General features: G+C 53.8%; 6 protein-coding genes and 1 long non-coding RNA gene across 25 annotated transcripts in view; 5 read left to right on the top strand and 2 right to left on the bottom strand.

Annotated features, from left to right (window-relative positions):
• Positions 1-2,142: 2,142 nt before the first annotated feature.
• On the top strand, positions 2,143-8,798 carry NDUFB7 (NADH:ubiquinone oxidoreductase subunit B7). The gene is made up of 3 exons (XM_033199390.1): positions 2,143-2,351; positions 7,951-8,119; positions 8,612-8,798. Exons 1-3 carry the CDS (start codon positions 2,240-2,242, stop codon positions 8,742-8,744), a joined length of 414 nt encoding a protein of 137 aa, XP_033055281.1. The 5' UTR covers positions 2,143-2,239; the 3' UTR covers positions 8,745-8,798.
• A 96-nt stretch (positions 8,799-8,894) lies between these two features.
• Positions 8,895-44,854, bottom strand: TECR (trans-2,3-enoyl-CoA reductase). 7 transcript variants are annotated; one of them, XM_033199385.1, is made up of 14 exons: positions 44,601-44,850; positions 28,976-29,042; positions 12,199-12,249; positions 11,532-11,583; positions 11,087-11,131; positions 10,886-10,989; positions 10,692-10,807; positions 10,502-10,607; positions 10,032-10,104; positions 9,897-9,940; positions 9,765-9,822; positions 9,601-9,689; positions 9,212-9,257; positions 8,895-9,131 (listed from the first exon to the last, which is right to left on the bottom strand). In XM_033199385.1, the coding sequence occupies exons 2-14, from the start codon at positions 29,033-29,035 to the stop codon at positions 9,004-9,006; spliced, it is 972 nt and encodes a 323-aa protein (XP_033055276.1). In that variant the 5' UTR covers positions 29,036-29,042; positions 44,601-44,850; the 3' UTR covers positions 8,895-9,003. The 7 variants fall into 7 exon arrangements, with proteins under 7 accessions (XP_033055276.1, XP_033055274.1, XP_033055277.1 ...); XM_033199383.1 differs by having other exon boundaries at positions 9,601-9,822; positions 44,601-44,854; XM_033199386.1 differs by lacking the exon at positions 28,976-29,042 and having other exon boundaries at positions 44,601-44,848.
• A 135-nt stretch (positions 44,855-44,989) lies between these two features.
• Positions 44,990-50,302, top strand: LOC117076187. 2 transcript variants are annotated; one of them, XR_004434269.1, is made up of 3 exons: positions 44,990-45,102; positions 48,198-48,321; positions 49,381-50,302. It is a non-coding gene; the product is annotated as an uncharacterized LOC117076187 (long non-coding RNA). The 2 variants fall into 2 exon arrangements; XR_004434268.1 differs by having other exon boundaries at positions 45,004-45,090.
• Positions 50,303-59,524: 9,222 nt separating this feature from the next.
• On the top strand, positions 59,525-63,306 carry DNAJB1 (DnaJ heat shock protein family (Hsp40) member B1). Of its 2 annotated transcripts, none has more exons than XM_033199388.1 (3): positions 59,525-59,927; positions 61,025-61,602; positions 61,903-63,306. In XM_033199388.1, the coding sequence occupies exons 1-3, from the start codon at positions 59,717-59,719 to the stop codon at positions 62,131-62,133; spliced, it is 1,020 nt and encodes a 339-aa protein (XP_033055279.1). In that variant the 5' UTR covers positions 59,525-59,716; the 3' UTR covers positions 62,134-63,306. The 2 variants fall into 2 exon arrangements, with proteins under 2 accessions (XP_033055279.1, XP_033055280.1); XM_033199389.1 differs by lacking the exon at positions 59,525-59,927 and adding an exon at positions 59,973-60,445.
• A 21,249-nt stretch (positions 63,307-84,555) lies between these two features.
• Positions 84,556-104,786, top strand: GIPC1 (GIPC PDZ domain containing family member 1). 5 transcript variants are annotated; one of them, XM_033199578.1, is made up of 9 exons: positions 84,556-84,717; positions 87,917-87,971; positions 90,242-90,329; positions 99,369-99,686; positions 101,839-102,024; positions 102,132-102,312; positions 103,030-103,142; positions 103,774-103,855; positions 103,981-104,786. In XM_033199578.1, the coding sequence occupies exons 4-9, from the start codon at positions 99,399-99,401 to the stop codon at positions 104,130-104,132; spliced, it is 1,002 nt and encodes a 333-aa protein (XP_033055469.1). In that variant the 5' UTR covers positions 84,556-84,717; positions 87,917-87,971; positions 90,242-90,329; positions 99,369-99,398; the 3' UTR covers positions 104,133-104,786. The 5 variants fall into 5 exon arrangements, with proteins under 5 accessions (XP_033055469.1, XP_033055471.1, XP_033055472.1 ...); XM_033199580.1 differs by lacking the exon at positions 90,242-90,329; XM_033199581.1 differs by lacking the exon at positions 99,369-99,686 and having other exon boundaries at positions 84,557-84,717.
• Positions 104,787-107,177: 2,391 nt separating this feature from the next.
• PTGER1 (prostaglandin E receptor 1) lies at positions 107,178-110,095 on the top strand. Of its 2 annotated transcripts, none has more exons than XM_033199590.1 (3): positions 107,178-107,292; positions 108,215-109,173; positions 109,732-110,095. In XM_033199590.1, exons 2-3 carry the CDS (start codon positions 108,232-108,234, stop codon positions 109,996-109,998), a joined length of 1,209 nt encoding a protein of 402 aa, XP_033055481.1. In that variant the 5' UTR covers positions 107,178-107,292; positions 108,215-108,231; the 3' UTR covers positions 109,999-110,095. The 2 variants fall into 2 exon arrangements, with proteins under 2 accessions (XP_033055481.1, XP_033055480.1); XM_033199589.1 differs by lacking the exon at positions 107,178-107,292 and adding an exon at positions 107,527-107,609.
• Positions 110,096-110,685: 590 nt separating this feature from the next.
• The window catches only part of PKN1 (protein kinase N1), a 40,168-nt gene continuing 30,624 nt past the window's right edge, over positions 110,686-120,229 (bottom strand). For all 6 annotated transcript variants that reach the window (XM_033199587.1, XM_033199585.1, XM_033199584.1 and 3 more), the window contains 13 exons: positions 119,943-120,018; positions 119,715-119,856; positions 119,531-119,624; positions 114,895-114,974; positions 114,743-114,818; positions 114,567-114,658; positions 113,035-113,211; positions 112,736-112,798; positions 112,563-112,639; positions 112,246-112,388; positions 111,868-111,975; positions 111,699-111,779; positions 110,686-110,966 (listed from right to left, as the gene is read on the bottom strand). In XM_033199587.1, coding sequence (XP_033055478.1) covers positions 110,763-110,966; positions 111,699-111,779; positions 111,868-111,975; positions 112,246-112,388; positions 112,563-112,639; positions 112,736-112,798; positions 113,035-113,211; positions 114,567-114,658; positions 114,743-114,818; positions 114,895-114,974; positions 119,531-119,624; positions 119,715-119,856; positions 119,943-120,018 — 1,413 coding nt within the window. In that variant the 3' untranslated portion in view covers positions 110,686-110,762. The remainder of the gene's footprint in view (positions 110,967-111,698; positions 111,780-111,867; positions 111,976-112,245; positions 112,389-112,562; positions 112,640-112,735; positions 112,799-113,034; positions 113,212-114,566; positions 114,659-114,742; positions 114,819-114,894; positions 114,975-119,530; positions 119,625-119,714; positions 119,857-119,942; positions 120,019-120,229) is intronic.

Consider the following 120,229-nt stretch of genomic DNA (forward strand, 5'->3'; position numbering starts at 1 on the left):
TCAGGAGTTCAAGACCAGTCTGGCCAACATAATGAAACTCCGTCTCTACTAAAAATACAAAAAATTAGCTGGCCATGATGGCACGCACCTGTAATCCCAGCTACTCAGGAGGCTAAGGCAGGAGAATCGCTTGAAACCAGGAGGCGGAGGTTGCAGTGAGCCGAGATCACATCACTGCACTCCAGCCTGGGCAACAAGAGCGAAACTCCGTCTCAAAAAAAAGAAAGAAAGAAAGAAAGAAAAAAAAAAAAGTCTCTATTGCCAGCTGCCTATTCTCATAGCTTGCTTTTTTCACTTAATATATCAGCAGCCACTTCCCCATGTCAACACATAAAGATCTAGCTGAGTAATTCTCCCAAAGCTGGTCACTAGACCAGCAACGTCACATCACCTGGGAATCTTTATAGACAGGGTCTCACTCTGTTGCCTAGGCAGGAGTGCAGTGATGGGATCATGGCTCACTGCAGCCTGGAACTCCTGGGCTCAAGCAATCCTCCTGCCTCAGCCTCCCGAGTAGCTGGGATTACAGGCATGCACTACTGCACCTGGCTTTTTTTTTTATTTTTTTTTTAAGAGACAGAGTCTCCCTATATTGCCAAGGCTGGTATCAAACTCCTGAGCTCAAGTGATCCTCCCATCTCAGCTTCCCAAAGCTGTGTGAGCCACCATCCTGGCCCATATTTTTTTTTCCATTAGACTGTTTTTCTGTTCCATTAGACTGTAAGCTTGCAAGGCAGGAACCATGTCTGCCTGTCTGACCACTGGACCCAGCATACAGTAGATGCCTAATACATGTTTTCTCAGATTGGAGGAAAATATAAATTAGATATTAATATTATATATAACATATATTTTAAAATTATATAAAGATTACATGGATATATATAAAATCAATATAATTTATTTAAAATTTCAGCTTTAAATAATTGTTTTTGGCCGGGCACAGTGGCTTACGCCCATAATACCAACACTTTGAGAGGCTGAGGCAGGAGGATCCCTGGAACCCAAGAGTTCAAGGTTACAGTGAGTTATGAGTGTGCCACTGTGCTCCAGTCTGGGCGACAGAATGAGACCCTGTCTCAAAAAATAATAATATAATAATAATTGTATTTATGAATAACTTTTATTTAAATTAAATTTATCAAAATATTTCTTGGACAGGTGCAGTGGTTCATGCCCGTAATCTCAGCATTTTGGGAGGCTGAGGCAGGGGAATCACTTGAGGTCAGGAGTTCAAAACCAGCCTGGCCAACATGGCGAAACTCCCCGTCTCTACTAAAAATACAAGAATTAGCTGGGTGTGGTGGCTGACGCCTGTAATCCCAGCTATACTCAGGAGGCTGAGACAGGAGAATCATTTGAGCCCAAGAGGTAGAGGTTGCATTGAGCGGAGATGGTGCCAGTACACTCCAGTCTGAGCGACAGGTACTGTGTCTCCAAAAAAAAAAAAATTATTAAAGTAACTTTATTCAAAAGTACGTACATTAACGATATAATCGATATTGTGCCTTTTTTTTTCTTTTTTTTTTTTGAGACGGAGTCTGGCTCTGTCACCCAGGCTGGAGTGCAGTGGCGGGATCTCGGCTCACTGCAAGCTCCGCCTCCCGGGTTCACGCCATTCTCCTGCCTCAGCCTCCTGAGTAGCGGGGACTACAGGCGCCCGCCACCTCGCCCGGCTGATTTTTTGTATTTTTAGTAGAGACGGGGTTTCACCGTGTTAGCCAGGATGGTCTCGATCTCCTGACCTTGTGATCCGCCCGCCTCGGCCTCCCAAAGTGCTGGGATTACAGGCATGAGCCACCGCGCCCGGCCGATATTGTGCCTTTTTAAAGAGAAATGTTAATAATGTTTTAGAAGAAAAAACTTTTTGGAAAATGATATGAAAAATAATTTTAATATGTGCTTTAGCCTCGGGCTACTAGAAGAGCCCCAGATAGGGTCGAGGGAGGCCTCAGTCCTACATCTTCCCCTTTTACTTTGCCCAGATGGATTTCCACGCTCAGGGAAGTCCCCTCTAGGGTCCAACCACATCCTGCGAGGGGACGCAGCACCTGTCCCGCCTCCGCCTGTCCGCGAGGTGACGCCAGGCGGACCGGAGAGATCCTCTGGAGTCCTTCATCTCTATGATCTCCACAGCGGCCTAAGCGACCCGGAAGCCGTGTCTGGCTGAGGGGTCAGTGGTTCCGGGTAGGAGGTAGGTGACCCTCGGCTGCTGCAGGAAACTGCAGCGACTGCAGCCATGGGGGCGCACCTGGTCCGGCGCTACTTGGGCGATACCTCGGTGGAGCCCGACCCCTTGCAGATGCCAACCTTCCCGCCCGACTACGGCTTCCCCGAACGCAAGGAGCGCGGTGAGGCCCAATGCGCAGGCGCGACCAGAGGGCGTGGGGCGCGGGAGCCTGAACCCCCGAACCCCTGGAACCCCAAGACTGAGCTCTAACCTCAGGTGTTGTGTCTGGGTTTGAGTCTAGACTAGGAGTCCAGAGGACGTGCGTGACCCCGCCTGAGGGTGGAGGCATTCCAGGCCAAGGGCACGGCTTGAGCAAAAGCCAGGGTGCAAAAGTGAGACGACAAGTAGGGGATCGGGCAGGAATGCGGCGCGCAGAGCTCAGTCGAGTCTTTTTTTTTCTTTTGAGACAGAATCTCGCTTTTTCTTTCCGGCTAGAGTGCAGTGGCGTGGTCTCGACTCACTGCAGCCTCCACCTCCCAGGTTCAAGCGATTCTCCTGCCTCAGCCTTGCGAGTAGCTGGGATTACAGATGTGCACCACCACGCCCGGCTAATTTTTTGTATTGTTAGTAGAGACGGGGTTTTACCGTGTTAGCCAGGATGGTCTCGATCTCCTGACCTTGTGATCCGCCTGCCTCGGCCTCCCAAAGTGCTGGGATTACAGGCGTGAGCCACCACTCCCGGCCTCGGGCCGAGTCTTGGGAGACGTGGGAAGTCACGGGAGGGCAGGGACATGTTCATTGTACCCCTTTACTAATGTCGCTGTAATTGTGGTGCATGCACAAGAAAATAAGGAAGATTCGTGCCGCGAATACCGTCCTGCAAAGTGCTTTGTTTTGCTTTAAGATGGGATCTTGCTCTCTTGTCCAGGCTGAGTGCAGTGGTGCCATCACAGCTCACTGCATCCTCGACCTCCTGGGCTCAAGCTATCCTCCTGCCTCAGCCTTCCGAGTAGCTGGGACTATAGGAGCGTGCCAGGATGCCAGGCTGATTTTTTATTTTTTGTAGAGATAGGAGTCTTGCTATGTTGTCCAGGCTGGTGTCCAACTCCTGGGCTCAAGCGATCCTTCTGCCCAGCCTCCCAAAGTGCTAGGATTGCAGATGTGAGCCACTACGCCCGTAGGACGGTTTTTTGGTTCGTGTGTTTGTTTTTGCTTTTAATGTAGTAATATCACAGGGATACCGAGGCCGGGCGCGGTGGCTCAAGCCTGTAATCCCAGCACTTTGGGAGGCCGAGACGGGCGGATCACGAGGTCAGGAGATCGAGACCACCCTGGCTAACACGGTGATACCCCGTCTCTACTAAAATACAAAAAACTAGCCGGGCGAGGTGGCGGCGCCTGTAGTCCCAGCTACTCGGGAGGCTGAGGCAGGAGAATGGCGTGAACCCGGGAGGCGGAGCTTGCAGTGAGCTGAGATCCGGCCACTGCACTCCAGCCTGGGTGACAGAGCGAGACTCCGTCTCAAAAAAAAAAAAAAAAAAAAAAATGGCATACCGAGAGCCAGCTCTGGGCCACGTCCCACATTAGGAACCGCGGATACAGCAGGGAACTGGAAGGATGCAGGCACTGTCTCCAGAGAACTCACAGCACAGTGGGAAGGATCGTGGAATCAGGCAGAGCTGGGTGGTGTCAAGGCAGCCTTCCAGTAGGCAGCGGCTGGAAACAAAGACGTGAAGGGTGGCCGGGCGCGGTGGCTCATGTCTGTAATCCCAGCACTTTGGGAGGGCTGAGGCGGGCAGATGACCTAAGGTCAGGAGTTCGAGACCAGCCTGGCCAACATGGTGAAACACCGTCTCTACTAAAAATACAAAAATTAAGGCCGGGCACGGTGGCTCATGCCTATAATCCCAGCACTTTCGGAGGCCGAGGTGGGCAGATCATGAGGTCAGGGGTTCAAGACCATCCTAGCCAATATGGTGAAACCCTGTCTCGACTAAAAATACAGAAATTAGCTGAGGGCATGGTGGTGTGCACCTGTAGTCCCAGCTACTCAGGAGGCTGAAGCAGGAGAATCGCTTGAACCCAGGAGGCAGAGGTTGCAGTGAGCTGAGATCACACCACTGCACTCCAGCCTGGGCAACAGAGCAAGACTCCATCTCAAAAAAAAAAAAAATACAAAAATTAGGCTGGGCACGGTGTCTCACGCCTGTAATCCCAGCACTTTGGGAGGCCAATCCCAGTGGATCGCCTGAGGTCAGGAGTTCGAGACCAGCCTGGCCAACATGGTGAAACCCCGTCTCTACTAAAAATACAAAAATTAGCCGGGTGTGGTGGTGCGTGCCTGTAATCCCAGCTGTCTGGGAGGCTGAGGCAGGAGAATTGGCTGGAACCCGGGAGGCAGAGGTTGCAGTGAGCCAAGATTGGGCCACCACACTCCAGCCTGGTGACAGAACGAGATTCTGTCTGGGAAAAAAAAAAAAGATGTGAAGGGGCACGAGTAGGGGTTGACCAAAGAGAGGTGGCAGAGCCAAAACTTCTAAGCAGAGGAGGGACACAGTCAGGTTTGGTCAGTCAAAAGGTCCCGCTGTCTGCTGAGCGGATGACAAGCTTGAGACCTCTAAGCAGCCTGGATTTGAGAGAAAGTTGGGAGATGGTATAATCGCTCCAGTGTCCTCACTCCAGGTAGTCCTTCCGCCCCAGCTGAACCTGCAGTCCATTGGTCTGTCCACCTCCCTCCCATTGCCTCACATACCTTGTTTTGCCCAAGATCAGCTTTGCAAACGCTAGCAACCCGCTGCCCTTCTCTCTCGCTTACTCTGGATAAACTCACCTCTTTTCCTTCCTTGGTGCCTATCCCCGTGCAACTGAACATGATGCGGGGGAGATAAGAAAAAAACAGCTCTAAGCTAGGCAAAATGGCTCATGCCCAATGCTTTGGGAGGCCAAGGCAGGAGGAGTGCTCAAGGCCAGAAGTTCAAGAATAGCCTGGGCAACAGAGCAAGACCCTGTCTCTACAATTATTATTATTATTATTTTTTTTTTTTTGATTAGCTGGGTGTGGTGGCACATTCCTGGAGTCCCTGCTGACTGGTCTCCCGATTGGTTCTCCAGTGGACTCTTCATGCTGCCTGGCCTTTCTATTATCTCCTGGATCCTTCACTCCCTCCCTCCCTCCTAGACCACTGTCCCCTGCCCTCTCTTACCTCCTTTCCACCCCCTTTCAGCCAGTCACTTTGCTAACTGCAACATCCGCCTTCCTGGTTCAAGCAGTTCTCCCGCGTCAGCCTCCCGAGTAGCTGGGATTAGAGGTGCGCACCACCACACCTGGCTCATTTTTGTATTTTTAGTAGAGACAGGGTTTTACCATGTTGGCAAGGCTGATCTCGAACTCCAAACCGCAAGTGATCCACCCGCCTCAGCCTCCCAAAGTGCTGGGATTACAGGCATGAGCCACCGCGCCCGGCCCATATTTATTTATTTGTTTCTAGAGATGGGCTCTCACTCCGTTGCTTAGTCTGGAGTGCACTGGTGCGGTTACCACCCACTGCAGCCTCAAACTCCTGGGTTCAAGGGATCCTCCCAAGTAGCTCTGCCTTCTCTGTGTGCACCACCGTGCCCAGATAATTTTATTATTTTTTCTAGACATGGGATCTTTCTGTGCTCCCCAGGCTGGTCTCCCTGATACTTAAGCACTGCCAGACACGCTGTGGTGCTCTGTCTTCTCTCTGTTCTTTGTCTCCCTCCCAGGGCAGGGACACTTGTGTGTTGTGTTCCGTGCTGTATCCCCACCACTAAGCACACAGTAGGCGGTCTAAAGTCCTTGCTGCTAGCTGATTATAAGTTTGAGACAAAAGAGGGAGGAGTCTAGGATTGCCACCTGGAGCTCCAAGTGCAGATAGGGAACAGCCAGGGGCTGCAGGTGATACCCAGGCCTGGGGCTCAAGCGAGGTGTGGGGTGGAGGGACCACATCGGGCTCATCTACATAAGGGGTGGCAGCAGAGAAAAAGGCTCTCAGACTGGGCGCGGTGGCTAACACCTGTAATCCCAGCACTTTGGGAGGCCAAAGTGGGTGGATCACCTGAGGTCACGAGTTCGAGACCAGCCTGACTAACATGGCGAAACCCTATCTCTACTAAAAATACAAAAATTAGCCAGGCATGGTGGTGGACACCTGTGGTTCCAGCTACTCGGGAAGCTGAGGCAGGAGAATCGCTTGAACCTGGGAGACAGGTTGCAGTGGGCTGAGATCTTGCTACTGCCCTCCAGCCTGGGTGACAGAGTGAGACTCCATCTCAAAAGAAAAGAAAAGAAGAAGGCTGTCAGAACAAAGCTTAACGTAAGGCAGCCATAGAGATGGGAGGAAACCTGGGAAGGCGGGATGTGGGAGGAGCCACAGGAAAGAAGGAAGTGGGAGGCTGGGGTCCTGGGCTGTTGGGTGGCCCTGTGAGAGCCTGTCTGGGCAGTGAGAGGGTGGCGCAGAAGCCAGAGAATGGAACAAGGGGCAGGAGAGGAGGACCTGGGCCTGAGTGGGATGAGACAATCACAGCTGGGAAGCAGAGGGGAGAGAAGCCAGCCTGGGGTGACTGCCATTGAGATGTGAATATGTCTCCTCTCACTTGCGCAAATGGGAAGGAGCTGGGACCAAGAAAGATTGGCCGGGCGCGGTGGCTCAAGCCTGTAATCCCAGCACTTTGGGAGGCCGAGACGGGTGGATCACGAGGTCAGGAGGTCGAGACCATCCTGGCTAACACGGTGAAACCCCGTCTCTACTAAAAAATAGAAAAAATTAGCCGGGCGGTGAAACCCCGTCTCTACTAAAAAATAGAAAAAATTAGCCGGGCGAGGTGGCGGGCGCCTGTAGTCCCAGCTACTCGGGAGGCTGAGACAGGAGAATGGCGTGAACCCGGGAGGCGGAGCTTGCAGTGAGCTGAGATCCGGCCACAGCACTCCAGCCTGGGCGGCAGAGCAAGACTCTGTCTCAAAAAAAAAAAAAAAGAAAGATGTGGACGTCAGGAGGGCTCCGGAGTCTGGGTCTGAGGGAGGCAGTGGGGAACAAGTGCAGGATCGCCAGGCACAGGCTCCGGGGTGGATGTCCAAGCTTCCTCAGGCTCCCGTCAGCCTCCTGAAGGTTGATTTGTCCAGAGTCAGGTTTGCTAGGTGAGTGGGGCACCGGGACCCAGATACTAGTCCAGCTGTCTTCTGAGCCCACGCCTAAGTATCTTACAGGTACTGTTAGCTCAGTGGATGCTCAGGTAACTTCCATGACCTGACGGTCAGTTCTGAGGCTCAGAGAGAGGCCACGCCGCCGGCCAGTGCAGAGCTGGGACTCAGGCGGGTTGCAGACAAGAAAGGCTAGGAGTGCTGACTGGAGCTCCAGGTGCAGGTGGAGAGTCTGCGGGGGTACTCTGGGAGAAGGTGGATTCTGAGCTCGGACTCTGGAGAGCGGGGCTGTAGAGAGTTGGGGACGGGCATCCCTGCGGGAGGGGAGGCAAGGATCCAGCGCAGGATGTTGAGGTGCCTCAGGGTGATGGGGAGCCACCTTCAGCTATCTGGGCTTTGGTGTCTGGAGTTGCCTTTGTGCAAATTAGAAAAGGAGGCCCCTTCAGGACAGTGCATCCGTCAAAAGGCGTCTGCCATCCACTACCATCTGCCACCTGGATGTTAATGGGGGACACCCTGAGCTGTGGCTTCCTGATGCCGTGTGCCTCGGTCCCCTGGGGATCCCTGGAATTGGGGTGGGAGGCCTTCAGCCTGGTTGAGCCCCGTCCACTCCCTGCAGAGATGGTGGCCACACAGCAGGAGATGATGGACGCGCAGCTGAGGCTCCAGCTGCGGGACTACTGTGCCCACTACCTCATCCGGCTGCTCAAGTGCAAGCGCGACAACTTCCCCAACTTCCTGGCTTGCAAGCAGGAGCGGCACGACTGGCACTACTGCGAGCACCGCGAGTGAGAACCCCCACACCAGCCCCCCAACACTCTTGGCCCGCAACACCCCACACCCCCAGCCTTCCACAACCCCGGCCCACCCAAGCACCCCATACCCCCGGCTCACCTGAGCCCCCTGCCAACCACCACAGCCTGCATGCCACCCAGGCCCTGGCCTCTGGCAGGATGTGGCTCCAGAGGCCAGGGACCTGAACTGCCACTGAGGTTTCTAGCCGGGCCCCACCTTAGTCCCAGAGAGGGCTTTCTAGGGGCCTGTTGGATGGGGACAGGGCAGGTGGCTGAAGCCACCTAGGGGAGTGGCCAAGCCCAGGTTCCAGTGGGAAGCCCTGCCATCTGCGTGGACAGACCCCAGACCTAAACCACAGGCACTCGGGTCTGTCTTCTTCAGAGGCCTCCCCCACAGTGCTGTGGGTCAGCCCCTTTACTTCCCAGGGCTTGGAGGGCGTGTCCTGGCCAGCGACCCTGACAGCCCCTCTCGTGCTTTTCCCTCAGCTATGTGATGCGCATGAAGGAGTTTGAGCGGGAGCGGAGGCTGCTCCAGCGAAAGAAGCGGCGGGAGAAGGCGGCGGCAGAGTTGGCCAAAGGCCAGGGACCTGGGAAAGTGGACCCTCAGGTGGCCCTGTAGGGGGTGCACTCCCCACCCTATGGACCAGTCAAATAAAAGCCTTCAGGCCCCTCACCAGAGTCCACTCTTACGGCGCCAACACGAGGGTGGGCAGAGAGCGAGGGGCATGTGGTGGTCCCCAACCCCGGACAGAAACACACAGAGCCCGAGTCCAACAGGGGCAGGCGGGGTTTATTCCGAGTGCTGGAGAGCTGTGGGCCCCACTCCTCCCCCAGAATGCCACCCGGGTGAGGGGCTGAGCCCCAGCAGGGATGAGGGCTCAGAGCAGGAAGGGGATGATGGGCATGCGCAGGGGCGGGTAGTCCCGGAACTCCTTCAGGTAGCTGCGATGCTTGCCCTTGGCCCAGATGGTCATCTGGGTGAAGCCCACCAGGGAGAACAGGGCCACTGCAGGAAAGAACGGGCGTCAGGGAGGAGCTACAGGCCTGGAGGGGCAGGGCCCCGCCGAGGGAGGGCGGCAGGCTCACCTGGGAGACACTGCGTCATGATGGCGAAACCGATCCAGGACCCCACCTGTGGGCAGGGGCGGAGGGTGAGGGTGGGCAGGGCTGGACAAGGCCCGCTGTTCCGCCAGCCTCGCACCCTGTGGCTGTTCTGGACTCAAGTCAGCCACCTCCCCCAGCCCCTGCTTTCTGAGTCAGGGATGGGAACCCAATTCCAGTGGAGGCGGGGCTGTATACTGCGAAAGCCCAATGGAACACGCCTCCCGGTGCCTACAGCAGGGAGGCCGCGGTCTCCACCTCCCAATGCTCCCAATGCAAAAGCAGCTGCCCAGCCAGGTGCCCCCTCCTAGGGGCTGGCCCCTCCACATCGGACTCCAAGTCCCAGGGCAGAGAGGGGTAAGGCAGCCCCTCACCTCGTAGGTGTAGTTGGGGCAGGACACCAGCAGGAAGAGCCACGTGAAGGGGTTCTTGGTGGGGTATGGGATCTTCCGGGTCTTGGACCCTGGCAGGCAAGACAGGAGAAAGTCAGAGCCCCTCACCCAGCCCAGCTGTCCCCCTGCCCCCAGCAGGCACTCACCAGCGGGCCGCAGGTCCCGCAGGGCCATGTGGATGGAGAAGTTGCCGAGCTGGCAGATCTGTCAGAGAAGCAGGATCAGCCTAGGGTCGCCCAGACTCCCCCCCACCCCGTCCCCACACCCAGCCTCCTTACCACAAAGATGGCGAGCGCCAGTTTCACCTGCTGAGCTCCATAGGCTGCAGAGGAAGCAGAGAGGGGAGGCCAATGAGGGGAGGACCCGGTGGGTGGGGGCCGTGGAGGAGGGAAGGACGGTCTGAGGCCACTTACTAGGGGGCGTGTAGAGAGGGTGGTTGATGTAATAGGCCATCCACGCGGCGAAGCCCCAGTAGTAGGTGCAGTTCTGAAAGGGAGCGGGGCAGGGATGGGACCTGGGCCAGCGCCGGGCAGGGCAGATTCTGTCTCATCCCTAGGGGCCTAGGAGCATGGTGGGGAAGGGCAGGAGGGGCCTTGGGGCGGGACTGGGGAGGATAGGCGGGGCCAAGGGGTGAGGCTAGAGCAGGGTTCTATGAGGGCGTGGTGGACAGGAGGGGCCTAGGGGTAAAACTGGAGAGGGGCTGGGGAGGAGGGGCAGGGCCTAGAGACTCTGCAGGGGCGGGGCTGGGGAGGTTAGGCGGGGCCTAGGGGTAGGGCTCTGCGAGGGCGTAGTGGAAGATAGGAGGGGCTATGGGGTAGGGCTCGATGTGGGCGGGGTGAGGCGGAAAGGCCGGGCTTAGGGGTGAGGCGGGGGCGGGCTCTACCTTGAAGATGTTGCGCAAAGGCATGGTGCCATGGGAGAAACGGTGAACGAAGAGCGTCTCCAGCAGGCGCTTGACGTAGTGGAATGAGTGGCAGATGCAGGCGAGGCTGGTAGGGGGGAGCGGGCTCAGCTGGGGCTGGTCCGGCAGGTCTCCTGCCTTCCCCTACCCTCCTCCCGCCTGCCCCACTTACTGCACCACCGTGTGCCGACTGGACGTGAAGTCGTATTTGTGGCCATAGATGAAGGGCACTCGGAAGTAGAAGAGCAGGTATATGAAAAGGGGCCCTGCGTACTCTGTTAGGAAGACCTGAGGGAAGAGGGAGGCAAGATGAGTCACCCAATGTGGCTGATGGGAAAGCAGGCCGTGGGTAGGGTCAGGACTTACCGTCACCCAGCTGATCTGGGCCCCCAGGTCCCGGAAGTAGAGCGTGGCTGTGGTGCCCACGGGCAGCTTCTGTAGAACATCCTCATCCTTCAGGGACTTGCCCTCTGCAGAGAGGCGGGCCAGGGCTCAGGGGCTGCCCGGGCCTTCTCCCACTGCCACCCAGGAGCCTAGGGGGCGGGCTGAGCGGAGAGCTGTACTCACTGGGGTCCAGGCGGAGGGACTGGCGGGCGGGGTACCACTGCGGATCTGCGGGGAGAACAGGGCGGTCACAGCCCACAGACTGGCAGGGCTCAGCCGGTCCGCTGCCCAGTCGCTGTGCCAGCTTCTCAGGGTTCCCAGGGTGCAGGGACCCCAGGACTCCACAGCTCCTCCCACCCGGGGGCAAAGCCTCAGGCCTGTGCAGTTCCAGGACACAGGCCGGAAGAGCGCGGGCAGAAGCAGGATCTTGTCCTTCCCAGAGCCTAGCAAGGGCGTTCCTGCGGCGTGCCACGTGGGGGCGCCTGCCCCAGCCACGCCCCAGAAGCCTAGGCCACGCTCGGGCATCTCTGCAGGCCCCTGGGAGAGGGGTGCAGGATGGGATCCCTCCCACCCTAAGGTCCCTGGTCAGAGGGGTTGCAGGGGCAGCGTGGCCAGGCCTAGGACTCACGGGTCTTGGTGAAGAGGTTCTTGATCTCCGCAATGGTGGCGTGGGGCTCCACCTGGAGGAAGCACAGGCGCAGGGTCGTCAGCTCTGCGGGGAGCCCAGACCCAGGATGGGGAGGTAATGAAGGGGATGGCAGGCTTGGGGTTGGGCTGCAGCTATGGGAAGGGGGAAGGGCTGGGGTCTGGAAGGCAGAGGCCTGGACAATCAGGGAAGCAGCAGCAAGGGCCCTGCCAGTGCAGTGACAGCAGGGGTCTGGGGCTCCAGTTTTACCCTCAGCCAGCAGGCCCCCAGCCCAGCTAGTGGCAGATTAAGCAAGGGAAGGCAAACCTGCTTCTCTGCCCCTCCTTTCTACTCCTCACCCATGACTCCCCCGGGCGCAAAGGCCCTCTTTCCTCCCCAGGGACAGCCCAAGCCCCTTCCCCCAGGGGCAAGGCTCAGCAGGGACAAGGCTCACTCCTCCACCGCCCTCCCAGGACCAAAATCCCTGCAGGGTCTACTGAGACTCCCATGCCTCCACTTCCCCGCCACACCCAGGGGACGGGGCTATCTACCCTACCCCAAGTGAGGGCATACCCCTCCACAGGGCCCCACTGGACAGCTCCTGGGCTGGAAGGAGGGGGGTCCCGGGCCCAGGGCCCTTGGCCCAGTGCAGCCCATGTTCCGGTCCTACCTTGTCCAGGAAACACAGCTTCTCCCTTGTCTTTGCATCCAGAATCTCCACCTCGAAGAAGAGAACAGCCTTTTTAGGTTTCTTGGCCACCTTTGGGGGTGCGGGCCTGGGGAGCCCATTGAGGCCAGGGAGGAGACCTGGGGTGGCCTCCCGGGCCACCAAGTTCAAGCTCATGTCCATGCCGCCTGCCACCAGCCCTGCCGCTCGGCTCTGCCCACGGTGGCCAGCAGCCCCAGCTGCCAGCCGTCAGCCCCCACCACCGACCTCCCCACGCGAAGCAGCCCTGGGCCGGGCAAGCGCGATCAAATTCTGCCGCGGTGCTGGAAAGGAGCCCGTGCCGGCCCTGGCACTGCCGGCTTCTGTGCCAGATGTAACCCGAGTGGCAACCACAGCCACAGCCCAGCTAAATATAAAACCGCCCCGGACTGCGCCCCCCTCCCAGGAGCCATGCCATAGACCTTCTCTGAGGGGGGTTTAGGAGTTGACCCCCAGCAGCCAGGCTGCCCTGAAAGCAGTTTTTGAGTGGTCAGTCCCTCAACAGCACCAGCACAGGGAAAGCCCCAGGGGCAGGCATGGCAACACCTCCCAGCCCCCACCCTGCACAGAGCCAGCGGCCTGAGGAGAGTGAGAGGCCAGCAGGCCATGCAGGCCCCAGCTCGCAGCTCAGGCCTAGGGAGTTCACTGGGCTTGGAGAAATCCCAGCTATTTTGAGAATCCGCGAGACAGATCATCCACTTCCCCTTCGGAGCTGTAAGAGACACTTCGGATTATTTTCCTTGTGCATTTGTGTTACCAGGGAGGTGACAGATTCCGGAGTTATGGGTGCAGAGAGCCTCTCTCAGAGTGTGTCAAGGATCAGGGTGCTTGGAAGTTTTAGGCAAGCGCCTCCAGTCTGGGCTGATGAGGCCTCCCCAACCTTCCTCCCCACCCACTTCTCACCTTGTAGCCACCTGTGAGGCAGGCTTCCCACTGAGTCAGCCTAAACACGGCACCCCTACCCAGGACCTGGACCCCGCTAAAGCCCGGCGCTTCCTGCGTCCAAGAGCCAGGCCTGTGCCAGCCCCTAAGGGAGGAGTCCGGCCCAGCCCTCCCTGAGCCCCCAGGCCAGTGATTAACAACGGGGGTGCAGAAGGGCAGGGCTGGAGGGAGACAGCCCCTGCAGATCTGACCCACCCTATGCAGGGATCAGTGCAATCCTATCACACAGGGACCATGGCAAGCAGGCAGGCCTGATACCAAGTCAGCCACCGGCCAGCAATTCTTGGGGGACCCTTCCTACCCACAGAACCCCCAGCGGGGTCCCCCGGAGGCTGCCTGAGGAAAAGGAGCAGGACATAACACTCAGAAACAAACCTCTGGGCCGGGGCCATCCCAGGGCAGGTCCACCCACCCAGAGCCCAGGGACACTGGGTCATAGCAGGTAGGGCCCCCCTGAGGGAGAGGGCACCACGGTCAGCCAGAGAAGGGGGGCACCCTCCCGCACACTGCCAACGACAGTGCGAGACAAGGGGGCTTGCTGGCCCGCACTCGGGAACCATAACCAGCCCTGCCTTGTAGTCCCTGGGGGACCCCAGGCATGTCGCCTCTCTCTAGGTCTCAGAAGGGGGCAGGTAGGAGGCAGACTACCTCCCAGGATGGCGAGGGTCCCCTGAGATGGTGCGTGGGGTGCACCAGGTAACCCCTGACAGATGGGCGCACCCCATGGGATGGGAGGTGTTGTTGCCTGGGGGTTTGGTTCAGATCCCCACTCCCCTGCTGACCTAGCGGTCACCACACCATGGGGGCCTATTTCCCCAGCTATGACACATTCGCCCCCACTTCCTGGACAGGAGGGTGGGAATGGGCCCGGCAGTCAGGAAATTCTGGCCCATGGGGCCTCCTGAGTCCCTGCTGTCAACTCCAGGCACTGCCTGGCCATGTGGCCTCTAGGGGAAGGTTACTGAGCTCCTCCAAGCCACAGCAATAATAAGGCCAAAGAGCTGTCACATGGAGGGGCCAGAAAAAAGAGCTCGGTCACACCACGCGGGACGTCTGACCCCACCAAGGGGATTTGTGGGAGAGGGACAGAGGACAGGGGGCGGGATGCACGGGAAAGGGTTAGCACAGCAGGGCCCTGGGCGGGCGGGCACGCGGCCTGGCCTGTGGCTGCAGGTATATTAATAGCTCCCGGGCCCCAGGCAGGCAGTGCCCACATGCTTCTGAGCCCGTGTGGCCCGCAGGAAGGCAGCCCGGCGTCCACAGGGAGAGGAGGCCTCCGAGTTCCTGCTGAACCACTCAACAGCTTAAAATACAACCAGCCCCTCTCCCTGTCCAGCCAGCTGCTAGGGGGAGGGGTGAAATCCTACCCTGCTCCCCCCAACCTGGGCACCGAACCAGGGCCCAGGAGGGAGAGTATGGCCATCGGGGTCCCGGCTAGCTGCTGGGAGAGGACGCCAGGCTGCGGCAGGAGGGGGCGGCCGAGAGAGGGGCCACACGCACAGCTGCAGCAGCGGCGCCCAGGCCAGCCTGAGCCCAAGGAGAGGAGACGCCCGAGCCTGCAAGGAGGTAAGCCCGGGCCGCAGGGCAGTGCCTAGGGGCCCCTAGGGACAGGAATGCCCAAGGCTAGGGCCACCTGGGCAGGATGAGTCCTCAGTGGGACGGCTGCCCCTCTCCCGTTTCCTGCCCCAAATCCCTAGCTCATCGGCCATCTCCTGAGCATGAGACTTCTCCATACTATTTTTGCAATTCCCCGTGTCTCTATTTTTTTTCTTTTTTTGAGACGGAGTCTCACTCTGTCGCCCAGGATGGAGTGCAGTGGTGCAATCTCGGCTCACTGCAACCTCCACCTCCCAAGTTCAAACGATTCTCCTGACTCAGCCTCCCGAGTAGCTGGGATTACAGGCACACACCACCACATCCAGCTCATTTTTTGTATTTTAGGAGAAATGGAGTTTCACCATGTTGCCCAGGCTGGTCTCAAATTCCTGAGTTTAGGCAATCCGCCCACCTGGCCCGGCCTATAATTATTTCTAAGTAACAAAGTTAAGTAAGATATTCCAGGTGGGGTAAAAGAAGTAAGTTATGCTAAGTGAGACAAGCCAGACACAAAGGGTCCCATATCTATGTCAAATGCCCAGAGCAGACGACAGGCCAGGGGCTGGGCGGGGGTGGGGGGGAATGGGGAGTGGCTGCTGCTGGGTCTTCTTTCGGAGTGAGGAAAATGTTCTGGAACGAGACAGAGGTGGAGGCTGCACAATGCTGCGTGTGCACTCAATGCCACTGTTCACTTTTAAATTGGTTAGTTTCATGTTCCGTGAATTTCACCTCAATAAATTATTTTTCAACGGGGTGTGGGGTAACAAACAGGCCCCAAATACCCATCAAAATAAAAACAGTTGGGTGGGAGGAGCAGGAGAGGTTCCCCACCCCCAGAGGGAGGGCTGAATGTGAGACCTCATCAAGGCCTCCGCGACCCACATCCCACTGCCACCCCAACCTCTGCTCTGTGCCTGCCACACATACACACACACACACACACATATATATATACACACCTGCCCAGGCGTGAGGCCAGCAGGGGGCAGGGGCTCCCAGGGGAAGCCCAAGGCTGCAGAGGGCACAGGAAGCTGCTGAACAGAGCCCCAGGCAGGGGGTCCTGAGCACAGACAGGGAGACGGCAGGCTCTGGCCCCATCTCCAGGAGAAGCGGTGAGGCAGGGAGGAGAGGCAGGCCCTCCTGAGGAAGCCCACAGAGCCACGGGGCTGGGAGGGGCTGAGATGCTCTGGGCGGATGAAGGGATACCTGTGGGAGGGGGCTACTGGTGTCAGCGCAGACAATGGGCAGGGAGAGGGCAGGAACCGACAGGCAGGCAGGCAGGCGCTCTGGCCTGGGGCACGGGCTGGTGGCTCTGCCGGCCTGTGGCTCTGTGATGACAGTTCCACTAGCCTGAGAGGAATTCTCACCAGGAGGCGAAGATTCCCGGGCCCAGCCAACAGCAACTCGTGGCAGCACGAGGTCAGGGCAGGGCCAAGAGCCAGGACACAGGGTGGGGTGCGAAGCCCACCCTGCAGGAGGGGAGCAGGGGCAAGGTTTGTGCCTCCCAAGCCCGGAGGGGAGTGTCACAAGCAACAGGGCCCCTGTCTTCACTGTCTTTGTGATCATGAAGATATTACTAATGGGGTCAGGAGGAGTGAAAAGGGGGGCTCTCGTTTTCTAAGCACGTGTCAACACAGCTGCTGGGATTGCGCCCGCCTGGTGGGCGAACAACCCAGAGAAGCAGACCTGCCCATTTACTAGCTGTGTGGCCCTGGACAAGTTACTCAACCTCTCTGAACCTCCATATCCTCATGGCAAAGTGGGCTGCCCCCACCTGCCATCTGACAGGGTTACCATAATCATCCCCAGTTTAGGATGAATCTTATTAAGAATAAATATGATGACTGGGCGCGGTGGCTCACGTCTGCAATCCCAGCACTTTGGGAAGCCAAGGCGGGTGGATCACGAGGTCAGGAGATCGAGACCATCCTGGCTAACATGGTGAAACTCCATCTCTACTAAAAATACAAAAAAATTAGCCAGGTGTGGTGGCGGGCGCCTGTAGTCCCAGCTACTCAGGAGGCTGAGGCAGGAGAATGGCGTGAACCCGGGAGGCGGAGCTTGCAGTGAGCCGAGATTGCGCCACTGCACTCCAGTCTGGGGGACACAGCAAGACTCTGTCTCAAAAAAAAATAATAAGAAATATGATGACTGGGCACGGTGGCTCATGCCTGTAATCCTAGCACTTTAGGAGGCCAAGGCGGGCGGACTACCTGAGGTCAGGAGTTCAAGACTAGACTGGACAACATGGTGAAACCCCGTCTCTACTAAAAATATAAAAATTAGCTGGGCATGGTGGTGCACGCCTGTAATTTCAGCTACTCAGGAGGCTGTGGCAGGAGTACTCTTTGAACCCAGGAGGCAGAGGTTGCAGTGAGCTGATATTGCACCACTGCACTCCAGCCTGGGAGACAGAGCAAGACCCTGTCTCAAAAAAATAAGTATGATTAGACCAACACTAGCAGAACAGCCATTCTAGGTGCACAAGGGGGCCAAGCCCTGGCAGGACCCACAGGCCCCTTCTCCCGGGACACTGACCATGCTCTTGAAGAGGCCCATCCACAGGAAGCCAGGGCCAGAGAGCTGGTGCAGTGACGCCTCACCCAGCTGGCCACAGTGAACCCAAACCCTAACAACAGCGAGATACCTTCAGTGCAGAGGCCAAGCTGACCCGTCACCACCGGGATGACTGGCAGCAAGTGGCAGTGACTGCGACGCTCTCCACTGCCCCCTTGTGGCCGCACAGCCTCACTCCCGCCTGCTGGAAGGGCGCCCGCAGCAGCCGGCTCAGGCACAGTCCCAAAGCCGATGTCCGGGAGGGAGGGAGACAGCTCTGGTGCAGAACGGGACCTTAACCCTGGCCCTGCCATCAGCCAAGAGAGCTCAGGGAGCCTGCATTCGTTATCCATTCATTCATTCCTGCCTCCCTCCATCCCACATCCCAGGCCCTGTTCCAGCTCCCAGGATATGGCAGTGAAACACACCAAGCCAGCCTCTGGGGTTCATGGGACCTGAATTCTAGACTGTGCGTGCTGGGGAAGCAGGGGGTGGGGGCAGACAGCCACTAGCATGTTTTGTCACCAAGAGTTGTGAACAAAACTAGAAGGCTGAGGGGGAGGTCAGATTTAGGTCAGATTTTTTTTTTTTTTTTTTTTTTGAGACAGAGTCTCGCTGTCGCCCAGGCTGTAGTGCAGTGGTGCGATCTCAGCTCACTACAACGTCCCAGAGGATGGCCATTTTAGAGTGGTCAGGGAAGGCCTTTCTGAGAAAGGGGCATGTGAACAAAGGCCAGTAAGACAGTGGGGGAACCAGTGCAGTCCAGGCAGAGGGAACAGTAAGTGCCAAGGCCCTGAGGCTGCACTATACCTAGCATGTCTCAACAGGAAGGAGGCCTGTGTGGCCTGAGCAGTCAGTCAGGGAGAGAGTGGGAGGAGGTGAGCGCAGAAAGATGATGTGGTGGTCTGTGCCACAGCTTTGTGGGCCACGGGGAGGACGTTAGCTTTTACTCTGAGTGAAGTGGCAGCCGTAGAGGGTTCTTGAGCAAAGGAGGGATGAGACTTGGCTCAGGTTCAAGACTTGGCTTCCCCAGCTTTACCTGCTTGCCACTGTTGGGTGGAAGAGCCTGGAGGAGTGAGGGCAGGAGCTGGGAGCAAAGAGGGAGCTGCAGAGAGGTGAAAAGTGGGCTGGGCGCAGTGGCTTACACCTGGAATCCCAGCACTTTGGGAGGCTGAGACAGAAGGACCACTTAAGCTCAGGAGTTCAAGACCAGCTTGGGCAAAATAGCAAGGCTCCACCTCTACAAAAATTATTTATAAAAATTAGCTGGGTCCGGCCAGGAGCAATGGCTTGTGCCTGTAACCCCGGCACTTTGGGAGGCCGAGGAGGACGGATCACAAGGTCAGGAGATCGAGAGCATCCTGGCTAACACGGTGAAACTCCGTCTCTACTAAAAATACAAAAAATTAGCCGGGCATGGTGGCAGGCGCCTGTAATCCCAGCTACTCAGGAGGGTGAGGCAGGAGAATGGCATGAAGCCGGGAAGCGGAGCTTGCAGTGAGCCAAGATCGCACCACTGCACTCCATCCTGGGCAACAGAGCAAGACTTCGTCTCAAAAAAAAAAAAAATTAGCTGGGTCTAGGCACGGTGGTTCATGCCTGTAATCCCAGCACTTTGGGAGGCTGAGGCAGGCAGATCACCTGAGTTCAGGAGTTTGAGATGAGCCTAACCAACATAGTGAAACCCCATCTCTACTAAAAATACAAAAATTAGCTGGATGGGGTGGCGCACACCTGTAATCCCAGCCACCTGGGAGACTGAGGCACAAGAATCACTTAAACCCAGGAGACGGAGGTTGTAGTGAGCCGAGATTGTGCCACTGCACTCCAGCCTGGGCAATAGAGTGACACTCTGTCTAAAAAAATAATAATAATAATGAATAAATAAAAATACAAAAGAAATAGCTGGGCATGGAAGTGGGCGCCTGTAATCCCAGCTACTCAGGAGGCTGAGGCGGGAGAATTGCTTGAACCCAGGAGGTGGAGGTTGCAGTGAGCTGAGATCGCACCACTGCACTCCAGCCTGGGCCACAGAGCAAGACCCTGTCTCAAAAAATAAAAATAAAAAATTAGCCAGGTGTGGTGGCTCGTACCTATAGTCCCACCTACTCCTCAGGGGCTGAGGCAGGAGGATCACTTAAGCCTAGGAGTTCAAGGCTGCAGTGAGCCATGATTGCGTTACTGCATTCCAGCCTGGGTGACAAAGCAAGGCCCTGCCTCAAAAAAAAAAAAACAAGGCCAGGCGCAGTGGCTCACGCCTGTAATCCCAGCACTTTGGGAGGCTGAGGCAGGCGGATCACTAAGTCAAGAGATCAAGACCAGCCAGGCTAACATGGTGAAACCCCATCTCTACCGAAACTACAAAAATTAGCTGGGCATGGTGGTGCATGCCTGTAGTCCTAGCTACTCAGGAGGCTGAGGCAGAAGAATCGCTTGAACCCAGGAGGTGGAGGTTGCAGTGAGCAGAGGTCGCGCCACTGCACTCCAGCCTGGGCGACACGGCAAGACTCCATTTCAAAAAAAAAAAAAAACACACACACACACAAGGCAGAGACAAGCGGTAAAATTCGGGATTCTGGACAGACTATGGAGGTGAAGGCAACATGGCCCGAGAGTGGAGTGGGTGTGGGGATGAGAGGTACAGGGAAGGAGGGAGGAGCAGGCACCACCTGAGCCCAGGCTAGAAGAGCTGAGCCTGCAACTCCTGGCCACCCCCTGGAGGCGCAGCCCGCAGGCCTGGCGCACACAGCCAGGCACAGAAGGCCTCTGGAGCTTCCGCTTCTGCAGCTTCACAAACAAGCCAAGCCTGGCGCTTCCCAGTCCCCTCCCAGCTGTAAACAAGCAGGCTCAATGGCCTTGCTGGCGGCAGAGTCCACATCACAGGACCCAGCAAGGCGCCTGCCCGCCCTCTCAGCCCCAGACTAGGGGCAGACCTGGGCCAGATGGGGAGCTTGGATTCTGGGCCGGCCTCACCCACCATGGCTTATGAACCTGCAACTTCTGTGTGTCCTAGGACTCGACTTGCCTGATGGTGATGGGTGAGAACAGCTACCAACAGTTATTTCACATTCCCTGCCCGGGGCTGGAATTGCCGCAGCTTCCCAGACGTCTCTCCTACAGCGGCTGGAGGGGAGCAGGAACCATTAACTCCGTTTCACAAATGAAGAGGCCAAGATCTAAGCAGTAAATCCCAGAGCCCAGAAGACCACGCGTGCATGTTCAAAGCCGGGCCATATCCCACCACACATGGGCCTCCAAGGACCCCTCGCAGAGCTGATGCAGTGCCACACAGCCCACCTCTTGAGCTCAAAGCTCCAGCAAGCTTTCTCGGACCCCACAGGGGACTGCACTCCCTGGCAGGAAGCATCTTCTCCCAAGTCTGGGGCACAAGAGGCCTGGCTGGAGGTGCGAGCCCTGGTCGGTGCAACCAGGGCCCCAGGTAAAGACACAAAGGGTCCGACAGCTCCTGCAGCTGGCCAGCCAGGCACTCACCGTCCCCGCGCTGGGCACAAGCGCTGCTGCACTCATCGCCTGAGCTCCCTGTCCAGGCAATGCCCAGCACAGAGGTCGGAGGCCTGGCCCGATCATGCCCAGAGCCAAGCTGGCCACCTCACCCCCATCACAAATGCAGAGACTCCGACACATTCATCTGGACTCCAGCTCAGCAGGTTGGCCCGCTCGGCTCCCTTTCCTTCCCACTTCCAGAAATATCAAGTCAATCTGCTAATGCCAGGATGGCTGAGAAGACCTAGGGCTCAGCTGCCAGGAACCCTGCACAGGCCACGCCTGCTCAGCCAGAAATACCACCTTCCCCGGTGGCCTCGGCGTGTGACCTCGTTTCTCAGCAGCACCCGGGGGCAGCCGCACCTGCCTCCCTGAGGTGCCATGGCAGAAGCAGAATGTCACCCGGAGTGGGGAGGAAGCACTGAGAGACGCTGACCTCCCACTCCCAGGCCCCTGGACCACTCTGCTCCTGTCTCCCACCCCTGCTGGCAAGTCAAGAGGTGCCAGGGTCTCAATGCCAATGTCCCTAGGCTCTTGGATCCGAGGCCAGGGTCAGGTGCAGAGACAGCGGTAGCCCGGGGCCCGGAGAAGCTGGAGTTGCTATTCCCACCCCGGGGAGCCCCAAGACAGCAGAGAGCAATCCAGCCTTGGAGGATGGTCATCGGACGCACGAGCTCCTGGCTTAGGCGATGCAGCCACAGGAGTCGGAGGACGAATATGGCACAGGACAAACACAGTGGGAAGTCGGAAAACCTGGGTCTCAGCCCTGGGCCTGCCCCCATTCTCCGTGGCACCCATGGCCTACGCCCCTCCCTGGGGCTGTGCCCTCGGGCCTCCAAGGAGCACTGGCCCACGCAGAGCAGCGCTGCTCTGGCCTGTTTCATTCAGATGTGCCACCAACAGTGACATCTATCAGATGCTCACCCCGTACCTAGGACTGTGCTGAGACCACCACCCAGGCCTCACCCAGGCAAAGGACTCTGATGCCTGTTAAGTGGCTCGGAAAACTGGGGCTTGGGAACGAGGAAGGCCTTGCCCGAGGTAAGTGGCCTGCAAGTGCAATGTGAGTGTCCACCCGGCTTGCTCAGGCCCAAAAGCTCCTACAACAAAGTAACACCTCCGTTCTAGAGAGCAGGGCTATATGCAACAGAGAAAGGAAAAGGCATGCCAGGCACGGTGACTCATGCCTAGAATCCCAGCACTTTGGGAGGCCAGATGGGGAGGATTGCTTGAGCTCAGGTGGTCAAGGCTGCAGTGACCTATCACTGCACCACTGCACTCCAGCCTGGGGGACAGATGTCATGCTATCTCAAAAAAAAAAAAAAAAAAAGAAAGAAAAAGGCCGGGCACAGTGGCTCACACCTGTAATCTCAACACTTTGGGAGGCCAGGGTAGGTGAATTGCTTGAGCCCAGGAGGTCAAAGCTGCAGTGAGCTATGACTGCACCACTGACTGTACTCCAGCCTGGGTGACAGATGAGACCCTATCTCAAAAAAAAAGAAAGGCCAGGCACGGTGGCTCGCACCTGTAATCCCAGCACTTTGGAAGGCCAAGGCGGGCAGATCACTTGAGGTGAGGAGTTCAAGACCAGGCTGGCCAAGATGGTGAAACTCCATCTCTACTAAAAATATAAAAGGCCGGGCGCGGTGGCTCAAGCCTGTAATCCCAGCACTTTGGGAGGCCGAGGTGGGCGGATCACAAGGTCAGGAGATCGAGACCATCCTGGCTAACACGGTAAAACCCTGTCTCTACTAAAAAGTACAAAAAACTAGCTGGGCGAGGTGGCGGGCGCCTGTAGTCCCAGCTACTCGGGAGGCTGAGGCAGGAGAATGGCGTGAACCCGGGAGGCGGAGCTTGCAGTGAGCTGAGATCCTGCCACTGCACTCCAGCTTGGGCGACAGAGCGAGACTCCGTCTCAAAAAATAAATAAATAAATAAATAAATAATAAAAATATAAAAATTAGCCGGGTGTGATGGCGCACACTTGTAGTCCTAAGTACTTGGGAGGCCAAGGCAGGAGAATCACTTGAACCTGGGGGCGGAGGTTTCAGTGAGGCGAGATCACGCCACTAAACTCCAGCCTGGGAGACACAGCAAGACTCTGTCCAGCAACAAAAAAAAAAAAAAGGAAAGGAAGAGAGAAAGAGAAAGAAAGAAAAAGAGAGGGAGGGAGGGAGGGAGGGAGGGAAGGAAGGAAGGAAGGAAGGAAGGAAGGAAGGAAGGAAGGAAGGAAGGGGAGAAAGAGAAAGAAGGAAGGAGAAAAGAAAGAGAAGGGAGGGAGAGAAAGAAAGGAAGAAAGAGAGAGAAAAAGAGGAAGAAAGAAAGAAAGAAAGAAATAAGGGTAAAACCAAAAAAAACAAAAAACAAAAAAAACACCACCACCACCCTGGATGCAATCCTCCAGCAGACACTGAGGACTGAGTCTCTGCCTGGCCTGAGGACCCAGTCTGCTGGCCTCTGCCCCACAGCCTCACACAGCCAGGCTGTACCAGAGCAGAAGGTCTATCAGCAACTTATACCACAGGGGGCCCAGGCAGGGTTTACAGCTGGGCAATGCCTCCTGCATGTTTTCCTGTCACAAACTAAGACCGTCAATGGGCCTGGAAAAGCAGGGGCATGTCCTCAGTGCTGACTGAGAGGCACTGCCACAGGGGGCGGTGTCAGACCTGCCTTGCCTGTCTGCTTCTCCAATTAGTAAATGGGTGTGTCTGCAAGAGGATCTAACACAGGGACTGCTTATGAATTAGGGAATTCCTGCAGCCTGGGCAACATGTCACAACTCTGTCTCTTACACAAAATATAATTGGCCGGGTGCAGTGGCTCATGCCTGTAATCTCAGTACTCCGGGAAGCCGAGGCAGGTGGATCACCTGAGGTCAGGAGTTTGAGACTAGCCTGGCCAACATGGTGAAACCCTGTCTCTATAAAAATTAGCTGGGCATAGGGGTATGGGCCTGTAGTCCCAGCTACTTGGGAGGCTGAAACAGAAAAATCGCATGAACCCAGGAGGTAGAGGTTGCAGTGAGCTGAGATCATGCCACCACACTCCAGCCTGGGCGACAGAGCAAGACTCCGTCTTAAAAAAAAAAAAAAAAAAAAAAAAAACTGATGCTCCTGGCCACTGGGGCCAGCCCTCAAGGAGCTCCAGTGCAAGAACCAACCACCCAACTCCCCGGGTCCCAGACCCCTGGGGAATGGTACAGAACTGCATCTCTGCACCCACGGCTGGGTGGCAGTTGGTGACCACACCTGGGTCTCTCTCCAGCTCAGGGCAGGAAGGCGCTGTCGGACCAGAAAGCTGGAAGGGGGCCAGAGGCTGAGCCCTGCGGACACAAACTGACTGAAGGAGCCAAGCCCCTACTGCCCGAGTCCAGCAGACAGGTTAGTCCACCCCCATGAGCTCAGCTTGCCAAGTAGCCTAGACTGGGATCTATGTGGCTGGCCTTATACAAGCGGCAGCAGCTAACACCACCCGCCCACTCACAACCAGCTAGGCACTGAAGCTCATCCTCAACACGAATCATCTCCTTTGCAATGTATTCATCCTCTTTTGCAGATAAGGAAACTGAGGCTTGTTTGTTCACTGACACATGCCAGGCACTGTTAAGAACTTTGGGGTTCAGCTATAGAAGGAAAGACAAAAATCCTTGATCGCATGAAACTGACATCTTAGCAAAGAAAGAATGACAATGAAATAAATCGCTATATGTAATATATTCAAACATGACATGTGACATGGAAAGAAGAAAAAAAGGAAAGCGGACAGGGAGTGGCAGCTGATGGGGCCAGGTGTATAGTTCATTTTTTATTTATGTTTTATTTTTTGAGACAGAGTCTCACTCTGTTGCCCAGGCTGCAGTGCAGTGGCACAATCTCGGCTCACTGCAACCTCCGCCTGCCAGGTTCCAGCGATTCTCCTGCCTCAGCCTCCTGAGTAGCTGGGATTACAGGTGCGTGCCACCATGCCCAGTTAATTTTTGTATTTTTAGTAGAGATGGGGTTTCACCACGTTGGTCAGGCTCGTATCAAACTCCTAACCTCGTGATCCGCGCACCTCGGCCTCCCCAAGTGCTGGGATTACAGGCATAAGCCACCGCGCCTGGCCTACAGTATTTTATAAAGTGGCCAAAAGCAGAGTGCAGGTCAGGTACACTGGCTCATGCCTGTAATCCCAGCACTTTGGGAGGCCAGGGCAGGAGGATCACTTGAGCCCAAGAGTTTGAGGCCAGGCTGGGCAACACAGCGAGACCTCTATCTCTACAAAAACTATTAAAAACTTAGCCGGGTTAGAAGGCCGAGGGTAGATCACAAGGCCAGGAGTTCAAGACCAGCCTGGCCAATATGGTGAAACCCCGTCTCTATGAAAAATACAAAAATTAGCTGGGCGTGGTGGCACATGCCTGTAGTCCTAGTTACTTGAGAGGCTGAGGCAGGAGAACTGCTTGAACCCGGGAGGCGGAGGTTGTGGTGAGCCGAGATCATGCCACTGCACTGTAGCCTGGCGACAGAGTAAGACTCCATCTCAAAAAAAAAAAAGTCCAATTAAAGGTTGTAGAAATAATTCTGTGAAGATAATGATGGCTTAGACAAAGGGGTCAGCAAACTACAGCTGAGAGGGCGACTCTGGTCTACTGCCGGCTTTTGAACAAACTAAAAATGGTTTTAACATTTGTTTTATCTTTTAAAAAATAAATGAAGTTTTTACCATTTTTAAGCGGGTGGAAAAGAAATCAAAGAAACCTATTTCATGACACGTGAAAATTAAATTCAAATTTCGGTGGCCATAAATAGAGTTGTATTGAACATGTCATGCTCACTGGATGACGTCTATATGTGATATATTCATATATGGCTGCCACTGTAGTGGTATCACTGCCACTAAGATGTCTGAGATGGCTGGATGCGGTGGCTCATGCCTGTAATCCCAGCACTTTGGTAGGCCAAGGTGAGCAGATCACTTGAAATCAGGAGATCGAGACCATCCTGGCTAACATAGTAAAAGCCCATCTCTACTAAAAATACAAAAAAAGGCCGGGCGCGGTGGCTCAAGCCTGTAATCCCAGCACTTTGGGAGGCCGAGACGGGCGGATCACGAGGTCAGGAGATCGAGACCATCCTGGCTAACACGGTGAAACCCCGTCTCGACTAAAAAATACAAAAAAATTAGCCGGGCGAGGTGGCGGGCGCCTGTAGTCCCAGTTACTCGGGAGGCTGAGGCAGGAGAATGGCGTGAACCTGGGAGGCGGAGCTTGCAGTGAGCTGAGATCCGGCCACTGCACTCCAGCCTGGGCGGCAGAGCCAGACTCTGTCTCAAAAAAAAAAAAAAAAAAAAAAACGGGCATGGTGGCAGTCACTTGTAGTCCCAGCTCCTCAGGAGGCTAAGGCAGGAGAATGGCACGAACCCGGGAGGCAGAGCTTGCAGTGAGCTGAGATTGAGCCACTGCACTCCAGCCTGGGCAACAGAGCGACACTCCATCTCAAAAAATAAATAAAAAATAAAATAAAATAATAAAAAATCCACATGGAGAGATCCAGTTCATTGAGAAGCACCAGCTGCCACCACCCTCCCATCCTGAATCAGACAGAAATATCTGAGTGTGCAAACTCAGTGCTCTGCAAACTTTTTGCTCCTAAAATAATTTTGCAAATGTTATATACACCCCCAACATTTTTAAGGTGACATCTAGTATTTTTTACCTAAGCTTTAAGAGTTGCCAAAGATGTCATTTTTGGCCTACTGTCGGTATTAAAAATTTTACATATTTACAGGGCCCTGTTAAATCTATCTACAGAGTCTAAATGCTTTGGTAATTTGAACCCTACCATTATCCCTTTAAAAAAAACTAAGAGGCTATGAATAAGCTCTTTAACATTTGCTCTCTTTTTGCTTTGAAGTTGGTTTCTGTTCTCCTCCTTCATAGGATCTTATTCTAATACATGTTTATGACTGAAGGTTAGCACTAATTACCCTATCACATTGAATTGAAATTTAATTTTTAGGCTGGGTGCAGTGGCTCACGCCTGTAATCCCAGCACTTTGGGAGGCCAAGCACTTTGGGAGGCAGATCACTTGAGGTCAGGAGTTTGAGACCAGTCTGGACAACACAGTGAAACCCTGTTTCTACTAGAAATACTAAAACTAGCTGGGTGTAGTGGCGTGCATCTGTACAGTCCCAGCTACCTGGGAGGCTAAGATGGGAGAATGGCTTGAACCTGTCCTCAGAGGCGGAGGTTGCAGCAAGCCAAGATCGCGACACTGCACTCCAGGCAGGGCAATAGAGCAAGACTCCGTCTTTAAAAAAAAGGAAAAGAAAAAAAGAAATTTAATGTTTAAGAAATATTTCAGTGGGCCGGGCGCGGTGGCTCAAGCCTGTAATCCCAGCACTTTGGGAGCCGAGACGGGCGGATCACGAGGTCAGGAGATCGAGACCATCCTGGCTAACACAGTGAAACCCCATCTCTACTAAAAAAATACAAAAATCTAGCTGGGCGAGGTGGCGGGCGCCTGTAGTCCCAGCTACTCAGGAGGCTGAGGCAGGAGAATGGCGGGAACCCAGGAGGCGGAGCTTGCAGTGAGCTGAGATCCGGCCACTGCACTCCAGCCTGGGCGACACAGCGAGACTCCGTCTCAAAAAAAAAAAAAAAAAAGAAATATTTCAGTGACCAAAGGTTCTAAGCATAAAAAGAAAAATCCAGGCTAGACATGGTAGTGCATGCAGCCAGGTCAAGACAGTGAGAGCCCTGTTTCTATAAATAAATACGAAAAAGAAAATTTCTTCAGGAGGTTGCTCACTACAACCCCTCCCTCCCGGGTTCAAGCAATTCTCCTGCTTCGGCCTCCCAAGTACCCAGGATTACAAGCACGTGCCACTGCACCTGGCGAATTTTTGTATTTTTAGTAGAGGCACAGTTTCAGCATGTTGACCAGGCTGGTCTTGAACTCCTGACCTCAAGTGATCCACCCACCTCAGCCTTCCAAAGAGTTGAAATTACAGGTGTGAGCCACCGCACCTGGCCTAGGGTGGAGTTTTCTTAGAGCAAAAAAAAAATCCCAAATCTAGAATTACTTCTGAGTTAGATGCCCAAAAACTTTCACTGCGATCCACGATCGGAAATGTCTGTAATGATTTTCCAGCTGAGTAGCCCCCAGCCCCGCCCCCATGATTTTTCTGAAAGCAGATTTGTGACCACCCCAGGTGCAGCAGGACTCGGTCCCCAGGGACGAGCTAGCCTGGATCACTTCCTCACCTTCCAGGCAGGTCCCCAAGAGTCAAGTGGCATGGCGGGCATGACCTGGCCAGGGAGGGAGATCAGGGTCCCAACTCCTAGTCCAGTCATGTCCTGGGGGCTCTATGTGGCCCAGAGGAGCTCTGATCAAGCCTTGAATGGAATACTGAGCCACTCAGCTCTGCCTGAGGGGGGCTGCAATTACCTGCTGCGTTGTGACCCATTTCCAATGTTCCTCGGGGACCGCAGGAAGAAGCCGGGGAACCCACACAGCCCTTTCCCAAGCCACAGCTCTTTCCAAAGCACAGCAGGGAGGTACTTATCACACGGAGACCTACAAAGGGCTCAACCGTGTGCAGGGATGTCTGTCACTCCCAAAAACCTTTTCTGCTAACTGTGCAGTTTGCAGTCGCCATGCAAGCAACCAACATGGACTGTGCCTCTTGCTGCGCCGGGCCTGCCTGTGCCAGCTGCTGGGCTCGGTGATGAATGGTAGTCAGGCGGGTCTACATGTGACAGAAGCGTGCGGGCAGTGATCCAGGGGCCGGGATATGACAGTGTGCACGACTGAGAGAGGCCATCCCCCCCGCCCCCCAGGCTTGCTGGTGCTCAGTAGGACGTGAACAAAGCACCTATTACATAATACAGGGTCACGATGTACCAGGCGCTGTGGAGAGGAGACAGCAGGGCAGAGGGCCCAGAGGGTCACAGTGGGTGTGCCCAGGAAGGCCCTGCTGAGGAAATGGGATTTCAGCAGAGGGCCAGCATGAGGCTCCCTGGCGGGGAATGCAAAGGCCCTGAGGTAGCACAGAGCTTTGGGGAAGCGGGTGACACCCGAGGCTGGAGCCGAGTCAATTATAGGGGGAGCAGCTGAGCAGCAGGCTGGAGCGGAGCCAAGACAAGTGCTTAGGTTTTACCCTTGAGCGAAGAGGAATCGCTGGAGTGCCACAGGCTGCTTGGGTTTCTTGAAGAATCATCTCTCTGCTGGGGACAGAGGAACAGTAGGGGAGCAAATGTGGCTTCGGAGACAGCGGTGAGAGGCTTGGAAACAACCCAGGGCAGAGACCCAGGTGGCTTGGACCAGGGAGGGAACAGAGGAGGGAAGTAGTGAAAAGGACACCCTAGTTCCTAGATTCTGAGGTGTCACTGGTTCAAAATGAGCCACCTGCCGGGCGTGGTGGCTCATGTCTCTAATCCCAGCACTTTGGGAAACAGAGGCAGGAGGATCACTGGAGCCCATGAGTTCAAGACCAGCCCAGGCAACACAGCAAGACCCTGTCTCTACAGAACATTCTTAAATTAGCTGGGCGTGGTGGCATGCACCTGTGGTCTCAGCTACTTGGGAGGCTGGGGCACAAGAATCCCTTGAACCCAGGAGTTGGAGGTTGTAGGGAGCCGTGATCGTGCCACTGCACTCCAGCCTGGGTGACAGAGCGAGACCCTGTCTCAAAAAAAAACAAAACAAAACAGGAATGGCCAAACTCCACAGCAGCAAAAGATGAGCCAGGTTCAAGGAAGAGCAGAACCCTCCACTACTGTCATCAAGGATATGCTATAAGCTCAGGACCCACCCTCAAGGCCAGACCTGCCAGTCCCGCAGAATGGCCGCACCCCCTGAGATCGTGCGAGCACCCTGTCCTCATCAGCTGCAGTGACTTTTGAGGGCAGACATCAGTTATACGGCTAAACGCCTGAACCTGTCCCGTGCTTTGCTCTGCAGGACAGTGGCCTCTAACCAACATTCACATACTCATTCCACAAGTATCCAGAGACCCTCCCCAGGGCCAGGGGTTACAGGGTACAGCCAGGGGCTTACACAAACATGCCTTATCAGAAGGTGCCAAGTGCTGTGTGGAGAACTCAAACATGAGTGGTGACAAGGTGATGAGTATAACCTGGGTGAGTCAGGGGCAGAGGCCTCTTGGAGGTATTTTGTCACATTCAGACCAAGACCACACAGCCAGCCTCTCCAGAAACCGTCCCCACACCAGTATTTGGATAGGGATTCTCCAGCTCTGTCCTCTGTGGATCCCCCACCCCTGGCTGGGAGACTGTTAAAACTATTCTCTGGGCCCGGCGCATTGGCTCACGTCTGTAATCCTAGCACTTTGGGAGGCTGAGGCGGGAGGATCATCTGAGGTCAGGAGTTCGAGACCAGCCTGGCCAACATGGTGAAACTCCATCTCTACTAAAAATACAAAAATTAGCCAGGCGTGGTGTGGTGCATGCCTGTAATCCCAGCTACTCAGGAGGCTGAGGCAGGAGAATCGCTTGAACCTGGGAGGCAGAGGTTGCAGTGAGCCAAGATCGTGTCATTGCACTCCAGCCTGGGCAACAAAGGAAGACTGCAGGGGTGGGGACGATTATCTGAAACAAGTAGTATACCGACAACACACTGTTTCCAACTACACATGCCTCCTCAGGAATTCCAGTATCTGCACACATACCCCCCCCCCCCCCGCAATCCTCCAACCCTACCCAGCTCCTGAGAAACGTTCATTCAGCAGCTCCACCCACCTGCCCACCTCCTGAGTTAGACACTTGAGGTGTGTCTGGAGGAACAGCTTCTCCCCACAAGGAGCCTCGAGGCTCAGCTCCATGACTTCAGCCTGTTTCCAGATGGTTCCTGAAGCCCCAGGGCTTGCGTTAACTTCCCACTCCCACCCCCAACTTGGCCCCCACCCTGAGGACAAGCCCAGTTCCCACGCTCTGGCCAATGATCCCTGTTCACTTTCAAATGGGGGGAGAAAAAGGGAATTTAGAAGGACCCAGGAGACTGCACAAAGCCCTGCAGTCTCTCGGGCAGTCTGTGAATGGCTGCCTCAGCTTATATAAGATCCTGGTTCGAGCAGGGACAGGGGCAGGTCAGTGTGACACAGCTACAGGGCCACAGAGAAGGCCTTCACACCTTGCAGGGCTGGGAACACTCATGACCCACGTCCAGCCAACCATGTAACTGGGGTGGTCGATCTGCTCCCGGTAAACCCCACATGCAATCCACGGTACGCTTCTCAGAATAAGGAGCAAGTGCTCTGTGCATTTTTACTACAAACACCATGGTGGCTGGGCACAGTGCCTCAACGCCTATAATCCCAACACTTTGGGAGGCCAAGGCGGGTGGATCACCTGAGGTCAGGAGTTTGAGACCACCCTAGCCAATAGAGCAAAACACCGTTTCTACGAAAAATAAAAAAATTAGCCAGGAGTGGTGGTGGACGCCTGTAATCTCAGCTACTCGGGAGGCTGAGGCAGGAGAATCGATTAAACCCAGGAGGCGGAGGTTGCAGTGAGCCGAGATTGCACCACTGCACTCCAGCCTGGACCACAAAAGTGAAACCCCATCTCAAAAACAAACAAACAAACAAACAAAATACACTATGAGGGTCCCCTAAGGATTTAAAAAATGAACTGCCCTCCAGTAGGCAATCTTTTAGGTAAAATCAGCAGAATGTGGTCGGGCATGGTGTCTCACACCTATAATCCCAGCACTTTGGGAGGTCAAGGCAGGAGGATCACTTGAGCCCAAGAGTCGAAGACCAGCCTGGGCAATATAGCAAGACCCCGACTCTACTAAAAACAATAATTCATAGGTAATTGAATAAAACAGGAAAGGGACTTTCATTGCCATCAAAATGAGGCAGGGCACAGTGGTTCATGCCGGTAATCCCAGCACTTTGGAAGGCCGAGGTGGGTGGATCACTTGAGGTCAGGAGTTCGAAACCAGCCTGGCCAACATGGTGAAACCCTGTCTCTACTACAAATACAAAAGATAAGCCAGGTGTGGTGGCACATTAGCTGGTAATCCCAGCTAATCGGGAGGCTGAGGCAGGAGAATCGCTTGAACCCAGGAGGCGGAGATTGCAGTGACCCAAGATTGTGCCACTGCACTCCAGCTTGTGTGACAAGAGAGAAACTCCATCTCAAAAAAAAAAAAAAAATGAAATGAAGTCTACAGGTCTCTCTGGGTGGCTACAAAGCCCTGCCCTGTCAGCCTCATCCCTCAACGTGGGACATCTGCAAACCCCGGGCTCCATGCCTCTGCACAGAACACCACTCGGTTCCCTCTGCCTAGAACACCATTCTCCTCCCTGGCCCCAAAGACCTCGACCTTCAGGCCTTGGCTTAAATGAAAGGATCTTGAGGGCAGAGAAAGTGGTTCGTTCTCCCCAGGATTCTTAGCATTGATAAGGGGGAAGAAAACATGTTGGAACGAATGAACTAATGAGTAAGTGATGGACTGGAAAAGAGAGGCAGGGCCCCATGACGGGAAAAGGCCTGGACCAGCAGAACCTGCCCACAACCTGTGTGGTGAGGGGCAGGCCCCAGTGTTGTCTTGGCAGCTTCCATCTCAGAAGGGCCCCTGTGCCAGGAGGGTTGAGATGACGGGGAACAGGACAGCCACAGGCAGGATAGGCCCAGGGCTTGTGGCCAAGAGGCCAGAAGAAGCTGGTTTCCAGCCAGGCACGGTGGCACACACCTAGAATCCCAGAGCTTTGGGAGGCTGAGGCAGGAGATCACTTGAGCCAAAGAATTCAAGACCAGCCTGGGCAACATGGTGAGTCTGTGTCTCTACCAAAAAAATCCTTTAAAAATTAGCCAGGCACTGGCCGAGTATAGTGGCTCATGCCTGTAATCTCAGCACTTCGGGAGGCCGAGGTGGGCAGATCACTTGAGCTCAGGAGTTCAAGACCAGCCTGGCCCACATGGTGAAACCCTGTCTCTACTAAAAATACCAAAATTAGCCAGGTGTGGCCTGTAGTCCCAGTTACTCAGGAGGCTGAGGCAAAAGAATGGCTTGAAACCGGAAGGCGGAAGTTGCAGTGAGTCGAGATCATTCCACTGCACTACAGCCTGGGCAAAAGCAAAACTCCAACTCAAAAAATAAATAAATAAATAAATAAAATAACAGCCAGACATAGTGGTACACACACCTGCAGTCCCAGCTACTTGGGAGGCCGAGGAGGGCAGATCACTTAAGATCAAGAGTTCCAGGCCATCCTGGCCAACATGGTGAAACCTCACCTCTACTAAAAATACAAAAATTCAGCACTTTGGGAGGCCGAGGCGGGCGGATCACGAGGTCAGGAGATCGAGACCATCCTGGCTAACACGGTGAAACCCCGTCTCTACTAAAAAAATACAAAAAACTAGCCGGGCGATGTGGCAGGCGCCTGTAGTCCCAGCTACTCGGGAGGCTGAGGCAGGAGAATGGCGGGAACCCGGGAGGCGGAGCTTGCAGTGAGCTGAGATCCGGCCACTGCACTCCAGCCTGGGCGACAGAGCGAGACTCCGTCTCAAAAAAAAAAAAAAAAAAAAAAAAATACAAAAATTGTGGCCAGGCATGGTGGCTCATGCCTGTAATCCCAGCACTTTGGGAAGCCGAGGCAGGTGGATCACCTGTGGTCAGGAGTTCAAGACCAGTTTGGCCAACACAGTGAAACCCCATCTGTACTAAAAATACAAAAATTGGCTGGGAGCAGTGGCTCACGCCTATAATCTCAGCACTTTGGGAGGCCGAGGCGGGTGGATCACAAGGTCAGGAGATCGAGACCATCCTGGCTAACACAGTGAAACCCCATCTCTACTAAAAATACAAAAAAATTAGCCAGGCAAGGCAGCATGCGCCTGTAGTCCCAGCTGCTGGGGAGGCTGAGGCAGGAGAATGGCGTGAACCCAGGAGACGGAGCTTGCAGTGAGCAGAGATCACACCACTGCACTCCAGCCTGGGTGACAGAGCAAGACTCCATCTCAAAAAAACCAAAAAAACAAAAATTAGGGGGGTACGGTGGTGGGCACCAGTAATCCCAGCTACTCAAAAGGCTGAGGTAGGAGAATGCTTGAACCCCAGAGGTGGAGGTTGCAGAGAGCCAAGATCACATCACTGCACTCCAGTCTAGGCGACAGAGCGCAAGACTCTGCCTCAAAAAAATATATTTTTTAAAAAATAAATAAAAATACAAAAATTAGCCAGGCATGGTGGCAGGCACCTGTAGTCCCAGCTACTCAGGAGGCTGAGGCAGGAAAATCCTTTGAACCCGAGAGGTAGAGGTTGCAGTGAGCCGAGACCCCACCACTGCACTCCAGCCTGGGCAACAGGGCAGGACTCCGTCTCAGAAAAAAGAAAGAGAGAAAGAAAGAAAACACAACCCAAGCCCAGATGGGCTGCGAAGGAGATGAGTGGGGTGGCGGGGTGACAGGCAAGGGGATGGACTCTAGATTGGATGGCCAAGGAAGGTCTCTCTGGGGGACATGGAAGCTGAGTGCTCGGTAACAGGAAGGGCCAGGCATGAGAAAAGCAGAGGGAAGCACATCAGAGGCCGAGGGAACATCATGTACTCAGGGCAGGAACGTGGCTTTGGGTGTCTGCAGAGATGAAAGACAGTAGCGCAGTGACAAGTGAGGAAAGCAGGGGACAGATGACAAGAAGCCTCTGAGGGAGGGTTCTGAGTCATGGCACACTAAGATCCTCTCACTCACAGGGAAAAAGGCCTTCTGCCTGTGGCTGGGTGAGGGACAGACAGCCAGGAGGGAGCAGGAACAGAAGATGCATGCTCCTATTGAGGTAGCTGTGATAGGCACCTGGTGGCCAGACTGTCTTCCAGCCTCCATTTCCTGGGATGATTCTTTGTCATAAGAGATCAAAAACTGGCTCTGAGTGTGTTGTGACTTCCCTAAGGGTCTTCCCATGAGGAAAGAAAGAGCTGATCATCTCAAAATGTGACTTGCGGCCAGGTGCAGTGGCTCACGCCTGTAATCCCAATACTTTCGGAGGCCGGGACAGGCAGATAACGAGGTCAGGAGATCGAGACCATCCTGGCTAACACGGTGAAAACCCGTCTCTACTAAAAATGCAAAAAATGAGCCAGGCGTAGTGGCGGGCGCCTGTAGTCCCAGCTACTCGGGAGGCGGAGGCAGGAGAATGGTGTGAACCCGGGAGGCGGAGCTTGCAGTGAGCCAAGATTGCACCAATGCACTCCAGCCTGGGCGACAGAGCGAGACTCTGTCACACACACACAAAAAAAATGTGACTTGCATGGTGTGTGACGTTATATCAAAACTGAGGCACTGGCATCTGGGTTTCTTCCCCTGTCTTCTGGGCATATATTTGGCATCAATCTGTCTCCTGGCGCCTGGTGGACCTTCTTCATTAAGTTATGAGGCCTTTCTCAGCCAGGCACAGTGGCACACGCCTGTAATCCCAGCACTCTGGGAGGCCGCGGCAGGTGGATCACGAGGTCAGGAGTTCAAGACCAGCCTGGCCAAGATGGTGAAACCCCGTCTCTACTAAAAATACAAAAATTACCCAGGCACGGTGGCGCACGCCTGTAATCTCAGCTACCTGGGAAGCTAAGGCAGCAGAATCGTTTGAACCCAGGAAGCAGAGGTTGTAGTGAGCCGAGATTACGCCACTGCATTCCAGCCTGGTGACAGAGTGAGACTCCATCTCAAAAAAAAAAAAAAGAAAAAAAAGTTTTGAGGCCTTCCAAAGAGGTCAGATGCCAAAAGCATCTCAGGCAGCCCTGCGGATGCCGATCTGTCCTTACCTGCGTAACGTGGGTCCCCCTCTGCTTAATGACGTTTACCCTGCCTGTGGGCCACCAAGCGTGCTGGGAACTTCACACTCCCCTGCAGGCCTCCAGGTGTCCTTATCCTGGTCTCACAGGTGACAAAACTGAAGCTTAGGTTAAGTCACTCTCCCAAGGGCAGAGTGGGTGGCCTCCAAGTCCTACACCACCACCACACGCTTCATTCTTCCCCCAGTGCACGACCCACAGCAAAGCCCACTATGATTCTAGAAGAATCCCAGCTCTGCTACCCACTAGCTGTGGACAAGTCGCTTCACCTTCTGCACCTCAGTTTCTCCATCAGTCAAGTAGAGATAAGAACAGCATCTATTTCTTATGTTTAGTATGAGAGTTAGATATGTTACTAGATAAGAAGCACCGATACTGCGGGGCGCCGTGGCTCACGCCTGTAATCCCAACATTTTGGGAGGCTGAGCTGGGCGGATCACCTGAGGTCAGGCGTTTCAGACCAGCCTGACCAACATGGTAAAATCCCGTGTCTACTAAAAATACAAAACCTAGCCGGGTGTGGTGGCGGGCGCCTGTAATCCCAGCTACTCGGAAGGCTGAGGCAGGAGAATCGCTTGAACCCGGGAGGCGGAGGTTGCAGTGAGCCGAGATCGCGCCACTGCACTCCAGCCTAGGGGACAAGAGCGAGACTTCGTCTCAAAAGAAAAAAAAAAAAAAACACCACTTAGAATTAAGCACTATATTCACCGTAATTTACTAGGACGATTACTATGTTCTGGCTGCTGCGGGAAATGTCCCAGGTATTAAAATATTCTCAGCTGCCACTGTCCATATCAGCAAGAAGGTGTTAAGACCCAGCCTGAACTTGACCAACTAGCTCAAGGTCTCTGGCCTTTCTCACGCAGCCAGGCTTGTCAGTGAAAGTGCAGGATTCCCCACCAAACCCAACCACCTTATCAGAGCTGCAAGGCCTTTCCAAGCACCGCCCTTACTCAAGGCTGTCAACACTCCTCTGATCTCCTCAGGAACCAGTTAGTCCAGAGGGCTTTGCTGGGCCCAGCTGGTGGAGCCTCTAAACTCACCTGGGTGCGGCTGAAATAGCTACTCCACCTGGCACACACCAAAGCCCACAACACATCCCGTCCCACTTTCTTGCTACTCGGTCCCGCCTCCCGCTCCCGGGTCCCACGGCTTCCTCCTTGCCCCACCTCCTCTTCCTGATCCCCACCTCTTCCTCCTCAGCCTCGCCTCCCCATCCCTGGCCCCGCCTCTCACATCCCGGCCCCGCCTATTCCACCTCAGCCCTGCCTCCTCCTCCTCCTCAGGACACGCCTTTCCCTGCTCAGCTCTGCCTCCCACTCCTTGGGACCCGCCTCCCCCTACTCGGCACCCTTCCCCTTCCTCAAGCCCCGCCTCCTCAGCCCCGCCTCCCCACATCTGCCCTACTGTGTCCAGAGGTGAGTAGGGTCGCACTACTTGTCACATGTTAGCTGCTGCAAGGTGCTGCACCAAGCTGAGGCTTTTACAGGCAAGTATCTGCTCATCCAGTGCTCACCAGACCAAGAACCCCTTCAAACAATAATAACCCTGGGATGCAAGGACAACTATCCCAGTCAATATGAACATCGGGCACGAGACAGGAAGGGGCTTGGGCTGTAGCGCTTGCCACTTTCCGTGGTGTAAATACCCTACCTGTGACTTAGCGATGTCAGCCTGCTATCCCTGAACACAAAGTTGGGAAGATGCACACCATCAGACAATGCGAGCTGGGTCTCGCACACCCAGGTGTCATTTGATGGATGAAAAAGCTAGCTCAAGGTCAGTCGCGGGGGTTCACACCTGCAACCCCAACTCTTTGGGAGGCCAAGGCGGGAGGATCACTTAAGGTCAGGAGTTCGAGACCAGCCTGGCCGATATGGTGAAACCCCATCTCTACTAAAAATACAAAAATTAGCCAGGCGTGGCGGTGGGTGCCTGCAAACCCAGCTACTCAGGAGGCTGAGGGAGGAGAATCACTTGAACCCGGGAGGCAGAGGTTGCAGTGAGCCGAGATGGTACCACTGCACTCCAGCCTGGGCGACAGAGGGGGTACTCTGTCTCAGGAAAAAAAAGAAAAATACAACTAGCTCAAGAGGCTAAAGAACTTGCCCATGGGCTCCAAACCTTGTCAGTGGCGGTTAAGCATATGAGCCCAGCACTGATCCAAAGCCCGCAGGCACTGCCACCTTCCCAGGAAGAGTATCAATCATCAACACTGCCCAACCCAAAGGGGAACTGGCCTGCAGCCCTGGAAAAGGCCTTCTTCTCTGGGTCTCAGGTCCCTCAACTGTAACTTTACAGAAGTTAAACATGAAAAATTCCCTCAAGCCTGGGGCTCTGAGATTCTGAGTGCCTACAGCAGAGAAATTGCCTAAGTACAAAGCTATGTCCAGGGGAACAAAAGGGATTCCACCAGGAGAATCTGCCCAGTGAGTCACCATCTGCTCAAAGCAAGAAGCCTGCAGGAGGCCGGGCGCGGTGGCTCAAGCCTGTAATTCCAGCACTTTGGGAGGCCGAGACGGGCGGATCACGAGGTCAGGAGATTGAGACCATCCTGGCTAACATGGTGAAACCCCATCTCTATTAAAAAATACAAAAAACTAGCCGGGCGAGGTGGCGGGCGCCTGTAGTCCCAGCTACTCGGGAGGCTGAGGCAGGAGAATGGCGTGAACCCGGGAGACGGAGCTTGCAGTGAGCCAGGATCCGGCCACTGCACTCCAGTCTGGGCGACAGAGCGAGACTCCATCTCAAAAAAAAAAAAAAAAAAAGAAGCCTGCAGGAAAATCTGAAAAGCCCAAGATCCCCCCCTCACCAACCCCATCAGGAATTTGGCCTGAGTCCGGCTAATATAGGAAAGATCTTTATAGTTCACCACAGCTCAAGGCTCGCCACTTTCTGTTTTTTTGTTTTGTTTTTTTGAGACAGAGACTCACTCTGTTGCCCAGGCTGGAGTGCAGTGGCACGATCTCGGCTCACTGCAACCTCTGCCTCCCAGGTTCAAACTAATTCTCCTGCCTCAGTCTCCCAAGTACCTGGGATTACAGGTGCGTGCCATGATGCCTGGCTAACTTTTATATTTTTATTGGAGACGGGGTTTTGCCATGTTGGCCAGGCTAGTCTCGAACGCCTGACCTCAGGTGATTCTCCTGCCTCAGCCTCCCAACATGCTGGGATTACAAGTGTGAACCACTGCACCCAGCCAAGGCTCATCACTCTCAATTCTGCCCTTACTGCATGGGGCAGCTCACCTGATTTTAGGGCAGAGATCCTCTCCCAGCAGTCCACACTGACCCGCAGCACCTCACCCTCCCTTCAGAGATGCTCTGTCCTCTGAACACAGCAGGACAGCTGTCCTAGGACATCATCAGCAGAGAAGCCATCAGCGTGGAAAAAGCTGGAGTCAGACAAACCCAGGTTCAGCTCTCCAGCTTCCAGGCTCTGTGACCTTGACCAGCTTAGTTTACCTCTCTGAGCTTCAGCTGCATTATCTGTAAAGTGGAACACTAGTTCCCATCTGACCAGGTACTAATAAGACTCACCCCTGGGCGAGGTGCGGTGGCTCACACCTATAATCCCAGCACTTTGGGACACCAAGGCAGGAGGATCGCTTGAGCCCAGGAGTTCGAGACCAGCCTGGACTAACATGGTGGAACCCCATCTCTACCAAAACTACAAAAATTAGCTGGGCGTGGTGGCATGCACCTGTAATAACATCTACTTGGGAGGCTGAGACAGAAAAATCACTTGAACTGGGGAGGTGGAAGTTGCAGTGAGCTGAGATCATGCCACTGCACTCCAGACTGGGTGACAGAAGGAGACTCCATCTCAAAAAAAAAAAAAAAAAAAAGAAAGCATCCTAAACGCGGTTGTGGGGACCCCAAGAGGCTGAGGCTTCCTCACCTCTGGGTACTCAGCTGCGGGAAATGGGCAGCGACCTGAACAGCTGGCGGCTGAAGAGACTGATTTTCTCTGGAATTAACAGGCTCATTTACAAGATGTAGTAGCTGTTTTTCCAGTTGCTACTGGGCTCATTGCTTTGAGTCTCATCTGCAGTGGCAAAAACAGCAATAAAATAAATACATACATACACACACACACACACACACACACACTACTGTGTCCTAGGATAAGCAGTTCACTTACCGACCTGGCTCTGACCCCAAGACAATGCCAAGGCCTGCTCTGGCATTCTAAGACGAGGGTTTCAGCCAAGGCCTGGAGATGACCTGTTCTAGATAGAGGCTTCACCTCAATCAGGCCACAGAATGGATAACTTTTCCTCTCAGATCAGATGAGATTTGGCAGTGATATGAGGCTACTATGGAAACAGCCACCAATCTCCCCTCCTGCTGGGATCCCAACTGCCATGATATCAGTCCTCAACCAGACATGAATTCATTGTGTGACAGTCAGCACGTCCTGCACCCCTCTGGGCGTTACCTCTATCAACTGTAAATTACACTTCATAATCCCCAAGGTCTCTCCAGGAGCCAAGAAAGTCTCTTGAAGGGGGCTAACCTCTCAGTGGACAAGAGACTGCTTGAGGGTGGGAAGATGGATTTAGTCCCAAGCAGAAACAGATTTTTTTTTTTTTTTTTTTTTTGAGACAGTCTCGCTCTTGTCACCCACGCTGGAGTGTAATGGCGCAATCTCAGCTTACTGCAACCTCCGCCTCCCGAGTTCAAGTGATTCTCCTGCCTCAGCTTCCCAAGTAGCTGGGATTACAGGCGGCCACCACCACACCCGGCTAATTTTTTGTTTTTTGTTTTTTTTGAGACGGAATCTTGCTCTGTCTCCCAAGCTGGAGTGCAGTGGCGTGATCTCGGCTCACTGCAAGCTCCACCTCCCGGGTTCACCCCATTCTCCTGCCGCAGCCTCCCAAGTAGCTGGTACTATAGGCGCCCACCACCACGCCCAGCTAATTTTTTGTATTTTTAGTAGAGACAGGGTTTCACCGTGTTAGCCAGGATGGTCTCGATCTCCTGACCTCATGATCCTCCCGCCTCAGCCTCCCAAAGTGCTGGGATTACAGGTGTGAGCCACCGCGCCCAGCCTAATATGTGTATTTTTAGTGGAGATGAGGTTTCATTATGTCTGTCGGCCAGGCTGGTCTCGAACTCCTGACCTCACATGATCTGCCCACCTTGGCCTCCCAAAGTGCTGGGATTACAGGCATGAGCCACTGTGCCCAGCTGGAATATACCCTTTATTTATTATTACTTTTTTAAAACGGAGTCTCGCTGTGTCACCCAGGCTGGAGTACAGTGGCGTGATCTTGGCTCACTGCAACTCTACCTCCCAGGTTCAAGTGATTCTCATTCCTCAGCCTCTGAGCCAGTAGCTGGGACTACAAGGTACGTGCCACCATGCCCAGCTAATTTTTTTGTTTTTAGTAGAGACAAGGTTTCACCATGTTGACCAGGCTGGTCTCGAACTCCTGATCTCAAGTGATTCACCCACCTCAGCCTCCCAAAGTGCTGGGATTACAGGCATGAGCCACCTCGCTAGGCCAGAAATACATTCTTTGATATAGATAAACCTTTTCTCAAATTGCTTGTTAAATGTGAGTGAAAGCATCTTTTCTATTTTTATTGATCTATAATAAACACATGCAGTTAAACTAATCTGCTTGCTATGTAATCCGCTGGGCCAGGAGACAACTGCTTCTCCCACCCAGAAGCCCTGTCACTATCGCCTCCATGGGTACTTGGCAAAGGTTGGCAGAGAATAACAAAGAATGCAGCAAAACATCAATTTATTATTTTCCTCCAAGGTCACTTTGAACAGTGAGTTTGAAGATTTCCTCTTCTTTTTTTTTTTTTTTTTTTTTTTTTGAGACGGAGTCTTGCTCTATGGCCCAGGCTGGAGTGCAGTGGCCGGATCTCAGCTCACTGCAAGCTCCGCCTCCCGGGTTTACGCCATTCTCCTGCCTCAGCCTCCCGAGTAGCTGGGACTACAGGCGCCCGCCACCTCGCCCGGCTAGTTTTTTGTATTTTTTAATAGAGATGGGGTTTCACGGTGTTAGCCAGGATGGTCTCGATCTCCTGACCTCGTGATCCGCCCGTCTCGGCCTCCCAAAGTGCTGGGATTACAGGCTTGAGCCACCGCGCACGGCTTTTTTTTTTTTTTGAGACAGACTGTCACTCTCTCGTCCAGGCTGGAGTGCAGTGGCATGATCTCAGCTCACTGCAACCTCTGCCTCCAAGTAGCTGAGATTACAGGTGTGAGCCACAACACCCGGCTCAATTTTGTATTTTTAGTAGAGACGAGGTTTCTCCATGTTGGCCAGGCTGGTCTCGAACTCCTGACCTCAAGCGATCCAGCCACCTCAGTCTACCAAAGTGCTCAATTACAGGCGTGAGCCACCATGCCCAGCCAAAGCTCCCCCTTCTTTCTGGGAGAGAAAAGGATTAAGTATGGTAGAGCATATTCTCCAGTCCAAGTCCTGGGCTTCAGGCTGTGCCTAGCTTCCTGAAACAAAAGCGCTCACCCCCAGGGTGCTCAGAGGCCTACTTTATCTGACTGTTAACTAGCAAAACTAAACCAGCTACATTTTGCAAAATGCCATATGGATGTTCCAAACTGCATGTTTCAAGCTTGATGTGGTGGCTTTTTTTTTTTTTTTTTTTTCTTGAAACAGGGTCTCTGTTGCCAAGGCTGGAGTGCAGTGGCCTGATTTCTGGCCTCACTGCAGCCTCAACCTCTTGGGCTCAAGCCATCCTCCTGCCTCAGCCTCCCGAGTAGCTGAGACTACAATAGTGGGACTACAGGTTTAGACACAGAGTTTGAGAGGGGAATCCATATCAGAACTTTATTCTAGAATGAAAACGTAAATGACATTATTAGAGATTATTGAATACAAACCTCCTCATTCTTGATACCATGTCAAAACTTACAGGATTTCTGGGTTAAAGGCTTCTAAGGGGCCAGGTGCAGGGGCTCACGCCTGTAATCCCAGGACTCTGGGAGGCCAAGGTGGGTGGATCACCTGAGGTCGGGAGTTTGAGACCAGCCTGACCAACATGGAGAAACCCCGTCTTTACTAAAAATAAAAAATTAGCCGGGCGTGGTGGCTCATGCCTGTAATTCCAGCCCCTCGGGAGGCTGAGGCAGGAGAATCACTTGAACCTGGGAGGTGGGGGTTACTTGAACCTGGAAGGTGGAGGTTGCAGTGAGCCGAGATCGCGCCATTGCACTCCAGCCTGGGCAACAAGAGTGAAACTCCGTCTAAAAACAAAACACAAAAAAACAAAGGCTTCAAAGGATTGTGGGTAAATTTCCAAAAATAATAGCAATAAAGGGGGCAGGAGGTAGAGGTAGTAATATTCGACTTGTCAATAAAAACAAACAGCCAAGCGTGCTAGCTCACACCTGTAATCCCACTACTTTGGGAGGCCGAGGCAGGGAATCACTTGAGGTCAGGAGTTTGACACCAGCCTGGCCAACATGGTGAAACCCCCGTCTCTACTAAAAATACAAAAAATTAGCCGGGCATGGTGGCAGGCACCTGTAATCCTAGCTATTCGGGAGGCTGAGGCAGGAGAATCTCTTAAACCCAGAAGGCGGAGGTTGCAGTGGGCCAAGATCGTGCCATTGCACTCCAGCCCAGGCAATAAGACTGAAACTCTGTCTCCAGAAGAAAAAAAAAAAAAATTCTTTCTACGTATCCAGGGTATCTAGAGTAGTCAATTCATGGAAACGGAAAGTAGAATGGTGGTTGCCAGAGGGGGCGGTGAAGAGGAGTGGGGAATTAGTATTTAATGGCTACACCTTCTGTTTCGCAAGATGGAAAGAGTTCTGGAGATGAGCGGTGGGGGTGGTTGCACAACAACGTGAATGTTCTTAATGCCACTGAACTGTACACTTAAACGTAGTTAAGATGCTAACTTTTATGTGCATTTTGCCAGAATTTTTTAAATTGGAGGGGAAGTGAGAAACAAGAAATCGCTCGACCTGCTGTTTTTCGTTTGAGGACCAGCATGGCATAGTGGCTAGGAACTAAGACCTTGGCGTCCTGAGTTCCCCTATCTGTTTTGCATTTACTAGCAAGGGGCCTCTGAACAAGTCACTTGATATCTCTGAGACTTTACTCATCCTTACAAACAGAAGTAATAATAGTTCTTATACAAGGTAACAGAATCTCACCAGCACAACAGTAAGCACTTGCTAAATTGTTCTTATTTTGAATTCTGGTAACAAATTTTATTATTTGATAGTAACTTAAAAGTCAGCAATAATTCAAGGACAATTGGTTGAATTATTAATATTATATTATCATCTAGGGCGATAAGCACATCAAAAGGCTTCGTTTTAGGGGAAAAAGTGACCTAAGTTAGGAGTCAGAAGACATCGGCTTCAAGAGTGGCTGTGGGTGGTAAAAGATTTCTCCTTGATGACACCCAAGGGTTGGCGGAGATGACCTTAGATAACCAGAAAGCAGGATAGGCTTCGCTGCTCTGCGAAAGCCAGCAGTGGAGCTGCACCTCCCTCACCGCCTAAGTCTCCCAGGAACGTCCCGGGCGAGGGAAGGGGTCCAAAGGTCGTACATAAAAAGACTGATTGCAAAGCCCCTTCCTACGCTGGTGGCGGCGGCGTGGCGCAAGATTTGTGCAAGACTCCCTCGGATTGGGAGCAAGGGTCCCACACCTTCGTGGCTCCCATGACAAAGTCTGCAACTCAGCCCGCTGGGGGAGCTACAAGGAATCTGCAAGCGTCCCAGCCCCTGCAGAGACCCCCCCCAAAAAAAGCACCCCCAAAACAGCCTGGGTTGCAGATTTATAAATACCTCCTCCGCACATGCGCATTGGAATTTACGAGTGGCCCGGGGCGCAACGCTTGTCCACTGCGCCTGCGCCGTCCGACTCTTCCTTCGGGGCACAGGACCAGAAAGTGGGGTCCCGTGGTCCCGCAAAGAAGGAAAAACAATGGGTCAGCAGTGGCCACACGGTCCCTGTTTCTCGCTTCTTACCTCGTAGTGCTTCATGGCTCCCTCCCACGGCGGCTACCGCTCCGCGACTGCTGCTGCCGAACTGCGCGGCAGAGCGGAGGATACCTAGAGCGCTCGCGACCGCTGCGCTAGACTAAACAGGGCTCTGCGTCCGCCCCGCCCCTCCCGGCCGCGCGCGCCCCGCCGGCCAATCAGGCCACGAGGCGCCCACCTTAGCCCCTGCTCCTTGGGGCCGGTCCGAACCAAGACTAGGGCTAGCACCAGGCGATTGACCAATCAGCTTGCGAGAGCCACCGAAGGGGGCGTAGCGCCTGTAGGAGGGGCTAAAGAGAAGGGGCTTGACCATCCGCCAATCCAAAGGAGGCCTCTGCGCCGCGCGTCCCTTTGCCACGCCCCCTGATGGCGTCGCTGTGGAAACCAAGGTAAGCGACCGTTAGGCCAGACGGGGGGGCGGGGCAAGAAGTTGAGTGACAGACAAGGCAGCATCCACATGACAGGCGGCGCCGACGGGGTAAATTCTGAGGTGGGAGGCTCCTGGAGTACAGCGGGAACAGCAGGAGAGGGCTAGGGACTGGGGTCGCGGGCTGTGGAGTCTGGATGGCGATGCCACTACGGGAGGAGACTCGTGAGTGGAAGGGAAGGAAGGGGGAAATGGGGTGGCGAAAAGCTCCCCATTTGGAAACCCCCAACCTGCAACCTTGAGCCCCAGCCCCATTCTGGGGGTGGCTTCATTGCCGTTTTTAATGAAAGCCCCCGCCCCACTTTGTTTTTTTGTTTTGTTTTGTTTTTGAAACACTTTCATTGTGTCCCCCAAGCTGGAGTGCAGTGGCACAATGACAGCTGACCGCAACCTCCGCCTCCTAGGTTCAAGCGATTGTCATGCCTCAGCCTCCCGTGTAGCTGAGATTACAGGCGCCCGCCACCACGCCCGGCTAGTTTTTGTATTTTTTTAGTAGAGAGGGGTTTCGCCATGTTGGCCATGCTGGTCTTGAATTCCTGACCTCTGGTGATCCTCACGCCTTAGCCTCCCAAAGTGCTGGGATTACAGGGGTGAGCCACCGCGGCCGGCCCCCTCCCCACTTTGCTCCGCCCTATGGACAGGGGAACTACATTTGTCTCTGCTTGACTTGGTCCAGAATGCTGTCTAGTGGCTCCAGGGGGCCACTGAGCCCTTGAAATGGGGCTGGTCTAGACCAGGCACGGTGGCTCACGCCTGTAATCCCAGCACCCTGGGAGGCCAAGGGGGGCATATCACCAGGTGAGGAGTTGGAGACCAGCATGACCAATATGGTGAAACCCCGTCTCTACTGAAAATACAAAAATTGGCCGGGCGCAGTGGCTCAAGCCTGTAATCTCAGCACTCTGGGAGGCCGAGACAGGAGGATCACGAGGTCAAGAGATTGAGACCATCCTGGCTAACACAGTGAAACCCCGTCTCTACCAAAAAATACAAAAAAACTAGCCGGGCGAGGTGGCAGGCGCCACCTAGTCCCAGCTACTTGGGAGGGTGAGGCAGGAGAATGGCGTGAACCCAGGAGGCGGAGCCTGCAGTGAGCTGAGATCCCACCACTGCACTCCAGCCTGGGCGACAAAGCGAGACCCGTCTCAAAAAAAAAAAAAAGGCCGGGCGCGGTGGCTCACGCCTGTAATCCCAGCACTTTGGGAGGCCGAGGCAGGTAGATCACAAGGTCAGAGGATCGAGACCATCCCGGCTAACATGGTGAAACCCCCGTCTCTACTAAAAATACAAAAAATTAGCTGGGTGTGGTGGCGGGCGCCTGTAGTCCCAGCTACTTGGGAGGCTGAGGCGGGAGAATGGCGTGAACCCTGGAGGCGGAGCTTGCAGTGAGCTGAGATCAGGCTACTGCACTCCAGCCTGGGCAACAAAGTGAGACTCCGTCTCAAAAAAAAAAAAAAATTAGCCATGGTGGTGCACACCTGTAGTCCCAGCTAATCGGGAGCCTCAGGCAGAAGAATCTCTTGAACTTGGGAGGTGGAGGTTGCAGTAGGCCAAGATCTAGCCGCTACACTCCAGCCTGGGTGAAAGAGCAAGACTCTGTCTCAAAAAAAAAAGAAGAGAGAAAGAGAGAAAACAGAAAAAGGAAGAAGGAAGGAAGGAAGGAAGGAAGGAAGGAAGAAGGAAGGAAGGAAGGAAGGAAGGAAGGAAGGAAGGGGAAATGGGACTGGTTCAAATTGAGATGTGCTGTAAATAAAAAACACATAAATTCCTGGCCAGGCACGGTGGCTCACGCCTGTAATCCAGCACCCTGGGAGGCCAAGGGGGGCATATCACCAGGTGAGGAGTTGGAGACCAGCATGACCAATATGGTGAAACCCCCGTCTCTACTGAAAATACAAAAATTGGCCGGGCGCAGTGGCTCAAGCCTGTAATCTCAGCACTCTGGGAGGCCGAGACAGGAGGATCACGAGGTCAAGAGATTGAGACCATCCTGGCTAACACAGTGAAACCCCCGTCTCTACCAAAAAATACAAAAAAACTAGCCGGGCGAGGTGGCAGGCGCCACCTAGTCCCAGCTACTTGGGAGGGTGAGGCAGGAGAATGGCGTGAACCCAGGAGGCGGAGCCTGCAGTGAGCTGAGATCCCACCACTGCACTCCAGCCTGGGCGACAAAGCGAGACCCGTCTCAAAAAAAAAAAAAAAGGCCGGGCGCGGTGGCTCACGCCTGTAATCCCAGCACTTTGGGAGGCCGAGGCAGGTAGATCACAAGGTCAGAGGATCGAGACCATCCGGCTAACATGGTGAAACCCCCGTCTCTACTAAAAATACAAAAATTAGCTGGGTGTGGTGGCGGGCGCCTGTAGTCCCAGCTACTTGGGAGGCTGAGGCGGGAGAATGGCGTGAACCCTGGAGGCGGAGCTTGCAGTGAGCTGAGATCAGGCTACTGCACTCCAGCCTGGGCAACAAAGTGAGACTCCGTCTCAAAAAAAAAAAAAAAATTAGCCATGGTGGTGCACACCTGTAGTCCCAGCTAATCGGGAGCCTCAGGCAGAAGAATCTCTTGAACTTGGGAGGTGGAGGTTGCAGTAGGCCAAGATCTAGCCGCTACACTCCAGCCTGGGTGAAAGAGCAAGACTCTGTCTCAAAAAAAAAAGAAGAGAGAAAGAGAGAAAACAGAAAAAGGAAGAAGGAAGGAAGGAAGGAAGGAAGGAAGGAAGGAAGGAAGGAAGGAAGGGGAAATGGGACTGGTTCAAATTGAGATGTGCTGTAAATAAAAAACACATAAATTCCTGGCCAGGCACGGTGGCTCACGCCTGTAATCCCAGCACTTTGGAAGGCTGAGACAGGCGGATCACTTGAGGTCAGGAGTTCAAGACCAGCCTGGACAATGTGATGAAACCCCTCTCTACTAAAAATACAAAAATTAGCAAGGCGTAATGGCGGGCGCCTGAAATCCCAGCTACTAGGGAGGTTGAGGCAGGAGAATCGCTTGAACCTGGGAGGTGGATGTTGCAGTGAGCCAAGATCACACCATTGCACTCCAGCCTGGGCAACAGAGCAAGACTCTGTCTCAAAAAAAAAAAAAGACTTCTGACAGGCAAAGGAACAAGCAGTACCTGGCACACTTCTTTACCTCCTCTCCTTACTGTTGTTTCCAGATCCTGCCCCTGAGTTTTCATGAGCTGTTGAACCATCTGGAATTCACAGGCCTGTCATGAGAGACACGATGAGAAGTCCTTAAAGGTAGATCGCTGATTCACAGGGGAGCAGGCGGAGCCAAGGGTGAGTCAGTGCTTGGAACTCAGTCATCCAGATTCGGCTCTGGAAACTTCTGAAGCTGTAGCCTTTGGGGATCCCTGACTGCGAGTACAGGAAGCCAACGCTATGCGGTCTTCAGGAAACTCATCATTTTTTTCACTGGCACTATCTGGGAAAAAACAGATGAAAACATGAAGGTGTTTTGTATGTGTGCTTTCAAAAGCAAGGATCTGGCCAGACGCAGTGGCTCACGCCTGTAATCCCAGTACTTTGGGAGGCCGAGGCAGGCAGATCACCTGAGGTCAAGAGTTTGAGACCAGTTTGGCCAACATGGCGAAACCCTGTCTCTATTAAAAACACAAAAATTAGCTGGGTGTAGTGGCAGGCACCTGTAATTCCAGCTACTCAAGAGGCTGAGGCAGGAGAATCGCTTGAACCCAGGAGATGGAGGTTGCAGTGAGCAGAGATCACGCCACTGCACTCCAGCCTGGGTGACAAGAGTGAAACTCTGTCTCAAAAAAAAAAAAAAAAAAAAGCAAAGATCTTTTTCTGGTGGCAGTTTTGAGTTTTGAGGCCCTCGATGTCATATGACAGGCCCCACTCCCTACCCTTCTGGGGTGCTGGGGGAGAGTATTTGCTTTCAGGACACAAGTTAATTTTTTGGTAGAGATGGGATCTCATTATGTTGCCCAGGCTGCCCTGGCCTCAAGTGACCCTCCCTACTCAGCCTCCCAAAGCGCTGGGATTACAGGCATGAGCCCTCCCACTCGGCCTGAGACCACAAGTTAAAATCTTATCGGATTGAGTTAACTGAGGTACTTGATTGTGAGGGGCCGTGGGGATAGGGTTGAACCCCTAAGACCCAGCCACGTGTTGCTCCTTCACCAGTTATGCAAATTTGCAACTTATTTAATGTGATCTGAAGAAGTGAGTCTTCTATCTCTGGGCTGCAGTCAGATAGGGCATGATAGTGTACGAGTAGGTGTCATTTTGAAGAGATTCTATACATATTCCCATAAACTCAGAACATTTTGGAAATTCCCTTTTGAGACTGCTTTTCTGAGCCCCACACTTACTCAACAGGCACCAAATCATCCTCGTGCACCTACTATGCTGCGTGTCAACCGGAACAGACAAAGAATTTCCACCCCCTCCTCACCCATAAGAAGCTGGCAGAAAGGCAGGATCCAGCCTCCAAAGTAGAATTCCTCTTTGTTTTTGAGGGGTATTGCAGGCTCGAGGAACCCCTTGTTTGCCCATCTAGCTTCCAGTAACCAGGCTGTCAGCAGAAATGAAATCCACCCCTGGAATGAAGACTGGCCACTTTGTTCAAGTCACTGAGGACACTGTACTGTGGCCCACTGACGGTGCCTGTCTGTAGGAAAAGCTAGATCCTACTGGTGTCTTCACAGTCCCTGCAGTGGCTGATTCACAAAGGTGACTGGTAGATCTGTTGGGTGCTTGCTGAGCTGACTGTAACTAGCTCCTTTATTAAAGTAATTTCCAAGGGAGAAACTGCAAGAGATGGCCAAAGCTGTGGCAGCTTCCAAGGATGAGCTTTTGTGGACCTCAGGTTTGGGGGAACCCGAGATCATTTGAATGCCAGAGACGTGATGTGTTTGGTAATGTCGTGTCTCACAAGCTCCTTTTGTATTTCCCGTGGGCAAGTCAGGTCGGATCTTGACTTTTTCCAGAACCTGGCTTGGCTGGTTTGGGGTGTGTGTGAATGAGCTGGCTCGCCAGTGTGTGAGGGGATGTGAAGCTGGGACTAGACAAGCCAGGGCTGGTTAGCAAGTTTCTGCTGTGTCAGGAATCCCAGAAAGAAGTTTCCCAAGCCCTATCTTGTCTTGCCTGGGTTGTTTGGTTTTTCTCCTTCTTTGTTTTTTTTTTTTCACTGAAGTGTAATTGACATGCAGTAAAATTCACCCATTTTAGTGTATAGCTCTGAACATATACAGTTATGCAACCACCACTACAATCAAGATACAGAATATTTACATCAACCCAAAAAATTCTCCAAACTACTCCATTTGTTGCAGGTCCCAGCCCCTGGCAAGCATTCATCTGCTTTTTGTCCTGATACTTTTGCCTTTTCCAGAAGGTCGAGTGAAATGGAATCACGCAGCCTTTTGAGCCTGGCTTCTTTCACCCACATAATGGATATGAGGTTCATCTGTAATGTTGCTTTTTTGTATCTGTAGCTCGTTCCTTTTTATGGCTGAATAGTATTCCATTGTGTGGATGGATCACATTTGTTTATCCATTCATCCATTGAAGGACAGTTAGGGTTTAACTGCTGTTAGTAATAACTAATAAAGGCTCAGCAAACATTCGCTCATGTTTTTTTGTTTTTTTTGTTTTTTGAGACAGAGTCTTGCTCTGTCACCCAGGCTACAGTGTAGTGGGACAATCTCAGCTCACTGCAACCTCCACCTCCTGGGTTCAAGTGATTCTCCTGCCTCAACCTCCTGAGTAGCTGGGATTACAGGTGCGCACTCCCACACCCAGCTAATATTTGTATTTTTAGTACAGACTGGGTATCCCCATGTTGGTCAGGATGGTCTTGATCTCTTGACTTTGTGATCCACCCGCCTCAGCCTCCCAAAGTGCTGGGATTATAGGCGTGAGCCACCGCACACAGCCATGAATTTTTCTATGTGAACAAAGGCTTTCATTTCACATGGGTATCCCACTAGGAGTGGGATTGCTGGCTCATATGGCTATAGTGCTTTTGAAGGTCTTTTTTTTTAATTTTTTTTTTGAGAAGGAGTCTCACTCTGTTGCCCAGGCTGGAGTGCAGTGGCACCATCTCAGCTCACTGCAAACTCCACCTCCCGGGTTCAAGTAATTCTCCTGCCTCAGCCTCCCAAATAGCTGGGATTACAGGCGCACACCACCACTCCTGACTAATTTATGCATTTTTTAGTAGAGATGGGGTTTCACCATGTTGGCCAGGCTGGTCTCGAACTCCTGACTTCAAGTGATCCACCTGCCTCGGCCTCCCAAAGTGCGAGATTACAGGCATGAGCCACCGCACCCGGCCCTGAAGATCTTTTCAAAATTTATTTGGATTTTTATTGATTTTTGAGACAGGGTCTCACTGTCTCTCAGGCTAGTGTGCAGTGGAACACCCGTAGCTCACTGCAGCTTGGAATTCCTGAGCTCAAGTGATCCTCCCACCTCAGCCTCCCAAGTCGCTGCCATGTGCCACCATGCCCAGCTGATTTCTTTTTTAGTCTTTTTAGATATGGGATCTCGCTATGTGGGCCAGGCTGATCTGGAACTCCTGGGCTCAAGTGATCCCCCTGACTTGGCCTCCAAAAGTGCTGGGATTACAGGTGTGAGCCACCACACCTGGCCTGAAGGTCTTTTTTTCAACAGGTGAAGAGCTGAGGACAGGAGTAATGCAATTTTCTTAAAATTAAGGCTTTATGGGCCCCACGCGGTGGCTCACGCCTGTAATCCCAGCACTTTGGGAGGCCGAGGCGGGCGGATCACAAGGTCAGGAGATCGAGACCATCCTGGGGATAACATATCCAGGATGTTATGTTTAGTAGAGAAACCCCATCTCTACTAAAAATACAAAATTTTAACTGGGCATGGTGGCAGGCGTCTGTAGTCCCAGCTACTCGGGAGGCTGAGGTGGGAGAATGGCGTGAACCTGGGAGGGGGAGCTTAAAGTGAGCCGAGATTGCCCCACTGCACTCCAGTCTGGGTGACAACGTGAGACTCCATCCCAAAATAAATAAATAAATAAATAAGGCTTTATGATCATCTGAGTCACATTATACACAAGCTGAGTGTCTACTGTAAGCATTCAGTATGCTAAACACTTCAGCATTTTACTCACTGAGTGACCCTAGGGAAGTCACATGACCTCTCACAATCTCCATCTCCCCACCTGTAAAATGAGTGTAATGATAGCCCAACCTCATAGGGCTGTTGTGACAATTATATGAGTTAATATTCATTGAGTACTTGGAACAGGTTTGGCCATGTCAGTGTTAGATGTTATCATAGGCCAGGCACGGTGGCTTATGCCTGTAATTCCAACACTTGGGGAGGCCAAGGCCAGGAGATCACTTAAACTCAGGTGTTTGAGACCAACCTGAGCAACAAGGCAAAACCCCATCTCTACCAAAACTATAATACAAAAAATTAGCCAGGCATGATGGCAGGCACCTGTGATCCCAGCTACTCAGGAGACTGGGGAGGGAGGCTCATTTGAAGCCGGGAAGTGGAGGTTGCAGTGAGCCAAGGTTGTGCCACTGTGCTTCAGCATGGGTGACAGTGTGAGACCTCATCTAAAAAATAAAAATTGGCCGGGCACGGTGGCTTAAGCCTGTAATCCCAGCACTTTGGGAGGCCGAGATGGGCGGATCATGAGGTCAGGAGATTGAGACCATCCTGGCTAACACGGTGAAACCCCATTTCTACTAAAAAATACAAAAAACTAGCCAGGCCAGGTGGCAGGCGCCTGTAGTCCCAGCTACTCCGGAGGCTGAGGCAGGAGAATGGCGTGAACCCGGGAGGCGGAGCTTGCAGTGAGCTGAGATCCGGCCACTGCACTCCAGCCCAGGCGACAGAGCGAGACTTGGTCTCAAAAAAAAATTAAAATTAAAATTAAAAAAAATTTAAAAAGCAAGGCCGGGTGTAGGGCTCACTCCTGTAATCCCAGTACTTTGGGAGGCCAAGGTGGGTAAATCATGAGATCAGGAGTTTGAGACCAGCCTGGCCAACATGGTGAAACCCCTGCCTCTACTAAAAATACAAAAAGTGGTGGTGCACGCATGTAATCCCAGCTACTCAGGGAGGTTGAGGCAGGAGAACTGCTTGAAACTGGAAGGTAGAGGTTGAAGTGAACTGAGATCACACCAGTGCACTCCAGCCTGGGCAACAGAGTGAGACTCCATCTCAAAAAAAAAAAAAAAAAAGAAGTGGCCGGGTGCAGTGGCTCACGCCTGTAATCCCAGCACTTTGGTAGGCCAAGGCTGGTAGATCATGAGGTCAAGAGTTCAAGACCAGCCTGGCCAACATGGTGAAACCCCTGCCTCTACTAAAAATACAAAAAGTGGTGGTGCACGCATGTAATCCCAGCTACTCAGGGAGGTTGAGGCAGGAGAACTGCTTGAAACTGGAAGGTAGAGGTTGAAGTGAACTGAGATCACACCAGTGCACTCCAGCCTGGGCAACAGAGTGAGACTCCATCTCAAAAAAAAAAAAAAAAAAAAGAAGTGGCCGGGTGCAGTGGCTCACGCCTGTAATCCCAGCACTTTGGTAGGCCAAGGCTGGTAGATCATGAGGTCAAGAGTTCAAGACCAGCCTGGCCAACATGGTGAAACCTCGTCTCTACTAAAAATACAAAAATTAGCCAGGTGTAGTGGCGGGCGCCTGTAATCCCAGCTACTTGGGAGGCTGAGGCAGAGAATCGCTTGAACCCGGGAGGTGTAAGTTGCAGTGAGCCGAGATCGCACCACTGCATTCCAGCCTGGGTGATAGAGTGAGTGAGACTCCATCTCAAAAATAAAAATAAAAAAGATGCTATCATCATGTTCATTTCCTGGCTCCTCTCAATTTCATCCACATAGCAACATCAGCAGGGTAAAAAATCTACTCTTTTTTTTTTTTTGAGACAGAGTCTCACTATATTGCCCAGGCTGGAGTACAGTGGTGCGATCTTGGCTCACTGCAACCTCCACCTCCCAGGTTCAAGCCATTCTCATACCTCAGTCTCCTGAGTAGATGGGACTACGGGCGCATTCCACCACTTTCACCACCAGCTAATTTTTGTGTTTTTAGTAGAGACAGGGTTTCACCATGTTGCACAGGCTGGTCTCAAACTCCTGACCTCAAGTGATCCACCCGCCTCAACCTCCCAAAGTGCTGGGATTACAGGCATGGGTCACTGTGCCTGGCCTAATCTACTCTTATCTCCAATTTATGGAGGACAGACCTAATGCTCCCAAAGATCAAGCAGGTTGTGGAAAATCACACAGGTAGGGAATAAGTAAACATTTGGTCCAGGATTTGAACTAAAGCAACTGTCCTCAGATTCACTTGCGTAGTTCCTATATCAGTCAGGATTTTACCAAAGAAACAGAGCCAGAGCCAGTAGGGGGGAGGGAGGGAGAGAGAGAGGGAGAGAGAGAGAGAAAGTGTGTGTGTGTGTGTGTGTGTGTGTGTGTGTGTGTGTGTGCAGAGATTTATTTCAAGGAATTGGCTTGCATGCTTGTGGGGGTGGCTAGACAACGCCAAAATCTGCTGGGTGGGATAGCAGGCCGTAAACTTAGGCAGGAGCTGATGCTTTTTCTGCTGGGAAACCTCAGTGTTTGCTTTTAAGGCCTTTCAGTGTTGGAAGGCCTTTCAGTGTTGGCTTTTTTTTTTCTTCTTCGAGATGGAGTCTTGCTCTGTCACCCAGGCTGGAGTGCAGTGGCCAGATCTCGGCTCACTGCAACCTCTGCCTCCTGGGTTCAAGCAATTCTCCTGCCTCGGCCTCCCGAGAAGCTGGGATTACAAGCGCCTGCCACCACGCTCAGCTAATTTTTGTACTTTTAGTAGAGATGTGGTTTCACCATGTTGGCCAGGCTGGTCTCGAACTCCAGACCTCGTGATCCGCCTGCCTTGGCCTTGCAAAGTGCTAGGATTACAGGCGTAACCCACCACACCCGGCCTTTGTGTTGGCTTTCAAAGCCTCTAGACTGATTGGATGAGGCCTACTTACATCCTTACATCCTTGAGTGTCATGTCCCGTTTTTAAAGTCAAGCAACTGTAGACGTGTTAACCTGACCGCATCAACACATTAACTTCACAGTAACACCTAGATTAGTGCTTAGTTGAATAACTAGGTTCTAGAGCTTACCCACGCTGACACAACAAACAACTATCACAGCTTCTCCAAGAGCCCAATATCTGCTGAAGTTTACACAGAGGCCGTTTTTTCAGTAATAGTCTGAAGTTCTCAGTCAGTGTTCAGGTCACAGTACCATGTCTATTAGGAGAGAGTTACTGGGTTTGTTTGTTTAATTTCCTGGCTCCTAGAACTGACTTAAAAAAAACAAATTGCCGGGCGCGGTGGCTCAAGCCTGTAATCCCAGCACTTTGGGAGGCCGAGACGGGCGGATCACGAGGTCAGGAGATCGAGACCATCCTGGCTAACACGGTGAAACCCCGTCTCTACTAAAAATACAAAAACTAGCCGGGCGAGGTGGCGGGCGCCTGTAGTCCCAGCTACTCGGGAGGCTGAGGCAGGAGAATGGCGTAAACCCGGGAGGCGGAGCTTGCAGTGAGCTGAGATCTGGCCACTGCACTCCAGCCCGGGCGGCAGAGCGAGACTCCGCCTCAAAAAAAAAAAAAAAAAAAAAAAAAAAAAAAAAAATTAAAACTTCCCAAACTGGCCAGGCATGGTGGCTCACGCCTGTAATCCCAGCACCTTGGGAGATCAAGGTGGGTTGATCACCTGAGGTCAGGAGTTCAAGACTAGCCTGGCCAACATGGTGAAACCCCATCTCTACTAAAAATACAAAAATTAGCCAGGCATGGTTGCAAGTACCTGTAATCCCAGCTACTTGGGAGGCTGAGGCAGGAGAATCACTTGAACCCAGGAGGCGGAGGTTGCAGTGAGCCAAAATTGTTTTGTTTTGTTTTTAAATACTTTTATTTTTATTTTTATTTATTTTTTTTTTGAGACGGAGTCTCGCTCTGTCGCCCAGGCTGGAGTGCAGTGGCCGGATCTCAGCTCACTGCAAGCTCCGCCTCCCGGGTTTATGCTATTCGCAGTGAGCCAAAATTGTGCCACTGCACTCCAGCCTGGGCAACAAGACTGAAACTTCATCTCAAAACAAACAAACAAAACTTCTTGAACATGACCCAGGCTTACTCAAGGAGGGGAGAGTTCCCAGCCCTAACACTGACGCCAAGCACAAAAACATCCCTTGCGCAGTGTTTTTGGCAACATGTTGCCCTCCAGTGTGGCAAAAAACTTTATTTTTATTTTTATTTTTTGAGACTCTCACTCTGTCACCCAGTCTGGAGTGCAGTGGCGCAATCTTAGCTCACTGCAACCTCTGCCTCCCGGGTTGAAGCAATTCTCCTGCCTCAGCTTCCAGAGTAGCTGGGATTACCAGCGCCTGCCACCACGCCTGGCTAATTTTTGTATTTTTAATAGAGACAGGGTCTCACCATGTTGGCCAGGCTGGTCTCGAACTCCTGACCTCAGGTGATCCACCCGCCTTGGCCTCCCAAAGTGCTGGAATTACAGGCTTGAGCCACCGCGCCTGGCCTATGGTGAGAAACTTTAGAACAACCAGAAAGGTCCATCCAGAGCCATGTTAAGGTCTTTGGAGGCTGCTGCATTTGTAATTCTAAATTAAATTTACATTATAAAATAATAGCTTGTGGCCGGGCGCAGTGGCTCAAGCCTGTAATCCCAGCACTTTGGGAGGCCGCGACGGGCAGATCACGAGGTCAGCAGATCGAGACCATCCTGGCTAACATGGTGAAACCCCGTCTCTACCAAAAAAAAAAAATACAAAAAACTAGCCGGGAGAGGTGGCGGGCGCCTGTAGTCCCAGCTACTCGGGAGGCTGAGGCAGGAGAATGGCGTAAACCCGGGAGGCAGAGCTTGCAGTGAGCTGAGATCCGGCCACTGCACTCCAGCCTGGGCGACAGAGCGAGACTCCATCTCAAAAAAATAATAATAATAATAGCTTGTAAGTATAAAGTCACAAGCTCTGGGTTTTTCCCCATAATGCTCCTGATAGTTATTTAAGTTTTTTATGGGGAGGCTCAGGGTCTCACTGTCACCCAGGCTGGAGTGCAAGTGGCACAATCATAGCTGACTACAGCCTCAAATTCCTGGGCTCAAGCGATCCTCCTGCCTTGGCCCACTGAGTAGCTGGGACTACAGGCCCACATCATTGCACCCAGCTAATTTTTTTATTTTTAATTTTTTTGTATAGATGGGGTCTCACTATGTTGCCCAGGCTGGAACTCCTGGCCTCAAGCGATCCTCCTGCCTCAGCCTTCCAGAATACTGGGATGACAGGCATGAGCCACTGTGCCCAGCCTAGTAACTTTTTAAAAAATATCAAGTTCTCTCTCCCCATAATTGCTTCAGGACCCCTGCTCAAGTATGGTTCTCAATGTCTAGGGAATTTCAGCCCCATCCTCCCGGGTTACCCAGTTCTAGTCCAGAGTTCTTGCTGATGCAGTTACCTCGGAGGTCAGTGAGTGGGCAGAGAGAACCAGATCCGCCTGCTGGATGCTCCTGATAGTTATTTATGTAACTATCCGCCATGATGCTCCTAATAAGTATTTATTTAACTTTTTTATGGGGAGGCTCAGGGTCTCACTGTCACCCAGGCTGGAGTGCAAGTGGCGCAATCATAGCTGACTGCAGCCTCAAATTCCTGGGCTCGAGCGATCCTCCCGCCTCGGGAGGCAGGAGGATGGTCTTCTTCCTCAGGAGTCCCTGTCTGCCCAGGGGCAGCTGTCACTGGAAGCTTCTAGCTGTGATACTGCCAGGAATGGGGTGATGGCTGAAGGGCCCACCACTAAGAAAATGGTTAGTCACCTCTTTGACAATGCTTCCTTTGTGCCATGTCTGTTCTGAGCACTTTGCAAATGTTGACTCATGTAAACTTCAAAGCCCTCATGACGTGGGCACAACTGCTATCCTCATTCCTCATTGTGCCCATGAGGAAGCTGAAGCCAGCAATGGCTAAGTAACTAACCCAAGGTTACCCAGCCGGGAAATGCTGGAGCCAGGAATAAGCCCAGCTATCTGGTTCCAGAGTCAGTGCTACATGGCACTGACCTCCCAGGCAGTTCTTCCAGGAACCTCCCTCACTTCCCAGGGCCCTTCCTAGGTGGAACCCCTTTCTGAGCCTCCTTTTCCCATCAGCCCTGTCCTTGACCGAGGCACGCCAGACTTTCAGAGCCAAATGCGATCATGTTGCCTACAATTGAGGAAACAGGCCTTGAAAGGTGTGTGATACACCTATGTCCCCGCCAGATCATAAAGGTAGTTGGGGGAGAAAAAGAGGCACGTGTGTAAGAACGGGGAATATTTATGAGGTTCTCACTGCATTCCAGGCACTGGAAACCCAATGCAGACAGGACCTGGACCCTGCCCAGGTGGCGATCTCAGACTGGGAGGGAGGACACATTGAAAGCCAAGAAACAAAATAAATTTCTAATTTAGCAGCAAGTGCTCTTGAGAGGGCAGTAAAGTGAAGAAGGCGAGACTGGGAGGACCTTGGGAGGTGAGCTTTCGTCCAGATCCTCACCTCGCTTTAGGAGATGAGAACAGAGGCAGTCTTCTGTCCCAACATCCTTCTCCCCACAGTTGGGAGAATAGCGCTGGTGGATTGTTTGTTCACTTTGTTTTATTTTACTTATTTTGTTTATTTATTTTATTTATTTTGAGACGGAGTCTCGCTCTGTCCCCCAGGCTGGAGTGCGGTGTCGGGATCTCGGCTCACTGCAACCTCCGCCTCCCCGATTCAAGGTATTCTCAGGCCTCAGCCTCCTCAGTAGCTGGGATTACAGGTGCGTGCCACCACGCCCGGGTAATTTTTGTATTTTTAGCAGAGACAGGATTTCCCCATGTTGGCTAGGCTGGCCTCCAACTCCTGACCTCAAGTGATCCGCCCACTTAGGCCTCCCAAAATGCTGGGATTACAGGCGTGAGCCACCGCGCCCGGTCTGTTTGTTCATTTTAAAAAGAAACGGAGTCTCCTTATGTTGCCTAGGCTGGTCTCCAACTCCTAGGCTCAAGAGATTCTCCTGTCTTGGCCTCAGGAAGTGATGGAAATTACAGTCGTGAGGCTCCGTGTGAGGTTCTCTTATTGCCATATTGTAGAAAGAAAGAGACCCTTGGGTTAGGCAGACTCGGGTTAGGTACTTCGTCTGGCGTCACCCAGCGGAGGCCCACCGCAGGTCCCGCGAGACAAGGGCTGGAAGGTTTATCACCTCCTGGGGAAAGGACAGGGTAGTCCCAGGCCCCAACCCTTCCCGGAACATCACCTTCGAGACGGCTCCTGACCCACTGACCCAGGCGGAGGGCGGGACGCAGGGTCGCTGGGGCGGTGCAGAGAGTGAAAGAAGGTCGCGATTGGCTCGTCCCGGAAGGTGGGCGGGGCCTCCTCCGACCTGTGCGCGCGCCGCGGGGAGGCGTTGTCGAGGGCGGAGCGGGAGGGGGCGTGGCCCCGCGCGGGCGGCCGTTGACGGCAAAGCCCCGCCCCGGATGTCGCGTGTCGCGGAAAGGGTGGCGGCGATTGGCCGGCGCCGCGGGCGGGGGGGCGGGGCGGAAGGTTCTGGAGGGGGGCTGGCGGGCTCTGGAAGCTTCCGCCGGACGGGTATATAGAGTCCAGGACCGGGCGGCGGCGGCGGCGGGTCGGCGGGCCGCAGCGGGGGGCCATGGGCAAAGACTACTACCAGACGCTGGGCCTGGCCCGCGGCGCGTCGGACGAGGAGATCAAGCGGGCCTACCGCCGCCAGGCGCTGCGCTACCACCCGGACAAGAACAAGGAGCCTGGCGCCGAGGAGAAGTTCAAGGAGATCGCCGAGGCCTACGACGTGCTCAGCGACCCGCGCAAGCGCGAGATCTTCGACCGCTACGGAGAGGAAGGTGTGTGCGCGCGGCCAGGGGCGCGGTCCCGCCGTTTGACAGGGAAACCGAGGCATACCGGCCCCTCTCGGCGGCCCCCCGGGAAGGATGCCCCGGGCCCGGGGGCCGAGCTGCCCCGCCCTCCGGCCGCTCGGGCCTCCGCCCTTGGATTGGCGGTCGTGCGGTAGGAGGAGGAGCCTTGGCCCAGCCGCTTGCCCAGAAGCTTCTAGCATGTCTGGGGCTGCCCCTCCCCGGGCGCCTCTTCCCGTGGCCCCGAGCAGCCCCGGGGTGCGGTGCAGGGGGGTAGAGGAGCCGGGGAGTGACGACGGGGACGGCACGGCGGAGCCTGCTGCGGACCCGGGCTCACCTGGGCTTAGCCGGCGGGGTCCACAGGGCGGCGCCTCCGGCTCAGCTGTGGGGCGCGGGGCTGTAAATGCAGGCGCCGACCCCGCTCGCGGGCCTGGGGGCTGGGCTGGGATGATTTCCGGGAAGTGATGACCTGGTCCCGGCCGGGCACGCAGGAGGCAGCAGCTGCCTAGGTGCGGAGAGCTGGGCCGCCTGGGGGTTGAAGGGGAAGGAGAGCGGGGCTTTTTGTCCCTGTGCCCCTTGATGACTCAGGCTGGCTTCTGGGCTTGATCTGGAACTGATTTTTTATGCAAGGATGGTGGCAGTGAATGCTAGTGTGAGGATTTAAAAACTCTCCATCTTCTTTTTTTTTTTTTGCTTATTTTTACTCTTCGTACACATCGGTAGTCTTAAAATGTTGAAAGTAAATACCGAAAGCCGACCCTGGACCGTGTGTCTTTAGCCATCCCTTGGTGACATTGCCAGAAGGATGGGTCAGTCCAGGAGTGGCAGGGCCCAGGTGACACCTGTAGGTGGACACCTAACCGCATGAGTCCTTTTCCACTGTCAGGCTACGCGGAAGTATTTGGTGGTGGGGGGGCGTCTCTGCTGCTGCAGTGAGGGGTAGAAGCTTGGGGTTCTTCCTTGCTCTCCCCTGGCAGGCTAAAAAAAGTTCCTCCCCCATGGCTTCCAAGCTTTTTTTTTCCGGTAAGGGAAGCTCGAGAGGGAGTCTGCTGTTCAGCCATCTGACTGCTTCTAATTCTGCTTTTCAGGCCTAAAGGGCAGTGGCCCCAGTGGCGGTAGCGGCAGTGGTGCCAATGGTACCTCTTTCAGCTACACGTTCCATGGAGACCCTCATGCCATGTTTGCTGAGTTCTTCGGTGGCAGAAATCCCTTTGACACCTTTTTTGGGCAGCGGAACGGGGAGGAAGGCATGGACATTGATGACCCGTTCTCTGGCTTCCCTATGGGCATGGGTGGCTTCACCAACGTGAACTTTGGCCGCTCCCGCCCTTCCCAAGAGCCCACCCGAAAGAAGCAAGATCCCCCAGTCACCCACGACCTTCGAGTCTCCCTTGAAGAGATCTACAGCGGTTGTACCAAGAAGATGAAAATCTCCCACAAGCGGCTAAACCCCGACGGAAAGAGCATTCGAAACGAAGACAAAATCTTGACCATCGAAGTGAAGAAGGGGTGGAAAGAAGGGACCAAAATCACCTTCCCCAAGGAAGGAGACCAGACCTCCAACAACATTCCAGCTATCGTCTTTGTTTTAAAGGACAAGCCACACAATATCTTTAAGAGAGATGGCTCTGATGTTATTTATCCTGCCAGGATCAGCCTCCGGGAGGTAAGGTGCCAGGTGGGGCAGTGTCTGTAGAGAGCGATGGCTGCTCTTTGAAGCAGTTTATTTAGGATTTGCTGAACACATGTGTTGGGTGTGTGGCGCTTGCCAGGCTTGGGGCACAGCAGTGAACAGGACTGATCAGGGTGCTGTTCTGGAGCTTTCATGGTGGGGACATGTAGATTTGGGGGCCAGGTGTTGGCTGCAGAGGCCTGATGAGTCTTACTCTATGCCAGATGGTCTCTGGGCAAGAGCTGAGCCTCTTGAGCCAGCTTCCATCTAATGCTTATCCCTTTGCTTTTCAAGGCTCTGTGTGGCTGCACAGTGAACGTCCCCACTCTGGACGGCAGGACCATACCCGTCGTATTCAAAGATGTCATCAGGCCTGGCATGCGCCGAAAAGTTCCTGGAGAAGGCCTCCCCCTCCCCAAAACGCCCGAGAAACGTGGGGACCTCATTATTGAATTTGAAGTGATCTTCCCTGAAAGGATTCCCCAGACATCAAGAACCGTACTTGAGCAGGTCCTTCCAATATAGCTGCCAGAGCTCCCCACAGACTGACCAGGGACCTTTCCAGAGCTGAAGGATTTCTGGACCTTTCTACCAGTTGTGGACCATGAGAGGGCGGGAGGGCCCAGGGAGGACTTTCATACTGCTGAATGTTTTCCAGAGCATATATTACAATCTTTCAAAGTCGTACACTAGACTAAAGTGGTTTTTTGAGCGATAGGGCATCAGGTGGTGGGAACAGCAGGAAAAGGCATTCCAGTCTGCCCCACTGGGTCCGGCAGCCCTCCCAGGATGGGCCCACATCCTCCTCCTCCAGTCCCTGTCCAGGGGTGAGAGGCAGACCAGCAGCTGGACTTGATCCCTCTGTGTCCCTTTGCTTCTGACTGGTAGATAATGTCAACCTGCTGTCTTGGTTCCCAGATCCTGTACACTCCTCTGTTTTCTGTTGTGTGATCAGTTCGTGATTTATTCTGTATTTGTCTCCCATGTCTTGCTCTTCCCCTGGAGAATTGTCCTCTCTTTGGCCATCTCAAATTGAGAACCTAAACTATTCCTGCAGAACTGCCCGGCTGGCACCCACAAGCAATACCTCTTGTTCCAGCAGGACCAAGGGAACCGGCCTCCAGCAAGTGACTCCAGCAAGTGCAGCCACCTCTGCCTTGAGTGTCCGGGAGCCTGGCCCCAGCAAGGGCCCTCCTGACCTCTGGCTGTAGTGAAGCTGAATGTCCTCACTTTGTGGGTCACACTCTCCATTTCTGTAAGGCAATCTTGGCATACCTGGGGCTTACCAGTGGCCCAGGTAATTTGTTTCATGGACTATGGACTCTTTCAAAAGGATCTGATCCTTTTGAATTTTGCACAGCCGTAGATATAATCCCTTTTGATAAAAGGGTCTTTGCTTCTGATTACAGGAGCACTGTGGAACGTCTGTAAATATGTTATTTTATAATTCCATGTATAGTTGGTGTACACTCAAATAAAACCTGTCCCCGGCAGCCACTGCTCTCTGTACAGGGCCATAATGAAATTCTGAAGAAATCTTGGGGAGGGAAGGGGAGTTGGAACAAATGTCTGTTCGCTGGAGGCCAGTCTGGTGCTCAGACCTTTAGACTCATTGTAAGTTGCCACTGCCAACATGAGACCAAAGTGTGTGACTTGTCAATGCAGCGCGACAGCATTAAAGACTGATGCTAAACCTCAGGGGAGCAGTCCTGCGACTCTGTTTGAGGGTTCTGCTGGTTTTGGGGGTGGATTGGGGACCTGGGCATCCTCCAAATGCAGTCAAGGTAGGAGGGTGGGATGGGCGGGAGGCAAGTACCCTGCAAGGGAAAGGTAAGTCTCCCTTCCTGGGCCATAAGTGGGTTGGAGAACTTCCACCCAGACTCTGGGTCCAGGAAACCAGAGACCCAAGCACAGTGGCCTTGAGGTTCGTTTTTTGGTGAAGGTTGCAGTCAAAGTAGAGGTGCGGGGAGGCAGGGTCTGGCTCCTAATTCCCCTGCCTTTCTTCAGGGCCCCTGGCTTTTTCAGTGGACCTTGGCTCTGGGGCCAAGGGGCCAACCCGGGGTTTGGCCTCTTAATTCCCTATCACTCCTCTCCTGCTAGAACGGGCTGGGTGTCCTGCAGGCTGGCCACACCAGAGCTCAAGGCCCTGCCCAGGACTGTGTGCACCCTAGAGAAGACCTTTCCTGCCTTGGCTTTAGTTGCAGGCCACTGAAGCTGCTTTTACTTTGTAACTTTTTTAAAATAACTGGTTTAACTATAAGGTAAGTAGTTACTCAGGCTTAAAACAAGGTATTGCTGCTTTGATACAAAGTGTTCTAAAGTGGAAACACTGTATACAGACCAGGAGCAAGTGGCTCAGGCCTGTAATCCCAGCACTTTGGGAGGCCAAGGTGGGCAGATGACTGGAGCTCAGGAGTTTGAGACCAGCCTGGGCAACACTGTGAAACCCCATCTCTGCAAAAGTAAAAATTCAGCTGGGGGTGGCAGCGTACACCTGTAGGCCCAGCTATTTATGGGACTGAGGCAGGAGGATCACTTGAGCCCAAGAGGTGGAAGCAGCAGTGAGCTGTGTTCGTGCCACTGCACTCCAACCTGGGTGACAAAGTGAGATCCTGTCTCAAAGGAAACTAAAACACAATATCCAAAAGTCAAACTGGGCCAGGCGCAGTGGCTCACACCTGTAATCCCAGCACTTTGGGAGGCCAAGACGGGCAGATCACCTGAGGTCAGGAGTTTCAGACCAGCCTGGCCAACATGGCGAAACCCCGTCTCTATTAAAATATATGAAAAAATTAGCTGGGCGTGGTGGCACATGCCTATAGTACCAGCTACTCAGGAGGCTGAGGAAGGGGAATCACTTGAACCTGGGAGGCAGAGGTTGCAGTGAGCGAAGATCCCACCACTGCACTCCAGCCTGGGTGACAGAGCAAGGCTGTGTCTCAAAAACAAAAGTGTCAAGCTAAGAGTTGCTTTCCCTTCCCACTGAAACAGTTTAAGCGCTGAAAACAGTCTGGGGCAGCCCTGCCAGTCCAGGAGAACTTTCTGCGATGACTAGAATGTTGTATGTACCATTTATTTAAACATCTTATAAATTCAATAAAAACAGAATCAGTTCCTCAGTCCTGCCACACTTCAGTTGCTCAGCAGCCACACATGTATGTGGTCAGTAGTAACTGTTGGACAGACTCAAGTCTAGAGGGCTATTCCCCAAAGACATTGCAGGGGTGACTTTGAAGAGCAGCCACATTAAGCCAGGAGACACCACCCCAATCAGGAGGTGACCCTGGAATATCAGAGCTAAGAGATGTTTACCAAGGTATCCCAGGCACCAAGGTCACATTTATTGCAGAACTGACCTGACCTCATTGGTGACACAAATCCCAGGGCTGCCATCCCCATCCCCAAGTCTCCATTATACATCAGGTCCCTGTGAACTGCATACTGAAGTGTCACAGAAAAGTGCACAAAGCCTTAAGGTATGGAACTTCACAGAAAACACGGCCCAGCAACCTACCGGGTAGCAGTGTGAGCAATGGGGCAGTGGGATTTTGAGGGCAAAATCTTAGTGGTAATAGGACCCAAAGACCTCTCACACATGCATTTTTTTGCTCTAAAGCCACTACTTGGCTTGTCTTGGTCAGATATCTGGTGCACCCACATGCAAACTTTTCCCAAAGTCTTGGGCTTTGTTTTTCAGATAGAGTCTCACTCTATCACTCAAGCTGGAGGGCAGTGGTGTGATCTTGGCTCACTGCACCCTCCACCACCCAGGTTCAAGCGATACTCAGCCTTCCGAGTAGTTGAGATAACAGGCGTGTGCCACCATACCCGGCTAATTTTTGTATTCTTAGTGTAGAGATGGGGTTTCACCATGTTGGCCAGGCTGGCCTCAAACTCCTGACCTCAAGTGATCGGCACCCCCTCAGCCTCACGAAGTGCTGGGATTACAGGCGTGAGCCACTATGCTCAGCCTTTTTTTTTTTTTCTTTTTTTGAAGACAGGATTTCACTCTGTTGCCCAGGCCGGAGTGCAGTGGTAGGATCATAACTCATTGCAGCCTCAAACGCCTGGGCTCAAGCAATCCTACCTCTCAACCTCTTGAGTAGCTAGGACTACAAGCGTTCCACACCACACCCAGCCAATTTTTCTAATTTTTGTAGAGATGATTTGTTGATATGTTGATATCTTGGTAACTTCTTTTTTGGGGGGGGTGGTTAGGGGGACGGAGTCTCCCTCTGTCACCCAGGCTGGAGTGCAGTGGTGCAATCTCGGCTCACTACAACCTCCACCTCCCAGGTTCAAGTGATTCTCCTGTCTCAGCCTCCTGAGTAGCTGAGACTACAAGCACGTGCCACCATGCCCAGCTAATTTTTGTATTTTTACTAGAGACGGGGTTTCACCATGTTGGCTGGGATGGTCTCAATCTCTTGACCTCGTGATCTGCCTGCCTTGGCCTCCCAAAGTGCTGGGATTACAGGCGTGAGCTACTGTGACCTTCCTTTTTTTTTTTTTTTCTGAGACAGAGTCTTGCTCTGTTGCCCAGGCTGGAGTGCAGTGGCGCAATCTCAGCTCACTGCAACCTCCGCCTCCTGGGTTCAAGCGATTCTCCTGCCTCAGCCTCCCAAGTAGCTGGGATTACAGGTGTGTGCCACCATACTTGGTTAATTTTTGTATTTTTAGTAGAGACGAGGTTTCACCATGTTGGCCAGGCTGGTCTTGAACCCCTGACCTCAAGTGATCCACCCGCCTCGGCCTCCCAAAGTGCTAGGATGACAGGTGTGAACCCAGACTGGCCAATATCTTGGTATCTTGATATATTGCTCTGGCCTCAGGTGATTCTCCCACCTTGGCCTCCCAAAGCTCTGGGATTACAGACTCAGCCTTCGATTATCCTTGAATGGATTTATTTTACTTTTCCATGCTGCCTCTCTAATCAGGTCTCAGAGCTCCTTCCATGACAGTACCATGCAATTGACTCATTCTTTGACCCATCTCCATTACAATCCATTATACCAGCAGTGTTTTATTTTTATATAATCATAGGACAGCACCCAATAAGTCCATTTGGCCTGTGGTGAAAAGCTGAGTCCTCCCATCCCTCTCCTGGCCCGGAACTTCCCCATCCTACTGCACCACAATAGACAAAGCATTGGTATCACAGGTTTTTTTTTTTTTTTTTCCTTTTCTAATTTTTGAAAGAGTCTGGCTCTGTCACTCAGGCTGGAGTGCAGTGGCACAGTCGAGGCTCACTTCAACCTCTGCCTCCCAGGTTCCAGCGACCCTCCTGCCTCAGCTTCCCAGCTACAGGCGCGTACCACCACACCTGGCTAATTTTTGTATTTTTAGTGGAGACGGGGTTTCATCATGTTGACCCAGGCTAGTCTCAAACTCCTGACCTCAAGTGATCCGCCCACCTCAGCCTCCCAAAGTGCTGGGATGACAGGCGTGAGTCACTGCACCCGGCCTTTTTTTCGTTTTTTTTTTTTTTTTAATTTGTGCTTCCTCCAAGAGATGAGTCTGTGCTTACATAAGCATAAACACAATTTCTAAATTTTCAGTTTTATTTTTTGACTGTGTAATCACAATACAACACTGGAAAGGATACAGAGAGTGAAAGTCCTCCCTCCCACCCTGCCATCCGATCCCACACCCCCGAACCGGGTACGAATGTTCCCAGTCTCTCCTGCGCCTTTCCTGAGATGCTGCAGGGAATACATTTTTCTTTTTTTTAAACACAAGGAGTACATACTGTACATTCTGCTTTTTTTTTTTTTTTTTTTTTCCTCGCACAAGATGCTGTGACATAAAGAGCTTCCTCATTCCTGTTCTATTCCACACCTTTATTCTGGCAGGCCCACCCAGATGGGCGTGAAGACCTGAGTTAGTGTTTGGCAACCCCTGACTCCTCTCACATAGTTCTTGCTTCCGGATTTGAGTCCTAGTTCGATCACTTTCTTTTGTTTTTGTTTTTGTTTTTTCCTTTTCTTTTCTTTTTTTTTTTCTTTTTTTTTTTTTTTTGAGGCGGAGTCTTGCTCTGTCGCCCAGGCTGGAGTGCAGTGGCGGGATCTCAGCTCACTGCAAGCTCCGCCTCCCGGGTTCCCGCCATTCTCCTGCCTCAGCCTCCCAAGTAGCTGGGACTACAGGCGCCCGCCACCTCGCCCGGCTAGTTTTTTTGTATTTTTAGTAGAGACGGGGTTTCACTGTGTTTGCCAGGATGGTCTCGATCTCCTGACCTTGTGATCCGCCCGTCTCGGCCTCCCAAAGTGCTGGGATTACAGGCTTGAGCCACCGCGCCCGGCCTTTTTTTTTTTTTTTGAGACAGAGTCTCACCCTGTCACCCAGGCTGGAATGCAATGGTGCCATCTCAGCTCACTACAACCTCTGCCTCCTGGGTTCAAACAATTATCCTGCCTCAGCCTCCTAAGTAGTTGGGATTACAGGCACTCGCCACCATGCCCGGCTAATTTTTGTATTTTTAGTAGAGACAGGGTTTCATCATGTTGGTCAGGCTGGTCTCGAACTCCTGACCTCAGGTGATCCACCCTCCTAAAACATTGGCTGAGCGTTAGCCAGGTGTGGCGGCTCATGCTTTTTCCACCTCTTTGGGGGGCCGAGGCGGGCAGATCACTTGAGGTCAAGAGCTCAAGACCAGCCTGGCCAACAGGGTGAAACCCCGTCTCTACTAAAAATACAAAAATTAGCTGGGTGTGGTGGCAGGCATCTGTAATCCCAGCTACTCAGGAGGCTGAGGCAAGAGAATCGCTTGAACTTGGGAGGTGGAGGCTGCAGTGAGCCCAGATCCTACCACTGCACACCAGCCTGGGCAACAGAGAAAGACTCCGTCTCAAAAAAGAGAACAAGAAAAAAAAAAAGCAGAAGAAACGGGAAACAGAAGTGCAGCTCAGCTCTCATAGAGATGCTGTGGCATCTGGGTGAGGTAGTACATTTAGGAAGCAAAAGAACATAGCCATGAAGAACCCAGCTTCTGGGGTGAGGGGGTGCCAAGTCCAAGTTCTGCTCACCACATTTCCTTGAACAAATGACAAAACCTTTCAGAGCCTCAGTTTCCTCCCATGTATAACAGAACTAATCATACATCGCAGCCCCTCCTTTCTCACTCTCCTGGAGCTAGAACTCAGACAGCTAATCCCTGAGAAGTGCTTTATCCAGGCCAGGAATAGAGCAAGTGTGAATAACATTAGCAAATATATCTAAAGCACTTAGCAGAAAACCTGTCCCAGGCCAGGTGGAGCAGGTCATGCCTGTAATCCCAGCACTATGGGAGGCCAAGGTGCATGGATCATTTGAGGTCAGGAGTTCGAGACCAGCCTGGCCAAAGTGGTGATACCCCATCTCTACTAAAAACTAAAATATTATATCTAAAAGTCAAGCTGGGCAGGGCACAGTGACCCATGCCTGTAATCCTACCACTTTGGGAGGCCAAGGCGGGTGGATCACCTGAGGTCAGGAGTTTCAGACCAGCCTGGACAACATAGTGAAACCCCATCTCTACTAAAAATACAAAAATTCGATGGGCGTGGTGGCAGGCACCTGTAATCCCAGCTACTCGGGTGGCTGAGGCAGGAGAAGTGCTTGAACCTGGGAGGCGGAGGTTGCAGTGAGCTGAGATTGCCCCACTGCACTCCAGCCTTGGCGACAGAGCAAAACTCTGTCTCAAAAAAAAAAAAAAAAAAAAAGGAAAGAAAAAAGAAATCTCAATGCACCAGACTTCCACTAAATACTAAAAATGGGCCAGGCGCAGTGGCACATGCCTGTAATCCCAGCACTTTGGGAGGCTGAGGCAAGAGATCACCTGAGGTCAGGAGTTCGAGACCAGCCTGGCCAACGTGTTGAAACCCTGTGTCTACTAAAAATACAAAAATTAGCCAGGTGTGGTGGGTAATCCCAGCTACTCTGAAGGTTGAAGCAGGAGAATCGCTTGAACCTAGAAGGTGGAGGTTGCACTGAGCTGAGATGGTGCCACTACACATCAGCCTCAGTGACAGAGCAAGACCCCGTCCAAAAAAAAAAAAAAAAACCACCTAAAAATGGCACAACACAAACAAGAAGCATCTATCTATATTCTCTATTAAAATCTAGGCCTTGGCTGTGTGCGGTGGCTTGTGCCTGTAATCCCAACACTTTGGGAGGCTCAGCCGGGTAGATCACCTGAGGTCAAGATCTCACCACTGCACTCCAGTCTGGGCGACAGAATAAGACTCTGTCTCAAAAAAAAAAAAAAAAAAAAAAATTCTAGGCCTTAAAGAACATGCATTCATCTTCTGTCCCACAGACCTGAGAGCACTTTTTTTTTTTTTGAGACGGAGTCTTGCTCTGTCACCTAGGCTGGAGTGCAGTGGCGCAATCTTGGCTCACTGCAACCTCTGCCTCCCAGGTTCAAGTGATTCTTCTGCCTCAGCCTCCCGAGTAGCTGGGATTACAGGTGCGTGCTGCCACGCCCGGCTAATTTTTTTGTATTTTACTAGAGACAGGGTTTCACCGTGTTACCCAGGCTGGTCTCAGACTCCTGAGCTCAGGCAATCCATCCGCCTCAGCCTCCCAAAGTGCTGAGATTATAGGCGTGAGCCACCACGCCCGGCTGAAAGTACTTTCATAGTCTGTTGACATCACACTTGCCCGAGAGGAAGCAGAGCCTGATTTCTCAAACTCCGTGATTATTAGGTGAGACGCCTTCCCTCTTTGTCAGGGGAGCAGGAGGGATAACTGCAGGAGAATACTAAAAAACGTCCCCCAGTTTCTGGCAACTGTGAGTTCCCTTGAGGTCACCAACTACATCCTAATAATCTGCATCACCAGTTGCCAGAGTGACGCTTGCTGGAGAACTGACCCTTTGAGTGTTTGTTAAGTGAGTAATTAAGTGACAAAGTGATTCAGACAAGAGGACCTGCAACATTTTTCCTATGATAGTTCATGTCACTGTATGTGTAGAGGAAGGATAACCCAGCCCTGGGGTCTGCTGGTAGTCCCCACCACCCTTGCCAGGGACCCCACCCCCATGGCCCAATTCCTTCAGCTCTCTTACCAGGGAGAAGCAGATGTTCACTCGGGGAGAGCCCCTCTTTCCTGGGGGACCTGTTTCTTTTCTTTCTTTCTTTTATTTATTTATTTATTTTTTTGAGACAGAGTTGTGCCCTGTCATCCAAGCTGGAGGTCAGTGGTATGATCTCAACTCACTGCAACCTCTACAGAGCTCCTAGACTCAAGCAATTCTCATGCCTCAGCCTCTTGAGTAGCTGGGACTACAGGTGCCCACCACCAAGCCCAGCTAATTTTTGCAATTTTAGTAGCGACGTGGTTTCTTTCTTTTTTTTTTTTTTTGAGACGGAGTCTGGCTCTGTCGCCCAGGCTGGAGTGCAGTGGCTGGATCTCAGCTCACTGCAAGCTCCGCCTCCCGGGTTTACGCCATTCTCCTGCCTCAGCCTCCCGAGTAGCTGGGATTACAGGCGCCCGTCACCTCGCCCGGCTAGTTTTTGTATTTTTTTAGTAGAGATGGGGTTTCACCGTGTTCGCCAGGATGGTCTCAACCTCCTGACCTCGTGATCCACCCGTCTCGGCCTCCCAAAGTGCTGGGATTACAGGCTTGAGCCACTGCGCCCGGCCAACGTGGTTTCACCATGTTGGCCAGGCTGGTCTTGAACTCCTGACCTCAGCTGATCCTCCTACCTTGGCCTCCCAAAGTGCTGGGATTATAGGCGTGAGCCACTGCGCCTGGCATGGGGGACCTGTTCCTACTTCATGATTTGCAGACTAGTCTATGGGCACAGTTCCTGAGGGACACCTCAGTGCTAGGCCCAGCAGATGCGCCAAGCAGAAAATTTGGCCATCTGGGGTAGAGGAGGGAGGAGGGAGCTTGTGAAACTCACAGTCTCCCAGGAAACACACCTGTGGGTTTCAGTTTCCTAGGGCTGCCACAACAAACTGGGTGGCTTCAAACAACAAGTAATTTGTTGCTGGTGGTGGTGGTGGTGGTGGTGTTGAGGCAGAGTCTCACTCTGTCGCCCAGGCTGGAGTGCAGTGGCGTGATCTCAGCTCACTGCAGCCTCCGCCTCCCGGGTTCAAGTGATTCTCCTGCTTCAGCCTCCCAAGTAGCTGGGATTACAGGCACACATCACCACACCCAGCTAATGTTTTGTATTTTTAGTAGAGACAGGGTTTCACCATATTAGCCAGGCTGGTGTCGAACTCCTGACCTCAGGTGATCTGCCCACCTTGGCCTCCCAAAGTACTGGGATGACAGGCATGAGCCACCACACCCAGCCTGCTTATTTGTTTTGAGACAGGATCTCACTCTGTTGCCTAGGCTGGAGTCAGTGGCACAATCACGGCTCACTGAAGCCTCAATCTCTTGGGCTCAAGCGATCCTCCTATCTCAGCCTCCCGAGTAGCTGTGACCACAGGCATGCACCATCATGCCAGGGTAAATTTTTTTTTTTTTTTTTTTTTTTTTTTTTTGAGATGGAGTCTCGCTCTGTCACCCAGACTGGAGTGCAGTGGCGGGACCTCGGCTCACTGCAAGCTCCGCCTCCCGGGTTCATGCCAGGGTAATTTTTAAATTTTTTGTAGAGACAGGGTCTCACTGTGTTGCCCAGGCTGGCCTCGAACTCCTGGGCTCAAGCGATTTTCCTGTGTTGACTTCCCAAAGTGCTGGCATTACAGGCATGAGCCCCTGTACCTGGCATTAACAAGTGGGGACGGCTTTCTTCTGGCTACTGGTGGATTCAGCAATCCTTAGCCTTCCTTGGGCTTGTAGCTGCATCGCTCCAATCTCTGCCACTGCCCTCCTGTGGCCCTCCCCTCTGTGTGTCTCTGTGTCTTCTCCTTTTCCGTCTCTTGTAAGGACACCCGTCATTGGATTTCGGGGCCAGTCACCCTAATCCAGGATGATCTCATCTCGAGATCCTTCACTGAATTACATCCTTGAAGACACTCCAAGTGAAGTCACATTCACAGGTTCTGGAATGTGGACATATGTTTTAGGGTGGGGCATCGTTTAACTCATTAAACTGACCCAGCCACTTCCCATAGACCACAGCGTGGAGGGGAAGATGCCTGGCAGGCCTTGGACACACAGGCCAAGGGACAGGAGCTTGTTAAGGTGCAGGGAGGGGCTCCTGCAGCCGAGACCTGGGGATGAGGCCCCCAGGCTGGGGATCCGGGAACCACTCCCCAACAGGGCCATCCACACACACACAAACACAGCCCTGGTGTGGCTGGAACCAAGAGAACAGGAGACAGCAGGGCAGGGTGTGTCTAGGAAAGAGACAGGCCAGGCCCTGCGTTCTTGAGTTGGAAAAGAAATTGAGAGTTAGGAGGGACAAGGCCCGATTTGCTTTTACCCAGAAGTCAGAGCCGGGACCTGAGTGGTTTGCCTACATGGGGCCCCAAAGTTCCCCAATAATATTATGCTGGACATCAATGTAGCCAGGCGTGACACCTGAAAAAAAAAAAAAAAAAAAAACACTTTGGCTTACAGGAACAGGTTCTTTGGGGGCACATGGCCTCCTGCGGGGAGGTCCTCCGAAGAGAAAGGAGGTGAGACCTGACTTGGGTGCTCACCGGCGCCCCCGGCCTCTCTGCTGAGAACTGACTGTAGGTGTGAAGGCAGAGCGGGAGGACCAGGACCAAAGCCACTCACTCCACCACCAGGCAGGAGGTGATGCGGCTGGCTGGACCAGGAGGGTCTGAGCAGGTGTGGGGAAAGTAGTCCAGGATTTTTTTTTTTTTTTTTTTTTGAGGCGGAGTCTCGCTCTGTCGCCCGGACTGGAGTGCAGTGGCCAGATCTCAGCTCACTGCAAGCTCCGCCTCCCGGGTTTACGCCATTCTCCTGCCTCAGCCTCCCGAGGATTTTTTTTTTATCTTGAGATGGAGTCTCACTCTGTCACCCAGGCTGGAGTGCAGTGGCGCAATCTCAGCTTGCTGCAACCTCCGTCTCCCGGGTTCAAGCGATTCTCCTGCCTCAGCCTCCGGAGTAGCTGGGAGTACAGGCGTGTCCCACCACGCCCAGCTAATTTTTGTGTTTTTATTAGAGATGGGGTTTCTCCATGTTGGCCATGCTGGTCTCAATCTCCTGACCTCAGGCAATCCACCCGCCTCGGCCTCCCGAAGTGCTGGGATTACAGGCATGAGCCACTGCACCTGGCTGATTTTTTGTTTGTTTGTTTGTTTGGCTTTCCTTTGTTTTGTTTTGTTTATTAGAGACAGGGTCTTATTCTGTTGCATAGGCTGGAGTGAAATGGTGCAATGATAGCTCACTGCAGCCTCAACCTCCTGGACTCAAGTCGTCCTCTTACCTCAGCCTCCCAAATAGCTGGGACCACAGGCACAAACCACCACACCCACCCAAGAATACATCCTGGGGCTGGGCACGGTGGCTCACACCTGTAATCGCAGCACTTTGGGAGGCTGAGGAGGGCAGATCACTTGAGCTTAGGGGTTTAAGACCAGCCTGGCCAATACAATAAAACGTCATCTCTACTAAAAATACAAAAATCAGCCAGTCATGTAATCTCAGCTACTTGGGAGGCTGAGAATCATTTGAAACCAGGAGACCAAGGTTGCAAAGAGCTGAGATCTTGCCACTGCACTCCAACCTGGGTGACACAGCCAGACTTTGTCTTAAAAAAAAAAAAATTACATCTTGGGCCAGAGATGAGATAGGTGGCTCCCTCTTGTAATCTCAGCTACTTGGGAGGAGGCTGAAGCAGGAGTTTGAGCCCAGGAGTTCAAAATCAGCCGGCAAAACCCCATCTCTACAAAAAATACCAAAATTAGCTGGGTGTGGTAGGAGGATCACTTGGGCCTAGGAGGTCAAGGCTGTGGTGAGCTATGATGGCACCACTGCACTTCAGCCTGGATGACAGAGCAAGACCCTGTCTAAAAAAAAAAAAAAGAGAGAGAGAGAACAGAAAATATTGTGCCTGTAAGAAAAGCTTTTTTAAAATATCTGATGGGTCTGTGAGTTTCACTGTCATTGCTTGCCCACTGGGATTTTTTTTTTTTTTTTTTTTTTTTTTTTTTTTTGAGACGGAGTCTCGCTCTGTCGCCCAGGCTGGAGTGCAGTGGCCAGATCTCGGCTCACTGCAAGCTCCGCCTCCCGAGTTTACACCATTCTCCTGCCTCAGCCTCCCGTGTAGCTGGGACTACAGGTGACCGCCACCTCGCCCGGCTAGTTTTTTTGTACTTTTTAGGAGAGACGAGGTTTCACCGTGTTAGCCAGGATGGTCTCGATCTCCTGACCTCGTGATCCGCCCATCTCAGCCTCCCAAAGTGCTGGGATTACAGGCTTGAGCCACCGCGCCCGGCCGCCCATTGGGATTTAAAAAAGGAAAAAGAACAGAAAATAAAGTAGTGCTCAAAGGACATGCTCCTAACAGAGCTGGAGTCTGAGAGAAAGGTAGGAGTTGGCTGGGTGCAGTGGCTCACGCCTGTAATCCCAGCATTTTGGAAGGCCAAGGCAGGAGGATCGTTTGAGCTTAGGAGTTTGAAACCAGCCTCGGCAACATGGTAAAATCCCAACTCTACAAAAAAAAAAAAAAAAAAATAGCTGGGTGTAGTGGCCTGTACCTGTGGTCCTAGGTCCTTGGGAGGCTGAGGTAGGAAGATTGCTTGAGCCCAGGATGTTGAGGCTGCAGGGAGCCACAATTTTGCCAGCGCACTCCAGCCTGGGTAACAAAGCAAGACCCTGTCAAGAAGGAAAAGAAAAGAAGAGGAGAGGTGAGGAGAGGAGAGGAGAAGGAAAAGGAAGGAAGGAAGGAAGGAAGAGAGGAAGGGAGGAAGGGAGGGAGGGAGGGAGGGGAAGGAAGAAGGAAAGGAAGAAAAAAAAAGAGAAGAGAAGGAAGGAAGGAAGGAAGGAGGGAGGCAGGGAGGGAGGGAGGGAGGCAGGGAGGGAGGGAGGGAGGGGAAAAGAGAGAGAAAAGAAAGGAAGGAGAGAGCGGAAGGAAGGTAGGTAGTAGTCAAGACTCATTCCAAGGTTTGGGGCCTGATCAACTGAAAAGTGAAAATTGCTATCACCATGCTGGGGAAGACAGGGTAACGGGCAGATTTGAGGTGTCAGTCAAGACCTCAATTCCAGATGGGTTCCGTTTGAGATGCCCTGAGACATCCTTATAGAGAAAGCAAGACAGAGAAATACCTCAGGAGTTTAGGGAGAAGGGCTGGTGTGGTGTTTTTTATCACCACTGTTGCCATTTGTTTCTCTTTGCTGCTGCAAAGACCTCTCTAGAAAACAGTGTGACGTGCACAGCTGCTGGGTGTCACTTCCTAAAACCCAGCAGTCAAAGGCAGGTGCCAGGCTGGGTGCAGTGGTTCAAGCCTGTAATCCCAGCACTTTGGGAGACTGAGGCGGGTGGATCACCTGAGGTCAGGAGTTCAAGACCAGCCTGGTCAACATGGCAAAATCCAGTCTTTACTGAAAATACAAAAATTAGTCAGGCATGGTTGCGGGCGCCTGTAATCCCAGCTACTCCGGAGCCTGAGGCAAGAGACTTGCTTGAACCTCCAGGAGGCAGAGGTTCCAGTGAGCCAAGATTGCGCCACTGCATTCCAGCCTGGGAGACAGAGCAAGACTTCCGTCTGAATTAAAAACAAACAAACAAGGCGGGCGTGGTGGCTCAAGCCTGTAATCCCAGCACTTTGGGAGGCCGAGATGGGCAGATCATGAGGTCAGGAGGTCGAGACCATCCTGGCTAACACGGTGAAACCCCGTCTCTACTAAAAATACAAAAAAATTAGCTGGGCGAGGTGGCGGGCGCCTGCAGTCCCAGCTATTTGGGAGGCTGAGGCAGGAGAATGGCGTGAACCCAGGAGGTGGAGCTTGCAGTGAGCTGAGATGGCGCCACTGCACTCCAGCCTGGGCGACAGAGCCAGACTCTGTCTCAACAAACAAACAAACAAACAAACAAAAGGCAGGTGACAGTGCTGGGGCTGTAACCTGAGGCCACAGGACTTAGCCCTGTCTCCAGGATCATCTGCCTGGGGCTATGTCCCTTGGTGCTATCCCTCCTGTCCCCCACATATCAGTCCACCCTGTCCCCAAAGTTGAAGAAAGTAGAACCTACTCCCTAGTGGGACGGCTCATGTCCTGGGGTTGGAGCTAAGATTCCACGTCTATCAGTCACTGCATCCTTCAGCTCGTGTCTCCCGCTCTCTGAGCCTCAGTCTCCTCCTCTGTAGAGTGGGGGTGATAGCAGTCCCATTCCCAGGAGCTCAACATGATCCAGTGAGATTAGACATGAAAAGCGACCAGCACAGAGCCTGACACACAGCAAGGATCCCCCAATACAGGTTTCAATTTCTATGAGGTGTCCATTATGACATATTGCATCTATCCGTGGTTGTGCCCTCGGCACATTTTACTAAGAGCAGCTGGTATGCAGTAAGTGCTTACCACCATCAGGGGCATTTGACATGGAATAGCCCACTTCATCCTAACATGCTCATAGCCACCTAACGAGGTATGTACTATTATTTTTTTTTTAATTTTTTTTTTGGAGACTGAGTCCCGCTCTGTCTCCCAGGCTGGAGTGCAGTGGCACATTCTCAGCTCACTGCAACCTCCACCTCCCAAATCAAGCTCACTGCAACCTCTGCCTCCCGAGAATCAAGCCATTCTCCTGCCTCAGCTTCCAGAATAGCTGGCATTACAGGTGCACGTCACTGTGCCCAGCTAATTTAATTTTGTTTGTTTGTTTGTTTGTTTGTTTGAGGCGGAGTCTCGCTCTGTCGCCCGGGCTGGAGTGCAGTGGCCGGATCTCAGCTCACTGCAAGCTCCGCCTCCCGGATTTACGCCATTCTCCTGCCTCAGCCTCCTGAGTAGCTGGGACTCTAGGCGCTGCCACCTCGCCCGGCTAGTTTTTTGTATTTTTAGTAGAGACGAGGTTTCACCGTGTTAGCCAGGATGGTCTCGATCTCCTGACCTCGTGATCCGCCCGTCTCGGCCTCCCGAAGTGCTGGGATTACAGGCTTGAGCCACCGCGCCCGGCCAAATTATTTAAGACGGAGTCTCGCTCTGTCACCCAGGCTGGAGTGCAGTGGCATGATCTCGCCTCACTGCAAGCTCTGCCTCCTGGGTTCACACCATTCTCCTGTCTCAGTCTCCCAAGTAGCTGGGACTACAGGCTCCTGCCACTATGCCCGGCTAATTTTTTGTATGTTTAGTAGAGACGGAGTTTCACCATGTTAGCCAGGATGGTCTCGATCTCCTGACCTCATGATCCGCCCGCCTCGGCCTCCCAAAGGGTTGGGGTTAAAGGCATGAGCCACCATACCCGGCCTGTATTTTTACTAGAGACAGAGTTTTTGCCACGTTGGCCAGGCTGGTCCCAAACTCCTGACCTCAGGTGATCCACTCACCTCGGCCTCCCAAAGTGCTGGGATTACAGGCGTAAGCCACCATGCTTGGCCTTTTTCTTTTTTTGAGACAAGGTCTCAGTTTGTCACCCAGGCTGTAGTGCATGATCTCAGCACACTGCAACCTCCACCTCCCAGGTCCAAGCGATTCTTGTGCCTCCTGAGTAGCGGGGATTACAGGTGCACACCACCACACCTGGCTGATTTTTGGCATTTTTAGTAGAGACAGGGTTCCTCCATGTTGGTCAGGCTGGTCTTGAACTCCTGGTCTCAAGTGATCCACCTGCCTCGGCCTCCCAAAGTGTTAAAATTACAGGTGTGAGCCACCACGCCCGGCTGGGGTGTATTATTATTATCTCCATTTTACAGATGAGGAGACTGAGGCACAGAAGGGGATGGGCCTCACACAAGGTCACAGAGCTGGTGAGCAGCACAGGTTATGGAGAAAAAACAATCCTACCCCAGAACCTCAGGTCGACTACGGATGAAATAAAGACTCAGGAAAAGTAAAACCGTAGAATGGACGGGGTGCGGTGGCTCATGCCTGTGATCCCAGCACTTTGGGAGGTCGAGGTGGGCAGATCATGAGGTCAGGAGTTCGAGACCAGCCTGGCCAATATGGTGAAACCCTGTCTCACTAAAACTACAAAAATATTAGCCGGGCATGGCAGCACAGCCTGTAATCCCAGCTACTCGGGAGGCTGACACAGGAGAATTGCTTGAGCTCAGGAGGCAGAGGTTGCAGTGAGCCAAGATCGCACCACTGCACTCCAGCCTGGGTGACAGAGTGAGACTCTGTCTCAGACAAAAAAAAAAATGAGGCTGGGCACGGTGGCTCACGCCTGTAATCCCAGCACTTTGGGAGGCCAAGGTGGGCAGATCACAAGGTCAGGAGATCAAGACCATCCAGGTAACATGGTGAAACCCTGTCTCTACTAAAAATACAAAAAAATTAGCCAGATATGGTGGCAGGCACCTGTAGTCCCAGCTACTCGGGAGGCTGAGGCAGGAGAATGGTGTGAACCAGGGAGGTGGAGGTTGCAGTGAGCCAAGATCGCACCACTGCCCTCCAGCCTGGGCGACACAGCGAGACTCTGTCTCAAAACAAAAAAGCAAAGGAAAATAAAAGAAAATGTGGAAGAGTCAGGTGCGGTGGCTCACTCATGCCTGCAATCCCAGCACTCTGGGAGGTCAAAGCAGGCGGATTACTTGAGGCCAGCAGTTCAAGACCAGTCTGGACAACATAGCAAAACCCGGTCTTCACTAAAAAATACAAAAATTAGCTAGGCATGGTGGCATCTGCCTCTAATCCCAGCTACTCGGGAGGCTGAGGCATGAGAATCGCTTGAGCCTGGGAGGTGGAGGTTGCAGTGAGCTGAGATCACACCACTGCACTCCAGCCTGGGCAACAGAGTGAGACTGTTTCAAAAAAATAAAGAAAATGTGGAAGAGTGGCCAGGCGCGGTGGCTCAAGCCTGTAATCCCAGCACTTTGGGAGGCCGAGACGGGCGGATCACGAGGTCAGGAGATCGAGACCATCCTGGCTAACACGGTGAAACCCCATCTCTACTAAAAAAAATACAAAAAAAAAACCAAAAAAAACTAGCCGGGCGAGGTGGCGGCGCCTGTAGTCCCAGCTACTCCGGAGGCTGAGGCAGGAGAATGGCATGAACCCGGGAGGCGGAGTTTGCAGTGAGCTGAGATCCCGCCACTGCACTCCATCCTGGGCGACAGAGCAAGACTCTGTCTCAAAAAAAAAAAAAAAGAAAGGAAATGTGGAAGAGTAAGTTTGCCACATGGAGATGAAAAGTCCTTCTGTCGTTTTATTTTGGGAGATAGGGTCTTGCTCAATAACCCAGGCTGGAATGCATGGTGTGATCACAGCTTACTGTATGCTTGAACTCCTGGGCTCAAGTGATCCTCCCACCTCAGCCTCCTGAGTAGCTGGGACTATAGTCCAGTGCTTCCATGCCTGGCTAATTTTTTTATTTTTGTAGAGACAGGGTCTCACTATGTTACCCAGGCTGGTCTTGAACTCCTGGTGTCAAGGAAGCCACCCTCCTCAGCCTCCCAAAGTGCTGGGATTACAGGTGTGAGCTAGTGTGCCCAGCCAAGCATTCTTTTTTTTTTTTTTTTTTTTTTTTGAGGCGGAGTCTCGCTCTGTCGCCCGGACTGGAGTGCAGTGGCCAGATCTCAGCTCACTGCAAGCTCCGCCTCCTGGTTTTCCGCCATTCTCCTGCTCAGCCTCCCAAGTAGCTGGACTACAGGCGCCCGCCACCTCGCCCGGCTAGTTTTTGTATTTTAGTAGAGACGGGGTTTCACCGTATTAGCCAGGATGGTCTCGATCTCCTGACCTCGTGATCCGCCCGTCTCGGCTCCCAAAGTGCTGGGATTACAGGCTTGAGCCACCGCGCCCGGCCGCATTCTTTTTTTTTTTTTTGAGACGGAGTCTTGCTCTGTCGCCCAAGCTGGAGTGCAGTGGGCGATCTGGCTCACTGCAACCTCAGCCTCCGGGTTCACGCCATTCTCCTGCCTCAGCCTCCCGAGTAGCTGGGACTACAGGCGCCCGCCACCTCGCCCGGCTAGTTTTTGTATTTTAGTAGAGACAGGGTTTCACCGTGTTAGCAGGATGGTCTCGATCTCCTGACCTCGTGATCCCCCGTCTCGGCCTCCCAAAGTGCTGGGATTACAGGCTTGAGCCACCGCGCCCGGCCGAGCCTTCTTAATATAACTTCACAGTAGGTTCTATTATATCAAAATTAAGAATTTCCCTCCAATGAAGGAGATCGTGGGTGAAGCAAATTTTCACATGACAGAGTGGGAGGATAAATATACAATGTCTAAAACTGCACCTGGGTGATCAGGAGAGTTAGATGGTTTAATAAATAGGGAGTTCTTGGAATGATGCCTGGCACATAAGAAGCTGTAACTCATAACTCACTTTAGCCTAGACTCCTGGACTCAAGTGATTCTCCTGCCTCAGCCTCCCGAGTAGCTGGGACTACAGGCGCACACCACCACAACCATTTTTGTAGAGATGGAGGTCTTGCTATGTTGCCTAGGCTAGACTCGAACTCCTGCCCTCAAGCGATCCTTTCAGCCTCAGCCTCCAAGTTGCTGGGATTAGAGACTGCAGCCACCGCACCTGGCAAAACAATGATGTTCCAACTCACTCAACCTTCCCTTCTGCATGTGTTAGCTGGCATTCAAGGATGGATTTTTTTTTATTTTTTTCTGTTTTTTGTTTGTTTGTTTGTTTTTGTTTTTTTTGAGATGGAGTTTCGCTCTTTCACCCAGGCTGGAGTGCAGTGGTGTGATCTCCACTCGCTGCAACCTCCGCCTTCCAGTTTTAAGCGATTCTCCTGCCTCAGCCTCCTGAGTAGCTGGGATTACAGGCGTCCGCCATCACACCTGGCTAATTTTTTGTATTTGTAGTAGAGATGAGGTTTCACCATATAGGCCAGGCTGACCTCGAACTCCTGACCTCGTGATCCGTCTGCCTCGCCCTCCCAAAGTGTTGGGATTACAGGTGTGAGCCACTGCACCCGGCCTCTTTTTTCTTTTAAAGGAACAGAGGTAGCACTCACATCTGAGCTGCTCACCGTTGGACTTCCCAGCCTCGGCTTTTAGGCATTCCTCTTGAGCTATAAAATCAGGAAGGAGGGCTGGGCACAGTGGCTCACACCTGTAATCCCAGCGCTTTTGGGAGGCCAAAGAGGGAGGATGGCTTGAGCCCAGGAGTTCGAGACCAACTCTGTGCAACATGGTGAGACCCTGTCTCTATCAAAAAACAAACAAACGGGCCTGGCGCAGTGACTCATGCCTGTAACTCCAGCATTTTGGGAGGATGAGGCAGGTGGATCACTTGAGGCCTGCAGTTCGAGACCAGCCTGGCCAACAGGGTGAAACCCTGTCTCTACTAAATATACAAAACTAGCCAGGTGTGGAGGCGGGCGCCTGTAATCCCACCTAATCAGGAGGCTGAGGCAGGAGAATCGCTTGAACCTGGGAGGCAGAGGTTGCAGTGAGCCGAGATTGCTCCATTGCACTCCAGCCTGGGCAACAAGAGTGGAACTCTGTCTCAAAACAAACAAACAAACAAATAAACAAAGGAACAGGCCGTGCACAGTGGCTCATCCCAGCATTTCAGGAGGATGAGGCAGGTGGATCACTTGAGGCCAGGAGTTCAAGACCAGACTGGCCAACATGGCAAAACCCCGTCTCTATTAAAAATACAAAAAATTTAGCCAAGCATGATGGCGCACGCCTATAATCCTAGCTACTCAGAAAACTGAGGCATGAGAATTACTCGAACATGAGAAGCGGAAGGTGCAGTGAGCTGAGACTGCACCACTGTACTGCAGCCTGGGCGACAGAGTGAGGCTCTGTCTCAAAAAAACAAACAAACAACAACAACAACAACAACAAAATTAGCCAGGTGTGCTGGTATATGCCTGTGGTCCCAGCTACTCGGTAGGCTAAGATGGGAGGATTACTTGAGCCTAGGAGGCGGAGGTTGCAGTGAGCCGAGATCCTGCTACTGCACTCCAGCCTGGCCGACAGAGCTAGACACTGTCTCAAAAAAAAAAAGTCAGAAAGGAGGTGCCCAGCGCTATTCTGTCTAGAGCAATCCCATAATCCCATCACCCCTTCTCTGGGCACTTCCTCATCAGGAAACAGGAGCCAGGTGGAGTCTGGCTCAGGACTCTGCAGCTTCAGTCATGCTGTACCCTGGGCTCAGCATCCTGTCCTCTCCAAGTGAGCAGGGGGCAGCTCAGATGCCAGGCTCAAGCAGGGCAGGCAGCACAGTCACACAGAGGGCACTGGCCAGCCCAGGCAACTGATTGCTCAGTGGGATGGCAGAGGTCAGCAGAACAGGAAGGGAGGAACAATAGCTGTGCCTGTTGCCTGGCCTGCCACAGCAATCTCAGTGTTTGCCAGCTGGGAGGGGCCGGCCAGGCAATCCTCAGCAGCAAAGCTCAAGGTTCCATCTCCCCTTTCAGTCTGCCCCTCTGCAGGTCCTGGTGGGGCTGAGATGCACAACATCTCACCCTGGGAACTGCAAAGAACCAGTCTTTCTGTGAAGCTTGAGCAGGGTCTCAGCACTTAGAGGCTTCCAGGAACTACAGTTCCCAGAACGCACCGTATTCAGCCCCAGTTGCTGTACAAGTGGCTGGGTTTGAACTAGAACAAGGAAATCTCTCCTGTCTCAGGAACCGAGTGTCCTGGCCTGGTCCAGGTGCATTTGTGACTCTTGTTTCTTGGATCTGTGCCCACCTGATAAATCCCCCTTCCTTATAAACTACCTGTTGTATTTGTCCACACAGGTTTGCTGAGAATCTGCTGTGTGGCAGCCTGAGGTGAGAGTGAGGGGTTGACAAGACAGACTTGGCCTCCACCCTCACAATCAGATGGAGGAGACAGATCTATGAAAGGCTGGCTGCGCCGGGCGCGGTGGCTCAAGCCTGTAATCCCAGCACTTTGGGAGGCCGAGACGGGTGGATCACGAGGTCAAGAGATCAAGACCATCCTGGCTAACACTGTGAAACCCCGTCTCTACTAAAAAATACAAAAAAACTAGCCGGGCGAGGTGGCGGGCGCCTGTAGTCTCAGCTACTCGGGAGGCTGAGGCAGGAGAATGGCGTGAACCCAGGAGGCGGAGCGTGCAGTGAGCTGAGATCCGGCCACTGCACTCCAGCCCCGGCGACAGAGTGAGACTCCATCTCAAAAAAAAAAAAAAAAAAAAAAGGCTGGCTGCGCACCCTCTGTGACCTAGCCCATAGTAAGAGCCCAATAAACAACAAGCAAATAAACTATCTCACCCTTGCCTTTCATTCCATCTTGCTTTTCCACACTGATTTACTAGCTCCCACGATACTGCACTATCCTAAAGCATACTGTATCGCTCTGTTCGGCTTTCGCACACTCTGTTACCTCTACCAGGAGCACATTAGGCTTATTCACTGACGCGTCTGCAGAGGTAGGACAGAGCCTGGCACGGAGCAGGGAGCACATTCAATATTTGATGAGTGAGTGAATGAATCTCCATTGTACAGCCCAGGAAGTAGGGACACTCGGGACCCTCCCTATTCATGTCGGTCCTCCGCCCGCCCCCAGAGAATGAATGCATCTTTTTATCCGCTCCCAGGATGGCCGGGCTGGGGCAGAAGACGCCGGGTGGGGAACTGGGTTGGGGGCTGCCATTGACCCCTACCCAAGCCTCCTAAACGGTCCGCTTTCCTGGACGTCAGAAGTTCGAATCCTTTCCACGAAACCTGACCTAGGTCACCTGACTCCCCCGCCCCTCACCATCCAGGGCATCCCAGATGGACACTCAGCCGACAGCACGTGGTTCAGGAGCCCCAGCTTCCTTCTCATTGGCCGCTCGGCTCCTTCCTTCTTCGCGATTGGCCGGGGCCCAGCTGCAGCTCCCCCCCCTTCAGCCCTCCGTTGGTACAGCCCGCCGCGGCTTAGGCAGGGCGGGACGGTCCACTGCTTCGCGGCGCGGGGGGGAGTCGGGAAGAGCCGGGCGAGGCGGAGGGATCCCTCTGGAATGTTTCCGTCGGGTCCACCCGAAGCGGACGACGCGGATTGGCCGCAAGCACCGGGAGGCAGCCGCTGATTGGCCGGCCCCGGGCGTCGGCCCCGCCCCTCAGGCGCCGCTGCGGGAGAGGCCCGGGCTGGAGTTTGCGGAGGGCCGAGCCGGGTGCGCACGGGGAGGCGGCGGCGGGGCCGCCGCAGGTGAGTGACCTCGGCGGGAAGGATGTGTCTGCTCCAGGCCCCCGGGGGTCGCAGACCTGCGAGGATCCGGTCGATCGTGCAGGGTGGGGCCGGCCCAGTGGACGCGACTGGAGGTCTAGGCTGCGCGCGGGGATGCCGGAGGCCCCTTTCCGGGGAGAGCGGAGGTGGGGGGTGGTGGGGGCAGAACCTTCCTGCTGGGGGGCAGGGGACAAACGCCTCCCAACGCTGGGCTGGGGTCTCTGGGCTTGCCCCTCCCCCCGTACCCCGTCTGGACGGTCCCCATCCCAGCGTGGACAGGCGCGGGGTCGGTGTTTCTGACCCTTTGCTGGGCACTTCCCCTCAGCTAACAGCGTCTGAACCCTCCAGGGTCTGGGGGAGACGCAGTGAGAACCAGGGTCTGGATAACAATCATGAAAAACTCCACTCTAGCTAGCGTTTATTGGAGGGCTTCCGTGTCAGGTATTACCATGCGGATCATTGACTCTAAACACCTCAATGGGAGGTGCTGTGCCTTGTAAAAAAGGTGAGGCAGCCGACCCAGAGAGGTGGAGTGACTTGCCCAAGGTCACACAGCTAGTAACTGGCACATCTGGCACTGGAACTCATGCCCCAGGGTCCAGAACTGGAGTCACAGCCTCTAGACTGGATACCAATAACTCATGGCTCAATTGTTGCTGAGTAGCTTCGGCCCCCTACCCCTCCCACCCCTACCCCCTACCCCTCCCCCCCTACCTCCTACCCCTCCCACCCCTACCCCCTACCCCTCCCACCCCTACCCCCTACCCCTCCCACCCCTACCCCCTACTCATCATAAGGGCCACACCTGCTGGTCTTTTGCTTTACCAGCCACTCAAACAGGAAGCTGCCTTCCTGTCCCTTCTCCCCTGAGCTGGAGAGGGCAGGTCTGACTACCTGGGTCCAGAGAAGAGAGTGACGTCTGCAGGGGGCCAGGATGCTGGGGTCCTGGGCCCCCTGGGTGCCCCCTGGCAACCTGGGCCGAGGTTGGGAAGTAGGCGTTCTCCCCGGAAACACCCAGGAGCCGGTTTTTCAAGAGTGAATCAGAGGCCTCTCTCCCTCCTTCTCTCCAAAGCAATACTGTGCTGGAAGGGGGAGCCTGGGCGTGGTTTCCCCTTCCCCTAACTTCTGTGTGCTCCCAGGAACCCCGTTCCCCTCCTCCTGCTGGCCACACTGTGTTTCTGTGTGGGGGTGGGGTTGCTAAGTTTCAGGCCCTTCCCAGGATGAGGGGGTGAGGATGCTGAAATTCCAGCCCAAACACTGTATATCTGGGCTGAAGTGTCTTTTCTTCATCTCTGTGTTCAGGTGTGAGGGGTGCCAGGGAAAGCGGGGAGGCCAGTACAGTGAGCAGCTCCACAGCAGGCATGTTTGGGGGGCTGTTTCGAGGACGGAGGAGCACAGAGAGCAATCAGAATGAGGACCTGAGACACATTCATTCATTCACTTCGTCTACAAATATCTCGTGAGCACCTACTATGTGCATGTGCTAGGCACTGTTCTTGGCACGGAAAATACAATAGTGAACAAAACAAAATTTCTGCTTTTGAGGAGCCGGCAGTCTGAAAGGAAGCAGCCAACAAACAAGTTAGCAAGTCAATAAAGAAGATAATTTCAGATGGCATTAAGTGCTATGAATAAAATACGAGCAGGTGGTACTGTAGAGAGTAGTTGTGGGCAGGGGGTGCCGGCCCCGCAGATATCAGACAAGGGGGCCGGGCGTGGTGGCTCACGCATGTAATCCCAGCACTTTGGGAGGCCTAGATGAGTGGATTGCTTGAGGGCAGGAGTTTGAGACCAGCCTGGCCAACATGGGGAAACCCTGTGTCTACTAAAAATAGAAAAATTGGCCGGGCACGGTGGCTCATGTCTGTAATCCCAGCACTCTGGGAGGCTGAGACAGCTGGGTCAAGAGGTTAGGAGTTCGAGACCAGCCTGATCAACATGGTGAAATCCCCTCTTTACTAAAAATATGAAAATTATTAGCTAGGTGTGGTGGCATGTGCTTGTAAGCCCAGCTACTCAGGAGGCTGAGGCAGGAGAATCGCTTGAACCCGGGAGGCGGAGGTTGCAGTGAGCTGAGGTCGTGCCACTGCACTCCAGCCTGGCTACAGAGTGAGACTCCATCTTAAAAAAAATAAAAATAGGCTGGGCATGGTGGCTCATGCCTATAATCCCAGCACTTTGGGAGGCCAAGGCAGGTGGATCACCTGAGGTCAGGAGTTCAAGACCAGTCTGACCAACATGGAGAAACCCTGTCTCTACTAAAAATACAAAATTAGCCGGGTGTGGTGGCACATGCCTGTAATCCCAGCTACACAGGAGGCTGAGGCAGGAGAATCGCTTGAACTCGGTAAGTAGAGGTTGTGGTGAGCCAACATCGCGCCATTGCACCCCAGCCTGGGCAACAAGAATGAAACTCCGTCTCAAAAATAAATAAATAAATAAATAATAAAAATACAAATACAAAAATTAGCCAGACGTGGTGGTGCATGCCTATAATCCCAGCTACTCGGGAGGCTAGGGCAGGAGAATCATTTTAACCCAGGAGGTGGAGGTTGCAGTGAGCGGATATCATGCCACTGCGCTGCAACCTGGGTGACAGAGCGAGACTCCATCTCAGAAAAAAAAAAAAAAAAAGATGGGCAAGGCCAAGGTCTTTAGGCTGGACCAAGCTTGGAATCGTGTGGTTAGCACAGAAGATGAACTCAGAGCAGCGATTCTGCAGGGGTTTGTGGATCACAGTAAGGAGTTTGCAGTTTTTCTTTCAGAAGGTGGGAAACCATTGTAAAGTTTCAGGCAGGGCAGTGATGCCATCTGGTTTACGTTTTAAAATAGAGACATGAAGTTAAATGACAGCCTGAGGCTGGAAGACAAGAGTTCTGCCAGGGCAGCATGCAATTAGGTTCATGGGCCTGAGCCGTCTGTACCACAGGGGTGGTTCCAGCTTGCTGGGGCAAGCCTGGGAGGCTCCCTGGAGGAGTGGGCCTGGAGTAGGTATTGGCAGGCAGAGAGGGCTGGGATATTCCTGGGCAGGGCAGGGCAGAGCAGAGGAGGAGACACCCATAATAATGACAACAGCGTCCTTAAATGGAGTCTGAGGCAGAATGTAGATGGAATACACGAGTAATCTCTTTGGATTTCCACAATCACCTTGAGAGTGACAGGAATTCCACCCATTTTTCAGATGAAGAAACTGAGGCCCTGTGACGTGAAGTGACTTGCTCCCTGCTACGCAACTGGTAAGTGGCAGGGGTGGGATTTGAACCCAGGCCACGAAGCCTCTTATGGCCGTGGCAGGCAGATTCATTAATCACTCACTTCCCTCACTGCTGTTAATCCCTCCTTACAGGTGGGGACATGGAAGCCGGCATGAACCAGGGCAGTGGGTGTGGGCAGAGAAAGAGAGTAAGGAGGCTGGGAATTGGTGGTCAGGATGTGGGGATCTTGGGAAAAGGAGGAAGCTTGAATCTTGATACAGATGGCAGTAGCAAGGCCGGGTGCTGTGGCTCACACCTGTAATCCCAGCACTTTGGGAGGCCGAGGTGGGCGGATCACGAGGTCAGGAGATTGAGACCATCCTGGCTAACATGGTGAAACCCTGTCTCTACTAAAAATACAAAAAAATTAGCCAGGCGTGGTGGCGGGCGCCTGTAGTCCCACCTACTCAGGAGACTGAGGCAGGAGAATGGCATGAACCCGGGAGGCAGAGCTTGCAGTGAGCCGAGATCGCACCACTGCACTCCAGCCTGGGCAACAGAGCGAGACTCCGTCTCAAAAAAAAAAAGATGGCAGTAGCAGTAATTGTCACCAATATTTCTGCAACCCTTATTGTGTGCCAGGACTGTTCAACCACATGCATGATTTCCTTTGAGCTCAGAGAGGTTAAGACCCTTGCCCAGAGTCACACAGCTATTAAATGATGAAGCCGGGTTCCAGATTCATGTTTTTAGCTTCCTGCCTCCCAGTGCATAGAGCTAGTGGAGTTGGAGGGATGATGAGGGGTCTTTTCGTTTTTCTTTTTCTTTTTCTTTTCTTTTTCTTCTTCTTTTCTTTTTCTTTTTTTTTTTTTTGTTTTTGAGACAGAGTCTTGCTCTGTCACTCAGGTTGGAGTGCAGTGGCACAATCTCGGCTCACTGCAAACTCTGCCTCCCGGGTTCATGCCATTCTCCTGCCTCAGCCTCCCGAGTAGCTAGCTGGGACTACAGGTGCCTGCTGCGACCATGCCCGGCTAATTTTTTGTATTTTTTTTTTCTTTAGTAGAGACAGGATTTCACCATGGTCTCGATCTCCTGACCTCATGGTCCGCCCGCCTCGGCCTCCCAAAGTGCTGGAATTACAGGCGTGAGCCACTGCACCCAACCTCTCTTTTCTTTTCTTTCTTTTTTTTCTTTTCTTTTGAGACAGGGTCTTGCTGTTGCCCAAGCTGGAGTGCAGTGGTATGATCGTGGCTTACTGCAACCTCCACCTCCCAGGTTCAAGCAATTCACCTGCCTCAGCCTCCAGAGTAGCTGGGATTTCAGGCATGTGCCAGCACACCCAGCTAATTTTTCCATGTTTTTAGTAGAGATTGGGTTTCACGATGTTGGCCAGGATGGTCTCAAACTCCTGACCTCAAATGATCCAACCTCCTTGACCTCTCAAAGTGCTGGGATTACAGATGTGAGCAACTGTGCCTGGCCCCAGCTAATTTTTTAAAAATTTTTAGTAGAGATGGGGTCTTGCTATGTTGCCCAGGCTGGTCTCAAACTCCTGAGCTCAATCCGTCCTCATGCTTCAGCCTCCCAAAGTGCTGAGATTACAGGTGTGAGCCACTGCGCCTGGCCAGTGAGTGCCTGTTGTGTGCTTGCCTCTGTGATGGGTGCTATGAATAGAGAGATGACGGAACCAATACAAGACTAGTATCCAGAATATATAAAGAGTTCTCACAAATCAATAAGAAAAAGGAGAGGCCATGCAATTAAAAACAGACCATCCATTTAAAAAAAAGTGGGCGGCCGGGCGCGGTGGCTCAAGCCTGTAATCCCAGCACTTTGGGAGGCCGAGACGGGCGGATCACGAGGTCAGGAGATCGAGACCATCCTGGCGAACACTGTGAAACCCCGTCTCTACTAAAAAATACAAAAAAAACTAGCCGGGCGAGGTGGCGGGCGTCTGTAGTCTGAGCTACTCGGGAGGCTGAGGCAGGAGAATGGTGTGAACCCGGGAGGCGGAGCTTGCAGTGAGCTGAGATCCGGCCACTGCACTCCAGCCCCGGCGACAGAGCAAGACTCCGTCTCAAAAAAAAAAAAAAAAGTGGGCAAAGACAGGCAGTTCACAGAAAGACAAATCCAAATAGTTAAGAAATATATGGCTGGGCGTGGTGGCTCATGCCTGCCTTGGCCTCCTAGAGTGTTAGGATTACAGGTGTGAGCCACCACGCCCGGCCGACCCTGGTTTTTCTTTCCGGCGAGGTCAGAGCCCGGAGAGGGGTCAGAGCAGAGACAAATGTGACGTGACTTATATTTTACAGGACCATTCTGGCTGCTGTCTGGACAAGAAGTCGTGGGGGGTTAGGGTGGAAGCTGGGAAGCCCACAGGAACCAACCGCACTAGTTTAGGTGAGTGATCATGGAGATGGACCAGGTGAGATGAGAGGGTATATTAGGGGACAGATGAATGAATAGATGCATGAACAAACGGATACGTGAGACTGGGTGCAGTGACTCACTCCTGTAATCCCAGCACTTTGGGAGGCCAAGGCAGGTAAATCACCTGAGGTCAGGAGTTTCAGGCCAGGGTGGTCAACATGGAGAAACACCATCTCTACTAAAAATACAAAAATGAGCCAGGCGTGGTGGTACGCACCTGTAATCCCAGCTACTCAGGAGGCTGAGGCAGGAGAATCGCTTGAACCCAGGAGGTGGAGGTTGCAGTGAGCCGAGATCACGCCATTGCACTCCAGCCTGGGTGACAGAGCGAGAGTTCATCTCAAAAAAAAGGAAAAAAGAAAAGATTGGGCCGGGCGCAGTGGCGCAAGCCTGTAATCCCAGCACTTTGGGAGGCCGAGATGGGCGGATCACGAGGTCAGGAGATTGAGACCATCCTGGCTAACATGGTGAAACCCCGTCTCTGCTAAAAAATACAAAAAAACTAGCCGGGCGAGGTGGCGGGCACCTGTAGTCCCAGCTACTCGGGAGGCTGAGGCAGGAGAATGGCGTGAACCCGGGAGGCGGAGCTTGCAGTGAGCTGAGATCCGGCCACTGCACTCCAGCCCGGGCAAGAGAGCGAGACTCCGTCTCAAAAAAAAAAAAAAAAAAGAAAAGATTGGGCCGGGCGCAGTGGCGCAAGCCTGTAATCCCAGCACTTTGGGAGGCCGAGATGGGCGGATCACGAGGTCAGGAGATTGAGACCATCCTGGCTAACATGGTGAAACCCCGTCTCTGCTAAAAAATACAAAAAAACTAGCCGGGCGAGGTGGCGGGCACCTGTAGTCCCAGCTACTCGGGAGGCTGAGGCAGGAGAATGGCGTGAACCCGGGAGGCGGAGCTTGCAGTGAGCTGAGATCCGGCCACTGCACTCCAGCCCGGGCAAGAGAGCGAGACTCCGTCTCAAAAAAAAAAAAAAAAAAAAGATTGGATGCGGCCAAGCTGAATCCAGCACGATGCCCTGGAAGAGACCATTGGATAGGAGGCCCCAGGAAGTCCCTTTTCCATAAGGAAATACAGGCCGGGCGCAGTGGTTCACACCAGCCTCCTTTGGCTCACACCACGATGGCCAGGCTGGTCTCGAACTCCTGACCTCAGGTGATCCACCCTCCTCAGCCTCCCAAAGTGTTGGAATTATAGGCGTGAGCCACCACCACTGTGCCCGGCCTAACTCATGTATTTTCTTTCTTTCTTTCTTTCTTTTTTTTTTTTCTGAGATGGAGTCTCGCTCTGTCGCCTAGGCTAGAGTGCAGTGGAGCCATCTCGGCTCACTGGAAGCTCTGCCTCCCAGGTTCACGCTATTCTCCTGCCTCACCTCCCGAGTAGCTAGGACTACAGGCGTCTGCCACCACGCCTGGCTAATTTTTTTTGTATTTTTAGTACAGACGGGGTTTCACTGTGTTAGCCAGGACGGTGTCGAACTCCTGACCTTGTCATCCTCCCGCCTCAGCCTCCTAAGATGCAGTGATTACAGGTATAAGCCATCGTACCTGGCCAACTACTGTATTTTCTAGGTAACTAATCCAGGCTTTTGAGAGCAAGCACTCAGTGCTCCCAGAGCTGCTTCAAGCCATTCAGGAGAGATCTGTCTCCATAACACAGATACCTCCTACTAGGCCCCCCACCTCCCAACACCACACCACCACTTTGGAGATCAAATTTTAGCATGAGTTTCAATGGGGCAAACCTTATCCGAACCATCGCAGGCTGGGTGTGGTAGCTCATGCCTATAATCCCCGCACTTTGGAAGGCCAAGGCGGGAGGATTGCTTGAGCCCAGGAGTTCAGGACCAAACTGGGCAATGTAGTGAGACCCGTCTCTACAAGAAATAAAAATTAGCTGGGCATGGCGCTGAACACCTGTAGTCTCAGCTATTCAGGAGGTCAAGACAGGAGGATTGCTTGAGCCCGGGAGTTTGAGGCGGTAGTAAGCTGTGATCATATCACTGCACTGCAGCCTGGATTACAGTGAGACCCCATCTTTAAAAAAAAAAAAAAAAAACAAGACAACATAGCAACCCTGTTACCTCCCTGCCCTCATGTTCTCACTATCCCCCCTTCACTCACTGTTCCAACCCCACAGGCCTCCTCACGGTTCCTCAAACATGCCAATTGCATGCCCAGTTCAGGGCTTTTCTTTTCTTTTCTTTTTTTTGTGTGTATGTTTAGACAGAATCTCACTCTTTTGCCCAGGCTGGAGTGCAATGGCGCGATCTCAGCTCACTGCAACCCCTGCCTTCTGGATTCACATGATTCTCCTGCCTCAGCCTCCTAAGTAGCTGGGATCACAGGCATGGGGCACCATGCCCAGCTAATTTTTGTATTTTTAGTAGAGACAGGGTTTGCATGCACCACCATACCTGGCTAATTTTTGTATTATTAGTAGAGACGGGGTTTCACCATGTTGGTCAGGCTGGCCTCAAACTCCTGACCTCGTGATCTGCCTGCCTTGGCCTCCCGAAGTGCTGCGATTACAGGCGTGTGAGCCACTGTGCCTGGCCAGGGCTTTTCTTTGTTTTTTTTGAGATGGAGTCTCAGTTTTTCACCAAGGCTGGAGTGCAGTGGTGTGATCTGGGCTCACTGCAACCTCCGCCTCCTGCGTTCAAGTGATTCTCCCGCCTCAGCTTCCCGAGTAGCTGGGATCACAGGTGTGCACCACCATGCCCACCTGTGTATTGTATTTGTAGTAGAGATGGGGTTTTGCCATATTGGCCAGGCTGGTCTCGAACTCCTGACCTCATGTGATCCATCAACCTTGACCTCCCAAAGTGCTGGGATTACAGACTTGAGCCCCCATGCCCAGCCCCAGCTCAGGGCCTTTCTACTGGCTGTTCTCTCTAGTTGGAACGTTCTTGTCCCAAATCATTGCATGAATGCTCCCTCCTGTCGTTCAGGTCTCAAGTTCAGCTTTACTTGCTCAGAGACACCCTCACTGATCTTGTCTGTAGAACTTGTCTTGCTTTGTCTCCATGTCACTATTAAAAATTATATGAGGCTGGGCACAGTGGCTCATGCCTATAATTCCAGCTCTTTGGGAGGTCAAGGCAGGAGGATTACTTGAGCCCAGGAATTTGAGACCAGCTGGGATAACATAGCAAGACCCTGTCTCTCAAAAATAAAAATAAAAAAATTAGCAGGGCATGGTGGCAAGCACCTGTGGTCCTAGCTACTCAGGAGGCTGAGATGGGAGGATCACTTGAGCCCAGGAGGGCAAGGGTGCAGTGAGCTCTGATTGCACCACTGCACTTCAGCCTGGGCAACACAGGATCCTGACTGTCAAAAAAAAAAAAAGGAAAATAAAGGAAAAAAATTATATTAGACATTTACTCATTTCCCTTCTCACTGTGCATTTCCTCTTCCGGACTGTCCACTTCTGGAGGTGATAGGCAGAGCCCCAGCTAGCCTATATAGCATCTGTGAGTGAATTAGAAAGACATCTCTTCGGCCGGGCGCAGTGGCTCACGCCTGTAATCCCAGCAATTTGGGAGGCCAAGGCGAGAGGATCACGAAGTCAGGAGTTCGAGACCAGCCTGGCCAACATAGTGAAACTCTGTCTCTACTAAAAACACAAAAAAATTAGCTGGGCATGGTGGCTTGTACCTGTAGTCCCAGCTACCCGGGACGCTGAGGCAGGAGAATTGCTGGAACCTGGGAGGTGAAGGGTGCAGTGAGCGAAGACTGCACCACTGCACTCTAGTCTTGGCAACAGAACGAGACTCTGTCTCAAAAAAAGAAAAAAGGAAAGAAAGACATCTCTTCCTCCTGGCAGGCACCACACCAAGAAATGTAGCTTGGCAGGCAGTGTGTAGGCCGAATTTCAGTCCTACTTGTCACCTTGGTCTAGTAATTTTGCACAGTGCACAACCTGTTTAACTGAACATGGTGGCCCTAGTCAAGAATCTTGCTTTTTTTATTGAAGACAATATCTAAAATGGTGCGTAAAATATAGTAAGTACTTAAAAAAAAAAAAAAAAGGCCGGGCGCGGTGGCTCAAGCCTGTAATCCCAGCACTTTGGGAGGCCGAGACGGGCGGATCACGAGGTCAGGAGATCGAGACCATCCTGGCTAACACGGTGAAACCCCGTCTCTACTAAAAATACAAAAAACTAGCCGGGCGAGGTGGCGGGCGCCTGTGGTCCCAGCTACTCGGGAGGCTGAGGCAGGAGAATGGCGTGAACCCGGGAGGCGGAGCTTGCAGTGAGCTGAGATCCGGCCACTGCACTCCAGACCGGGCGACAGAGCAAGACTCCGTCTCAAAAAAAAAAAAAAAAAAAAGCCGGGCGCGGTGGCTCAAGCCTGTAATCCCAGCACTTTGGGAGGCCGAGACGGGCGGATCACGAGGTCAGGAGATTGAGACCATCCTGGCTAACACGGTGAAACCTCGTCTCTCCTAAAAAATACAAAAACTAGCTGGGCGAGGTGGCGGGCGCCTGTAGTCCCAGCTACTCGGGAGGCTGAGGCAGGAGAATGGCATAAATCCGGGAGGCGGAGCTTGCAGTGAGCTGAGATCCGGCCACTGCACTCCAGCCCGGGAGACAGAGCGAGACTCCACCTCAAAAAAAAAAAAAAAAAATGTTTGAAGGGAGTGGAGAATGGAGAAAGAGAGAAATAAAGAAACAGGCCGGGCACAGTGGCTCACGCCTGTAATCCCAACACTTCAAGAGGCCAAGGCGGGTGGATCACTTGAGGTCAGGAGTTCAAGACCAGCCTGGACAACATGACAAAACCCTGTCTCTACTTGAAGACACAAAAATTAGCCACATTTGGTGGTGCGCTCCTGTAGTCACAGCTACTTGGGAGGCTGAGGCAGGTGAATTGCTTGAACCCAGGAGGCGGAGGTTGCAGTGAGCTGAGATTGCACCACTGCACTCCTGCTAGGGTGACAGAGCAAGATTCTGTCTCCAAAAAAGAAAGAAAGAAAGAAAGAGAGGGAGGGAGGGAGGGAGGGAAAGAAAAAGAAAAGAAAAAAAAAAAAGAAAGAAAGAGAAAGAGAAAGGAAGGAAGGGAGAGAGAGAGAGAGGGAGGGAGGGGGAGAGAGAGAGAGAGGAGAGAGAGAGAGAGAGAGACAGAGAGAGAGAGACAGAGAGAAAGAAAGAAGAAAAGAAAGAAAGAAAATGTATGTCCATCAAGACAAGTTTTGCTGTAGAAAACAACCCCAAAGTGGCTGAATTCAGCAAAGGTTTGCTTTTCCTTCCTGCTACACTTCCATTGTGGCTCAGCAGGGGGCGCCATTCACTGTAGTCATTCAGGGCCTGGCCTCAGAGTCGCCACCATATCAAATGTGGCTCATCACCCTGCCTGGGAGAGATCGATTTCTGGAGGCTCCAGCACTTAAATGCCTCAGCCCAGAAATGTCATGTGCCACTTCCTCTCACAACCCATTTGCCAGAAATAATCATTTAGCTGCCCAGTCACAAGGAGGTCAGGAAGTGCCATCTACCTGTTTGGTCCAAAGCGGGAGAGTCACAAATTTTTTGGGAAAACAGAAGCTTAGTCGCTTTGAGGCTCCATTTTTCTCATCTGTTCAATGAACGTAATTACTGCATAATGTGATCCCTGTGTTACAGTGTGGTGTGAGGGTTAAGGAAGGTCACAGGCTGGGCACGGTGGCCCATACCAGTCATGCCAGAGCTTTGGGAGGCCAAAAGCTCCTTGAAGCCAGGAGTTCCAGACCAGTCTGGGCAACATAGAAAGATCTCCTCCTTGTCGGGTGCGGTGGCTCACGCCTGTAATCCCAGCACTTTGGGAGTCTGAGGCGGGTGGATCACGAAGTCAGGAGATCAAGACCATCCTTGCTAACGTGGTGAAACCCGTGTCTACCAAAAATACAAAAAATTAGCCAGGCGTGGTGGCAGGTGCCTGTCGTCCCAGCTACTCTGGAGGCTGAGACAGGAGAATGGCGTGAACCCTGGAGGTGGAGTTTGCAGTGAGCTGAGATCACACCACTGCACTCCAGCCTGGGTGACAGAGTGAGACTCTGTCTCAAAGAAAAAAAAAAAAAAAAACACTCCTTACTATATACATATGTTTTTTTTTTTGAGACAGAGTCTATCTCTGTCACCCAGACTGGAGTGAGTGCATTGGCATGATCTCTGCTCACTGCCAACCTTCGTCTCCTGGGTTCAAGTGATTCTTCTGCCTCAGCCTCCGCAGTAACTGGGACTACAGGCATGTGCCACCACACCCGGCTAAGTTTTGTACTTTTAGTAGAGATGTGGTTTCACCATGTTGGCCATGCTGGTCTCGAACTCCTGACCTCAGGTGTTCTGCTCACCTCAGCCTCCCAAAGTGCTGGGATTACAGATGTGAGCCATCGCCCCAGGCCTACAATAAAATTAAAAAATAATAATAATTGGGTGTGGTGGTACACGCCTGTAGTTCTAGTCACTTGGGAAGCTGAGAACGGAGGATGGCTTGAGCCCAGGAGGTCAAGGCTGCAGTGAGCCATTATCATGATCACCCCACTGCACTCCTACCTGGGGGACAGAGCAAGAAGAGACCCTGACTCTTTTTTTTTTTTTTTTTTTTTTTAAAGACTGAGTCTTGCTTTGTTGCCCAGGCTGGAGTACAGTGGTGCAATCTCAGCTCACTGCAATCTCTGCCTCCGGGTTCAAGTGATTCTCTCGTCTCAGCCTCTCGAGTAGCTGGGATTACAGATGCTCACCACCACAGCCAGCTAATTTTTGTATTTTTAGTAGAGACAGGGTCTCACCATGTTGGCCAGGCTGATCTCCAACTCGTGACCTCAGGTGATCTGCCCACCTTGGCCTCCCAAAGTGCTGGGATTACAGGCAGGCACAATGGCTCATTCCTGTACTCCCAGCACTTTTGAGAGGCTGAGGCAGGAGGATTCCTTGAGCCTAGGAGTTTGAGATCACTTTGGGCAACATATTGAGACCCCCCCCATCTCTGCAAAAAGTTTTTTTTTTTTTTTTTGAGATGGAGTCTTACTCTGTCACCCAGGCAATAGCACGGTCTCAGCTCACTGCAACCTCCGCCTCCCAGGTTTAAGTGATTCTCCTGCCTCAGCCTCCTGAGTAGCTAAGACTATAGGCACATGCTACCACACCCGGCTAATTTTTGTCTTTTTTTAGTAGAGACAGGGTTTCACTGTGTTGGCCAGGCTGGTCTTGAACTCCTGACCTCGTGATCCACCCACCTCGGCCTCCCAAAGTGTTGGGATTAGACCACCACGTCTGGTCTGCAAAAAGTTTTAAAACATTAGCTGAGGCCGGGCACGGTGGCTCAAGCCTGTAATCCCAGCACTTTGGGAGGCAGAGACAGGCGGATCACGAGGTCAGAAGATCGAGACCATCCTGGCTAACACGGTGAAACCCCGTTTCTACTAAAAAAATACAAAAAACTAGCCGGGTGAGGTGGCGGGCGCCTGTAGTCCCAGCTACTCCGGAGGCTGAGGCAGGAGAATGGCGTGAACCAGGAGGCGGAGCTTGCAGTGAGCTGAGATCGGCCACTGCACTCCAGCCTGGGCGACAGAGCGAGACTCCGTCTCAAAAAAAAAAAAAAAAAAAAATTAGCTGAGCGTTAGCCAGGTGCAGTGACTCATGCTTGTAATCCCAGCACTTTGGGAGGCTGAGGTGGGCGGATCACTTGAGGTCTGGAGTTCAAGACCAGCCTGGCCAACTTGGTGAAACCCCATCTTTACCAAAAGTGTAGAAATTAGCCTGGTGTGGTGGCGCACACCTGTAATCCCAGCTACTTGGGAGGCTGAAACGAGAATTGCTTGAACCCGGGAGACAGAGGTTGCAGTAAGCTGAGATTGCCCCACTGCACTCCAGCCTGGGCAACAGAGCAAGACTCAGTCAAAAAAAAAAAAAAAAAGTCAGGATCTCCTCAAGATTCGCTTGAACCTGGGAGGCGGAGGTTGCAGCGAGCCAAGATCACACCACTGCACTCCAGCCTAGAGGACAAAGTGAGACTCCCTCTCAAAAAAATAAAATAAAATAAAGGTTAGCTGAGCTTCATGGATGTGCCTATGGTCCCAGCTATTTGAGAGACAGGCGTGAGGATCCCTTGAGCCTGGGAAATCAAGGCTTCAGTGAGCTTTAATTACACCACTATACTCCAGTCTAGGTGACAGAGCAAGACCCTGTCACAACAACAAACGAAACAAGGTTACAAAGCAATAATCCTAGCTGCTGCTGTTATTATTTTTGAGACAGAGTCTTGCTCTTTAGCCCAGGATGGAGTGCAGTGGTGTGATCTTGGCTCACTGCAATCTCCGCCTCCTGGGTTCAAGCAATTCTCACGCCTCAGCCTCTTGAATCGCTGAGATTACAGGCGTGCTTGGCTACTTTTTTTGTATTTTTGGTGGAGATGGGATTTCGACATGTTGGTTGGGAATCTTGAAATCCTGACCTCAAGTGATTCTCCCGTCTCAGCCTCCCACAGTGCTGGGATTACAGGTGTGAGCATTCTATTCTGTTCTGTTCTGTTCTGTTCTGTTCTGTTCTGTTCTGTTCTATTCTATTCTATTCTATTCTTTTAGACGGAGCCTTAGTCTGTCACCCAGGCTAGAGTGCAGTGGTGCAATCTCGGCTCGCTGCAACCTCCACCTCCCAGGTTCAAGCTATTCTTGTGCCTCAGCCTCCCGAGTAGCTGGGATCACAGGTGTGCACCATTACACCCGGCTAATTTTTATATTTTTAGTAGATACGGGGTTTCACCATGTTGACCAGGCTGGTTTCAAACTCCTGACCTCAAGTAATCCGCCCACCTCAGCCTTCCATAGTGGTGGGATTACAGGCATGAGCCACTGCACCCAGCCCTGTTACTACTTTTATGTAAAAGTGTCCCATCACTATACAAGAGACGAGGATTTCAACCGAGTCCAGTTTGTTCTGAGTACTTCCTTGGGCTTGTCTGGTTTGAGTAGTGTGGGAGGGGCACCCAAAGCCCTTGCCCAGGCCCTGAGCAAGCACTTCCTCTCCTACAGATCCTCTGGTGACCCCACTTCTCACTGCTCATGCCGCTGGGACTGGGGCGGCGGAAAAAGGCGCCCCCTCTAGTGGAAAATGAGGAGGCTGAGCCAGGCCGTGGCGGGCTGGGCGTGGGGGAGCCAGGGCCCCTGGGTGGAGGTGGGGCGGGGGGCCCCCAAATGGGCTTGCCCCCCCCTCCCCCAGCCCTGCGGCCCCGCCTCGTGTTCCACACCCAGCTGGCCCATGGCAGTCCCACTGGCCGCATTGAGGGCTTCACCAACGTCAAGGAGCTGTATGGCAAGATCGCCGAGGCCTTCCGCCTGCCAACTGCCGAGGTACCCACTGGGGAACCGGGCACCAGGGTCCCTGATGGTGGGCCAGAGGCCTGGGCCTGCATCCTGTTTGTGAGCTGGGATTCAGATGCCGAAGCTACAGATGTTAAGCCTGTGCCCCACTCAGTGGCGGGGGCCAATGGCCTGGGCTGGATCTGAGTTCCCATCAGGCACTGGGAGGCCTGTGCCCCTGTGAATTGTGGGGAACTGGAGGCCAGGGCTGGATGCTGAGTTCCCCTCAGGCACTGGGAGGCGTGTGCCCCAGTGGATTGTGGGAGCTGATGACCAGGGCTGCATGCTGATATCCCATCAGGCACTGGGAGGGCTGTACCCCCAGTAGATGATGCAAGACTGATGGCCAGGGCTGGATGCTGAGTTCCCAGCAGGCACTGGGATACCTGAGCTTCAGTGGACTGTGGGAGGCCAGGGCTGGATGTATTGATTGGATGGATGGATTGAGAGGCCTGCATCCCAGTCTATTGTGCAAGACTGACAGCCAGGGCTGGATGCTGGGTTCCCATCAGGCATTAGGAGGCCTGTGCCCCAGTGAAGTATGGAGAACTGGAGGCCAAACCTGGATGCTGAGTTCCCATCAGGCATTGGGAGGCCAGTGCCCCAGGAGATGGTGGAGGCTGGAGGCCAGATACATGATGCACTTCTCCGTGATGCCTTGGAGAATCCCAACACTGTGGGAGGCTGGCTTGCCTGGCACCAAGCACTGTGGGGATGGATGGGAGGGGGGCAAGGATGGCAATAGTGGGTTTGAACAAGTAGATGCAGGGATCTCCATAAGTGGGGTGAGTTTCTGTGTCCTCCACAAGTATTTCCTGAGCACTCACTGTGTGCCAGGCTCCATTCCCTGAAAGCAGCAATGAAGTTTTTTTGTTTTTTTTGTTTTGTTTTGTTTTGTTTTTTTGAAATGGAGTCTTGCTCTGTCACCAGGCTGGAGTGCAATCGTGTAATCTTGGCTCACTGCAACCTCCACTTCCTGGATTCAAACCATTCTCCTGCCTCAGCCTCCCGAGTAGTTGGGATTGCAGGTGCCTGTCACCACGCCCAGCTAATTTTTGTATTTTTAGTAGAGACAGGATTTCACCATGTTGGTCAGGCTGGTCTTGATCTCTTGACCTCGTGATCCACCCGTCTCAGCCTCCCAAAGTGTTGGGATTACAGGTGTGAGCCACCGTGCCGGCACAGCAATGAATTTTTTTTTTTTTTTTTTTTGAGACGGAGTCTCGCTCTGTTGCCCAGGCTGGAGTGCAGTGGCACAATCTCGGCTCACTGCAAGCTCCGCCTCCCGGGTTCAGGCCATTCTCCTGCCTCAGCCTCCTGAGTAGCTGGGACTACAGGCGCCCGCCACCGCACCCGGCTAATTTTTTTTGTATTTTTAGTAGAGACGGGGTTTCACCGTGGTCTCGATCTCCTGACCTTGTGATCCGCCGGCCTCGGCCTCCCAAAGTGCTGGGATTACAGGCGTGAGCCACCGCGCCCGGCCAGCAGTGAATTTTTGCTAGGACAGAAATCCTAGCTGGGTACAGTGGTGCACACCTATAGTCCCAGCTACTTGGGAGGTTGAGGTAGGGGGGATCACTGGAACTCAGGAGTTCCAGGCCAGCCTGGGCAACATAATGAGGCTCTCATCTCTAAAAAAAATAATTATTTTAACTATGTGGGTGTGGTGGCATGTGCCTGTGGTCCCAGCTACTCGGGAGACTGAGATAGGAGGATCACTTGAGCCCAGGAATTGGAGACCAGCCTGTGCAACATAGTGAAACCCCATATCTCCACAAAAAAAATACAAAAATTAGACAGGCATGGCTAGTCGTAGTTCCAGCTACTTGGGAGGCTGAGGTGGGAAGATTGCCGGAATCTGGGAGATTGAGGCTGCAGTGACTATGATTGCACCACTGCACTCCAGCCTGGGTGACAGAGCAAGACCTGTCTCAAAATAAAAAAAAGAAAGGAAAATTAAATCCTAGTCCTAGCAGAGCTGACACGCTAATGTGGGCCCTGCCCTGGCCCTGGCTCAGTGGGTGATCGGGCACTGGGATGGAATCCCACTAGTCCTCTCCTAACTCTCTCCCTTCGCCCTCCAGTGGTGATTAGCAAAGGGGGAGGGAGGGAGGAGAGGGTTCAGCATCTCCCACCGCTGCAGGTGATGTTCTGCACCCTGAACACCCACAAAGTGGACATGGACAAGCTCCTGGGGGGCCAGATTGGGCTGGAGGACTTCATCTTTGCCCACGTTAAGGGGCAGCGCAAGGAGGTGGAGGTGTTCAAGTCGGAGGATGCACTCGGGCTCACCATCACGGACAATGGGGCTGGCTACGCCTTCATCAAGGTGCCTGGGGAGACGGGGCACCTCGGAGGCCTGGGAGTGAGGGTGGGCCACGGGACCCTGGAAACCAAGGCAGAGCCCCAAGGGCTGATGACTCCCCATCCCCGCAGCGCATCAAGGAGGGCAGCGTGATCGACCACATCCACCTCATCAGCGTGGGCGACATGATCGAGGCCATTAACGGGCAGAGCCTGCTGGGCTGCCGGCACTACGAGGTGGCCCGACTGCTCAAGGAGCTGCCCCGAGGCCGTACCTTCACGCTGAAGCTCACGGAGCCTCGCAAGGCCTTCGGTGAGGAGCAGCCCCCTGGACCTCCCCTATGGCGCTGCTCGCATGGGCACAGGCGGTGGTGCCGGGAGCGGCCAGCAGGTGGCGCCCGTGCCTGGCCAGCCGAAAGGGAAGTGGGTGCAGCCCCTCCCCGCCCCGAGAGGAGGTGCTGGTCCTTGGCCCAGCCGGGGAGAAGGGCCGGGGCAAGGAGGAAGGTGTCCTCACCCCTGGCCAGCCCCCACCCCCAACAGGCCAGACTTGGCCGCTCAGTACCAGCCCCCCACTTTTCCATCTGGCTTCACTAACTCTCAGGAATGGGCCCCAGGCCCCTGAGATGGGGGTGGGGGACTGAATCACTTCCCCCGGCAGGTAGGGCTGGTCTGTGGCCCAGGAGCCATACCCCCTTGGCCAAGAGGAGACGGACTCAGGCAGCTGGAGACTCAGGCTGGGGTACACCTGCTTCCTGTCCCAGCCCCTGGGAGCAGAAGTGGCCCCTCCAGTCTCCCCTCTAGCATTCCCTATTCCTGGCCCCCAGCTGTCCCCCCTGCTCTGCCCCACAGCCATGCCAGGCCTGAGTCAGGATTCCTGCCCTCCTGGGATCACCCTGGCCCCAGCCCCCAGGAACTTGCAGAAGTTTGGAGAAGTTTAGGGTGGTGTCGAAAGCCAGGAGGGCCAAGTTCCTGCCCAGAGCATGCTAAAACCGAGCTTCCCCCACACTCACCCCTCTCCAACCTCCCACAGACATGATCAGCCAACGCTCAGCGGGTGGCCGCCCTGGCTCCGGCCCACAACTGGGCACTGGCCGAGGGACCCTGCGGCTCCGATCCCGGGGCCCTGCCACGGTGGAGGATCTGGTGAGTGCTACAGCTGGACCCTGTCTCCAGCATTCCTTCCCTTTCTTTTTTTTGAGACAGTTTCACTGTTGTCACCCAGGCTGGAGTGTAGTAGCGCGATCTTGGCTCATTGCAACCTCAGCCTCACAGGTTCAAGTGATTCTCCTGCCTTAGCCTCCCAAGTAGCTGGGACTACAGGCGCCCGCCACCATGCCCAGCTGATTTTTGTATTTTTAGTAGAGACGGGGTTTCACCATGTTGGCCAGGCTGGTCTCGAACTCCTGGCCTCAGGTGATCCAGCCTCCTTGGCCTCCCAAAGTGCTGGGATTATAGGCGTGAGCCACCACCCCCAGCCCTCCCTTCCTTTTCATAATAGGCAGTGTTACCTGTTAGCTGAGGGGACTCTGGGCAGACAGCCTGGATTCTAGTCCACTTCTGCCACTTCCCAGCTCCCAGGGACCTTCCTTGGGCATGCGGTCCTCAGTTTGCCCATCAGTAAAATGGGGATGAGATGAACACTGATACCTTCTTCTCAGGGTTGTCCTGAGGTCTAAATAGGAATATATGTAAAGTGGTGACAAGGGTGGTCAGTCCAATTACAATGTATGTTCACATTGTTATGATGTCGCTGTCACCCCTCCCTGGCCCCCAGCCCTCTGCCTTTGAAGAGAAGGCCATTGAGAAGGTGGATGACCTGCTGGAGAGTTACATGGGTATCAGGGACACGGAGTTGGGTAAGTGAGGGCTGCCCGCGGGGGCATGGGGGGGCGGCATCTAGGTCTGGTGCTGACTGAATCCACCCTGAGCCCCTTGGTCCCTGGTGTCATTTGTGCCTCCATTCTGCCCCCTCCCCCAATAGCGGCCACCATGGTGGAGCTGGGAAAGGACAAAAGGAACCCGGATGAGCTGGCCGAGGCCCTGGACGAACGGCTGGGTGACTTCGCCTTCCCTGACGAATTCGTCTTTGACGTCTGGGGCGCCATCGGGGACGCCAAGGTCGGCCGCTACTAGGACTCCCCCCGGACCCTGCGATGATGACCCGGGCCCAACCTGGTGGGGTCCCCCAGCAGGGACACTGACATCAGGACTCAAGCCTCCAGCCTGAGCCTAGCTCAGCAGCCCAAGGATAATGGGGAGGGGAGGTGGGGCCGGGCCCCCTGCCCCGCTCCAATCGGTACCATCCCCTCCCCGGTTCCCAATCTGTCCGGGGTCCCCGGCCCCCCTGTGCCCTGTTCCCCACCTACCTCAGCCGGGTCAGGCACGGGGAGGGGAGGGATCGGCCAAATTGGGCGGCCACCCCGCCTCCACCACTTTCCACCATCAGCTGCCAAACTGGTCCCTCCGTCTCCCTGGGGCCTTGGGTTCTGTTTGGGGGTCACGACCTTCCTAGTTTCCTGACGCAGGGAATATAGGGGAGAGGGTTGACCCTCCCCCCAGCAAATGCAATAATGCCCTCGCCCCTCCCGAGAGGAGCCCCCTCCCCGTGGAGCCTGTTACCTCCGCATTTGACATGAGTCTGCTGTGAACCCCCCAACCTCCTCCCCAACTCCCATCTGCCCCTCCACGCCTATCCCTGGCCCAGAGCAGGAGGGAGGGAGGGACGATGGCGGTGGGCTTTTGTATCTGAATTTGCTGTCTTGAACATAAAGCATCTATCTGCTGTTGGACCTGCGTGGCTTCGGGGTGGGAGAGGGGGAGGGTCGGGGCTGAGAAAGAATTCAGCAGCTGAAATCCATCTTCCGCAGGCTCCAAATTGAATTAGGAGCTGGCACCAGGCCGCCTGCCCCCTCCCACTGTTCCTTCTGGCTGCAGGCCACCAGGCTTCCAGGCAGGGCCAGAGCTTCCTGGACTGCTGAGGGTTCAAATCCTGCCCCCTCTCCCACAAGGCCTCCCGCCCCCTAGAGCTTCACAAGGCTGCCGTCTGCAGCCGGTGACAACCCCTGGACGGTGGGGAGTACCAGGGCATTGAAACTTGGCTCGGAAATAGATGGACCCTTAGGCCTGCCAGAGCCCCACTCCTATACCGGGAAGTTGGGGGCAGGCACGATGCAGCCCCCACCCCACCCGGCCCAATGCTGGACATGCAGGCGTCCATGGGGCACCCTGCTTACTAAACCCGGCATACTTGTTTTGACAACCCACTCATCTTCGAGGATTGAGGGTGATCAGGGAAAGGCAGGGTGGAACCCTGGCCAGACCTGGAGAGAAGGGAAGGGATTGAAGCAAGGGGTGCTGGGCCACAGGGCCCCACAGGAATGTTTGGGGGTGAGCCGAGAGGCTGTGGGGAAGTCTGAGGCCAGCTTGCAATCCTTGTTCCAACAGGCGGGCTGGCACTGGGCCACCAGGAAGAGGAGAAGGGAGGAAAAAAGGGAAGACCCTCGGGGCTGGGTGTTGGTGTGCAGACCCGGGTGGAGTGGGGAGCCACTGTCCCGGTGACTCGGGCAGACCTGAACACCTGTGGGCTCCTTGGGTGTATGTGCTGGGAGCCGGCTGTGGTGGTGAAGGGGTGTGGCTGTGTGCGTCTCGGGGGTTGGGTAGGACTGTGCGTCTATCAGAGTGTTGACGGCTCGTGGCGCGGTGAGGGAGGGCTGTGTTGTGGGTGAGGGATGTGATCACTGGCTCTGTGTTCCAGGGCAACTGCACGTGTAACTGGCAGTGTCTGGTGGTGGGGAGTGCAATGGAGTGACTGTCAGGGTGTCCTGGGATGTGGGTGTGTGTATCTTAGGGTGCTGCTGTTTCTGGGGCAAGGAGGGGTGCCTGGCTAGGTCTCGGGGTGTTCAGGGGAGTTAGGGTATGTCTCAGGGTGTTGCTGTTTCCTGGGTGGGGGTGCTGGCTAGGTCTTGAGGTGTCTAGGGATGCAGGTGTGTATGTCTCAGGGCGTTGCTGTTTTGGGGTGAGGGTGGGGGTGGCCAGCTACGTCTCTGGTGTCCAGGGGCAGGGGTTGTCACTTCTTGTGCCTTAGGTGTATGGAGTGTGCCGGTGGGGCCTATCTGGGATTGTTGGGGGGTCATTACAAGTCATACAGAGTGTGACCAGGGGCAGTTTTGGCAGTAAGGAGAGTGCACGTGCGCGCGCGCATGTGTGTCTGTCTCTCGGTGCCAAGTGAGACCCTATTTCCCAGCACTAAGGAGGGTGATGTGGGTGGTCATCTCAGAGGGCTGCATGTTGGGGTGTTGAGGGGAGGGGCTGGAATTGAGGTAGTAACTCTGGGTGTGTCCCGGCGCTGGGGGTAAGACCCTGAGTTCAGGGATGTGGTGGCAGCAACCTGGCTGTGCTGAGATGGGGACAGGATGAAACTGAGTGGTAAGTGACAGGATTGTCTTAGGGTGTGAGACTGTGCCAGTGTGACCCTACTTCTCAGGGCAGGAGGCGAGTCTTTGTGACTTAGGACGTGTGTCCCAGGTGTCACTCAGCCCATCTTAAAGCAGGAGCCAGATACTGGGGAGGGTCCCCAGGTCGCCAGGCCTCCTGGTTCCCCTGCCCCCTTTCAGCCGCCGCCTCTCGCCTCCCAGGATATGACTCGCTGTGGCCCTAGCCGGGGCTTAAGCCCCTGCATAAATAGTAGGCGGATCCCCTGGGCAGGCTGGGCCTGACCCAAGTCAGTCTGCCCGAGGCCCTGCCCACCAGCACCCACCCCAATGTCCATGAAGGCTTTAGCAGGGCAGGGGGGCATTGATGCCCCCACAGAATTGGAATTAGCCCCCCTAGTCCCAAAGCTCCAGGGAGGGGGCAGTGGCACCCCCTGCAGCCGCCCCAGCCTGCCCCAGACGACACTCACATTTTCCAGTGTTTAGATTTTATCCACTTTATTAATGAGGCAAGAGGCCCGAGCCTCGGGGAAAGGGGGCTACTCCCGCCCTCCTGGGAGGAGGGGGTCACAGGGGGCCAGAACGACTCCAGGGAGCCTCCCTCCTCATGGAGGGAGCCGCTGGGGCCCAGAGTGGCCCCCATCCATTGCCAGGAGCAGAGAGGGGGGTCTCTGCCACTCCAGGCCCCAAGCGGGCGTGCGCGGGGTGGAGCGGCCCCTGGAGGCCAGCAAGGGCGGCGGGAGGAGCCGAGGAGCCGCCCCAGGAAGAGGGAGGGAGGAAGCGGCCTGCCGGAGAGCCAGGGCGCAGTGGGCAGCAGGGCTGAGCGGCCGGTGATGGGGACCCCGCATCCCAGGCAGTGCTGGGTAAGCGGGTTGCACATGAGGGTCCCTGGCTGGGGAGGAGGAGGGCATGAAGGGGTGGGGCCATGGCCACCTGTCTGTCCATCCTGTGTTCCTGGGCTCTTCCCCCCGATCTGTGTGTCCCTATCTTATCGTCTGTCCATCCTCCCTTCCCATCTGGCCTGGTGGACGGTTCCGCCCTTTCCGCCCTCACCACCAGGATATCAAAGAGTGGATGGTCAGGCCTCTGGGGGCAGGGACATGGAGTGGAACCGTGGGCAGCCAGGGTGAGGCAGAGGTGATCGCGGTGGGGCCTGGGGAGAGACCGCAGTGGATCAGAGGCAGGTCCATGGGGCAGGGGTAGAGATGGGTCCATGGCACAGATGTAGCTGTGCCATGTGGGGTCGGAGATGGGTCCATGGGGGACAGGGACATGGCCGTGGGGAGAGATGTGCCCATGGTGGTAGAGATGGGGCTGGGGTATCTCGAGGATGGGACTGGAGTAAAGCTGACATGGGGAAAGTCAGGTAGAGCCACAGGGGCAGGAATGGGTGAGAGCTATCGGATGGAGCCACAGGCCCCAGGAATTTGCTACGGTGTAAAAATGGAATGTGGGGGTCAGAGGGGGATCTGTGAGGCCCAGAGGCACTGGCAGAGATGCCTGAGGGCAGGGCTGGGGGGAATCTTGCAGGAAACCATGAAGGACAGAGAAGAGGCCAGTGGGGACAGAGGGAGGTCCTGGAGCAGGAGATGGGGCGGTGAGAGGCAAAAGAGAAGGAGGAGGGTTTCCAAATGGAGTGGCCAGATCATTTGGAGTTGCCATGGGCAGAGGGGCTGCCTGAGAACGCCAGGGAGTCAAATGGGCCTGATGTTCTGAGATGGCACCGTGGGCTGGTCGCCGTCCGGGCCCAGCCAGCCTCACTCTGCCCTCTTCTCCTCTACCCAGCACTCCTGGCGCCTGACATGAGCCCTTGCAGGCCCCTCAACCTGAGCCTGGGGGGCGAGGCGACTACATGTGCGGCGCCCTGGGTCCCCAACGCGTCAGCCGTGCCGCCGTCGGGCGCTTCGCCGGCGCTGCCCATCTTCTCCATGACGCTGGGCGCCGTGTCCAACCTGCTGGCGCTGGCGCTGCTGGCGCAGGCCGCGGGCCGCCTGCGACGCCGCCGCTCCGCCGCCACCTTCCTGCTGTTCGTGGCCAGCCTGCTGGCCACCGACCTGGCAGGCCACGTGATCCCGGGCGCGCTAGTGCTGCGCCTGTACACTGCGGGGCGCGCTCCGGCCGGCGGGGCCTGCCACTTCCTGGGCGGCTGCATGGTCTTCTTCGGCCTGTGCCCGCTGCTGCTGGGCTGCGGCATGGCGGTGGAGCGCTGCGTGGGCGTCACGCGGCCGCTGCTCCACACCGCGCGGGTCTCGGTCTCCCGCGCGCGCCTGGCGCTGGCCGCGGTAGCTACGGTGGCCTTAGCCGTGGCGCTGCTACCGCTGGCGCGCGTGGGCCGCTACGAGCTGCAGTACCCGGGCACGTGGTGCTTCATCGGCCTGGGTCCCTCGGGCGGCTGGCGCCAGGCACTGCTCGCCGGCCTCTTCGCCGGCCTCGGCCTGGTCGCTCTCCTCGCCGCGCTGGTGTGCAACACGCTCAGCGGCCTGGCTCTGCTACGCGCCCGCTGGCGACGCCGCTCCCGAGGGCCTCCCTCGGCCTCGGGCCCAGACAGCCGGCGTCGCTGGGGGGCGCGCGGACCCCGCTCGGCCTCCGCCTCGTCCGCCTCGTCCATCGCTTCAGCCTCCACAGCCTTTGGCGGCTCCCAGAGCCGCGGCTCGGCACGCAGAGCTCGCACCCACGACGTGGAGATGGTGGGCCAGCTTGTCGGTATCATGGTGGTGTCGTGCATCTGCTGGAGTCCAATGCTGGTGAGGGGCGCACCGGCCCCTCGAGCCACGCTCCTCCCGCTCCCTCTCAACATCCTCTGCCCTTCGTCCTCCCAGAACACCTTGGGCCTCCGTCCAGGACCCAACGAAGGCCCCGGCCCCTGGAGGCCCCATCCCACCTGCCCCGAAAGCCAGCATGGCCTTCTCCATCTGACCTCCCATCCTTCCTCCTAGCCCCCTTCTATTCTTCCTTTTTGGGGTCTTTGTAGCGCACCGTGACCCACACAAGCCTCCTCTCCTGCCCCACCGTTATAAGCCCCCGCGCTTCATTCCCTAGTCTTTTCACCCAACCCCCTCCTTTGTCCTCTTTCCGGGATACCTGAGACTCCTCTCCGGCCGGACCCCCCACCCACTGAAGGTGTTTGTTTCTTTGCCTCCCTCCTTTTTTTCCGCATCCCCTTCCCACCTGGATCCCCATTTACACTGCCTGCGACGGCTCGCCCCTCCTCCCAGGCTTTTACCTTCCAGCCACGCCCCCACCATCCCTGCGCCCCTCTGCGCCCGCGCCCGCCAAACGGGTCACACCTGCTTCCCCCACAGGTGTTGGTGGCGCTGGCCGTCGGGGGCTGGAGTTCTACCTCCCTGCAGCGGCCACTGTTCCTGGCCGTGCGCCTTGCCTCCTGGAACCAGATCCTGGACCCTTGGGTGTACATCCTGCTGCGCCAGGCCGTGCTGCGCCAACTGCTTCGCTTCCTGCCCCCGAGGGCCAGGGCCAAGGGCGGCCCCGCGGGGCTGGGCCTAACCCCGAGCGCCTGGGAGGCCAGCTCGCTGCGCAGCTCCCGGCACAGCGGCCTCAGCCACTTCTAAGCACAACCGGAGGCCCAACGACGAAGCCAGCCCACCCTGGGGCCGGGCCCAGGTGTGCGGCGCAGAGCCTTTGAGGAATGAAAAGTTCTGCGAGCCCAGACAGAGCGGTGAGTCCCGTCGGGGCTTCGGCATCCACTGGGGCCGCGCTAGGGGCAGCAGAGGCGCCAAGTGCGCTTCCAGGGTGGGTGCAGTTCCGGGGCCTACCAGATGGCGCGGAGACACCGGGGCGCGGTTCTAGGAGGCTCGAGGGTGCTGGACCGTGGGCGCCGGAGCCGCAGGAGCAAGCGCACCGTGCGGGCGCGGGGACTGGGGCTCCGCTGGGAGCAGAGCGAGAGGGTGTGGGGGGCGTTTCCTGACCTTGCCACTGCCCTAACGGACTTCCGAAACCATTCTGCTCACTGTGGCTTTGAGTTCTTCCAATACAGCCCGAAAACCCTGTCCCCAAACCATTTTGCCCCATGCCCCTGGGAGCCTCCCAACACAATCCCAACCCCCTCCCATCTCAGCTTACCTACGCTCCCCACCATAAGAACAGCTCCGAGTCCACGCTGCCCCTTGATCCTCTTCAAATGACACCCCCATCACTCGAGACTCCCACGACCAACCAGCCAGCCACCTGCCCCCAAACGTCCACACCTCCAAGCACACCCCCACCGCCAATGACTGCACACAAGAAGACACGGAAGATGCATGGATCAGGCAAATCCCAAAGGCCTTTTTAAAAACTAAGAGCTCTCGGGCAGGGGTAGGGGCAGGGGAGGGGGCTAGCAGCCCCCCGCCACGAAGTCGAAGTCCAGGAAGGCCGCCTGCTCCGCGGCTGTGAGGGGCCGCGCGTCACGGGGCGGGCTCAGTGTGGGGGCCTCCCCGGTGAACTCCTCGTCAAAGTTGCTGACGTCGGTGCGGCCAGACAGCGTGGGCACAAAAGGCGGCGGCAGGCGCCGGGCCAACAGGGCTTCCCAGCCCAGAGTCTGCAGGGGAGGGAAGCCGAGGGGAGGGTCAGCCTGGGAGGCTGAGGAGGGGGCGTGCTGCAGTGGGGACCAGTCCTAGGGCTTGGGGACCACGGAGAGGAGGTCATCATATAGGGAAAAGTGGGGTGGGGGGACTGGGGCTCAGGAGGGATCACCTGCGATAGCCTAGTGGAGAAGCGGGATTAGGAAACAGTGGAGGCCAGGCGTGGTAGCTCACATCTGTAATCCCAGAACTTTGGGAGGCTGAGGTGGTAGGATCACTTGAGGCCAGGAGTTCAAGACCAGCCTGGCCAAAGTGGCAAAATCCCATCTCTACTAAAAATACAAAAATTAGCCAGCTGTGGTGGAGTGGTGTGTGCCTGTAATCCCAGCTACTCAGAAGGCTGAGGCAGGAGAATCGCATGAATCTGGAAGGCGGAGGTTACAGTGGGCCAAGATTGAGCCACCGCATTCCAGCCTGGGCAACACAGTGAGACCCTGGCTCAAAAAACAAAAAACAAAAAAACAAAAAAAGAGGCAGCGGAAAGTGGAGATGTGGGATTAGGAGGGTCCCTGGGGGGAACAAAAGTGGAGGAGGGAAATCGGGGTGTCAAATGAGGTGATGATGTTGCCCTGGAGGTGCAATGAGGCCTTTGAGGCAAAGCGGCTAGGCCTGGGGGGCATCGGGTGTGGGGTGATGAATCGGCCCTGGGGGAGGGCCGGGGTCACTGAGGTCCTTCTGGGGAACCTCACCCTGAAGAAAGGCTGTTTCTTCACATCTTCTGCATCTCTCTCGCTAGATCCCAGCCTCCGCTCTGGGTTCCTCCGCAGCAGCTTGGAGGAAAGAGCACTGTGTCAGGATCTGTCCCCTTCTGAGCCCCAGTGCCCCTCCCCAGGCCTGCCCCACATCGGGGGTCCTCACCCTTCTCATGATGCCGATGGCTTCGGCGGACAGGAAGCGGGGGTAGCGAACCTCATCATTGACGATGCTATCGAAGACCTCCTCCTCATCATCCCCTGGGAATGGGGACTGGGGAGAGGGAGGCCCGGGGTGAATGAGGCCTCTCCTCTGGCTGCTCCAAACCCAGCCCGGCCTGAGCCTTACACTCTGCTGCAGCTCTTGGGTGCTGGCTAACTCGGGCAGGGAAATGTCCCATTTAATAGAGGCGGAAACTGAGGCCAGGGAGGCAGAGCCAGCAGCCCTCAATCACACAGCACTTGGTGGAGGCAGACTTGGATCCCACCCTAGGGCACACGCAGTTTCCAGTGAGATCCGAGACACACAGGGGTGGGGTCTCACCTCGCCAACCAGCATTTCGTAGAGCAGCACACCCAGCCCCCACCAGTCCACAGCCCGCGTGTATGAAGTGTCCGTCAGCACCTCAGGGGCCAGGAACTCCGGGGTCCCACAGAATGTGCTGGTCCGGTCCCCATAGCCCATCCCTGGAGACAGCAAGGCCATGTGAGGTTATGGGGGCCAGAGGAGTCACTCAGCCCAATGTGGGGTTGTCCACACAGCCAGCCCTGTCCCAGGGTCAGGGTGGGGGGTACCCCAAGTAGGGTTAGGGACCCCATTCCTTCCCCCTCCTTTGTCTAATCCCGAGGCCAGTCCCTCACCCTCCTTGCAGAGGCCAAAGTCTGTGATCTTGACGTAGCCCTCGGTGTCCAGAAGCAAATTGTCCAACTTCAGGTCCCTGTTGGGGGTTGTGGGGTGGAAAGAGGGATGAGCGGGGGTCTGGGCCCTGTCCCCACAATGGGCAGTGTGCACATGCATGCGCGCACACACACACCTGTAGACAATCTTGTGTTCATGAAGAAACTGTAGGCCCAGCACCACGCAGGCGGAATAAAAGCTGCAGAGAGAGAGAGGCTGCTGAGAGGAGTGGGGCCACCCTGCAAGCAGGGAGGGTCACATAAGCCTGGCTCCCACATCCTCAAAAGCCCCCCAGTCTCCCCAAAGCTCTGGGAGGCTGGGGGAAGCAAGGCCTGAGGGTGGAGGGGTGAGAAGCAGGCTGCCAGCCTCTCGGGGGCACTGAAATGTCAGACGCTGTGGAGGGAGACGGGGCCCGGGCTGGGGGGCCAGGCTCACACGGCACGGGGCTCAGAGAACACGTCGCTGTGGATGTGAAGCATCAGGTCCCCACCGGCCGAGTACTCCATCACGAAGCACACGTGCTCCGGTGTCTGGAAACAGCCAAAGAGGTTCACCAGGAAGGGGTGTCCCGCACTGGTCACTGCCGCCAAGATCCGCTTCTCACACATCAGGCTGGGGAGGGGTGGGGGACAGAAGTCAGAGACCATGGCCGCCGCTTACCCCCGACTCCCAGACGGCAAGCAAAGCCCATATAGAGGGAAGCAGAACTGAGAAATGTCATCTCAGCACCTGGACACAGCCATGCCTGAAGGCAGCACACTCCTGGACTTTTCTGATGCAGACCAATAAATTTCTTTACTTGTTTCGGCCTTTCTGAGTTGGGTTCCTGATTATCAAAAGAATGCTGGGAAGACCAAGGACAATCTCAGTGCCTGTACCGAATGTTTAGAGGGGTTAGGCACTGTGTAGACAGCACCTGACAACCGTGTGTGGAAGGCAGCAGCACTCCACTTCTCCACATCAAGAGGGGTTTTTTTTTTTTTGGAGACAGTCAAGCTAGAGTGCAGTGGCGCAATCTTGGCTCACTGCAACCTCTGCCTCCTGGGTTCAAGTGATTCTCCTGCCTCAGCCTCCCAAGTAGGTGGGAGTACAGACGCCCACTACCACGCCCGGCTGATTTTTGTATTTTTAGTACAGACGGGGTTTCACCATGTTGGCCATACTGGTCTCGATGTCCTGACCTCAGGTGATCCATGCACCTCGGCCTCCCAAAGTGCTGGGATTACAGGCGTAAGCCACAGTGCCTGACAAAGAGGCTGAGGTTCTGAAGGGAGAAGTGACCTCCCCAGGATCTCCAAGCCCATGCTGCAGACGTGAGATTTGAACCCAGGATCCTGACCCCAAAGCAGAGGCAGTGTTTGCACCACGAAGGGCACAGGCTTCAGAACCTGAGTCTCTAGCTTTGAATCCTGGACCTGCTGCTTACTGGCTGTGTGACCTTGGGTAAATTGCTCAACCTCTCTGTGCCATCAGTATTTACCTTATAGGGCAACATGGAGGAACAAACGAATAACTTTTATAAGAGCTATTATTATCTTGGTATTAGGCTAGCAGGTATTAGTAACTTTTTGTTTTGAGACAGGTCTCACTCTGTTGTCCAGGCTGGAGTGCAGTGGTGTGATCTCAGCTCACTGCAACCTTGACCTACTGGGCTCAGGTGATCCTCCTAGCTCAGCCTCATGAGTAGCTGGGGCTACAAGCATGTACCACCACACTCAGCTAATTATTTTATATGTTTTGTAAAGATGGAGGTGTCACCATGTTGCCCAGCCTGGTCTTGAAATTCTGAGCCCAAGTGATCCACCTGCCTCGGCCTCCCAGAGTGCTGGGATTACAGGCGAGAGCCACCGTGCCTGGCATTAGTGACTACTATGAGTCACTCTCCCTGCAGCTCCAAGGAGAGAACTGCTCTGTCATTTCCCAAAAGACAAGACAGAGGTCCCCAGAGGACCACGGCAGGTCCCCACCTCTCCACCTCGTCTCGGGCCACAATGTCCCCTTTCTTCAGAGCCTTGATGGCAAACAGCTCCCCACTGGGCCGGAATTCGGAGAGCAGCACCTGGAACCACAGTGGGCAGGGGTGGTTTTAGCGGCCAGCCAGGGACCTGGAGGGGGTCTCCCAATTCCCTGCCCTCCACCTCACCTTCCCAAAGTGACCCCGGCCCAGCACCGCCAGGAACTTGAAATCCTCAAGGGTCAGAGGTGACTTCCTCAGAGGGCTGTGGAGAGACGCCACTGGTCAGAACAAGGACAGCAGGCAGGGGTGGTGGGCAGGGGGCAGGGGAGTGGTGTCACCTGCACAGGGCGGGGCCTGGGGTCTCCTGGGTCTCCGAAGGCAGCTTGGGAGTGATGGAGGATTCCTGGATCGGGGAGCTCTGTGGCGGAGAGGAGGCCAGAGTAGGGGAGTCAGAGATGCCCTCATAACCACAACAGCCTCTGCAGCCCTGCAAAATCTGCCCCCCACCTCTCTGTCCTCACCTCTCCTCCCACGCAGCCCCTCACTCACTCTCCTCCAGCCACACACCTGCACCACCATGCCTGGCTAATTTTTGTACTTTTAATAGAGATGGGGTTTCACCATGTTGGCCAGGTTGGTCTGGAACTCTTGACCTCAGGTGATCCACTCGCCACGGCCTCCCAAACTGCTGGGATTACAGACGTGAGCCACCACACCCAGCCCGAATTTTCTCTCTTTTTTTTTTTTTTAGAGACAGAGTCTTGCTCTGTTGCCCAGGATGGAGTGCGGTGGCACAGTCATAGCTTAGTGCAGCCTTCAACTCTACCTCCACCTCCTGAGTAGCTGGGACTAAAGGCTTGCACCACCATGCCCAGCTAATTTTTTTTTTTGAGACTGAGTTTCATTCTTGTTACCCAGGCTGGAGTACAATGGCACGATCTCCATTCACTGCAACCTCCGCCTCCCAGGTTCAAGTGATTCTCCTACCTCAGTCTTCCAAATAGCTGAGATTACAGGCATGCACCACCAACCTAGGCTAATTTTTTATATTTTTAGTCGAGATGGGGTTTCTCCATGTTGGTCAGGGTGGTCTCGAACTCCCGACCTCAGGTGATCTACCCGCCTCAGCCTCCCAAAGTGCTGGGATTACAAACGTCAGCCACCGCGCCTGGCCTAATTTTTGTAGACATGGGGTCTTGTTCTGTTGCCCAGGCTAGTCCCAAACTTCTGGCCTCAAGCGATCCTCTTTGTTCAGCTTCCCGAGTAGCTGGGACTACAAGTGCAAGCCATCATGCCTGGCTCGACAATGTCCATTTTTTATTTTTTGAGACTAAGTCTCACTCTGTTGCCCAGGTTGGGGTACAGTGGCATGATCTCGGCTCACTGCAACCTCTGCCTCCTGGGTTCAAGCAACTCTCCTGCCTTAGCCTCCCAAGTAGCTGGGACTACAGGCGCCTGCCACCATGCCCAGCTAATTTTTGTATTTTTAGTAGAGACGGGGTTTCACCTTGTTGGCCAGGCTGGTCTCGAACCCCTGACCTCGTGATCCGCCCACCCTGGACTCCCAAAGTGCTGGGATTACAGGCGTGAGCCACCGCGCTGGGCTGACAATGTACATGTTTAGCTCAGCCAGCTATAGCCTGCACTATATGCACTGCCTGCCTGAGGAGAGGAACCGATTCCCACGCCTCCACCGAGTGCCCATTTCCCCATATCCTCCCCAGCATTCTGTCATCAACCTTTTGGATTTTCGGCCACACTCATCTACTTTAATGAGGTATGTCATTTAATGAATGCCACGAAGCATTTATTATTATTACTTCTACTTTCTTTTCTCTTTTTTTTTTTTTTGAGACGGAGTCTCCCTCTGTCGCCTAGGCTGGAGTGCAGTGGCGCGATCTCGGCTCACTGCAAGCTCCGCCTCCCGGGTTCACGCCATTCTCCTGCCTCAGCCTCCCGAGTAGCTGGGGCTATAGGTGTCTGCCATCACGTCCAGCTAATTTTTGGTATTTTTAGTAGAGATGGGGTTTCACCATGTTAGCCAGGATGGTCTCGATCTCCTGACCTCATGATCCTGATCTCGGCCTCCCAAAGTGCTGGGATTATAGGCATGAGCTACCACGCCCAGCCTATTACTTCTACTTTCTAAAAAATTAGATATATAAAAAATTAGCCAAGTGTGGTGGTACATGCCTGTAGTCCTAGCTACTTGGGAGGCTGAAGTGGGAGGATCACCTGAGCTCAGGAGGTTGAGGCTGCAGCGAGGCATGACTGCACAACTGCACTCCAGCCTGGGTGGCAGAGCAAGACCCCGTCTCAAAAAAAAAAAAAAAAGATAAAAGATAAAATGCATTCAGGCTGGGTGTAGTGGCTCATACCTGTAATCCCAGCACTTTAGGAGGCCGAGACAGGGAGATCACCTGAGGTCAGGAGTTCAAGACCAGCCTGGCCGACATGGTGAAACCCTGTCTCTACTAAAAACAAAAATTAGTCAGGCATGGTGGTAACAGGCCTGTAGTCCCAGCTATTCGGGAGGCTGAGGCATGGGCATCCTTTGAATCCGGGAGGCAGAGACTGGAGTGAGCGGAGATTGGAGTGAGCTGAGATCATGCCACTGCATTCCAATGAAACAGAGTGAGACTCTGTCTCAAAATAAATAAATAAATAAATAAATAAATAAATAAATAAAATGCATTCAGTGAGGTGGGCAAGTGGAACAGGTTACATACGCATCCACCCAAGAAACCATCTGTCAGTCTAGGAGTTGGCAAATGTTGGCTGGTGGGCTAACCTGTTTTTATAAAGTTTGTAAGAGCTAGGAAAGGCTTTCACTCTTTTTTTTTTTTTTTTTTTTGAGACAGAGTCTCGCTCTGCCGCCCGGGCTGGAGTGCAGTGGCCAGATTTCAGCTCACTGCAAGCTCCGCCTCCCAGGTTTACGCCATTCTCCTGCCTCAGCCTCCCGAGTAGCTGGGACTACAAGCACCCGCCACCTCGCCCGGCTGATTTTTTGTATTTTTTTAGTAGAGACGGGGTTTTACCGTGTTTGCCAGGATGGTCTCAATTTCCTGACCTCGTGATCCGCCCGTCTCGGCCTCCCAAAGTGCTGGGATTACAGGCTTGAGCCACCGTGCCCGGCCTTTTTTTTTTTTTTAAAGAGATGCAGTGGCTGGAATTAGTGGCTCACACCTATAATCCCAGCACTTTGGGAGGCTGAGGCGGGCAGATCACCTGAGGTCAGGAGTTCAAGACTAGCCTGGTCAACAAAGTGAAACCCCGTCTCTATTAAAAATACAAAAATTGGCCAGGCGCGGTGGCTCAAGCCTGTAATCCCAGCACTTTGGGAGGCCGAGACGGGCGGATCACAAGGTCAGGAGATCAAGACCATCCTGGCTAACATGGTGAAACCCCGTCTCTACTAAAAAATACAAAAAACTAGCCGGGCGAGGTGGTGGGTGCCTGTAGTCCCAGCTACTCGGGAGGCTGAGGCAGGAGAATGGCGTAAACCTGGGAGATGGAGCTTGCAGTGAGTGGAGATCCGGCCACTGCACTCCAGCCTGGGTGACAGAGCAAGACTCCGTCTCAAAAAAAAAACAAAAATTAGCTGGGTGTGGTGGCGCACACTTGTAGTCCCAGCTACTCGGGTGGTTGAGGCAGGAGAATTCCTTGAACACAGGAGGTGGAGCCTGCAGTGAGCCCAGATCACACTACTGCACTCCAGCCTGGGCAACAGAGTGAGACTCCATCTCAAAAGAAAAAAAAAAGATGGAGTTTCACCATGTTGTTCAGGCTGGACTCCAACTCCTGGACTCAAGTCATCCTCCTGCCTCGGCCTCCCAAGTAGCTGGGACCACAGGTGAAGTGATTTTTACATTTTTAAATTGTTGGGGGAAAAAAACAAAAAGAGGAATAATATTCCATTGCCCATGAAAGTTCTACGATGTTCAAACTTCCGTGTGAACTACCAGTAAGGTTTTACTGGAATAGAGACACGCTTATGGTGTACAAATCGTCTGTGGCTGCTTTCAAACTACAAAGCAGACAGGGACTGTCTAGCCCACAAAGCCAAAAATATTGACTCTCTGGCCCTTTCCGGAAAATGCATGCTGACCTCTGACCTAGATCAAGACGAGGAACATTTCCATCACCCGGCAGGTCCCCATGTGGCTCCCAGCTTGCGGTAACCTCTGCCTAGAGCACAGCACTCTCTCAATCACTCTATCATCGACATGGGTTTTAAATATGCTCGTTTTGCAAAGCGGTACACTGAGGCACAGAGAGGTGAAGCGCAGAGCCAAGAGGTGGCAGGGCAGGGATGGGAACCCAGGCAGTCCAGCCCCCGAGCTCACAGTTTTATTTATTTTTATTTTTTGAGACGGAGTCTTGCTCTGTCGCCCAAGTTGGAGTGCAGTTGGCATGATCTTGGCTCACTGCAACCTCCGCCTCTCAGGTTCAACTGCCCCAGTTGACTGGGTAACTGGGATTACAGGTGCCCACCACCGCACCCGGCTAATTCTTGTATTTTTAGTAGAGACGGGGTTTCATTGTGTTGGCCAGGCTGGTCTTGAACTCCTGGCCTCAGCCTCCCAAACTGCTGGGATTACAGGTGTGAGCCACTGCGCCTGGCCTGTTTTATTTTTTGAGATAAGATTTCCCTATGTTGCCCAGGCTGCAGTGCAGTGGCAGGATCATGGCTCACCGTGGCTCACTGTGTTGCTCAGGCCGGTCTCAAACTCCTGGGCTCCAGCAATCCTCCCGTGTCAGCCTCCCAGAAGTGCTGGGATTATAGGCATGAGCCATTTGTTAACCAGGATAGAGATCTGGGCACAGGTTTTAACCAGCATAGAGATCTGGGCCCTGGTTCTGCCACAGACATGCTGCGTGGCTCCAGGGAAGTTCCTAGTGGTCTCTGAGCCTGCAGCAGGACCCCTGACACTGCCCAGGCCAGGCCTAGGGGGGAGAAGGGGGGACCCTCACCAGGCTCGATGGGCTGGAAGGAGGATCCCGTGAGCTCTTCTGAGGTGAGCTGTCCGAGTCAGTGCCGAGGTTCAGCTTCTCCACCGATATGTCACTGCAGCAGACGAGAGGAGGGTGTGTCTGGGACCCAGGACCCCCTCAGCCTTCAAGGGGCAGCCGGGACCCCGGGGCCCTCCTTCCTTACCCCGTGGTCCGGGCCTCGGATCCCGGAGAAGCCCCAGGGCTGAAGGTGCCTGTGCCCGTGGCATTGGGGATGAGCCTCCGGAGCAGCCGCACCCACGTGGCGACGTCGATGTTCATCTGCCTAGCACGCTGGAACGCCTTCCCTGGGGGGACGGGGGCAGGCATCACCCTCCATGACACTCCCAGGACCCCTGGCCTCTCCCCTAGGAGGCCTGGAGCACCCTCTCACCTTGCTGCTTGGAGAAAATTTTCTTCTGCCGTCGGAGCCGAGGAATCCTCTCAATGACAGGGTTGCGGAAGGTGACCTGGGGGAAGGGACCAAAAGGTGAGGACCCCTGCCCACCTGCAGGCAGACAGCTTGGTAAGAAAGCCCCTAGGGCCGGGCGCGGTGGCTCAAGCCTGTAATCCCAGCACTTTGGGAGGCCGAGACGGGTGGATCACGAGGTCAGGAGATCGAGACCATCCTGGCTAACACGGTGAAACCCCGTCTCTACTAAAAATACAAAAAACTAGCCA

The sequence above is a fragment of the Trachypithecus francoisi genome, unplaced genomic scaffold (genome assembly GCF_009764315.1).
Source record: "Trachypithecus francoisi isolate TF-2019V2 unplaced genomic scaffold, Tfra_2.0 Lachesis_group5, whole genome shotgun sequence".
In the NCBI taxonomy this organism is placed as follows: Eukaryota; Metazoa; Chordata; class Mammalia; order Primates; family Cercopithecidae; genus Trachypithecus; species Trachypithecus francoisi.

Excerpts from the sequence above, each read along its gene's own strand:
- TECR (XM_033199380.1), bottom strand. The coding sequence starts at position 12,842 with ATGGCCTGCTGGCCTCTCACTCTCCTCAGGCCGCTGGCTCTGTGCAGG. Across the intron at positions 11,584-12,198 it reads AGCTGTGTTTCCTGGACAAG|GTGGAGCCCCACGCCACCAT; the intron begins GTAGGACCGGAA and ends TGCTTCCTCCAG. Across the intron at positions 9,258-9,600 it reads GCCCCAACTACACCTACGAG|GTGGGGTCCTGGATCGGTTT; the intron begins GTGAGGGGCTGC and ends CCCTGCCCACAG.
- PTGER1 (XM_033199590.1), top strand. The coding sequence starts at position 108,232 with ATGAGCCCTTGCAGGCCCCTCAACCTGAGCCTGGGGGGCGAGGCGACT. Across the intron at positions 109,174-109,731 it reads TCTGCTGGAGTCCAATGCTG|GTGTTGGTGGCGCTGGCCGT; the intron begins GTGAGGGGCGCA and ends CTTCCCCCACAG.
- NDUFB7 (XM_033199390.1), top strand. The coding sequence starts at position 2,240 with ATGGGGGCGCACCTGGTCCGGCGCTACTTGGGCGATACCTCGGTGGAG. Across the intron at positions 2,352-7,950 it reads CCCCGAACGCAAGGAGCGCG|AGATGGTGGCCACACAGCAG; the intron begins GTGAGGCCCAAT and ends CACTCCCTGCAG. Across the intron at positions 8,120-8,611 it reads CACTACTGCGAGCACCGCGA|CTATGTGATGCGCATGAAGG; the intron begins GTGAGAACCCCC and ends CTTTTCCCTCAG.
- GIPC1 (XM_033199578.1), top strand. The coding sequence starts at position 99,399 with ATGCCGCTGGGACTGGGGCGGCGGAAAAAGGCGCCCCCTCTAGTGGAA. Across the intron at positions 102,313-103,029 it reads GGAGCCTCGCAAGGCCTTCG|ACATGATCAGCCAACGCTCA; the intron begins GTGAGGAGCAGC and ends AACCTCCCACAG. Across the intron at positions 103,856-103,980 it reads TATCAGGGACACGGAGTTGG|CGGCCACCATGGTGGAGCTG; the intron begins GTAAGTGAGGGC and ends CTCCCCCAATAG.
- DNAJB1 (XM_033199388.1), top strand. The coding sequence starts at position 59,717 with ATGGGCAAAGACTACTACCAGACGCTGGGCCTGGCCCGCGGCGCGTCG. Across the intron at positions 59,928-61,024 it reads CGACCGCTACGGAGAGGAAG|GCCTAAAGGGCAGTGGCCCC; the intron begins GTGTGTGCGCGC and ends TCTGCTTTTCAG. Across the intron at positions 61,603-61,902 it reads CCAGGATCAGCCTCCGGGAG|GCTCTGTGTGGCTGCACAGT; the intron begins GTAAGGTGCCAG and ends TTGCTTTTCAAG.